This window comes from Podarcis bocagei (genome assembly GCF_964188305.1).
Source record: "Podarcis bocagei genome assembly, chromosome: 6".
Classification (NCBI taxonomy): domain Eukaryota; kingdom Metazoa; phylum Chordata; class Lepidosauria; order Squamata; family Lacertidae; genus Podarcis; species Podarcis bocagei.
In genome coordinates, this window is record NC_138130.1 from 88,240,430 (window position 1) to 88,369,471 (window position 129,042).

At 43.6% G+C, this 129,042-nt stretch overlaps 3 protein-coding genes across 3 annotated transcripts; all 3 read left to right on the plus strand.

Annotated features, from left to right (window-relative positions):
* The first annotated feature begins 6,053 nt into the window (after positions 1-6,053).
* Positions 6,054-55,402, plus strand: LOC308588550 (uncharacterized protein). The gene is made up of 21 exons (XM_081196959.1): positions 6,054-6,347; positions 7,806-8,050; positions 8,166-8,314; positions 10,137-10,262; positions 10,990-11,151; positions 12,036-12,195; positions 12,705-12,838; positions 14,223-14,382; positions 15,466-15,566; positions 18,168-18,269; positions 34,577-34,641; positions 36,282-36,413; positions 37,552-37,796; positions 39,045-39,193; positions 39,286-39,414; positions 41,294-41,455; positions 49,629-49,740; positions 50,289-50,419; positions 52,007-52,166; positions 54,458-54,561; positions 55,052-55,402. Exons 1-21 carry the CDS (start codon positions 6,177-6,179, stop codon positions 55,153-55,155), a joined length of 3,003 nt encoding a protein of 1,000 aa, XP_081053085.1. The 5' UTR covers positions 6,054-6,176; the 3' UTR covers positions 55,156-55,402.
* Positions 55,403-62,094: 6,692 nt separating this feature from the next.
* Positions 62,095-81,895, plus strand: LOC308588940 (matrix metalloproteinase-27-like). The gene is made up of 10 exons (XM_081197677.1): positions 62,095-62,360; positions 64,714-64,952; positions 73,210-73,358; positions 73,439-73,567; positions 74,390-74,551; positions 76,540-76,660; positions 77,596-77,726; positions 79,220-79,379; positions 80,440-80,543; positions 81,438-81,895. Exons 1-10 carry the CDS (start codon positions 62,160-62,162, stop codon positions 81,536-81,538), a joined length of 1,497 nt encoding a protein of 498 aa, XP_081053803.1. The 5' UTR covers positions 62,095-62,159; the 3' UTR covers positions 81,539-81,895.
* A 14,060-nt stretch (positions 81,896-95,955) lies between these two features.
* On the plus strand, positions 95,956-114,672 carry MMP20 (matrix metallopeptidase 20). The gene is made up of 10 exons (XM_081197682.1): positions 95,956-96,092; positions 96,946-97,190; positions 100,662-100,810; positions 102,386-102,511; positions 102,665-102,826; positions 104,288-104,438; positions 106,983-107,119; positions 108,908-109,064; positions 111,140-111,243; positions 113,292-114,672. The coding sequence occupies exons 1-10, from the start codon at positions 95,967-95,969 to the stop codon at positions 113,390-113,392; spliced, it is 1,458 nt and encodes a 485-aa protein (XP_081053808.1). The 5' UTR covers positions 95,956-95,966; the 3' UTR covers positions 113,393-114,672.
* The last annotated feature ends 14,370 nt before the right edge of the window (positions 114,673-129,042 follow it).

The window sequence follows — 129,042 nt, forward strand, 5'->3', positions numbered from 1 at the left end:
TAGTACTAACTAGCCATATTTCTTAGGACACTGGGACATACAGGAGGACCTCAGTAGGTCAGGTGCATTCAGGAGAAGGTGATATCCTAGTGATTCCCTATTAAAATGGGCTTTGAAGGTCATTGCCAGCCCCTTGAATTGAGCCTGGAAACAAAAACGAGTTTAATGATGTAGGTTCATGAAGCGAGTTCTTCACAGGTATGTTGGAAATAGCCTTCTTCTCTTGCCATTCCATAGAAAATGGTGATGAGAAAGAAGGTCTTCTTGGTGGTGTCCCCCCAAAAAAACCTTTGGAATACTTTGGAAGCTTCTCTGACTGTAGCAATGGGCAAATCTTGTCAATATCCATATATTTTTTAAAAAGAAACAGTTTAAAAATATTTCCAGTACAGGTGCAGACTGGGATAAAGATCTCCACTTAAAAGTCTTGGTGACTCCAGTGGGCGCCAACGAGGAACAGAGACGCTACCTGTAAATATTGATCTTGCAAATATGTGGATTTATTTTTTTACTCTAGTGGTTGCAAGCTGCTTCGTAGAGGGATTTTCAATAAAATAAAATCAACAAAGGCAAGGACGAGGGAAAACAATTTACGTCAAGTTCACTGTAAATACACCAGGTATTATTAATGGTGCAAAGCGGAGTATGGAGGAGGGGGGAGGCGGGGAGCAGAGATCAGAGAATTTCCCAAACAGATTGAAGAAAAAAATTAAACAGGGATGCCATGCAAGTAATAAAGAAACCATATAGAAACTTGGCACAGTGTTGTGTTATGGTTACAGTGTCAGACTTGGAGCTGGAAGACCAGGGTTCAAATCCCCACACAGGCAGGAAGCTCACTGGGTGAAACTGGGCCAGTCGCTGCCTCTCAGCCTAACTTACCTCACAGGGTTGTGGGGATTAAATGGGGGGGAGGAGAACCACGTTGGCCTCCTTTAGTTCCTTGGAGAAAAAGATAGGATATAAATGGAATAAGTAATAAATAAACAATGAACTTGGAGGAAAAACAAATTCATGGCACATTTCGCATGGTACATTTATATCCCACTGGTCTTCCATCAAAGAACTCACTGAGTCCCAGTTGGGCTCTTATACAGGCACCGAGCAAACCCAAACCAGCTTGGCTTGTGCAAGCATCATGAGCACTTCTGCCATGTTCCAAAGGGTAGGATTCAAGTCACCAGAAAGGAGATTCTGACTAAACATCAGGACGTAAGAGCTGTTTTACATTGGAGGTTTTTAAGCAGAGATGGGGTGACCTTCTGTCATGGATGCTTTAGTTGAGATTCCTGCATTGCAGGGGGTTGGACAGAGGACCCTCAGGGTCCCTAGCTTCTGCCAACCTAGTAGTTCAAAAGCATGTCAGCGCAAGTAGATAAATAGGTACCGCTGTGGCGGGAAGGTAAATGGCGTTCCCGTGCGCTCTGGCACTCATCACGGTCTCCCTTGTCCCAGTAGCATTTTAGTCATTCTGGCCACAGGACCTGTAAAGCTGTCTGTGGACAAACGCTGGCTTCCTCAGCCTGAAAAGCGAGATGAGCACTGTGTTAGAATTCCTGCTCCATGATTGCAGTCATGGGATTGTTGTCTATCACATGACTTGGTATGTTTTGACTCTACAAAGTGGGAAGTGACGGAGACAGGATGTTTGTGTTAATGTGTTCCGTGAAGTGGGACTATTGTCCTTTGTTCTTTCTCTTTCCCGTCTGATGCTAGAGAGAGAAGGAGCCATGTTGCAGTGCTCTGTGTGTGTTTATATGTAAATAAAGTAGATTAGCCAAAATGCTGAGTTGCTCAGGTCTGTCACGCAAGCTGCAAAGACTCTGCGAATCCCTAAGGGTGCCGATGTCTGTTGGCATTAGTCGCTGTGATATTCAGGCAGAAGAAAGCTTTTGAAGCTCCCAAACGATCGACCAGGAGGGAGGGAACATGCCAGTGTCCTACTTGAGTGTAGGATGAGCTCCTGACACACTGCACCCCATAGTCACCTTTGACTGGACTTTACCGTCCAGGGGTCCTTCACCTTTACCTTTTTACCAGGGTCCCTTCCAAGTCTACAGTTCTATGATTACACGCCATTGACAAAGCATGCGGTGTGCCTTTACTGTGGAGGCTGGTTCATTAGAGAGAACAGGACACAGCCACCACCAACCTCAATCTGCCCACAGTTAAGTCCCCAACTACCTGTCTTCTTACTTGCATCCAGTAAGTGGTGACACGTCTGTCATTGGCTCTGGCTCCACCTGCTGTCCCCTTCTCTGCTTTACAGCCTATCGGTCCCAATGGGTACCAGCCATAGCTGCATGCTAAAAATAATAATAATAAACATAAAAAAAAATCCAACCCGTGCCATCAAAGTGCTGAACACATCATTAATTTTTACTTCAGCAATTTGATAGATGTTGCTTGATGTTGCTCACCCAAACTCATTATCTGGAAGAACAGCTTGTGCCAGACGAATCAATGTTTAAATTATTGTTGGGTAGGTGGGTTGAATCAGAGAACATCAAAAGGTGTTACAAGAAGCTCGTGGCATGGAGCAGGTCCCTGCTTGCTAGTAATTATTAAGCATGCCCTGTTGTATAACTAAGCCACAAGTTCTTCGCTCTGTTGCAATTTTTGTAAGCAGGCATTAAAAAAAAAAATTTGGCACAAATGTCCCATGTGAATGAATAACAGATTTACTTGGAATGTTCACAACGCAAAATGTTTATTTTGGGAACATAGATGGGAACATCATCAAACTATGACATGTCATGGAGGGGGTCCACATTGCTTGGAAATTCAGAAATGACCAAGTTGCTAATTTTCATGATTGAAAGGACAAATTCTATAATGAGTCACCCGAAGCCCCTCTTAGCTATGATTGTGCTATGAATCATGGCCATCGATGATGCTTCTAATGGATCACTGAGTCTCAACAACAGCTTCCTAGTTCTTTTAAGTGGTAAGGAGAAATCGAAAGGAGCAAGCAAGCAAAAACAACAAAAACATCTGAAGATGGCAAATCCATTTATAAGGAAACATTTCCTGAAGATTCATATTCTATCACATTCATTCTGCATCTATTCATCACATGATAATCCACGGTAGGGAAGTGTCCTTTTTTTCTGGGGGAAAAGTGGGGGAGCTCACCATGAAGTAAGTTAGTTTTTTGCGGGCCCAGTTGCAGTGCCACACCCACACAACCATGGGCAGTGCCTAAATGTAATATGTGATTAATAAACTCAGGCAGACAATGATCTGGATTAGAAATGGTCACAACTTTATGATAACAGATATAGGTGCATTTTTGGCACAGGCATTCATTTCGTCCGGCCGCCCACTGGCAGACAAATAGTAATAATAATTTCATTTTTAAAAGGTTTAAAAACCCTGTAGGTTGTCAGATCAGATGTTTACTGTTATGTACTGAAGTTCTCACCCTGGGCCAGCAGGGGGATACTGTAGATAGTTCAGGTCCACATATGCAAATAAGGGATCGAAAATGACGTTCAGTGATTGGATAGTTAGAGAAAGTTGTTACAGTTACGTTGTACTGGAGCTCTATATAAGCAGGCTGGCTGAACCCTTCAGTTCAGTTCTGTTCTGGCCTGTGAATAAACAAGACCTGTTTGAAGAATCGCTGTGTCGTCTGATATGTTCACCCACAACTTAACATTTACCCACCTCATATTTCGCCATTCAACAGAGAATTGAAGTCTCCAAAGAAGACCAGAGGACTTAACGTAATATAGCTATTAAGTTATATAAACAGAGCATGGTGCAGTGTCTAGAGTGTCAGACTTAAGACCCAGGAGGCCAGGGTTCAAATCCCCACTCACATACCCTCCAACATTTCTCCGATGAAAATAGGGACGTCCCATTCAATAATGATAATTTTACTATTTATGCCCCACACATCTTATTGGGTTACCCCAGCGATCCTGGGCAGCTCCCAACCTATAGAAAAACATTAAACATTTTTAAAAAACCAAAAACTTCCCTATACAGGATTGCCTTCAGAAGGCTCAGGGGTTGGATAGCTCCAAACCCTCCAGCATTTCTCCAATGAAAATAGGGGTATCCTAAGGAAAAGGGGACATTCTGGGATCAAATCAGAAACTGGGACGGCTTCTCTAAATCAGGGACATCCCTGGAAAATAGGCACACCGGGGGTGGGTGGGTCCTGCACTCATCCAGAAAACCCAGTCACTGTAATAATAATGATGATGATGATGATGATGATGATTTATTCTTTAAACCTCGCCTATCTGGTTGGGTTTCCCCAGGCACTCTGGGTGGCTCCCAACAGAATATTAAAAACATGATAAAACATCAAACATTAGAAACTTCCCTAAAAACTTCTCTAAGCCTAACCTGCCTCACAGAACAAAACGGGGGGGGGGGGGAGTGTGTGCTTGATAAGCTGGATATAAATGTCTGTATACATACATACATACATACATACATACATACATACATACAAACAGACATTCCCACTGCAGTCAGAAGATTCCTCAGACAGTAAGAAACAATCTTCCTGCCTCTCAATTCATCTCACACACACACACTTTCTCTCACATACACAAAGACGAACACACTGCCCATTCCAGCAGTCTCTGCTCTCACTCAAGTGCTTTACCTCTGCATTGTTGATTATTATTATTATAATTTTTTTAAAAAGTTAGTTGGAGGAGGGTAGTAAAGTTGGACTGTTGTGTGACTGAGAGAGGTTTTATCCTCTTGCCCCCACTGAGGTCCATTTGGAATTAACTGTCTTTGCCCCCTAACTGTCTGCAACTTATCATGGGAGGAAAGCTCTCCCCACCTCCACATCTGACACACAAATCTGCAGAGCATCTGCCCGGATTCAACTCTGGTGGTTGAAGGGGTCGTTTAGAGCATGGGTAGGCAAACTAAGGTCCGGGGGCCGGATCCGGCCCAATCGCCTTCCCAATCCGGCCCACGGACAGTCCGGAAATCAGCGTGTTTTTACATGAGTAGAATGTGTCCTTTTATTTATAATGCATCTCTGGGTTATTTGTGGGGCATAGGAATTCGTTCATTCCCTCCCGCAAAATATAGTCTGGCCTCCCACAAGGTCTGAGGGACAGTGGACCAGCCCCCTGCTGAAAAAGTTTGCTGACCCCTGGTTTACAGAATGGGTAAAAAAAAACTTCTTTTTTTTCATTCTGAGGGCCACCTTCCAAGGCCCTTATGGGCAGGAAGGCCAAGGGGACAGAGCAATGAATACAGATTTCCCCTTTGCGCAGTGGACTAATTTCATCACACACTGACAGAACCCTCTCAATCCTCCGTCCAGCGAAGCAAGAGGACAAATCCTGGCCAGGCAAAACCACTCAAGGCAAAGCAAGGCCCATGAGGGGTGTGGCCTGGAGAGAGTTCCAAGGGCCATATAGCAAAGCTTGGAGGGCCACATGCAACCCCCCCTGAGATTCCCCACTTCTTGTTTAGGTGAACTAAATCAGTAATCAGAGTAGTAGTCCTATTCACACTTATTTGGGAATAAACACATACTGAACCCAGTGAGACTTGCCTCTGTGTAAACAGGTACAGGATTGGCCTGGAGAAAATCTCACCATTCTTTTTTCAAAACACTTTAAGGCAGAAGCACTATGCCCCATTCACAGGCACAGTAATCATGCAGCAAACATATAACACTATTCTCTCTCTCATTTCTGAATTCACTCGATATTTTGGTGTTATTTTGACAGTCCTTTTGAGCTGGAAAAGCATTTGTTCCAGCAGTCTGGATTCATCTGATCATTTTAAAATAGCCAGTCGTTTCAAGCTAGGAATTGGTCCGAAATGAATAGAATCAAATAAATTTGTGGGCCTATTTCTGGATTATAAACAAGAGCCACCTTGACTGTGCCCCATGGAATAAAATTATTCAAGTCTCGGATAAAAAACGAAGACAGATTCGTCACCCTGGAGTATGCTGTCAGCATCCTTGCGGCTAATTGACGGACAAACGTAGGCAACCATTTCCTAAAACAAAATTATTTAAGATTGCAACATCTGCCAAGGTGAAGAGTGAAGCAACTATCTCCAGGCCAAAACATAACTCTCTCTTTTTCCATGCCCTCTCCTCCTGCTGATTGGGTAATATTCTTAACTGAGTCAGAACGCAGCTTGTTTTATGAAGCCCCAAAAGTGCTATATAAGCAGGGATGGATAGTAAACAGGAGCAAAGACTGAGCTTTGGAAACGGAAACGTGCGTAAAGGAGCAACTGGATTCAGAATGAAAACCATCTGCTTTATGCTGCTGTGCCTGGCCGTGGCATATGCAGCGCCAGTCAGTTCACAAGGTAGAGAAGAAGAAAACTTGCGGTTCGTTCAGGTAATGGTGGTTAGGTGATGGGTAGAAACAGTGCTTTTTTCTGGGGGGATGCAGGGGTACGCATACCCCTAAACATTTTGTGAATCTTTGTACTTTTGTCCATTTACTGTATTTATTTTCCCCGATCTGAACTATAAAATGGTGGTTTTCTTGAGTCAATATGAGAGTACCCCTAACCTTTTTTTTTTTAAGGAAAAAAAGCACTGGATAGAAATCATTTGTCCATGAATAGCAAGAAGGCTCGAATGAAAAGTGATTGCTGGTTTTGCAGCTTATTGGTTTGGTCTGCATTATTTTGAGAAAGGTGGACCTCCCCAGAATTCTATGCATTGTGCACTCTGTTGGTCTTTTACGGTGGTCTTTAACAAAATGTTATTCAGAGCAAACCCACTGAAATTAATGAACATGGCCCCATTAATTTTAATATGTCTACTGTAAGTAAAACTTTGTTGTTTATTGTTTAGCGTTATGGATTTACTTTACAATCAACAACAAACTTTATTATGGTCGCAGACCAGCATAAGATACTTTAGAATCTAGACTGCAGAATTATAAGGGATTTTCTGCATTCGTGATTTCTTTTTAGGTATACTGGAACTGAGAATTTTACCTGATCTCACTGCATAGAATTGCTATGTTGCAAAAATGAAATTGACCTTGCTTGCAGTAAAGTCAGGCAATGGCAGGTGGCTTAAGTGGTGGTGAGCTTGGAACAAATATATGCATGTAGATGATTCAAAGGCTGTTTTAACAATCTGTGTGGTTGAGCCGGGAAGAAAATAGCATGTAAAACCTAGCAATGGATAAATATGTCAGTTTCAGATTTCTCTCAGTGCATTTTTTTCTTTCATTTTTACCCAGTCTTAAATTCCCCTTCTCCACATTTTTGCAACAATTGATGACATTTTTTTAAAAAAAAAATCATCAAAATTTAACATTTCAGTGTGAATTTCACATACTACAGTACAGTCAAGCCTTGGTTGTTGAACGTAATCCGTTCGACTTCCGAAATGTTTGATAACCGAGGATCAAAGGGCAGTTGGCAATGGAGAAAAAAGAAAGAAAACTCCCCGGAAGCCATTCAGCTTCTGAAAATCATTCGAAAACCAGAGCAGTTACTTCTGGGTTTTCAGCATTTGGGAGCCAAAACGTTCCAAAACAGAAGTGTTTGGGAGCCAAGGTTTGACTGTATACACATCTTTGTATGCAGTTTTGAACAATATGCACATCAATCAATTAGCAGCCAATATTAGAAAGTCACCTGGCATCATGTATGGAACATCAATTTTATATCTGCAGAAGCTGTTTGTTCCTAGCATTTCTTGAAATGGTTTTTATTGTTTCTGTGTTTCATTCTGTGTATCTTGTACACCACACCAGTGGCTTTATGCTATGAAGCAGACTATACATTTGTTAATTAAAAATAAATAAATGTGCACATTTCTCTTTCTTTATCAGAAGTACTTGGAAAAATATTACAACTTCACATCAGATGGGCAACCAGTTTTTAGACAGAAAGCCAACAGCCCTTTTGTTAAAAAAATCAAAGAAATGCAAAAATTCATGGGGCTCCAGGTGACGGGCAACCTGGATTCCAATACGCTGGAGGCAATTCAGAAACCCAGGTGTGGAAACCCAGATGTTGGGGATTTTGGCTTCTTTCCGGGACAGCCCAAATGGGAGAAGAAAGACCTGACCTACAGGTAATCTTTCAGTATCAGGTCTTAAGGGTGAAACCCACACATTTTATAGTGATTAACCAAAGCCTGAAATGATAGCCCGCTTCTGTTTTGATTTGTGCTGCCTTCTTTTTCGAAGGATTGTGAACCATACGCCAGATATGGATTCAAGCGATGTGTACGAAGAGATTGCGAAAGCGTTTAAAGTGTGGAGCCGGGTTACACCCTTGACATTCAAACGTGTTTCAGCCGGCGATGCAGATATTATGATCAGTTTTGCTGAAAGAGGTAAAAAAAGGGGGGCGGGAACAGGTTGAACCATTAAATATATTAAGGGCAACCTAGAAACGCTGGATGGATATGACATCAATAATAATAATAATAAAAATTTATACTCTGCCAATCTGGGTGGCTTCCAACAGAATATTAAAAACACAACAGAACATCAAACATTAAAAACTTCCCTAAACATGGCTGTCTTCAGATGTCTTCTGAAAGTCAGATAGGTGGCCATTCCACAGGGCGGGCGCCACTACTGAGAAGGCCCTCTGCCTGGTTCCCTGCAACCTCACTTCTCACAGTGAGGGAACAGCCAGAAGGCCCTCGGAGCTGGACCTCAGTGTCCAGGCTGAACAATGGGGGTGGAGACGCTCCTTCAGGTATACTGGGCTGAGAACGTATAGAAAGAAAGCTGCTGTATACTGAGTCTGACCATTGGTCCATCTAGCTCAGTGCTGTCCATACTAAGTGGCAGCCGCTCTCCAGGGTTTCAGGAGTTTTCCCCAGCCCTACTGGGAGCTGTCACAGATCGATTCTGGGAGCTTCTGCATGCAAACCAGCTGAGCTATGGCCCTTCCTCCTAAACCAATTGCTAACAGTACTTCTGGACAACTTGTGATGCCCAGACTGAAGAATCTTCCAGTGTAGCTTTTCTAGCAATTGGACATCAAGTACAATACCTTGTTTTTGCAGTGCTGGGGGGCAGGGAGAAGGCTGGAAAAACTGGAGATGCCTGGTGCTCCATGGTGCATTAGTGTTATATGATATCTGGTTTCATGGGTTACATGTCGGTTTTTTTATGTATAATTTTTATTACATTTTCTGTTTTACAATTTAGAGTATTCATTTAAACAACCTAAAAATATCAATGACTTCCCTTCTTCTCTTTCCGTGGTTCATTTTAAATAGCATAAATCCCTGCATATTTTATATAAACGAAATCATTTAGTATTCCGTTATTACATCCATCAAAACTTATTTACACTATTGAATTTACCTTAATGCTGCCACAATCCCTCCCATAGATTCAATAAATATTTTTCAATCTTCTTTAAACGTATGTTCTTCTTGTTCTCTTATTCTATAAGTTAGGTCCACAAGCTTCACATATGCCATCAGTTTAAGTTGCCATTCTTCTTTAGCTAGGACCTCACTCGTTTTCCATTTTTGGGCTAACGCATAGCTGTCAAGCGTCCCTTATTTGGTGGGACAGTCCCTTATCCCAGCGCCATGTCCCGCTGCTGTCCCTTATTGATGATGTCCCTTAAATAAGCTACTGAAGGTAATGGGGCCCTTTCTATGTCCAGCTGTCCTTTGTCAACAACAAATTGTTGCTAGTTTTTTGTGTTGAATATATGCTATATGGTAATTTATAGACCTAATAGGTATCTAAAGCCATTTGAACGCAACAAAATATGTATTTTATCAAAGTAATTGTTGATCCCTTATTTTGGCTGCTGATCCCTTATTTTTGAGGTTGCTGGTCCCTTATTTTCAAATCTGTAAGTTGACAGCTATGGGCTAACGAAACACGGGCCACAGTAGTGACATACATAAATAACCTTTTTTGACATGTTTACTAGCACGCTAGAAATAGTTACAGCATATTTCACACATTCTTGTTTTGTAAAAACTTGCTTCATGTTTTGTGAAGCTTCAGCAGCATTTTATGAAGGAAGGGGAGAAAGCAAGGCTAGGTGTTATCAGTGTGTTGATGGTGTTGCAATTGGAAACTCTGGGATGAAGGCACAATTGCTGAGTAATAACTAAGTGCAGCTCAGCAACTATGGCCAGCAAATGGGCAACCAACTGTTTCTTCTTGTGTACTTAGAACATGGCGATTTCAATCCCTTTGATGGTCCTGGCGGGACTGTTGCCCACGCCTATGCTCCCAGCAGAGGTATTGGAGGAGATGCTCATTTTGACGAGGACGAAAAGTGGACCAACGGCTTGGAAGGTAATTTTAAAGAATGGAAAACAAACAAAACCACACAGATTTGCCATGTCGTATTGGAGATCTAGTGTGATATCCCTATCTCCAGTTGCAAACACAAAAGTATGCATATACTTCTAGAGGGGGAATTACGTGGTGTCAGCTGACTCAGACATGTTCATTTGCTCCTAAGTAAGTTCATAAAGGAGAGAGAGTCCGCTGGCTTATTTTCAAATCTCTGTGCACCAAACAAGGTCCAGAAGGCAGGCAATCAGTCAGCCTCTATGCTGTATACAGTGTGCTTATAGATAACTCTGTGGTTTGCATGGGGACGGGGGATTTTTATCACATCTTACTTTTGCCATCTGCTTGCAGAAATGCAAATTTACTATAGTGAACAATATTCAAATCTGTATTTCCCCGAGAGCTCTCAGTTGTTATAAGATACCTTCTGAGCAACACTGGGAGACAGAGTTTGCTTAGACAGATGCTAACTGTTAGAGGGTTGTTGTTGTTGCTGTTTTTTAAAAAAGCAACCGTGTTTATTATTTTAACATTTTAATCTACAGAGGAGTGTTGATTGCTGCAGTAGGTGCTGTTGCTACCAGATTCCCATAGGAACCCGATTGGCTACTGTGAGATCAGGATGCTGGATTATGATGGCCTTTGGCCTGATGCAGCAGGACTTTCCTTATGTTAAACCTTGGAGATGCAAATCTGTGACGTGATGCGTTTCTCTTCTGCCTTTCAGGTTCCAACCTGTTTTTTGTTGCTGCTCATGAATTTGGCCACTCGCTTGGGCTCTACCATTCCCAGGACCCCCAAGCCGTGATGTTCCCAGTGTATAGCTACACCCAGCTCACTCAAGAAGTTCTCTCTCAGGACGATATCAAAGGCATTCAGTTCCTCTATGGTAATTTATGTTCAGTTTTATTAAATAATTAAGGAATTTGTAATACCTTTTTTGAAAGGCCACAGGATGACTGACAACGTAATAACCTTAAAACACACACACACAAACTTCAAGCCATTATTTGAGTACAACTAGTAAAAGCATCATCATCAAACTATTCATAAATTATGAATCACAGTTCCCTTCACTCAGCCTGCTGGAAAAGGTGCGTCTTTACATGTTTCCTAACAGAAAACAATTATATGACTAGGTGTACCTCACTGGGGTGCAAGCATCACACGCACACACTCAGGGCTGTGCCCTGCTCACTTCATGCATGAACCCCATATATCCCTTTCCCCACCCTTTATACCTCACCAACTCCACCACCATAACCCTGTGGTTTGTATGGAAGACCCACCTGCTTGTGTCTCCATCCTCTGGTCCCCTCCTTCTCACCTTGCCTGAGCCTGCTGGTCCATCTTCTAGAACTCTCCTCCCCTTCTCTCTTTGGCTGGGCTGCCTGCCCACCCACTGGCCTAGCAGCTCAACATGCTGTAGTTCTCGGTGCCACCTGTCTGTGGCTAAGCGAACTGCAATGTGACAGCATCCTTACAATTTCATATACGAGAGAGAGAGAGAATCTAAAATAGTGTAACATTTGGGAAATGAAAGTTGACTGATGTTTATGTTAGTCTATGTAAAAGCCATTCCTTAATGATATGTTACAAAGAAATACATTCTTCTTGGTCCTGCTTGTCAAAAACTTTGTTTACACATGCTCTGTGTAAATTAATGTCAACATATAATTAAGGAAGTGTTCTTTGTGCAAATGTTTGAGTATTCTTATATTTAGACAAAGAAGGCTGTGCTCTACTAATTTCAGACTATTCAATATCTTTAAGGATCAACAACTAACCCACCTGAGGAGGACCCAGTGGAAGACGACATACCAAGAGCACCTGCCAGGCCAACCCAACCTGCAATACCAACTGCCTGTGATCCTCATTTGACGTTTGATGCTGTCACTAACTTTCGGGGAGAAATGTTGTTTTTTAAAGACAAGTAAGACAGTAATCTTTAAGCCCCCCTACCATCCAAACAAAGTAAGCTGTGCCCAAGTCCCATAGAACTGAATGGGGCTTAGGGCAGCCATAATGAACTTGGCCCATTGATTACAATCAGATCTAAACACAGATTTGTTGAGTTGGAAGGGTCATCTAGTCGAACTCCCTGCAATGCAGGAACATGACTCATAGTTCAGTCCTAGCCATGTCTCTCAGAAGTAAGTCAATGTGGCTCACTCCCAGATTAGTGTTGTTAGGAGTGCAGCCTAACAGTACAATCGTATACATGTCTACTCAGAAGTAATTTCAATGGGACTTACTCCCTGGTAACTGGGTTCTTCTATCACGCACACAAACCCCTTTCCTTTTCCTTTCCTCTCTTTAAGCCCCTCTCCTCACTTACCAGGAAAAAGCTGCCATCATCATCATGCTGTCTAGATGGTACAAGTACAGAAATAGCGTGTCCCCAGGCACATTATATAAAATAAATGTATATGTTTCTTACAGGTATTTCTGGCGAAAGCACCCCCGTTATGCACAGCTTGACTTTAGTTTAATTTCCACATTCTGGCCATTTTTAACATCTGGAGTTGATGCAGTTTTTGAAAATAGTGATAAAGATGTGGCGTTTCTTTTTAAAGGTAAGGATGCAGAAAATAATGACGATTCTGTTACACTTTTACTATTTAGAGCTTTCAGCCCAGACCACTGTAAGCAGATGAAAACATTAGCAGGATTTTAATTGCACTTGTAATGTAAAAAAAATAATACAATTGATAATATGGATAGATATAAAACATAGACTATGATATAATACACAGTTGAAAACGTTGACATTAGGACCCACTGAGGGGATGGGTATATGTAAATCTATTTGGTTTTGTTATAAAGCTATATTTGAAAAATCAAATAAAAACGATTGCAGAGCTTTCAGCCCACTCCATCTTGACGATCGCAGATAATAGCAAAATGAAGATTGGCAAGCAAGTGGCGCTACATTGATGGCATGCGCTTGCTGTAGCGATAGCATTATCGTGCCTGTTTCCACCCTTGATCTGGTGGCCAGATGCAAAAAAGAGGACAGTGTTTCAGTCCCTTTAAAAGTTGTAGCTTTTACAAGAAGGGTCATAGCTCAATGGTAGAGCATCTGCTTTGGGCACAGAAGATCCCAGGTTCAATCCCTTAGTTGGGCTGGGAGAAAACCCTGTCGGAACTCCTGGGCAGACAACTTTAGACAACTTTAAGGTCTATAGACCAAGTCTGACCCAGAATCTCCCTCTGGTCCTAATTCGGGGCCGGATTTAGGTTTGATGAGGCCCTAAGCTAAGGGGGCCCTTTATATGTCCAGCTGTCCTTTGTCAACAACAAATTGTCGCTGTTTTTTGTGTTGAATATATGCTAGATGGTAATTTATGGTACCATTGTATATAGAAACAAGCAAACCAGTGATATTTTAGGGAGCAGACTAGCAGGTGGGGTCCATTATTTACATCATAGGAGCCTACACAACACAAAACACTGTTGTTGTATGTAGGTTTTATTTTATTTGTTTTTTTATCTTATATTTTGGAAATGTACATCCAGGTTTTTTCCTTTAATTTTTTTTGGGGGGGCCCAAGAGAGTGGGGCCCTAAACTATAGCTTGTTTAGTTTATACATGAATCCAGCACTGTATAGACGAAGTCTGACTCAGAATCTCCCTCTGGTCCTAATTACTTTTTCTACACAACTACTAAAGGTATGGGAGCCTTGTCTCCTTTGGCATCCAACCCCCCTATTTCTTCCACATATGTAAGTGGTATGAGCAATATCAGAGGGGTGCAGGGGTGGGTACTAATGCAGTCTCCCCCCAATCTGCCCACCCCATTGCAGTTATTGGAAGGGAAGGCACATCTCTCTCATGCACTGTCCCCCACCCTAAAAATCACTTTGCACCTCCTGTGCTGTCCCCAGCGTTGTTTTTCTTCTATTGCCGTCACTGAGAAGCGTTGGCTAAAATATGTTTCCCCACCTGCTTCATCTCAGGCAACCAATTTTGGGCTGTGAAAGGAGACTCCAGGCTTCCTGGCTACCCCAAGCGCATCCATACCTTGGGCTTCCCAAAAGACGTCAAGAAAATCGATGCAGCGTTTTACAATAGCAATGAAAGAACGACATACTATTTTTCATCTGACAGATACTGGAGGTAAGAAATCGTGTCAGATGCAATTGGTAAATACTCGTCGCTGGCTTGAAAAGAGCTCCAGAAGAACCACAGGATCAAGCATGTTAGATGACAGATGATAGATAGATAGACAGATGATAGCTAGCTAGATAGATAGATAGATGATAGATAGATAGATAGATAGATAGATAGATAGATAGATAGATAGATAGATAGATAGAGATAGATGATAGATAGATAGATAGATAGATGATAGATAGATAGATAGATAGATAGATAGATAGATAGACAGATGATAGCTAGATAGATAGACAGATGATGATGATAGATAGATAGATAGATAGATAGATAGATAGATAGATAGATAGATAGATAGATATAGATAGATAGATAGATAGATAGATAGATAGATAGATAGATGATAGATAGATGATAGATAGATGATAGATGATAGATGATAGATAGATAGATAGATAGATAGATAGATAGATAGATAGATATAGATAGATGATAGATATAGATAGATAGATGATGATGATAGATAGATAGATAGATGATAGATGATAGATGATAGATAGATGATGATAGATAGATAGATGATAGATAGATAGATAGATAGATAGATAGAGATAGATAGATAGACAGACAGATAGATAGATATAGATGATAGATAGATATAGATGATAGATTCAAATATATAGCTCTGTTTTATTGTTCAAGTCCCATTCATTTTGGGAAGATTGACAGAATTGAATGTTCCCCACGGAGTGTCCCCAGGATTAAGTTCCACACATTTATTTGAGCTGGTTTAGACCCTTGGGGTGCCTTCATGAGCTATGGCCTGCGGAGGAAGTAGCATTGAATGAGACCCACCCACAAATACAGAGAGTGCTTTCTAGCAGTGATTTGCATGAGTGTGGCAGCCAGAAATCACATGACTTCTTCCCATGTGGCTGTAGGAAGGAGCAGTTCTAAGATGGGTGGTTTTTTTGGATTCAGGGATTCACAAATCCCCTCCCCCCCAACAAAAAGCATTGTTATCTCAAATAGTGCTTTGTTCGTGTACAAATGCCTTCCTTATTATTATTATATATTTTTACTCAGATACAATGAAGCTAGCCAAACCATAGACAAGAAACCCACAAAAATAAGAGACGGCATCCCAGGTGTTAATGGGAAGGTTGATGCGGCCTTTCAGCATAATGGTAAGTAGCCTCTGTCATGAGGACATATGAAGTGATTCCAGCCTGGTGTGAACCTTGTGATGTGTACAAACAGGAAATTCCCATGGTCTGGGTCAAAGTACCCATATTTTATTATTCATTTTTTAAAAGGGGGCAACTCCATCCAGGCGTGTAGGAAGCTGATTCAATGGTATATCCATTGCATCTGGGCAACCCAGTCAGATGGGTGGGGTACAAATAGATCAATTAACTCTGGGTGGCTTCCAACAGGACATTAAAAACACAGTAAAAGATCAAACATTAACAACTTCCCTAAACAGGTCTGCCTTCAGATGTCTTCTAAAAGTCAGATAGTTGTTTATTTCTTTGACATCTGGTGGGAGGGCGTTCCACAGGGCGAGCACCACTATTGAGAAGGCCCTCTGCCTGGTTCCCTGTGACTTCGCTTTTCGCAGTGAGGGAACCGCTAGAAGGCCCTCGGCGCTGGACCTCAGCGTCCAGGCAGAACGATGGGGGTGGAGACGCTCCTTCAGGTATACTGGGCCAAGGCTGTTTAGGGCTTTAAAGGTCAGCACCAACACTTTGAATTGTGCTGGAAACATACTGGGAGCCAATGTATTATTATTATTATTATTATTATTATTATTATTATTATTATTATTAAGCTAAATGTTCTTCACTCTCCCTGCTCTGTCTATATCCAAATCCAGAAGTTCCAAACCACTTATGGTTGTCTCTGTACCCCTTATCTGATTTTGATGGGTACCGCATTCCCAAGAGATACTGTGACATTAAACACAATTAAAATTGAAACATCCCTGACCCTGATGGCCAGTCACGTTTCCCATAACTCAAAAGTGGAGTATCTGTCTTGCATGCAAAAGATCCCCGGTCCAGAGGTTCATTCCCCAGCATAGGATTGGGAAAAACTCCTACTGAGCTGGATGGACCAAAGTTCTGACTCAGTATAAGGCAACTTCCTCTGTTCCCAACAAACCATAGAATAGGCCCATAGTTGCTAATCAAGGTCTAAAGGGCACCATAATGACGAGTAACTCCCAAGGCTGGATCTTCAAAATACATGTATGAAATTTTAATACTTATCTAGATCATGATGTGACGTTTGCTGTGCATATAGTTGCAGCTTTAATTATGCCCCTTTCCACGAGATTAGCAGTGAAATATGTGAGGAGAATCAGAACTTACAGGGTTAAACAGTTCTGAGTGACGTCTCACATTCTGAGGCGTGGCTATGTTTCACATACGGGAGTGTTTCTCTGTGTGTGAGTTCTCTTTCGGTTTTGACCGAGAGGCGAGAGAGGCGAGAGGATGTCTGCTCTTTCGCCGGGCTAATTTATGATGTTATTCTACGCGATTAAAGACTGTTGGAGATAAGCAAGAAGCCTGCGTACAGTCTGATTTATTACCCACACACGGCAACAGTTTCTCCCGCTGCGGAACTCTGCTGAGACTAAGCTAAGAGAGAGCTGAAGAGAGCTAGGCACAGGAGCGCAGTGGCGCAGCAGAAATGTGCCGGACGCCATCATAATCCCACAAAATATAAATGTTGTGCCTATAAGATAGTGCTTATCGATGACCATTACGTGTCGAGGTCCCCAAGCCACCCCCCAATAACTCACACATCAATTTTGGTTTGGGTTTTTGGCACTATTTTGGCCACAACTTTATTTAAATACATCCAAGTGAGTGGTTGCTTAGGCATTGGTTCCGACTATCTGTCCTTGCCCAGGGGACAGGACTGACTTCCGGATTCCAGCGGAAGCCAGTCAGGGAAACAAATTTTGGGGAGAAAAATGAAGCTGGGCCTCAGTCCCTCACTTCTCACCCTCATGCTCCTGGTGGCTTGCATGACCCAAGTCCGATGCCAGGGACAAGGACGAAAAGAATGGCAAGCCCCTGGATTCCTTTAACGGAATTCCCTTTCCGCACCACCATTGGAGGGGTAGGCACTTACCCCTCCACCAACCAATTTGAACCAATGCCTAACCGCCAACCTTACAAGTTGTGATGATTTGCTACGCAGTAGGCAAAACCAAATGGCACCAGCCAATCAGCCAGATGGACAAATTCCTACCAGGCCCCTGCCTCAAAGCAGACGACCCCATGACAGGCATAGCAAGGTCAAGCGAACAACCCCCCCCCCAATACAGGGAGGGTGGGCGGGTGATCCGGTGCAAGCAGCCAAGAGCACACTCAAAGTTGGGCGACCAGTATTTAAAACAAGCAGTTCTCCCCAGTGACTCGATTAACCAACTCACTGCCTGGGTCCCTCTACAAATCCGCCCAGCAACAATGGGGTGGCTTGTATCCCCCACCGCAACACGCGCTCTCTGCTAGGGAGAACACGTCTTGTCTTCCAGGAGGCTGCTGAGAGCTGTCGCCCAGTGCTATGCAGACGTAGCAGTTAGTTTGACATCAAACAGGGTCAATAGCAGGAAATTATCCCTTTCGCGTTCACCATCTCTCCACCCCCATGAAGCCAATGTCCCAGCCATTGTCTTTTGCACTAGCCAAAGTTTCCCAATACCTCAGCATGTTTTTCTTTTCATATTTTCTTGCTGCATGTAACTTATAGTAACTTGACTATGTTTCATTTTATAGGATTCTTTTACCTCTTCAGCGGAACAAATCAACATGAGTTTGACCCTAATAGCAAGAGAGTTACTCAGATCACAAGGGCAAACAGCTGGTTTCCATGCAGAGGTTAAACCACTGACGATACAGAAAACAGCTGTTCAGAAATAACCATATCAGCACTGGTCCACTGAAACTGGTTATATGTTTATAACGCTTACAAATGGCAGCTACTACAGATGTTTGGAGATCCAAACAGATGCAACCAGAGCTATCCTTGAAATTTCAAACTTGGAAGCTGGCATACCAGTTAACTTGACCTCCGTTATCCATATTCTGGTTACTTCCAAGTGGTTTAGACTAGTGTAAAGTGCTTTGTGTGGGGCTGCCTTTGAAGACTGTTTAGAAACAGCAGTTAGTACAGGCCATATTACTAACTCACGAATGTGTGTTAAGGCGATATTATATCTGTATTGGGCCAATTGCAGTGGCTCCCAGACTCCCAGTGCTGAAATGTATATCAGTAACTGTCTTTTCTGTATTTTTGTAATGACCAGTGTTTTTTAGCAGATAAACTTGACTGACTGGCTTTCACCAATGTTAAGTGCCACTTTTTGACGACTGCAGCATAAATGTTCAGTCTGTGAACTTTGTGCCTGACACTTGCATAATATTCTCATCTTTTTTTATTCCGTATGTTGACCGCTGGCATTCACATATACACATATATAACCTTCACCACCTTGGCATAAATGACAGCTGGCTGCAGCTGATGGGAGTTGTGGTCCAAAAAATCTGGGTTGATGAAGGCTGATCTATACTAATAGCAATTTCAGTTCTCTACATAGCCAGAACAGTACCATCCATGCAGCAGAATGGTGAGGTTTTAAACAAGTTAGAGTTAACCAACTTGGAGATCCTTGGATGGGGAGCAGTCTGTACATTAGCTGAGCTACTAAATAAAAGCAATAAACCCAAAGTTCTGCAAAAGGACAAAAAAGTTTTAAGGGGGAAAGTTGAAGGGGAGAGAAACCCCCTAAACGAAGACTGAGCAAATTCAGTAGCCACAAAATGGGGGGAAATGGAAATCTGGGTTGAGATGGGAAACAGTAGCCTGGAACCAAGAGCAATCCATACTGCAACATTTTGTTGCAGGCCCCATTTCTTTGTTTATCAGTGGACATGTGGTTTTAGCCCAGCAGTTTGTATGTACTTGTTTCTCACATGATGTTTGATAATTCATGAATAAAGTATTTTTTGTTCCCACATATGCGGGCTACGTTTTTGTTGCTGTTCTACAACATGGCCATTTTTGCATATATTTCGGAGTCTATCAAAACAACTGAATATGTTACCCTAAAGAGCTGGGGCCTCACGGGATGTTTAAACTTCCATCCACTCAAAGCATTAAAAAGCATGAGTTATTTTCAGACACATAGATTATGAAAACCAGAAGGAACCACTAAGGCCATCTGGTGTGATGTTCTTTTTAACATAGTCAAAACATTTTGCCCACTGTTTCCTGCAGTGAATAGAGATTAGTGTTTTTCCCCCAAAATTATTTCAGACCCAATAAACTTGGGTGGAAAGCTAGGACATATAATGTAGAAAGGTGTCCTAACTTCAGCTGACAATTTCAAGTGAGATGAAATGACCACTTCCGCAGTAGAAGTAATCCAGTAAATAATTTTTCTTCCTTAGTAAGCAATGTTTAATACCAACATACTGCCAGAGTCACAAAACATTATACCAAGCAGAACTTTCCATTCATCAGTTGTGTTTGTTTGTGCTGAGAATTAAATGCATATGCTATTACTGGCTTGGTTACCTTCTTAATCTCACTTACTGGGAAAATGAATATATAACCGTCATAAGGAATCCTGGGAACTGTAGTTTGTTAAGGGTACTGGGAATTGTAACTCTGCACAGTGAGCACCCTTAACGAACTACAGCTCCCATGATTATTTGGGAGAATCCATGACTATAATAGCAGTCTAGTTTTAAATGTATTGTGTCAGAAATAAATTGAATCGTATTATGTTCCCCATTGCTATGTCCCATCATTTCTCATGAGAGAAAGAGGAAATTTGTGGTTTACAAAAAAGCTATTTCACTATATGCTTCGACAGTTTCTCAGAGCAGCTTTTGATGAGAAGATTATTTCCTCAAAGTCTCAAGAACAGATTGTGTTCTGTCATTTCTCTGATTCACATAGCTGTGAAGTGGGTTAAAGTATGGATATTGAGTTCATTTCTTACACTTGGGCTTTGGATGAGAAAGTCAAAGTGCAAAGGCAATCCATGCACCCATGACCTCTGGGGACATTTCATTCTAAAAGCATAAAGGTAAAGGGACCCCTGACCGTTAGGTCCAGTCACGGATGACTCTGGGGTTGCGGTGCTCATCTCGCTTTATTGGCCAAAGGAGCTGGCATACAGCTTTCGGGTCATGTGGCCAGCATGACTAAGCCGCTTCTGGTGAACCAGAGCAGCGCACGGAAACGCCATTTACCTTCCCGCTGGAGCGGTACCTATTTATCTACTTGCACTTTGATATGCTTTTGAACTACTAGGTTCGCAGGAGCAGGGACAGAGCAACGGGAGCTCACCCCGTTGCGGGGATTTGAACAGCCGACCTTCTGATCAGCAAGTCCTAGGCTCTGTGGTTTAACCCACTGCGCCACCCGCATCCCTTCTAAAAGCATATGATTTCCCTATTTTCATGCAGAATGTTGGAGGGTGAGCCCTAACCCTGCAGGGTTCCAATCACAGCGAGTGTCTTATGTGCTTTCATCGCCTCTCGACATTTTTTGGGTTTTGGAATGAAAAGACGCAGCAGGCACTTCTGTTACTTTGGCAGGACAGAAGCCACTGCAAAATGGCTCCTTGCGCAGAAAGAGATAAATAAAAGTAGCATTTCATAGCTTACAAGGAGCTGATTATTGGGAGTCGGAAATCTTTATCAATTAATACAGAATGATGCTGTTGGTCAAGGCTGCCTAGGAAAAGAATGTAACAAAATGGGTCCTTGCAACACAATCTTGCAATGTAGAAAGCTATATATGGTACCTCAGGTTAAGAACTTAATTCGTTCTGGAGGTCCGTTCTTAACCTGAAACTGTTCTTAACCTGAGGTACCATTTTAGCTAATGGGGCCTCCTGCTGCCGCCATGTCGCCACTGAGTGATTTCTGTTCTCACCCTGAAGCAAAGTTCTTAACCAGAGGTACTATTTCTGGGTTAGCAGAGTCTGTAACCTGAAGCATCTGTAATCCGAGGTACCACTGTATATAGATTAAAACCTTAACTACTAAATTAAAAAAATTGTCCAGTAGCGCCTTAGAGAGCAACTAAGTTTGTTCTTGGTATGAGCTTTCGTGTGCATGCAGACTTCTTCAGATTTACCAGATTTTTCGCCCTATAGGACGCACTTTTTTCCCCTCCAAAAATGAAGGGAAAATCTGGTGCGTCCTATGGGGCGAATGCAGGCTTTTGTTGAAGCTTGCACCGACCCCTCTCGCCCTCCAGGCTTCAGGAAGACATCCGCAGCCTAGGCAGCCCTGTGGGAGGTCCCGCAGGGCTGTCTAGGATGCGGATAGCAGCCTGCTTCCCGGAGCGTCGGGCGCCCTGAAAGCAGAGCACCCCCCCATGCCGGGCAGACATCCGCAGCGTGGGGAGCCTTGCAGGAGTTCCCCGCAGGGCTCCCCACGCTGCGGATAGCAGCCTGCCGCCCGGGGGGCGGGGCGCCCTGAAGCAGAGCTCCCCCCGCGCCAGGCAGACATCCGCAGCATGGGGAGCCTTGCAGGAGTTCCCCGCAGGGCTCCCCACACTGCGGATAGCAGCCTGCCGCCCGGCGGGCGGGGCGCCCTGAAGCAGAGCGCCCCTCGCGCCGGGCAGACATCGGCCAGCCCCACAAGCTCGGGAGACAGCAGGGAGGCGCAGCGCCGCCATCCCGCTGTTCCTCGACCTGGTTCGGTTTCCCCGACCTGCTTTTGGGGGTGGGGGGAAATAAAGGAAAAAAATATATTTTGACTGCGTCAGACCAACATGGCTACCTACCTGAATCACTAAATTAAAATGTGCATATTAAGACATTGGCCACTAGATTCATTCAGAGCTTGTCTCCTTAGTTTTATAGCAGCAGCCCAGAATTTAGCCACTTTTAAGGTAATCTCTGATTCCCTGTCTATTAGATATTTTAATCTGCTTGGTTATTGTGTGTGACATGAATGCTTTAAATAAATGAGAGATTTGTTTTGAGATTATTTCAGGCGGGCGACAACGTTATTTCCTCAACGTTTCAAAAACAGATGGCTACATATCATCTCCATAGCATGTCCCATCAAAATCTGCTCATGAGAGAAAGAGGAAATTTGTGGTTTACAAAAAGGCTATTTCACTATATGTTTTGACTGTTTCTCAGAGCAGCTTTTGATGAGAATATTATTTCCTCAAAGCCTCAAGAACAGATTGCGTTCTGTCATTTCTCTGATTCACATAGCCACGAAGTGGGTTAAAGTATGGATAATGAGTTCATTTCTCACACTTGGGCCTTCGGTCTGATTCAGCAGGGCTCTCCTTGCATTCTTAGGAGAAGGTCAAAGTGCCTAGGCAGTTCACACTCTCGTGACCCTTTACCCTGCAGGGTCTGATCACAAGGAGTGCCTAAGTGTAATCACCATGTCTTGTGTAGGTGTATTCGTATAATGCATGGAGATCAAGGGACGTCCCAACGGTATCATGTGATGATGGAGGAAGAGCCACGAACATGGCCTCATTTCTAACTACATGCATGGAACCTCTTCATGTGGAGAACACATGGTGGAGGCTTAGTTTGGTCCTTGAATTTTCAACTCACCCAGTTTGCCCAACTTCCGGTTCTTTAGTCCTCCATTTTTCTTTCCCCAGAGGTAGAAATGAAAGGTGTCCATAGAAACAATGGAGAAATCTAGACTTTTGATTTATCTGTGATTGGGCCCCAGCATGCTTAAACAAATAAGCAAACAAAGTATACATAGTAACCACTTTAGTTTGCCAGTGACACAAGATCCATTCCCAGAAAATGAAATGGGTCTGAAAATTTCAGGTTCTCTCTGTTTCTCATTATTCCAATCTTAATTTTTGTTGTCCGTGTTTCCACATCAGTTTGCGAATTTTAAAAAAGCAAGTCCCCATGAAAATTCATTTTATGTGAATTTCTCCTAATATTCATATTTTTGCAAAGCAATTTCCCCTAATTTAATGAAATTTTGGATTTCAGTCTCTCTCTCTCTCTCTCTCTCTCTCTCTCTCTCTCTCTCTCTCTTAGCAGTGTGTCTGAAGGTGAGTGTGGAGGCCAGTTCTGGATCCGCACATCCTTCCACATTAGGGACATAGGTTTCTAGGTGGGAGTTGATCACGGTGAGGATTTGCCAAACGTGCCTTCCTCTTAGCTCGTTATTCCCTTTGATCTTGAATTTGTGCTACTTCAAAATCCGCAATGCCTTTGTAGAGGCTATTCTCATTGCATATTCTAAATGCATTCCTATGCACACTGTACCACAGTATATGCATTTCTGTACTCTAAACAATCCAGCTTCTTTCAGTTAATGATGCCATGTCTGGATGCAAGTCAGTGATGTGTACACGGTGTGTAACATGTCAGAAGATGGTCGGGTGTTTTGTTTTTCTCTGACTACAGCAGATTAATTATGTTGATAACAGTTTGTGGTGTATTCACTGTCTCAGTGTAAAGGTGTGACTACTACTACTCTTAGGATGAACGTCAAAAACAATAGTGCCTTGTTTTAAAAAAGAAAGTACCCAATTAATCATTTCCCTCAAAATAGAATCATTGGTGTGATTCGTTTGGAAACATAATGAATCATTTCTTTGCACAAAGGTACCCAAGGTTTAATACAATGAATTATGTCAAATAACCCCTTTCTTTAAGAGAGAGAGAGAGAGAGAGAGAGAGAAACCCTCCTGGATCATGTCCATCTAGATCAGCATCCTGCTCTCATGGTAGTGAACCAGATGCCTGTGGGAAACCTGCAAGCAGGACTTGATGACAAGACACATCTCCCCTCCTGCACTTTCCAGCAACTGGTATTCAGAAGCCTGAGACAGATGGATGCCAACATCACTGCCTCCAACTGTGAAGGCAGAGCATAGCCGTCATGGCTAGTGGTCTTTGATAGCCTGGTCTGCATGGTTGGCATCCGTCTGTCTCAGGAGACAATGGAGGAGTGCAGCTTTGGGACTGAATTCAAACTGTGGGAAGGTTGCAGCGCCTGCTGTGGCCGGAGAGACCAATGTGGGAGAGACATGTTTTGTTGCAGCTGGGGCAGATGAAGGTATTTGGTTGTGCTGCTGCAGATGCACCATGGGGTTTCTTCTCGCTGAGCTCCTCTCTCAGTGGTCATTCCTCCTCTGGTCACTGCTGTGGGCACACAACCTCACTGTCTTTCTGCAGGCACTGTGGTCATCTTGCATGCTTGGTGTTGTCAGCCTTCATGCCACATTTGCAGACATCTTTGTAATGCAGAGTTGGTCCGCCAACAGGCCTAGCGTCTGATTTGTCGTTCAAGTTGTTTGGCATCATTGCCTCCGATGGAAGTGAGTTCCGTAGTTTATGGGCAGACGCTCACACATTATTATTACATTTCTATGCTAGCTTTCTTCCAAGGAGCTGGATCAGGCCAAATATATTCCAATGTAAACCTCCAGCTTTGCTTGTGATGGTGCATTGTGAAGCACATTTAGCTGTGTGGCAGGATTAGCACTGGGATGTAGAAATGATGCTCATCTTAGCAAGGGAAGACTGCTTGTCTCTGCTCTTCTTGCGCCCATGAGAACATAAGGTTTGCCCTTGCCTGAGTCAGACCAAGGGTCTACCTAGTCCAGCCTTTTGTTTTGAACCATAGTCAGCCAAATGTGTCTCTAGAAATCTCTGGAAATGGAAAAGCAACTCCTATTGTCTGCTCCCAGCGGCAGCTTCTTTGGAGAAAAGCTCATCATCCTATAATGCCTTATAATGCTTCAGTTTCTCCCATTTTACTGTCCTTTAAAATCCAGCCTCAGCCTGAACTGATCTTTCCAATGGACGCTAGCACTGGACTTCCCCACAAGTCTGGGATATGTCACAATGATGTGTTAATGCCTCCTAAGATAAATAGCACGTATTTCAGTTCATCCGTCCCGTGCTGTCTGTTTACAAAAGCACAAAGGGCTTATATATTGGCCTGTTGAGGATGGTGGTTCAAGACTTCATAAGCCATGATTTATGAAACCTTAAACATTAGGGCAGAGTTGCTCCCATTCCCCCTCCTTCCTCAGGATTTCCCTCCCACCATGTGCTGGATTCCATGACAAGAACCTGGCATGGGGAACTGCGGTTAACAAACTAGGAAAATAAGTCAAGACATGGCCCTGGCTTACTTTCTTAGCCAATATTAAGGCAGAGTTCCACAGATCAGACATAACTGGGAACTTTGGCTTAAGTCAATCCAGAACATCATACATAAGAAAGGTACTACACTGGAAGAAGGTAGTGTACTGAAAAAAGCAAAGATCAAGAGTGTCGAAGCAATGATTCTTCAACATCAACTTTGTGGTTCGGATGCCTGATTATCGTCTCCCAAAGCAATGACTCTGTTCGAAATTTAAAAATGGAAAGCATAATGCTGATGGTCAACAAATGAGGTTTAAAGGCTCTCTCAAGGTCTTTAAATGTAGTATAAACACTGACAACTGGGAAACACTGGCCTGAGAGTGCTCCAATTGGAGAACAGCCTCTACAAAAGGTGTCATGGACTTTGAAGACGCTCGAACTCAGGACGAAATGGAGAAACGTACTAAGAGAAAGGCATGCTTGGCAAACCCTCACAGTGATCAACTCCTGCCCGGAAACCTATGTCCCCACTGTGAAGGATGCGTGGATCTAGAATTGGCCTCCACAGTCATTAACAGAGTAACTGTTAAAATCGTAATCATGGCAAAGCTCGTGCAAAACAGGAGTACAGTGTAGGGTTAAAGAAGAATATAGCACTCTGCAGAAGCAAGGGTTAGGAGAGGAGTGCTTTCTCTGTTGCCTGTTGGGAAAATGATTTTTCCAATCTGTGATGTTCTGTTGTGGGTGCAGATGTGCACTCCGAGATTGTTGGCTAGAAAAGAACACATGGCTTTGGAACATCTTATGTAGTTCTGATAACACCAGTGATTTTTAGTGTAACTGCACTTACTTTACAACTTCCAGATCTCTAGGGAGAAAGAGGCCTCCTTAGGGGCATGTGGGGCAAAAATGTTTTCTGGAAAACGAAAAACACTTCCTTGTGTGATTAATAGATTGTAGATCGAGGTGGGGAAACTGAGACCTGGGGGCCAAATACGTCCTTCCAGACCTCTCTATCACTCCCCCCCCCAACATGCCGCAGAAGAAAATCAGGATGTGCTTCTTTGGGGGCAGCACTCCTGCCGGAGCTAAGAAACTTGTGAGAGATTGTGCCCCCCCCCCAAAAAAACCAGGTATCTTTGTGAGGCACACTCTTGTGTGAGCCAAAACAGGACATCCCAGGATCCAGTCGGAAGCTTCTGTAATTCTCGGAGGTCATCATCATCAGAACTATTCCGCCTGGCTTTCAATTTTGAACTTAGCCTGATCTTTTATTCCCTTTCCTTCCCTCCCCCTCCCCTTTTTATGAAGATTACCCACTCTGGGATCCCACAGCTAATTCTCTCCGGTCTCCTCGCTTACCAAATAGCCACCTAGCCCTGGTGATCATCTAATGTTTATTGGATGGATTTCCCCCCTAAATTTATTTTTGATTTTTGGTTTTATTGTTATTCACGTTTTCTACCGTATTTTATGTTGGTTTTTTTGTAGCATCAATTAAGTGTTTTAAATTTGTTGTTAGCCACCCTGAGCCCAGTTTTCTGAACCAGGAAGGGCGGGGTATAAATAAAAAAAATTATCATTTATTATTATTATCATTATCATTATCATCATATATTTATATGGCACCCATCTGACTGGGTTGCCCCAGCCACTCTTGGCTTAAAGCGGAACAGTTGAGGGGTATACTCAAATATATTTCTTGGAGCTCAACTGAAGCCACACCCACACCCCAGGCCACACGCCTCCCTGGCTGGTATTTGCTGATGAGCTCTGCTCAAGTCTCTATGCGAATTTACAATCTTTGCTCTGCTCACTTTTGTCTCTACTGCAAGCTTTCCCAAACTTGGGTCTCCACTGTTGTTGGACTACAACTCCCACCATCCTTAGCTAGCAGGACCAGGGGTCAGGGATTATGGGAGTTGTAGTCCAAAACCCACTGGAGACCCACGTTTGGGAAACCCTGCTCTACTGGCAGGTGGCCCCAAGAAGGTTGCACAGAAGGAAAATTGGCCCCTGGCTTTTACAAAGTTCTCTCCCCGCCCCTTGCATATAGTAAGGGGGGGGGGATTTTTTGTTGAGTCAGAGAACAACAGCGGGGTGTGTTCCAGTGCACGTAGACCTATTTTTATTGATTCATAAAGTGTCACTGAACGAAGAGGGGATTTAAAGAGCTTTTTGGGGAAATGGAGGGTATTCAAGGCCATGATGTGAACATACATAATCATCTACTTCTGCTTGGTCCCAGAAATTTAAACACAAGGTTGTCATGGCTGCTCCTAGGCATCCGTTCCTCTCGTTATTGCTCAGAGGAAAAGTGATGAAATAAATCAGGATACTTGCAGAAATTTGTCACCCTCATTTATGGTTTTAATGACTGATGAAGAAGTCTGGGGGAAGCTGTGTTTATATAGTCCTTGTGTGGTCCAGTAATGGGGATGCTGTACCCAGGGTGACCTGGGTTCAAATCTCCCTTCAGCCACAAAGGGCTCCTGCAGATAACCAATCAATTGAACATTCACCCTGATTTGCTTACACAAAACTTGTGCAGAGGTAAGATTATATTCAGAGTTCATTGAGCATTTGCTCTGATTGCTTTTGCAGGGACATTATGTGGCAATGAACATGCATCCTGAATTACTTGAGGGTGTTGGTACATTTCCTGTTAATCACTGCTTCTTCCCACACTTTTCAATGCATTGCCCCATCTCTTGCCTAACCACAAAATGTCTGTTGCTTTTTTAAAAAGTGGATTTGTGATGGCACAGAATGTCTTGATACAAACCAACATTTCCTAGTACTGTATGTGCCTGAATCCCACTAAACACCAACAGTTTAGATGTACAGTGGTACCTCAGGTTAAGAACTTAATTCATTCCGGAAGTCCGTTCTTAACCTGAAACTGTTCTTAACCTGAGGTACCACTTTAGCTAATGGGGCCTCCCGCTGCCGCCACGCAATTTCTGTTCTCATCCTGAAGCAAAGTTCTTAACCTGAGGTACTATTTTTGGGTTAGCAGAGTCTGTAACCTGAAGTATTTGTAACCTGAAGTGTCTGTAACCCGAGGTACCACTACCCAAAGTTTACTGCTGATTTGGGACCTGTCACTATCTTTCAGCCTGACCTACTCCACAGGGTGGTTTTGAGGATAAACAGGGCAGATCCTGAACTCACTAGCAGAAAGGCAGAGTTAAAATATGAATATTTATTTATACAAAATTTATACAACGCTTGATTGGGTTGTTGTTTTTTAAAAAAGCAACCAACAACTTCTAAGCAGTATACCAAAATATATAGATACATTATTTGCCATAGATCAGATCTGATAAAACATTTGGAGGAGAGAGATTGCTGGTGGCTTGACTTATCCTTAGCTGTGATTTCTGCATTAGACTAGATGGTAATTAATTATTATTTATTCAATTTCTTTACCACCCTTCACCTGAGGATCACAGAGCAGTTTACAATATAAAAACACAAAAATACATAACACCAAAACAATATCCCCCTGCAACTTTAAAAAGCCATAAATTGTTTAATCAGCAAAAAGGCCTGGGAGAAGAGGAATGTTTTTGCCTAGTGCCTAAAAATATGTAATGAACGTGCCAGGCGAGCCTCCCTGGGGAGGGCATTCCACAAACAGGGAGCGACTGCAGAAAAGACCCATTCCCATATTGCCACCTCCAGAGCATTTGTGGAGGAGGCAGGCAAAGAAGGGCCTCTAATGATGATTGCAGGGTCCAGGTCAGTTCCTAAATCAAGGATTAACAAGGATGTTAAGTGAGAGCCAGTGTGGTGTAGTGGTTAAGAGCGGTAAATTCGTAATCTGGGGAACCGGGTTCACTTCCCCGCTCCTCCACATGCAACTGCTGGGTGACCTTGGGCCAGTCACACTTCTTTGAAGTCTCTCAGCCTCACTCACCTCACAGAGTGTTTGTTGTGGGGGAGGAAGGGAAAGGAGAATGTTAGCGGCTTTGAGACTCCTTCGGGTAGTGATAAAGCGGGATATCAAATCCAAACTCTTCTTATAGATCACATCATTTAGAGGGCACTAAGTACTCAACAGCATAGATAAAGTGTAATCTCTAAGTATTCTGAAATCATTTCCCCCAATTACCTATTAGGTAAAATGCACTATAATTTCAGCAGAAGACCAATGAAGATCCCCACATATGTTGAATGGTCTTCATGACATAGGAAAGCAATTAAATTTACATACGTATTTCTACAAACTATCTTTATGGGTGACAAGCTTTTCCAAGTCTGATAGCAGAAATCAAAGCTTTTTAAAGAAAGCCATGCTAGCCTAGGAAAAAGACGGAAATAATATATTGGATGGTGTGATCAATTATATTTTAGCTGCTCACCAAGAAATGTTGTTTTATCCTTGAGTTACTGCAGAGGCATGGGTTTGGAGCCTAACTTTTCATTCTCTAACTTGGAGGAAAGTTGAGCTCTTGGAACGGAGCAAAATGTTGTCTGGAAAAACAGCCACGCAAACAGTTTTCTAAATAAAGGAGACATCAATCTGTGGGGATATAATTTCTGGGTGTGATTTTTTCTTTTCTTCAAAAAGATGGTGCTATTTTGTAAAAGGCAAATGTTGCTTGAATGCTCCCCAAATCCTGAAAGCTGTCTTTGCCAAAGTATCTGTCTTTCATTAGTTTTCCAACTGTCTAATTTCCTGCATCAAGCAACATTTCAACTGTCTCATTATACTCTAACAACCATGCCTCTTGATTTCAAGATCAGCGATTGTTGCTTCCACAGAGGGGCTTTTTAAATGGAGGGAATAACAGCAATACAATAATTTCCATAGTTTTAACTGGTAAAAGAAGAGTAATTGGTGATAGGAATGGAAGGATCTGTCAATTCCAGTTCTCTCAGTTTTCTTCTTATTTTTTCCAGTCTTAAATTCAGTTATCCACATTCCAGCAGCAATCCGCTTTTTAAACAAAAATCCTTGTAAAAATTAATCAGCATCTTAGTACCAATTTTACCTAATAAACACATATTTATACACAGTTTTGGGAAAAAATATATATACACAGTTTCACAAGCAATTTCACCTAGTACAGTGCATTTTAGATGTTATTTCCACTAATACCTTAATTTTTATGCACCCTAGCACAGTTGTACAGTAGTACCTCGGGTTAAGTATTTAATTCGTTCCAGAGGTCCGTTCTTAACCTGAAACTGTTCTTAACCTGAAGTACCACTTTAGCTAATGGGGCCTTCCGCTGCCACTGCGCTGCTCCTGCACGATTAAGTTCTCATCCTGAAGCAAAGTTCTTAACCTGAGGTAATATTTCTGGGTTAGCGGAGCCTGTAACCTGAAGTGTATGTAACCTGAAGCATATTTAACCCGAGGTACCACTATACAAGCTATTTGGCTGGAGAACTACATTGCAAAATTCAGATAAGTGCAAAGTTCAATGGATGGCTGTGTTTCAGTTTGTGTGTTGTTTTGGAAAGTGCAAATTTGAAAGACTGAATCGAAGTTCTTCCCCACTCCTACCCAGAAGGCTGATGGACTGTCCCTCATTACAAGTTTTCAAGGAGAAACTGCACTAGAAGATGCTCTAGATCTGGATTTCCTTCTACATTCTTCTGGATTTCCTTCATCATTCAGGGGGCTGGGGTAGATGGCTATGCAAGGCCTCCTGTAACTCTTCATATATTCTTGCCTACTCTAGTTAAAAGGTCCACTTCACAGGTCACTGGATGAGTGCTCTTTTAAGTGAGAACTGAATTGAAATTCCCTCCCACCTTCGCTTGTGGACACATGCCTGCGTTGCAGCTGGTGCTCTTCAGGGCAGACACAGGAGAAGAGTCCTTAAAATAAAACAGGGGAAAGCCAACATGCTGCCCCCCAGATGCTGTGGTCTCCCATCAGCTCCAACCGCCACTGGCTACGCTAGTGGGGGCTGACAGCTGATGGCAATGTCTGGTGGACCACAGATTCCCCATCTCTGGCATACAGGATGTCAACCAAGAACAAAAGCTACCTATCAAGATTTGCATCAAAAAATTAAAATAATAATAATAATAAGAGTTTGGATTTCATATCCCGCTTTATCACTACCCGAAGAAGGAGTCTCAAAGCGGCTAACATTCTCCTTTCCCTTCCGCCCCCACAACAAACACTCTGTGAGGTGAGTGGGGCTGAGAGACTTGAAAGAAGTGTGACTAGCCCAAGGTCACCCAGCAGCTGCATGTGGACGAGCGGAGACGCAAACCCGGTTCCCCAGATTACGAGACTACCGCTCTTAACCACTACACCACACTGGCTCTCTCAAGTCAGGTCAACTCAAGATTCACCCAGAATCGGTTGCAGCAGGTCAGATCAGGTCCAACTGGAGAGTTGGCAAGGGCAGGGAGAGAAGGAAACCCTGATTAAACTTGCATTCAGAGAAAGAGACATTTAAAATCTTAATTAGACACTGTGGAAGGTCCCTGGTTCAATTTGGGGCCCAGATTCAGGTTGTGTCACTCCTGGGCAATGCTATTTTTCTAGGGGGGGGGAGGTGCCAGAACTCACCATAAACAACTCCCCCATTCTCTTAGAATGGCAATAGCGCCCACCTGAGAGGTGCCAGAACTGGGCTCTGGCAAGTTCCGGTTGAAAATGGCCCTGCTCCTAGGTCAAGGCAGCTCCGAATCACCAGATTTGGACCCGAAACAAATCTGGGAACTCTCCCTGCCATCTTGCACTGAAATGAATGGGGTAGAATAACAAATATATATCCTAAGAACAAACCAGTTTAAAACCAAACGTGTTTCTGCAGCTTCACCTTTAATTGGTAAATGTACTGGTGAGGTAACTTTTCATCATCATAATCTTCCTAACAGCTACATCTGCACAGCGGTGGCTTGGCTTGGCTGTCCAAATACAATTTGTTGGAAGAAAACTCTCCCCACTTCCTTTCATTTAAGTCTCTTTCTATTACAAGGTTACATCTTATTTCTCCCACTGAGCAAGGCTGGTCCACTGTGACTCTTGTAATGAAATAATTGTTTGGGATGGTGCAACTGTCTGGACGGATAAAACTTCCAATTAATAGTTTTCTTGGGTGTTCAAAGATGATGCATGACATTGTTTGCTCACCCACGTTTTCAGACATTTCGGCGGAATAGCACCCAAGTGCTAAAACATGCATTCGTAATTTTCTGTGTTGAAACTAGTTCAGATCTGCCTGTTCAAGAAAATACTTTTTAAAATTACTGGTGACAGGATAGTGTCTGCTTCTTTTATTATTACTTTTGCACCAGGCTCCATTGCCCAGGCAGGTGCAATCTGTGGCCCTAAGACTCAGGGAAATCTTGATTGTCTTCATTGGAAAGCAGGGCTGGCATGGCAATGGGGCAAGGATTCTGTTTCACAATCCACCCACCCTTGCTGATGGAATGGCCCTCTGCTAGGGTTCAGAAGTGCCCCAAACCCCTTTCATGGAAATCAGCCAGTGCTGAGTATTGGTATGGTGCAAGTCAGGTGTCCAGGGTCTCACTGGGTGATCAGGGTGAGAGATTCAAGCTTAGGGCATGCTATGGTCAATCCTTCCGTCAGGTCCCTTGGGGGGCAGCCTTTACAAACCCGCCTAAAGGAATTTCCTGGATATAGCTGGCAGTGTGAAGGCAGTGTTGGAAGCAGTTTTGCAAAAAAAAGCTCAAGAACTTTGCCCAAAAGAAGCTCAACCAATTGGGACTAAGGGACCAATTAAGGTTTGGAGAGAAAAATATTTTCCAGCTCTGACTACAAATAGCCCAGTGAGGCTCTAACACTGAGGGGGAATGGTTGGGATGCCACATGGATGAGGCATTTTAGAGGCCTCACGCCTCCCTCCTCTCACAAGATCTTGCAGAAAATGCCACCCCACAAGAGAAGCCAACAGAGGAGGTACAACTGAGCCTCCTCACAACTCTCTGGGCCCCACTCTGCCAGACCAAGTCACCCCACACCTAAGTAGCGCCCAGAGCGAGGCTAATCACATTCACCTTGGATGTGCTGAAAGAATGAAAAACATCCATCTTTTGCCACTCATTTTGCCAGTACAGTGGTACCTTGGGTTACATACGCTTCAGGTTACACACACTACAGGTTACAGACTCCGCTAACCCAAAAATAGTGCTTCAGGTTAAGAACTTTGCTTCAGGATGAGAACAGAAATCGTGCTCTGGCAGCGCAGTGGCAGCAGTGGGAGGCCCCATTAGCTAAAGTGGTGCTTCAGGTTAAGAACAGTTTCAGGTTAAGAACGGACCTCCGGAACGAATAAAGTACTTAACCCGAGGTACCACTGTACATTTATTCCTTTGTTTGTAGAGTTCTTTCTGTTTCTATGTACTCCAAGTAGGATTAGCATTGGATACAGCCCAATATTTTAAAGGGGGTGGTGTTCTTATCTTCTCTCATACGTATATTTTTATACTAGAATGAAAAACGGAACAGTAATAAGTCATGTCCTTAAGTGCCCCTTAGAATATCTCCCTACAGCCACATTCCACTGCTTGTCCCTATCTAGTTAAACATCCCCTTTAGTTCTGCTCTTCAGCCATGGGTGGTGTTGCTTACGTAGGCAAAATTGCACAACCCCACACAAAGGAGGCTTCTGAAGATTTAGGAGAATGCCAAGCATCTTGTATATATTTACAAAGTTTTTTTTAAGGAAAAGAAAACTGGTGGGGAAAACTTCAAAATAGCCCACTGCAGACTGAGCATGCTTACTGAATACAGTGGTACCTCGGGTTACAGGCCCTTCAGGTTACAGACTCCGCTAACCCAGAAATAGTACCTCGGGTTAAGAACTTTGCTACAGGATGAGAACAGAAATCGCACAGCAGCAGCGGGAGGCCCCATTAGCTAAAATGGTGCTTCGGGTTAAGAACAGTTTCAGGCTAAGAACGGACCTCCGGAACGAATTAAGTACTTAATCTGAGGTACCACTGTAGAACAGTCATAAGGAATAAGGGAATATCATGAAGGACGCCTCGGCACAGCAGCGTTTTGTTGCAGGCCGCAGTTGCAGCCAGATCATATGCATTAATGCTTCTTGCTTTCTCTGCACATAGAAAGCAAGCATGTTAAAGCAGGGCTGGCCCAGGACATTTTGACACCTGAGGCTACCCACAAAATGGTGTGGGCTCCCCAGGAAAGATCCACATCAGGAACAAGGGGTGGAATCAAATCAACTTTACCAGATGCAGTGGCGGAGCATCATGCTTCGGCACCAGGGGGCGGAGAGCAGGCGGGGGTGGGGCTGGTGCGCATCCCAGGGTGGGGCGTGCCGCCTGCAGGGGCGTGTCATGCATCCCGTGGGCGTGTCATGCTGCGATGGCACCCCACTGGGATTGCGCTGCCGGGGTTGGTGTGCTCCCCCCACACTCCTCTTCCTCCGCCAGTGACCAGGTGGTTGCAGTGGGAATCAAAGGCTGCTGTGGAGGGGAAAGAGCCCCACTCTGGATCATAATGTGTGGATACAGACCCCACGAGACTCCAGAGGTCAGTCCCCCACCCCACTTCCTCCCTTGGGATGGGATTAGACCAGCAGCATCTCCCATTCACCACGAGGCCTCTGTAGACATGGCATTGGTGGGACTGCTGAGCAGGCAGCATATCCAACCTCCAAGGGGTAGAATCATAGAATCATAGAATCATAGAATCATAGAGTTGGAAGAGACCACAAGGGCCATCGAGTCCAACCCCCTGCCAAGCAGGAAACACCATCAGAGCACTCCTGACATATGGTTGTCAAACCTCTGCTTAAAGACCTCCAAAGAAGGAGACTCCACCACACTCCTTGGCAGCAAATTCCACTGTCGAACAGCTCTTACTGTCAGGAAGTTCTTCCTAATGTTTAGGTGGAATCTTCTTTCTTGTAGTTTGGATCCATTGCTCCGTGTCCGCTTCTCTGGAGCAGCAGAAAACAACATTTCTCCCTCCTCTATGTGACATCCTTTTATATATTTGAACATGGCTATGGGTGCACCAAAGCCATTGCTGCTACCACAGCGGCAGCAGGAGCAGGAGCTCCAAAGCATTCCTTGGAGGCTGGATTGGCTGCCGCTGTGGAGCCTGCCGCCTGAGGCTGCTGCTTCACCTTGCCTCACGGATGTGCCGGCCCTGTGTCAAAGATGAGAGATGAGGCATGCCCATTCCTGTCATTAAACTTTCCTATGGGGGATGGGGAATTTAACCCGGATTTATCTAATTCATGCCTCCTGAAACTGAAATGCAACTGGGTTTTTTCAAATCTGCACTCGTCCGAATTCTTCAATGCAGTTTCTCCAACAATGAAAACCTACACAAAAATGCATTGTCAAAGTGTGATATGCACCAGCAATGAACATAATGGGCAAACGTGCATTATGTTAGGAACCATATTAGGAAAAATGTTGGTTAAAATGCAGTCAAATATCTGTGGTGACCTCTTTTTTTTTTAATGCAAACTGATGCAGAAAGAGACGAAATGACCTTGGCCGGAAAAATGAGGAGTAAAATGCAACAGAAATATCTGATCATCACAGCATGTTCTGACACTGAGCAAAACATCTTCCCTTTTCTTTTTAAATTTTTTTTTAAATTACCCAGTCTAAGGCATTGTGAAAAAAGCCATGATGGTACCATTGCTCAATGATGAGCCCTTCTCCGGTTGCTAATCAGAGGATGTTGTAGCAGACGATGAGTCAGAGCAGAGGGAAGTTGTGAACTGCTATATAAATCGGGGAGATCCCGCTAATAATACAAACAAACAAAGGGAAACAATTTTCTCTATAGGCAGACACCACCACGGCTGTAAGGATGAAGAATCTACTTGTTCTTCCATTCCTGCTGCTCATCATTATATCTTCCACTTTTGCTGCTTTACTGGATCAAGGCAACGAGGATGAGAACACCAGGCTTGTTAAGGTAAATATTCACTTTGAAAGTTTCATTGAGCAAAAACACTTTTCTGTGCTATTGCTTCTTGTTGTCGTGCCAGGACTAATTAAAAAAGGAGGGCTCTTTGGCGCTCCTATTTTATTGAGGGCCAGTGTGGTATAGTGGTTAAGAGCGATAGACTCGTAATCTGGTGAACCGGGTTCGCTTCTCCGCTCCTCCACATGCAGCTGCTGGGTGACCTTGGGCTGGTCACACTTCTCTGAAGTCTCTCAGCCCCACTCACCTCACAGAGTGTTTGTTGTGGGGAAGAAGGGAAAGGAGAATGTTAGCCGCTTTGAGACTCCTTCGGGTAGTGATAAAGCAGGATATCAAATCCAAACTCTTCTTATGTTCGAATCTAGCCCTTCTTCTAAGGCTTTCAGGACAATATGCACATGGTTTCCTCTCTGTGCATGGAATCATAGAGCTGGAAGGGGGTCTTGACAGTCATCTAGACCACCCGCTGCTCAATCTGGAGTGCCAGATGCAACAACAGCATCCCTGACAGATTGCCAACTCACATTCCTCCAGTGATGGGGGCATTTTACCCTTACATCCAACCCTCCCCTAATGCTTATGATAGACATCAGGGATTTGGGGGCCTTGTCATTGGTTGCACCAGCAGAAGGACCACTGGCAGTGATTTGTCACCTATTTGGGTGGGTTTGCAGCACCCACAATAGTAGAGTGCACACACACACACACACACACACACACACACACACACACACACTACACAGCATCTGACACTCCCATCATCAACATACTACTTGGAAAAGTCAGGTATTGGTTGATTCTAAGAGTCATACCTATTTAGCTGGCTTGGATTTTCACTGTGCATTTAAAAACTAAATCTCTGAGCTTAAAAGGTAGGACAATGTGCCAGTGATATCAGGAAATATTCTGTTGTCTGCATAAAAGGCCAAGATTGTGTGTCACTCCCATTCCACATCTACAACCTGACTGAATTGGCTGCTGAATATTAATTACTTCCACTCTGTTTATCTCACATTTTTATCTCACATTGGAAACACAAAGGGTCTAAAAGCATCTCTCTCCATCCACCCATCCCTCCTTCCCTCCTTCCCTCCTTCCCTCCCTCCTTTTCTCTGTTTCCCCCCGGCAGTCCTATTTAAGTAAATTCTACAGCCCTGAAGGTGAGGCCGTGGCCACAATCAATATGGATGATGATGTCGCTGTAACAGAAAAGCTCAAGAAAATGCAAAAATTTCATGGGCTACGAGTGACCGGGAAGATTGATGCCGAAACAATAGCAATGATGAAAAGGGACAGGTGTGGCGTCCCTGATGTGGAGCAATTCACCCTCAACCCAGGGGAGCCCAAATGGGACAGGAAGAACATCACATACAGGTAAAGGTTTGTGAGTTTCCCTTAGGAGTGGGCAGCTTCAATAAGGAAATGCTCCAGTCCTCAATGTACTTGCTCAGGAGTAAACTTAGGACTTCCTGCCTACTGTTCTATGCAGAGCTCAGCATGCCTAAGGTTATAGATTTCACTGGGCTCAGCAAGACCTGATTTTTCATAGAACCATTGCAGCACATGTATTAGGATGATAGCCCATGGCCATGGTTGTGAGAGCTGTGCAACGAGGCTTACATACACACCCACACCCACACACACCCCCGCAAAAACAGTGTGAATACATGAAAGTACACACTCACTCACACTACCACTGCAATTGAGAGCGGGGTGTGTGTGTTAGGGATGTGCATGTACCCTCCCTCACACAGCAAATCAGGGAGATTTGGACTCTGCTGCCTGCAGATTTCATCCACTTGTGTGAAAAGCGAGGGAAGGTTACAGCCATTCTTAGATGCATCACTGCAGTCAGTGGGGACAAAACTCCTTCAGATTAACAGATCGAGTTGGGTTCCAAATAATGAGTCAAATCTAAATGACACAGAGTGGATTTGAAAAAAGATTGGGATGCTTCCAAAGGCTACAGGTATAGATACAAGGTGGCTCTTGTTTTCATTGCATGTCCCTAGTATATGCAATTAGCAGACTCAGGTGATAAATCTTTTCTTTTTTCTTTAAAGTGTGCACATTAGGTGCAAAGACACGCCTGTCTTAGGGCCAAAGTAGACAGGCATGTCTTTGCACTTAATGTGTGTGTGTGTGTGTGTGTGTGTGTGTGTGTGTGTGTGTATAACCAGACTCCACTTGCTTGACTCATCCACTGGGCTGCTATTTGTATTTGCTTTGCTTTCTTTTGATGTACAAGTCAAATGGAAAGACATATTCAAATGTGTCTCTACACCAGCCTTCCCCAATCTGATGCCCTCCAGATGTGGCTGGACTCCAATTCCCATCAGTACCAGACAGCATGATCAGGGGTGATGGGAGTTGTAATCCGAAACCACTGGATGGCACCTGGTTGGGGAAAGCCTCCACCGCTGGGGATTGTGGTCTGTCTGTCCCACATACTGTTTCATTCTATGTTCTGGTTGCCTAAGCAGTGCTTCCCAAACTTGGGTCTCCAGCTGTTTTTGGACTACAACTCCCATCATCCCTAGCTAGCAGCTGGAGACCCACATTTGGGAAACACTGGCCTAAAGGAATGACCTTGGGCCTTTTTTTGTTTGTTTGTTTTGAAAGGATTGTAAGCTATACTCCAGATATGCACGAATTCTATGTGGAGAAGGCAATCGAGGCAGCATTTAAAGTTTGGAGCAAGGCAGCACCCTTGGAATTCAAAAGAGTCACGGATAAAGTGGCAGATATAGAGCTCTCTTTTCAACGTGGAGGTAACCCTACAGTGCAAGAACAAAGTCACCATATGTCCAATTTTAATAATGATGATGATGATGATGATGATGATGTATTGTTTTATATTCAGACCACTATGATAATTCTCCTTTCGATGGGCCTGGTGGGACACTGGCACATGCATTTCAGCCAGGGAGCAACATTGGAGGAGATGTCCATTTTGATGAGGATGAAACCTGGACCGCAGGGGGCCCACAAGGTACCATTTTACAACACTTCCTTTCTCAGCACTGAACTGTATAAAAAGACAACGCAGCGCATAGGTGACGCAAGGATATAAGCAGCTGGTTTATGCTAGGTCCCCGAAGGCAGGCAAAGGTGATTGGCAGAACAGATTATATCCTTCCAGAGCACAGTGTGTCCTCATTCTGAACTCTTCACTACATAAAGCATTTCTATGAATGAGAGTGTGACCATTGAGGAGATTCAGGGAGGCTCTAGACCAGCCCTTTCCCTCCTGTGCAGCTTATCTATCCGCAGCAGTGAGAGCCCCATTGAAAGCAATGCAAAAGGGACTTAGCCACACTAATTCACATCCCAATAGGACTTAAGGCTAAATTACACACAATGTTAAATGCATTCGTGAATGTAACGTGTGCAGGACTTGGCTTTCTCTTCTGCCTAAAAACCCCAGGAGGATATCAGGATTAGCGCTAGGACATGCTGGAAATTAAAGTTTCCCACTTGCCCCATCCCACCCCCGGCATTCTGATGAATATTTCCTCCCTGTTAACTGCCCTACAATTGAATTTTCCTTTGGACCAAACACAATATTTTTGATTTGATTTATTAAATGCATCTACCGCCCTTCCTCCGAAGATCATAGGGCAGTTTGCAGCAGGAGATTCCCTCTTCTGCCAAATAGCAGGGGGGTGGGGGTGATTTTCATCAGGACTGTGGAGCAGGGAAAGGGTCAAAAAGCATCTCTATGCGTCGTGGTCCCAATCCTGAGCAGTGCCCCCCTCACGGGGGAAGCCAGACATGTTAAATGTAGCTTGGCCTTCCTTCCTTCCTTCCTTCCTTCCTTCCTTCCTTCCTTCCTTCCTTCCTTCCTTCCTTCCTTCCCTTCCTTCCTTCCTTCCTTCCTTCCTTCCTTCCTTCCTTCCTTCCTTCCTTTATTTTTCTCCAAGGAGCTCAAGGTGCTTTACGTGAATCTCCCCCTCCTCATTTACTGGTAATGCCCAAAGTGACCCTGGGTTGGGGTGAGAGGCAGTGACTGGCCCAAGCACTCCAACTCCCATCAGCCTATCAGTGAGCTTCCTGGCCAAGCTGGCATTTGAACCCTGGTCTCCCAGGTCCTGGTCCGACACCAGCCCAGAAGTTTCCCAACCTTGGGTCTCCAGCTGTTTTGGACTACAACTCCCATCATCTCTAGCTAGCAGGACCAGGGATCAGAGATGATGGGAATTGTAGTCTGGAAATAGTCCGTATAGTAAAAGCCATGGTTTTCCCAGTAGTGATGTATGGAAGTGAGAGCTGGACCATAAAGAAGGTTGATCGCCGAAGAATTGATGCTTTTGAATTATGGTGCTGGAGGAGACTCTTGAGAGTCCCATGGACTGCAAGAAGATCAAACCTCTCCATTCTGAAGGAAATCAGCCCTGAGCGCTCACTGGAAGGACAGATCGTGAAGCTGAGGCTCCAATACTTTGGCCACCTCATGAGAAGAGAAGACTCCCTGGAAAAGACCCTGATGTTGGGAAAGATGGAGGGCACAAGGAGAAGGGGACGACAGAGAATGAGATGGTTGGATGGTGTTCTTGAAGCTACCAGCATGAGTTTGATCAAACTGCGGGAGGCAATGGAGGACAGAAGTGCCTGGCGTGCTCTGGTCCATGGGGTCACGAAGAGTCGGACACGACTAAACAACAGTCTGGAAAAAGCTGGAGACCCCAGGGTTGGGAAGCACTGCTCTAGCCACTAGACCACAGTGGCTGGGTCACATTCTGCAACCCTGATATGCAGAGCCTATGCTCATCCTCTGAGCAGCAGCCCCTAGTGAAAGCATGCCTGGAGTCTATATTCTGACCCTTTTTCTCCCAGTTTCCCCCCTAATGGAACCATGACCTCCTTTTCAGGCCACAACTTGTTCATCGTCGCTGCCCATGAGATCGGACATGCTCTGGGTCTGTCTCACTCCACCGACCAGGGGGCACTGATGTACCCCTCCTACACATACTCGGACCCCCGCACATTTCAGCTCAACCAGGACGATATTGATGGCATCCAAAGCCTCTATGGTAAGGCTAAGAGAAATCACCATAAAGTTGAAACGTGTGTGTTCTTAAACAAAGGAATTGGTTTTGCCTGCCCATACCTTAAGATGGGAGTGGGGAACATTTGCCACTCCAAGGACGACATTTCCTTCTTGGCAAGCTTTGAGGGGGGGGCAGCATGGCCCGGGTGGCCAGAGGTGAAAGAATGTAAATTTTCACTTGGCGAAGTAGAATTGGTCCTCTCTATCTTCTCATCTTGGCAAGCATGAGTCCCTGTTGCTCAAGGAGGATGTGACGCAATCTCAGAGGAGGTTCTGGTCTAGGGAGAGAGGAGGTGGCTTGGAAGGGGTGTAGCTTGTGGGGGGGGGAGTCCCAAGAGTGGGCTGGAAGGCTGTGTTTGGCCTTCAGGACTGAGGTTCCCCATCCCTGTCTGCCAGTCTTCTGGAGAGGCACTGCTGCTCTCCTTTGTGAAAGTGTGACATAATTCTCTCTGCAAAAGAGGGAAGAATAATAGAATCATAAAATTGTAGAGTTGGAAGAAGAAGAAGAAGAAGAGTTTGGATTTGATATCCTGCTTTATCACTACCCTAAGGAGTCTCAAAGCAGCTAACATTCTCCTTTCCCTTCCTCCCCCACAACAAACACTCTGTGAGGTGAGTGGGGCTGAGAGACTTCAAAGAAGTGTGACTAGCCCAAGGTCACCCAGCAGTTGCATGTGGAGGAGCGGGGAAGCGAACCCGGTTCACCAGATTACGAGTCTTCCGCTCTTAACCACGACACCACACTGGAAGGGACCCAAGGGCCATCTAATCCAACCCTTCGCAATGCAGGAATCTCAGGGAAAGCATCCATGACAGGTGGCCATCCATCTGTCTGGATGTTGTGCTTCTACAAAGGAGAAGGCCTTTTCCACTTTTTTTTGGGAATGACTTCTGGCATGGGGGCACATTTGCTGCCAACACCTCAAGTTTCTCAGTGCTGCATGAAGATTTTTGTAGGCACATAGGCTTTTGAGTTTTGGAATTGTGCTCTGTTTTTTTAAATAGTTTTTTTGTGAGGGGTTAAAAAAAACACCTTGAATTTTGCCATTTTGGGGGGTCAGTGATGGTTTAAAATTGGATCTATATGTTGCATGAGTTTATTTCATTCACCCTTCCGTAGATCGCCCCTGGGATGTTTTGATGAAGGGTGGTTGAACCTATTTTAAATAAATAAATAAATAAAGCTGATGGGTGGACCACAACCTACTGGAATATGGATGCACCTTTCAAGGGAAATGGAATGCAATTCAGAGATGTTTTGCCATAGGTCCTCTTCATTTCAATAGGGTTTGCATAGATTGGGCCCACATCTGAATTATACCTTGTTGCATCAAAATGAGACTCACTTTGCCCCCCCCCCAAAAAAATTACTTACATTGTAGCAAAAGGCTTTTTTTTTTAGTTTATTTTTTTTTCCAAATATTTTTTATTAAAGGTTTTTCCTTATAATCTCCAGACATTCAATCTGCACATCACATAGTTCACTTATTGGACCTCCCACAATTCCCCTAGTAATCTTCCGTGATTATTTCTCTACCTACGCATTTCTTAATTATTATATCACCTTTAAATGAATTTGCTATCTACATTTTCTTTCTTGCAATATTTCTGATTTGTTTCACAAAGCTTCTTTAAAACACACTAGCGTTGTATGATCCTCACATAGAGTTTCCAAATACTCCCTAAATTTTCCCCAGTCCTCCAAAAACTTATGGTCTTTTTGATATCTGATCTTTCCCGTTAATTTGTCCAGTTCCGCATAATCCGTTAACTTTGCTCTCCATTCCTCCAAAGTTGGTGTCTCTTCTTGTTTCCATCTTTGAGCCAGCAGAGTTCTCGCTGCCGTTATTGCATATTGGAAAAGTTTTTTGTCCCTCTTATTTATTGCATTTCTAGTTATTCCCAGCAAAAAAGACTCTGGTCTCTTTACAAAGTTATACTTCAATATTTTCTTTAACTCACTATATATTATTTCCCAAAACCCCTTTACCTTTTTGCATTCCCACCACATGTGCATAAATGTGCCCTCCTTCTCTTTGCACTTCCAACATTTATTACAAGTTTTGTACATTTTTGCAAGCCTCACCGGTGTCATATACCATCTGTATACCATCTTCATAGTGTTTTCTTTCAACGTGATACATGCCGTGAAGTTCAAGTTTTCAACCCATATTTTTTGCCATTCCTCTAACTCTATACTATACCCCAGATCCCTTGCCCAGTGAATCATCATCTCTTTCACCTCTTCATCCATCGTTTGCCATTCCAGTAAAATTTTGTACATTTTAGATATTATCTTGTAATCATTATTAATAATTTCTATTTGAAATTTTGAGTCTTTTTCATTATATCTTCGATCTTTTATCTCCTTTTTAAACATATCACTTATCTGAAGATGTTGCCACCAAACATTAACGTGTTCTTTTACTTGCTCATATGGTTTTATTCTCCATTTATCGCCTTCTTTCATGACCAAATCCCCATACGTTGCCCAATTACTCTCCATATTGATTTTCTTAATTGCCATGGCCTCTACTGGAGAGAGCCAATGTGGGACCCCCCTTTCTAATATATTTTTATATCTATCCCATACTTCAATTAGCGATTTCCGGAAAATATGATTTCCAAATGATTTGTGGCCCTTTTTTTTCTCTTCCCATAAATACACGTGCCACCCGAATCTATTATCAAATCCTTCTAAGTCCAATAGTTTTGTGTCTTTCAGTTTTATCCATTCTTTCACCCAGCAAAGACATGATGCCTCGTAATACAACCTCAAGTCTGGCAGGGCAAATCCTCCTCTTTCCTTTACATCCGTCAACAATTTATATTTAATTCTTGGTTTTTTGCCCTGCCAGATGTATCTTGATATCAATCTTTGCCATTCCTTAAAGATCTTCACTCCTCTTAATACTGGGATCATCTGAAATAAGAATATCATTTTTGGCAACACGTTCATTTTGATCATTGCTATTCTGCCCCAGAAGGATAGTTTTAACCTTCCCCAACTCTCCAAGTCTTTCTTGATTCCATGCCATACCGGTACATAATTGTTTTGAAATAGGTCGATATTTTTGGTTGTTATCCAAATACCCAAGTATTTAACCTTTTTAACAATTTCGATACCTGTTTGTTGTTGTAACCTCTCCCGCATTGTTGGATCCATATTTTTTGTTAAGATCTTTGTCTTTCCCCTATTTAACATAAACCCAGCCACCTCACCAAATTTTTCAATTTCCTCTATCACCTCAGTTGCATTATCTATCGGGTCCTCCACCATTATAACCAAATCGTCCGCAAAGGCTCTGACTTTGTATTCATTACGGCCTAACCTCACCCCCCTTATCTTTTTATTTTCTCTAATTGAATTCAGGAGAATCTCCAGAACCATGATGAACAGCAATGGCGAGAGTGGGCATCCCTGTCTAGTGCCTTTTGATATTTTAATTTCTTCTGTTATCACATTGTTTACTAACAGTTTTGCCCTTTGTTCCGTATATATTGCCCTTATTCCATTAAAGAACTCGTTCCCCATCTCCATGTATTCCATATTTTTTAACATAAAGTCCCATGATATATTGTCGAACGCCTTTTCGGCATCAACAAACATTAGCATTGCTCTTCTCTCATTACTAGCTGTCAGGTACTCCAAGATATTTATTATATTTCTCACATTATCTCTCATCTGTCTTCGTGGGAGAAAACCTGTTTGATCTTCATGAATAATTCCTTGCAAAACCTTTTTCAGTCTCTTTGCTATTATTCCTGAAAAAATTTTATAATCGGTATTTAGCAAAGAAATTGGTCTATAATTCTTTACTTGTGTTAAATCCACACCTTCTTTTGGAATGAAAGTTATATACGCTTCCTTCCAAGTCTCTGGGATCTCCCTCTCCTTTAAAATATTATTCATTGTTTCTTTCAACGGTGTTATCAAAGTTAATTTCAATTCTTTGTAGTACCTTGCTGTAAAGCCGTCCGGTCCTGGGGCCTTCCCATTTTTCAGCTCTGATATAACCACCTTAATTTCCTCTTCATCTATCGGGGCGTTCAGCCTATCTCTTGTTTCTATTGGAATCTTTTGCACCTTTTTCTCTTTTAGATATCTCTCTATTTTCCTAATATTATTCTTTTCTTTCTTCCTATACAATTGACTGTAAAAGTCCAAAAATCCTTTCCTAATACCTTTAGGGCTAGTTATCTCCTCATCCTTCACTCTAATTTTATTTATTATCCTTTGTTCTTTCCTTTTCTTAGTCTGCCAAGCCAACCATTTTCCTGATTTATTTGCAAATTCAAAATCCTTTTGTCTTAATCTTTTAATGTTCCATTCCACCTCCTTGTTTATTATCATAGCAAACTGAGTTTGCAAGGCCTTGATACTTTGTCTAACTTTCATATTGTTCGGATTTTCAATTAATTTTTGCTCATATTCCATAATTTGTTTTAAGATTTCTTTCTTTCCTTTCTCTCTATTCTTCCTTTTAATTGAATTTTGTTGTATATAAAGTCCACGCATCACTGCCTTGCTTGCATCCCAAACTATGCTCATTTTTGTACCTTTGTTACAGTTATCCATAAAGTATTCCTTCATTTTCTTCTGTGCCTGTTGTACAAATTTATGATCATCAAAAAGGCTATCATTCATCCTCCATCTAAACGTTCTTTCTTCGAAGCCTTTAATCTCCAGTTTAATCGGGCTATGGTCTGAAATTACTCTTGGTTCTATTTCTACCTGGAGGATTCTTAAGGTTAGCTCGTTCGAAATCCAAATTTGATCAATTCTCGACATAGATTGGTTTGGTTCTGAATGATATGTAAATTGTTTCTCCTGTGGGTGTCTTAATCTCCATATATCTATCAAATTACAGTTTTGGATCATTTCGAAAAATGATTTAGGTAATTTACCTTCTTTTGATCCACTCTCCCTCAGTCTATCCATTTCAATTGAGACCACCCCATTCATGTCTCCCATTATAATTATTTTTTGATCCACATATTCCATCAATTTTTCCTCCAGGTTCTTAAAAAAGTCAGCTTTATTCCCGTTAGGTGCATAGATTCCAACAATTATTATTTTTTCACCTTGCCAATTAATTTGAACAGCAATAATTCTTCCTTCTTCGTCCTTAAAGATTTGGTGGGCTTCTATTTTGTTTTTTATATATAGGATTACTCCTCTTTTCTTTCCTTTGTCTGAAGATATGAATTCGTTTCCAAGTCTTCTATTTATTAAAACTCTCCTATGTCTTTTTGCCACGTGTGTTTCTTGTAGGCATATAATATCTAAATTTTTTTTCCTTAGGAATTGTTCCACCTTATTCCTTTTTTTTATCATTCAGCCCATTTATATTCCAATTCCATAATTTTAATGCCATATTGCTCTTTTTTATATATATATATTTCTAGGAGTATCTTTTTCTTTGGTTAATTTTCTTTTAATTCTTCCTCTTCTTCCTCTCCTCCCTCCCCCTCCTCCTCTTCCCCCTCCTCCTCTAGTCCTCCCCCCACCTTCCTCCTCTCCTCCATATCTTTCAGTCCTTTTACCTCCACCCCTCCCACTGCCCCCCTGACCTCTTCCTCCTCTTCCGTTAACAACTCTTTATACTTCCTTTGAAATTTACCTATTTCTTCTGGGCTAGTTAATCTATGTCTCTTATTTTTATAAGTAAATGAAATTCCTTCCGGGAACTCCCATTTGAATTCTATATTGTTTTTTTTAAAGATTTGTGCCAGTGGCTTATAGGGGTCTCTCCGTTTCAACAGTCTAATTGGTATATCTTTAAAGATAACTATGTAGCTACCATCAATACATAATCTTTTCTCTCTATTTTTTTGAAGCACCACGCTCCTTATATCTCTATCTTTGAAAGCTATAAGACAATCCCCTGGAAATTTCCTTGCCTTCGTCGTCTTCACTTTTAATCTAAAGGCATTCTGTATTGTACTCGCCATCTCCTCTACCTGAAACTCCAACCATTGTGCTAGTTCTATTATCAGTTTTTGCCTGATATTCTCACCTTGATGCTCTGGTACCCCCCTGAATCTTAAATTAACTTCCCGCTGTCGAAGTTCATTCATGGAGATCGCATCCCACATTTCCTCTTGTGTTTTGTTAGTTTCTAGAAGTCCTGCTCTAATTTTATCATCCTCACGCTTTAACTCCTTCATTTCCAATTTTGTCCTTTTCATTCCTTCTTCTAACACTTGAGTTCTTTTGGATACCTCTTTAATTTGTCCTTTCAGTTCACTAACGGTTTCATCTATTTTCTTATCCATTTTTCCAATCTTAGCATCTACCTGTTCAATTTTTGTTTCCAGATTTTTTTCACTTTGTCTAATCTCTGCGAACATCTTTAGTATTTCAGCTCTAAAATCTGTTTCTTGCTTGGACCCCTTCCTTTCCACTGGTGTCCCCCCGTTCCCGCCTTTCTTTGGTACATGAGACATTTTGTACAAATATATCTTGTTACGCCAACAACCTATTCCGATGTTTAAAATTAACCTTCCCCAGTCGAGGCGCAGCAATCAATTTTACAATTTTACAATGTTTTTCAAAACTTAAAGCAATATCTGGCAGTAACAAGCCTATCAGTACCTTCCAATTCCTTAAAGATATACTAATAAGTTTATAGTAGCATGTGTTGAGTAGTCTTAGATAGAATTAAATAAGGATTTGGTATTCTCCTTTTCTCCTCTTGTTATCACCAATTAGTCTACTTCACCAAATATAATAATCCACCAATCCAAACGAGGGACCTAGGGAGGTCAAGGGAGAGAAAAAAAAGAAAAGAAAAAAGAAAAGAAAAAGGAAAATATATATATATAATTTATAGTCCTTCCAGAGACTTCATTATTTTAGCTCTAATAAGCAAGCGGCTCGGTTCTTCCTGCCCCCAAATGGGCTATTCCTTATGAAATTATCTATTCCATTAATTATTTTGAGTCCACTTCTTAATCTTCTTGCCCTCAATTGGGCTAAATCCCAAAAATTCCCAGCTGCCAAAAAAACAAAACAAAAAGAAGAGAGGAGAAGACGTCTATTATAATTTCTCACCCATCCACCAGGGGTCTAACAGCCAGTTAATGGAGGAGCGGCAAAAAGAAAGGAAACAGCAAAGGAACAGCTTCTCTTTTATTTTCTCCACAATTCCTTTTTTTAGTTTTTTAGTTTTATCCCCAACAGACAATGGCTTTTATAAAGTTATTAAACTTGACTGAAGTTCTCAAGGGTGGAGATTCAAACTTAACAAAGAAGATATCCCCTTTCTCCTTTCGCTGGTAATTCGTAGAACTTATAATGGAGACCAAACTCACGAAATGGAGACCAAACTTTCACGAAATGGAGACCTCTGTTGTGCAAAACTTCCCAAATAAGATTCAGTTCCAGCTCCTTTCCCCGTCCCCAGGAGGGCTGAGAAGTAGCCAAAAGTAACAAAATATTGCCTCTTTGCTCTCCCTCTAAATTCCTTTTTCTATTGGTTACTTAGTATCACTCCGTGCAAAGAAAGAAAGTTAGAAGGGAGAGAAGAACTTTGTCCGCTAGCGTCACTCACATTTCTCTCCGCTTTGTCTATTCCTTGCGTTCGTAATGATTCTAGGTAAGAGTTGTGCTCATTTCGGCTTCCTTATTTACCCAGCCTTTCCTTTGATAGTATCCAAGTTCTTTCTTTCCTTTCAGGCTCGGGTTTCTTCTTTTTGAGAATTCAAGCACTTCTCCTACAGGCACGGGGCTTCGCCTTACCCGGAGACAGCCATGGTTTCCCTCCGCCCGCTTCTCCCCCCGCCGTACTCTTCGCTCCGCAAACGGAGTTACCTGACGGCCAGGAGGTCCGCGTTGTGGCTCTGCGGGAACCTGTGTGTCTGGACACCCTCCAGACACTTTTCAGGGGACCACGGCGCCCTGTGGAACCCCTATTTTCTCCGGGAAGCTCAGGATCCTCCGCAAGGAAGAAATCCCCGCCTGAGCTGGAGACGCGCTGAACCGGAAGTTTTTTTTTTAGTTTAACCTTCACTGAATGCTGCTGCTCTGAACATCACGTTGTTTGCTTGTTTGCTTAATAACTTAACTACTTACTTACTGTATTTCCATATGTTTAAGATTGCTTAAATTATCCACTTGACATGAGGCTTCCTTTATTTTTCTTTTCATTTAGGAAAACCCGATATCCCAGTAAAAGGACCCAAAACACCAGAAGCTTGTGCCCCCAGCACCACTTTTGATGCTGTCACCACCTTACGTGGAGAAATGTTGTTCTTTAAGGGCAGGTAAGTTGCTTTCTTAAAAACACCAATTTGAACAAAATTTCCATCTCCAAACAGGACTTGCATCTCTAATGCCTTGCTCCAGCACCCCACCTGTACCAAAGCATGCGCTCAGACTCTTGGCCCTGCATTTTGAGGCGATGTAACAACAAAATGAGCCATAAGAAGCCATAAACAAATGACAATAAAAACAGCAACACTACATACCTATCGGTTCAATTGTATGTGTCATGATGGATCAATTCAGTGTTATGTGACTCTCTCTTACACAGACAGACAGACAGACAGACAACAGATCACTCTATGGTGGCTTCACCCCACAACTCACAAAATCCGGCTAATAATCTGGATTTATTCCGCCATTTTGTCACAAAAACAGAATCATAGAATTATGCAATCATAAAATGCAGAGAAAAGCATCAGACCAAAGTCAGAGCCCTGGACCATGTAGTTCAGTATTGTCCACATTAACTAGCTCTCTGGGGTTTGAGACTGGAGTCTTTCTCTCTGGAGATGCCACTTACATGTTTCCATCGACGTTTTCAAATTAGGTATTTCTGGCGCAAACACTTCCAGTCAGGTGTTCAGCTCGAATTCATCGGTACTTTCTGGCCGGATCTGCCATCTGGAATACAAGCCGCCTATGAAAATTTTGAAACTGATAACTTCATTGTGTTTAAAGGTGAGTGGTGAACTTCGATTTCCTTGCAAAATTGCTGCAGAATAAGTACTGAAATGCATTTGGTCAGTGTTCCTCAGCCAGCATGGCCTCTTCAGGGTGCTATGTGAAAGCCTAGGGTATGTAGGCAGTATTTATTTAATCGGCTGCCTTATCCTACGTACTGTCTACTTACCATGAAGTAAGTTCTGTTGGGTTCTGTGGAACTGAACCCCAAGTAATATTGCAGCCTGACCAAGTGAAATTTGCTCATATAATTTGGCCTTCATGTTCTAAGTTCTACCACGTTGCTGTCCTTCAGACTTAGCCAAGGCTTAGCAAAGGCTTCACACACTCTCAGCGACATCGCAGAATGGAAGCTAGGAAGGCCATAGTTTTTGTAATACTAGCTTCTTCCATCTATCAAAGCTAGCATTCCCAAAAACCTTTTCGAACAGTACAATACTTTTGGGGGGGTGAACCATTGCACATTCCAGTCAGGAATGCCCTCTCCAAGCCCAGCGTAAGGCAGGGGGTTGGAATGTCTTGTTGTTAGGAAAACATTATTTAAGAAACAGATAAAAGTTCCTGGAAGCTTTAAAGAGGGTTCCAGAATTTTCTTTAGTGTGTAGGAATGGCGCTCTAGGCTTGATTGGTGTCAGCCGGAGGTGCAGATAAAGGGAGGAAGTTGCAGGCTGCAATTTCCGCACAAGGAAAGCACACACACACACGCACACACGCACACACACGCTGTCAGCACACATTCTGACAACAAGTTTGAAAGTAAGACAATGTGTGCTGCTGATACTGTGAGTTTTGCTGTGTCAGGATTGTTAATTACTGGATTGAGATTATACCGTGCTGGAGAGATAAAGAAGGAATGTAAATAGCTTGTATATACAGGTTACATATGCTTCAGGTTACATACGCTTCAGGTTACAGACTCCGCTAACCCAGAAATAGTACCTCGGGTTAAGAACTTTGCTTCAGGATGAGAACAGAAATCGTGCTCCGGCGGCGCGGCAGCAGTGGGAGGCCCCATTAGCTAAAGTGGTGCTTCAAGTTAAGAACAGTTTCAGGTTCAGAGCGGACCTCTGGAACGAATTAAGTACTTAACCCGAGGTATCACTGTAATAGTAACAGAAAATGCTTGTGACTGTGAATTTGAGTATGACTCCTGTTCTTGTCCTCTGTCTCCAGGGAAAACTCTGCTACAAACAGTAAGAAGTGGTTTTACCGAGGTGCCACCACACAAGCAGAAAAACGCAGCAGAAGTGTGGGGGCGGTAACCTCTAATATTTGCCACATCTGCTTAGTAGGACAGAAGAGTCCATGCAATCTCTCTCACACAGGGAGAAAGCAATAATTTAGCACTCGATCTTCAGATCACCTTTTAATTCCAAGCCACTTTGGATACAATCACATGAGCATAGCCAGCCGTAACCATTAATTCATTAATTAATTCATTCTTAAAATATTTATATACCCTAACTCTCTATCAAACTTTCCTGAAGCATCTAATATAAAACGGTTTCCCTATAAAAAAAATATTTAAACAAAACTGTTTCCCTTGAATTACATGGAATGTTAACCCCTCTCTTTCCCACCCAGGAAACAAATATTGGGCTCTAAATGGATATACCATTGAATCTGGCTACCCTAAGAGCATCTACCAGCTGGGCTTCCCAAATACTGTGAAGAGAATTGATGCTGCGTTTAGCGATCCAGAATCTGGGAAGACATATTTCTTTGTAAATGACAAGTATTGGAGGTATGGCTTGACTATTCTGAAGTTCCAAATGAGGGATGGAACAGTCTATTTTCAGTCTGGTCGATTTTGCCAGCATTTATTCATAAGTCTGTCCTGTCCCATTTCCACATCTATCTGTGATTTTTTTAAAAAAATGCATATACAAAAAATACATTCAATTGCAAACTAAAATATGTATTTTATCGCAAAATGCCTATTAAATGCAAATTTAAATAAGTATTTGATAATAACACACATATTTATATATGGATTTAAAACAAATTGTAGGAATGGGAATTGCAGTGTACACTTTTCTAACCCCATTTTGTCCTAAAACATGCATTTTTATGCATTTTCATACATTTTTTTGAGCTGAAGCTATTGAAAAATTTGGAGAAGCGTGAAATATGAAGGATAACAATATTCAGATCTGTATATCAGTCCAGGATGTACAAATTAGGTTGGGGACTGCTTAAAAATACAAACGGAAAACTCTCTTTTCCTAATGCCTCACTCTTAAAGTGTGGCCACTATATATTAATTTACTTGCATTTATATTTTTTCTTGCTTTCATTGAGGAAACCCAAGGTTGCAGGTTTGATCTGTGAGAACATATCCTAGTAGTCAGGAGGAACCAATAGAGGCTGCATACATGTCATATGTTTAAAACACATGTAAAACACATGTTGTTTGTTGTTTAGTCGTTTAGTCGTGTCTGACTCTTCATGACCCCATGGACCAGAGCATGCCAGGCACTCCTATCTTCCACTGCCTCCTGCAGTTTGATCAAACTCATGTTTGTGGCTTTCAGAACACTGTCCAACCATCTCATCCTCTGTCATCCCCTTCTCCTTGTGCCCTCAATCTTTCCCAACATCAGGGTCTTTTCCAGGGAGGTTTTTCTTCTCATGAGGTGGCCAAAGTATTGGAGCCTCAGCTTCAGGATCTGTCCTTCCAGTGAGCACCCAGGGCTGATTTCCTTAAGAATAGATAGGTTTGATGGTCTTGCAGTCCATGGGACTCTCAAGTCTCCTCCAGCACCATAATTCAAAAGCATCAATTCTTCGGCGATCAGCCTTCTTTATGGTCCAGCTCTCACTTCCATACATACTACTGGGAAAACCATAGCTTTAACTATGCGGACCTTTGTCAGCAAGGTGATGTTTCTGCTTTTTAAGTTGTTGTCTGGGTTTGTCATTGCTTTTCTCCCAAGCAGCAGGCATCTTTTAATTTTGTGGCTGCTGTCACCATCTGCAGTGATCATGGAACCCAAGACAGTAAAATCTCTCACTGCCTCCATTTCTTCCCCTTCTATTTGCCAGGAGGTGATGGACCCAGTGGCCATGATCTAAGTTTTTTGAGGTTGAGCTTCAGACCATATATTGCTCTCTCCTCTTTCACCTTCATTAAAAGGTTCTTTAATTCCTCCTCACTTTCTGCCATCAAGGTTGTGTCATCTGCATATCCGAGGTTGTTGATATTTCTTCTAGCAATCTTAATTCTGCTTTGGGATTCATCTAGTCCAGCCTTTCACATGATGAATTCTGCATATAAGTTAAATAAGCAGGGAGACAATATACAGCCTTGTCGTACTCCTTTCCCAATTTTGAACCAATCAGTTGTTCCATATCCAGTTCTAACTGTAGCTTCTTGTCCCACATAGAGATTTCTCAGGAGACAGATGAGGTGATCAGGCACTCCCATTTCTTTAAGAACTTGCCATAGTTTGCTGTGGTCAACACAGTCAAAGGCTTTTGCATAGTCAATGAAGCAGAAGTAGATGTCTTTCTGGAACTCTCTAGCTTTCTCCATAATCCAGCGCATGTTTGCAATTTGGTCTCTGGTTCCTCTGCCTCTTCTAAATCCAGCTTGCACTTCTGGGAGTTCTCGGTCCACATACTGCTTGAGCCTTCCTTGTAGAATTTTAAGCATAACCTTGCTAGCGTGTGAAATGAATGCAATTGTGCGGTAGTTGGAGCATTCTTTGGCACTGCCCTTCTTTGGCATTGGGATGTAGACTGATCTTCTCCAATCCTCTGGCTACTGCTGAGTTTGATTCCCCCAAAGAATCCCAGGAACTATAGTTTGCTAAGGGTGCTGGGAATCATAGCCCATTTTCATAGTCACGATGTTTTCCGATACATTATTTTTGTATGTTGTCCCATTTTTTTATGGTTCTTTCCGTCAATCCAGTTGATGGCCTTGTTTATAGAAATGAGAAATTTCATTAGCTTCATATTTCCGTGAATTGTGAATAAAACCTATGCTAAAGGTTGTTTTAGCTTCAAGTAACAATGCTTGTCTTTGATCAGGTATGATGAAATTAGACAAACCATGGAAACAGGTTACCCAAGGCTGATAGCCCAAGATTTCAAAGGAGTTGGCAAAAAGATTGATGCTGCTATACAGCAAAATGGTAAGTAAAGGAATTAATTGGTGCCTTTTTTAATTGTAGAAATAAAATTCACCTGGAACTCAGCATGGCTTAAAGAATAGTCTAGGATCTCATATATTGTGTTATTAAAATGTATTAATTGCTGTGTTGTTTTAATGGATTTGTTTTGATGCATATTTCAAAGTTGGTTGAGCTTTTTTGGGTAAAATCACTGCCGACGTCCAGATTTTCCCGGACATTTTTAGTGATTTCTACTTTGGCAACCTCATACTTACTCAGCTGCCGATTCAGGCATTAAGCACTACATTAATTTAATAACAGCAGGAACCATTGTAGACATACCCTAAGACTGGACTTTCTCCAATTTTACAATTTTGCCTGAACTTCGATACAGTCATGAAATCATAACTTTCTTTTTTTTCCTTTCCTTTGCAAGCACAGCTCACTTCTTCTGAAAGAGATTTGTTATCCCGCTTTTTCATTTATCCCTATCTCTTTTCTCCTTTTTTAGGGTACATCTATTTCTTCCGGGGAAGACGGGTGACTCAGTTTGATCCTCGGAGTAAAAGCGTTGTTCCGCCCATTCAAAAGAGCAACAGCTGGCTGAACTGTTAAAACATTTAACGAGTGCTTTCTAATTAATAGTTAGCACTCCTGTTGTGCCTAACCTTAATTTATAAACAGCAATTCCCCCTTTATCTACTGTCAACTGATGAATCAACAATGGCATGTGGAATTATCTTCTCACCCAAACGTACAGAAATTTTGGCTGAGGAAAACGTGCCCTAAATGTGCTTATGCAATCCACTGTGTTGTAACAGATTTGACTCTGCTTCTTCTATAAAAGACTTGTTATGAGGAACATTACTGTGTGTGTTTCCTTTGTGTTTTTCTGAACCGAACACCACATATAGATTCACAACCAACCTACTAAAACCAGTGCTAACTCTCTGAAGTCAGAGAGGAAGAAGTTCACCCTTTTGTAACTCTTTGGCCTGATTCACACATTTATGTGCCTCACTGGATTGGTCACCACTTGATCATCACTGGATAACTCAATATGGAATTGCCATCTGTAGTGTAATCTCTTTGATGGCTCATTCACTGGTGAAATAACAACAACAACAACAATTTATACCCCACCCATCTGGCTGGGTTTCCCCAGCCACTCTGGGCAGCTTCCAACAGAATATTAAAATACAATAGTCTATTAAACATTAAAAGCTTCCCTAAACAGGGCTGCCTTCAGATGTCTTCTAAAAGTCTGGTAGTTGTTTTTCTCTTTGACATCTGGTGGGAAGGCGTTCCACAGGGCGGGTGCCACTACCGAGAAGGCCCTCTGCCTGGTTCCCTGTAACTTGGCTTCTCGCAGTGAGGGAACCGCTAGAAGGCCCTTGGCACTGGACCTCAGCATCTGGGCAGAATGATGGGGGTGGAGACGCTCCTTCAGGCATACTGGACCAAGGCTGTTTAATGCTTTAAAGGTCAGCACCAACACTTTGAATTGTGCTTGGAAATGTACTGGGAGCCAGTGCAGGTCTTTCAAGACCGGTGTTATGTGGTCATAGAGATGGGGGATAAATTCAATTCAGTTCACATTTAAAGAGGTACCTACCTAATTTGCACTTTGTGAAACTCACAGTTCACTGGATTTTGCAACACAGTTCTCCAACCAAGTAATGTGTACAAAAATGCATACACTGGGGTAAAGTGTGCAAAAAAAGAATTCGCATACAGGTGGAAATGTGCATGTTTGTCCAAACTGCATACGAAAACATGCTTATTAGGAGAAACTTGTGCGACTGCAGGATACATCAGGCTTCTCCACAACTAAGCAAAATGTGGATTCACACCTGCCTGTCTCCCCATTGATGCAGAAGTATCCATATGATTTTCTCTTCATCCCATTGTTTCCTCCTTTAAATGTGGGGTTTCTCCATTCTTGCAGAGTCCAGAATCCAGAGTTGCAGAATCAAAAACCAACAACCCTACATATAAAGGTGGAGAAATCTGGGACAGCAATGGAGTGAGACCCACATTTTTCTGCAGTTTGATCAAGGCCATCTCCTTCTTGAAGCCTTTCTCCTTAAGCCCTACAGTTTGAGGACACCCTGTGAATATTTGCTGGTGAGGGAGACTCCCCGTGCAACTGCCCTGCTGTTTTTTTTGTTCTATGTCAGGCATGTCGATTCAATCCAGCCCCCATGGCAGTATATGTCCTGGGGTAAAGAAAGCTCAACAACTTTGGGGTTAAATCCTTTAAAAATTTCAACAACCTCGGAGTAAACTTCAATCCTAAAAAAAGCTCAACTTTGGGGTAAAATGGTAAAAAAAAGTTCGACAACTTCAATCCTAAACTTCAGTCCTAAACAAATCTGGCCCTCTTTGAAAAAAAGTTTGGGCTGAAGAGCACTATGTGATCTTCAGGGTTGATTGCTCATACTGAAAAAGACAGCATGGTTAACTGGCACAAATTAACACATGGTCATCCCCACACACATAGTTTTCTTCTGCAGGGGCCTTCATGAATTGTGGGCTGAACTCTCCCTATTATCAAAGTAGTATTTAATATACCCATTTTCCACAGACCCAGAGGCCCTGGGAGAAGGGAGATGAACCAGTCATACAACACTCCCCAGTTTAGCTGCTCTATCTCATGCATATGAAATTACTATAACAAACAACAACATTGTTTTGAAGTTCAGGGTAGAGGGACAAACATTTGACAGGGGAAAGCCGGAATATGAATTCACCTCTCAGGAATGGGGTATATTTCAAAAAGTGAAAATCTCCTCCCAAAATGAAGCTTTTAAGCTATTTGCAATGGAAATTTGCCCCCAAAAATCAACGCTTCCAATATGGTCTGCCATACACCCAGGTTTTCCGCACATTTAAACCGATCTCCGAAAATTCCACCCGAACGCCATTTTTGGTGGACGAATCCCAGCTATGTCCAGGAGATTCCGATTGTATGGCAGCCCTAGAATAGGGAGGATCCAATTCAGATCTAGCAAAGCTCCCTTCGTACATAACCAGATTCAAATTGAGGTTCTCACTCTGCTTCCACCGTCTCAGGGCGGGGTGTGTGTTAAAAATTATTAGCTTAAAGAGGAAGGTAAGAGGTGACAGAGTGCTCTCACCCTGTCTGGAGAAGAAGAAGAGGAGGAGGAGGAGGAGGAGGAGGAGAAGGAGGAGTAGTTTGGATTTGATATCCCGCTTTATCACTACCCAAAGGAGTCTCAAAGCGGCTAACATTCTCCTTCTCCCTTCCTCCCCCACAACAAACACTCTGTGAGGTGAGTGGGGCTGAGAGACCTCAGAGAAGTGTGACTAGCCCAAGGTCACTCAGCAGCTGCATGTGGAGGAGCGGGGAAGCAAACCCGGTTCACCAGATTACGAGTCCACCGCTCTTAGCTACTATACCACACTGGCTCTCCTGAGGGATCTTTCCTCAGCTGCAGATAACAAGCAGAACATAATTTGTAGCTGGATTGCATTGGAAAGGAAAGGGGGAAGGAGAAGAGGAAACCGTGGGCAAATCATGGATTTCAGGTGTTCCAACTGAGCACTAAAAATTCACCCACACCCACAAAGGATTTCATATGTTTGACCAAACAGCCCAGGGTGGGGGGGAATGGAAGACATTGCTCAGTTCCAGTCCAGCAATTCTTAAAATAATGGAAATGTGGGGCATAGGAGATGCTTACAGGGGACCATTTGAAGGTGGGCAAGGGAGGCCTCACATCTCCTATATCCACTAGATCTACTTTGCAAAGGCTCTTCCAGGACCCTGATCTCCCAGTTAGGTTCATTTCCAGGCAGATTTGGAGACTGACTCAGCTTCTTAGAAAAGAACCTGCGGGCAGAGGGAGAGAATCAGAAGGAAGAACAGTGCGGAAGGGAATTTGGTAACGCAAATTGTGTCTTTCTGCATTTCAGTAGGAAGGCGATGTCACAACACGAAGCACTGATGTGTAATCTTATCTCGTTTACAAGCAGCAATTATGACATCGCTCCATGTCAGTAGTTTACATTCTTTCCAGTTTCCACTGTGGGATAAACATCAGTATGGAGTGCACACCTCCTCTTGAGGCTATGTGTTTTTCAACATGTGTCTGGCATGCCTCTTTGGTGACCTGAAACTAATGAAAAATTGCAAGAGCCTACCTTGAGAAGGGAAAAGTAGAGGAAGAGTCTTCATGGAAGAGAAAGCTATCAATCGCTACAAGTCATGGTGGCTATGCTCTGCCTCTGCGGCTGGAGGCAGTGATGCTTCTCGGCACCAGTTGCAAGGGAACACAGTGCTGTTGTGCTCATTTTCTGCAACAAGCATCTGGTTGGCTGTTGTGAGAACAGGATGATAGACTGGATGGACCATGGGCCTGATCTGGCAGGTTCTCCTTATGCTCTTATGGAAGAACCAGTGGAGAATGAAAGGTTGGCCAGGGCCAAGCCCAGAAACCCTAACAAAATATGATGTCACTGTAGCAAGAGCTAGGGGGAACAAGGGCTGCCATAGGATCAGGGAACACACACATATATTTCAGAGCACTTTTAGTCTGAAAATGTTCATGGGCAAACACAATGTTCTTATGCACTTAAAGGCCGGTATAATATGATATAATAAGACGTACATTTTGTAACGTTCTAGAGGGGCCTTTCCAACAAGAGGTCTGCAGGGTGGCAACATGGGAACGGGCATTTTAAGCTGTGGCTTTCCATTTGTGGAATGTTCTCCCTGAGGAAGCTCACCTGGCGCCTTCATTACATATCTTCAGGCATCAGGCAAAAATGTTTCTCTTCAACCAGCCATTGGGCTGATTAAAATTCTACGGCACTTTAAATGTGTCTCTGGGAGGGGAGTTATTGCTTTGTTTTGTTACGTATTTTGTGTTTTCATTTTGCATTTTTATGTTGTGAACAGCCCTATGGTCTTCGGATGAAGGCCTGTATACAAATTTAATAAATAAAGCAAAACAAAAGTCACACTAAAGTGACTTTCTCATTGCACCATCTTGATTCAAAATGGCGCTGGGAATCCAAAGGGTGAGGAAGTCTGCCACCCCAACCTCAGGACACCTTGTGCTGAGTTTGGCAATGATATCATAGAATCATAGAATCATAGAGTTGGAAGAGACCACAAGGGCCATCGAGTCCAACCCCCTGCCAAGCAGGAAACATATCTCAAGAGATGTCCAAAGCTATGGAGAACAAATGGAGAAACCAGTTCCCAAAATACGTTACTGCATATAAACAACAAGTCACATTCTGCTGATAAATTTGTGTTCTACTCCACGGGAACAGGATGGTGGTGAAGCAAGAAGCTTAAAACAGAGCACAGATGTTGCCTCACAGTGATGAAAGTTGCAGCAAGGGAATTTAGTAACAGGCAATTTTGCAGACGATGGTGAACCTCCTCATCCTTTGGAGGTTCTGAGAACTTCATCTCCTCCTAGTACCTATAGGAGGCAGGGATGGGGAACGTATGGCCCACTAGAAGTTGTTGGATTACACCTCCCATCAGCCCCAGTCAGCATTGCAAATTGTCTGGTCTGATGGGAATTGTAGTCTAACATCAAGCGGTAGGTCCTCTGTGTGGGGAAGATGGAGAAATGCTATTGGGTGACAGAGAAAAGGCAGGACTACTCAACAGCTACTTTGCCTTTGTCTTCACCCAAAAGAAAAGTGATGTCCAACCTGGTGATAAAAGAATAAATGATGCAAGGAGGGAGCTGCAGCCCAAGATAGGAAAAGAGGTAGTAAGGGAACACCTAGCTACTTTCAATGAATTCAGATTTTCGAACCGATGGGTTCAAGTTGCAAGAATGCAAATTCCGACTAAAAATTCAGATAAACTTTTTGACAATCAGAGCTATTTAACAGTGGAACGATCTCCCTTGGGAAGGTGGTGGACTCTCCTTCCTTGGAGTTTTTGAAGCAGAGGTTGGACAGCCATCTGTCATGGGTGCTTGAGTTGAGATTCCTGCATTGCAGAGGGTTGGACTAGATGACCCTTGGGGTCCCTTCCAACTCTGAAATTCTATGATCATTTGGAGGGCCTCAGGTTCCCCATCCCTGATGTACAGGAACAGACAACCTCCTGCTGACAACAACTTGTTATGGAATGTATGAGTTTTGAAACATGTTTTGCAAACTTACTCAACAGAGGAAATGTCAGCAATGTGTGGTTGATGGAGGATTTCCAGAAGATTAGTACCAGCTCCTGGAGTGGGAGGTGAGCTGGACAAAGGTCTTCTCCTTCAAAGGGCTCACTGAGGACACCTAGTTAGCTTCTGTGGGATTAGATGGACTTCTGGTCTAATCCAACATATCTCCTATGTAAAATTAGTTACCTTTGTCATATTCCTTCCCTCCCTCTTTTGGTCTCAGACCACATACAGCCTGGATGTGGAACAGCATTCGGGGACCTTTTTCTTATGGTGCACAGGCACATTCTCAGGGGATAATCCTTTAAAGGACATGTGCTGACAGTGGATATGGTACACACCTTCTCTCTCTCTCTCTCTCTCTCTCTCTCTCTCTCTCTCTCTCTCTCTCTTCTACCAGTCCTTTCCCACTCTTTCCCCTTTCCTTGCCACCTATAGGAAATTAAGCTGAACTGGGCCCCCAGGTTGATCACCTCTGGTGAACAGGATACATGGTAGGGCACAGGAACAAGCAATGGGTGAGGAAAAGCTGGGATGAAGACTCATTCTTGGGTGCTATACTATTTTGTATGCCCTTCCATTGGCTGGCCTTGAATACAAGGTGCAAGTTTTCGTGTGTGTGAGAGAGTACATTGTTTCAGAAGTGAGTCTGCAGCAGAAATTCACCTTATTTTAGACACACATACTATCTTCTTCCCCATATCAGCTTCACCAGAAACCTGTTTTTTCCTGGTTTGCTTCAGAAGACATTTGTGCAGAGCGCTGATCGGCCGGCCAGTCTGTCAATCATGAAACCACTTAACATTCTCACAGCAAGTCTGTATGCAATGCTGATTGTCTGACCTTGGTATCAGTCATGAGACCTGTACTCAGAGTAGATCTTCAAGTGGGGGAAAACATTTGCGTTTATGGCAGCGTCTAGTCTCAGCTTCAGGACAAAGAGGCTTGCTTCCTTGGTCATTTTGTGGTTTTATTTTATGACTTTGATTAAAATTGTACTTGTTTTAATTGTGACATTTGGGGGGGGGGCATTTCACGATGATGGCATAGGAACAGGAGGAGGACAAAGTGTGCTTAGATTGCTTTGCTGTTAAAACAGCCGCCACTCAAGAGTTGCAAAAACATTTCCTGTTTTACATCTTCATCCCAAGGATACCTTCTTGTTAGCAAGTGTCACAAAAGCTGGACTCTGTTCTTTCATTGCAAATATGCTTGCCAATATGGTGTCAGGCTGCTAAAGAAGCTTATCAGCAAGTCGGTTGTTTTGTGTGTGTGTGTTGGGGTTTTTTTGGGGGGTGGGAGGGTTTGCAGAACATCATTTATTAGCTGCAACAAAGGGTTACAAAATCAGCTTTTTGAGTTTACTTGCATTGTGACACCCTCTAGTGAGCCTTATGTTTTCTGTTGCTAATCAGAGCATGATAAACTGTGAGTCAGTCCACAGCTGGCTTTATGAAACCTAAAGCAGAAAGGAGCCTGAAAGTCAGAATTACTGCAGGAGCAGAATATGCCACCGACCCTTCTCACAAAGCAAGACCACCCAGCTTTAAGATGACGAGTCTCCTGCTTGTCCTACTGTCGGCCACATTTTCGTACGGATTGCCCATTTTTTCAGGGAAGCAAAGTGAAGAACAAAAAAGACAGCTTGCACAGGTAACAAACGTGATCAGCCCCTGAGAAACTTGGAGATCATGGCTAGTGCATGCCTTTCCAATTCTAATTCCAGGGCCCTTCCTGCAGAGGCAAGGGTTGAGCCTAAGGATACTTCTGGCAGGTCTTTTGGGGCAGGGGCTAAGACTTGTGTGGCTGATCAGGAACGGCACTTCTTAGGTAGCGTAGTGTCTAAGAAACGGAGCTGCGAATAAGGAGGTCGCTGCTTCAAACCTCACCTTTGTGATGAAGGTGGTCTGTAGCAAGCCACTATCACCCAATCTCACTCCCTACATCTGCAATACAACAATTATACTGGATTAATTTGTTGCAGAGTTGTTGTAAGAGATTGTACTGGAAGCACTGTGAGTCCTTGAAAGTGCTCAGCATTGTAATCTGTTGATGTTGATTTGAAGAAATTATTGAAGGACTTTCTTTACTTGCGCCTAAGTGCTGAAAGGTGATGCGTGGGCTGGTTCAAATGTCACCTGAGCCTCTTTGGCTAAATCTCTTAAGATAATATAATTAGAAATACTTGCGAGCACCAAATAGGCCTAGGGTTTGAAAATATGATGTGTAAAATATTGTGTTAAGTTAAAAATGAAAAGAAAGTAAGATGTTAATTGACCAAGTAAATTTTATGGGGAAATAGTTTTGGAAAACTGTTACAATGATTTATACGGAAACTCAGCCATGGGGATTCGAGGAAGTCACCTAACAATGTTAATAAAAGTGGAATTATTATAATCAGGATAAATGTTTGTTGGTTGGTTTGTTTTCTTTTCTTTTTCCTATCCATTTGTTATAAATTTGGAAAATTAATAAAAAAATTGGGGGGGGGACAACAAATGTCACCTGAGCCTCGTGATCTCGGTAGATCATGGAATCATTGAGTTGAAAGGGACCACAAGGGTCAACTCATCCAACCTCCTGCAATGAAGGAATTTTTCACGCGACGTGGGGTTCAAACCCGCAACCCTGATATTAAGAGTCTCATGCTCTACCAACTCAGCTATCCAGCCGATGATCAGTCCACTGTAATCTCCATCCTTCTTTTGCGCTAGATGATCATCTATACTACAACCCAGTGGCGTAGTGTGGGGGGTGCAGGGGGGGCCGGCCGCACCGGGCGCAGCATCGGGGGGGCGCTCGCACTCGCAGCTCTCTGCCCCTGCTAAAATCCATGGGTTAGGGGGCGCAAATTACTTGCCTTGCCCCGGGTGCTGACAACCCACGCTACGCCACTGCTACAACCACTTCCAAGTAGAGCCATTATTTTCACCCCCTCTCCTTTCCTTGTTCTTTCCCTTCTTTGTGGTTTTTGTTTGGGGACGATGAGGGCTAGATTCAACTTGAAGTGTCTGTGAATGTGAGTTGGAGTTATTATTTTGGTGCACACGTAAGTTCTTTGAACACCGTTCAAAAAATCAGTCTCACTTTCCTGATCACTACTGTGCTTTACTTTTGTTCTCCGTATTTCAGATTTTCTCAATGTTGCGCCTAGATTAAATAATTGGGGGGGGGTAGGAATGCCTAAATAAAATGCAACTTGGGGGTGATTATTCTTGGCCTCAGGACCCTTTCTGGTATTATTGCTTACCCTGAGACTTTGGAGATAGGAAAGGTTAAAAATGAAATAGTTGCTGTATATTAAATCCCTCTTTTTGGCAATCCTGCTCACTCACCTGCAAAGAATTCCTAGTCACCTATAGCGACCAGGCAGGTGATTGAATAAATGACTGATGTAAGCCATTAATCACTTTGCTGGTGTCTTCTGTCACCCACCCTCTGTGATCATGGATAGACAGACTCCTCACCGTTTAGGCTATAACCATTTTTTGTACCCATTTGCAAGGCTGGTATAATAGACCAAAAACCAAACTTTTTTACATGATTTTTATTGTAGAGTTTTATGTACCATTGCTGTAAACCACTTTGATTTTTTAAAAAAATAAATGAAATGAAATATATAAATATGTTTAAAAATAATAAATGGATCCTAAACAGCCATGTGGTCATTGTTGGTTTTATGCTGTATTTTTTATTAATATTAGCAGTACAGAAAATTTTTCCAGTTAAATAAATGATATACACTCATGGTTCTTAATAATAATAATAATAATAATAATAATAATAATAATAATAATAATAATGTAAAATCAGCAGAGGTGATCAAATAATAACTGGAGAGGATTTCATTTATTTATTTAATATTCCTAAGAAATTGTTATTTGTTCCTTGGAAAATGCAAAACTCTTCATATTCTAAAGCAGAAATCACAACAGGTGGTGGTGGTTGTTTTTAGAAGGCCTCTTCCCAATCCTGTAGCAAATTTACTATTATCTCTTTTTATCAGGAATATCTAAATCAGTTTTATGAGCAGGAAAATGAACCACAACAACGAGGCTGGAAAAGCAATAAATCTTCCTTTGTGGAGAAAATCCAACAAATGCAAGAATTTTTTGGACTGAACGTAACTGGAATGATAGACACTGACACCATGAAAGTGATGGAGCAACCCAGATGTGGCGTACCTGATATTGGACAGTACGTCCTGGCCCTTCCTGGGTGGGAGAAAACCAAGCTTACGTACAGGTAACAAACAATTTGGGGTGGCAGTTAGGATGAATCATGGGAGATGTGGGAGATTCCTTATTCAGAATGGTAAGATGCACACATAGGGTGGATCAAGACCAGGCACCCCCAAACTTGGCCCTCCAGCTGTTTTGGGACTACAACTCACATCATCCCTAGATAACAGGACCAGTGGTCAGGGATGATGGGAACTGTAGTCCCAAAATATCCGGAGGGCCGAGTTTGGGGGTGCCTGATCTAGACACATCAAAAAAATGTGATTCAGTTAAACGCGTTGTAAACTTCATACAGGGAAATCCCATTGGTGAAAGACGGGACTCCACAGCGCCATCTGGTGTCATGGTGTTATAATACATATAAAGGGCTTTATCTTACGAATGTAGCTGAGTCCAGAGTAAAGAACAATAGCCAAAGGAATATGGGGAGTTGACTTATACTGAGTCAGACCATCAACCCATCTAGTTCAAAATCATCCACACTGGCTGGCAGTGGCTTTCCTGGTTTCCAGGGCCGCATCTACACTTGTGGTTTAGAACGTTAAAAATGTGTTATTAAAATGGGACACCAGAGGGTGCTGCAGAGCAGTGAGCCACCGGCAAAGGGAACTGCATTAAACGTTATAAGAATGTTATGTCTACAGTCTATATGGAGATGTTGGGGATTGAACCTGTGAATTTTGTATGCAAGGCAAATGCTCTACCACTGAGCCACAGCCCTTACCCGGCCTGTGTATTTAAGATGCCCTTCAGTGCCCTACTTAAACTGCTTTGGAATGGTTTTTAGACAACTTGTCCTTAGTCTTAGACTTGCTTTCCATGACCATTGCTTCCATAGTGGAACCAACCCAGGAGAAGGGCTCAGTTTCAGTGGATTTTGACATGCTAACCTGGTCTTGTGAATACACCTGCATAGACTAACTAACTACCTGTCCCTATGCATGTTCCTTCTGCTGAATTCAATGAGTTTTACTCTCCAGTAAGTGTGTTTACGAAGCAGGGCTGGCCCAAGACATTTTGGTATCTGAGACAAACTACAAAAGGGCTCCCCTTCCTCCCAACCAGGGAAGAAGGGGTGAGTGGAGATCCACATTGGCAACAAGGATGGAACAAAGAGCCAGTGTGGTGTAGTGGTTAAGAGCGATAGACTCATAATCTGGGGAACCGGGTTCGTGTCTCTGCTCTTCTACATGCAGCTGCTGGGTGACCGTGGGCCAGTCACACTTCTTTGAAGTCTCTCAGCCCCACTCACCTCACAGAGTGTTTGTTGTGAGGGAGGAAGGGAAAGCAGAACGTTAGCTGCTTTCAGACTCCTTTAGGTAGTGATAAAGCGGGATATCAGATCCAAACTCTTCTCTTCTTCTTCTATATTGAGATCTGCTACCCTGTGGTTGCCTGACTCTGCCTCCTGGTGGGCCAGCCCTGTTACAAAGCTAAAATCCTAAGCACACAACTGCTTGGGTAGCCTAGGGCTTGCTGATTGGAAGGTCGGAGGTTCAAATCCCCGCGACCGGGTGAGCTCCCATTGCTCGGTCCCAGCTCCTGCCAACCTAGCAGTTCGAAAGCACGTCAAAGTGCAAGTAGATAAATAGGTACCACTCCGGTGGGAAGGTAAATGGCGTTTCCATGCGCTGCTCTGGTTTTGCCAGTAACAGCTTAGTCATGCTGGCCACATGACTCGGAAAAACTGTCTGCGGACAAACGTCGGCTCCCTCGGCCAGTAAAGCAAGATGAGCGCCTCAACCCCAGAGTTGTTCGCAACTGGACTTAACTGTCAGGGATCCTTTACCTTTTTTTAAAAAAAAAAATGCATAAGATTGATTAGTAAGACTGCAATAATTAAACACATTTACTTGCGTATGTGGACTTTCATCTGATTAAAAATGCATAGGAACAGACGGTTAATCCTGCTGGCTGCATCAGGACGTAGTCAACAGAAAGCTGGAACATGTACAAAACCAGTTAATTGCAACAAAATGTTGGGTGTGTGTGTGGTGGAGATCAGCTTAAATTTATCACATTTTTTTTTTTTTAATAAATTTTTATTGGTTTTACAACATTTTTAAGAAAAACAAACAAACACAAAAAATGACAAACATACACGAATAGTTTCAAAGATATTTTCATAAACCTCTTTTCTTGGACTTCCCCATACCCCCCCTCTCTGCATCCCAATGACCATATTTGAGCTAGCAACTCCCAATTGTTACCTTCTAATCTCTGTCATCTTAGTCCTCTTTTATTGTCTAACCTTGTATCCCTGTACCCTATTGCTTCTGGCAACCACCACATTTTAGCATTCATTCAGTTTATAGTAGTCCTTAAGATAGCTTTTAAATTTTTTCCATTCTTCTTCCACCGTCTCTTTTCGTTGGTCACGGATTCTGCCTGTCATCTCAGCCGATGTCATATAGTCCATCACTTTCATCTGCCATTCTTCCAGAGTAGGTAAATCTTGTGTCTTCCAATACTTTGCGATGAGTATTCTTGCTGCTGTTGTGGCATACATAAAGAAATTTCTATCTTTCTTTGTCACCAATTGGCCGACAATGCCCAAGAGGAAGGCCTCTGGTTTTTTAAGAAATGTACATTTAAGTACCTTTTTCATTTCATTATAGATCATTTCCCAGAAGGCCTTTATCTTCGGGCATGTCCACCAAAGGTGATAGAAAGTACCTTCAGTCTCTTTACACTTCCAACATTTATTATCGGGCAAATGGTAGATTTTTGCCAGTTTGACTGGGGTCATGTACCACCTGTAAACCATTTTCATAATGTTTTCCTTTAAGGCATTACATGCCGTAAATTTGATACCGGTGTTCCATAACCATTCCCAGTCATCTGACATAATGTTGTGTCCAACATCCTGCGCCCACTTAATCATAGCCGATTTAACTGTTTCATCCTGTGTGTTCCATTTCAACAGCAAGTTATACATTCTAGATAAATTCTTAGTATTGGGTTCTAACAATTCGGTCTCTAGTTTTGATTTCTCCACCTGGAAACCGATTTTCCTATCCTGTTTAAAAAATTCCATTATTTGGCGATATTGAAACCAATTTTCTACTTTGTGCTTCAATTTCTCCTGACTTTGTAGTTTAAACTTGTCTCCATCCTGTTCTAAGATTTCCCAATACTTCGGCCATCCGACCTCCATATTGAGTTTCTTCACTGCTTTAGCCTCCACTGGTGACACCCATCTAGGGGTTTTATTTTCCAATAGGTCTTTATATCTTATCCAAACATTAAATAATGCTTTTCTAACAATGTGATTTTTAAAAGTACTGTTAACTTTGTCATACCAAAGATATGCATGCCAACCAAAAGCATTATTGAAACCTTCCAGATCCAAGATGTCCGTGTTCTCGAGGAGCATCCATTCTTTCAGCCAGCAAAAAGCTGCTGCCTCATAGTACAATTTTAGGTCCGGCAGGGCAAAACCCCCTCTTTCTTTAGCGTCAGTCAGTATTTTGAATTTAATTCGGGGCTTTTTGCCCTGCCAGACAAATTTCGAAATGTCTTTGTGCCACCTCTTAAAACATTCCATCTTGTCAAGAATCTGCAAGGTCTGAAACAAAAATAACATTCTAGGCAATACATTCATTTTAATTACTGCAATTCGGCCTAACATTGACAGTTTCAGATTTGACCATATTTCTAAATCTTTTTTAATTTCTGACCAACATTTTTCATAATTGTCCTTATACAAATTGACATTCTTAGGTGTTAAATAAACCCCTAGGTATTTCACCTTCTTGACCACTGTCAAACCTGTTTCCTCCTTAAATTTCTCCTTTTCCATATCTGTTAGGTTTTTCCCTAAAACTTTAGTTTTTTGCTTATTCAACTTAAATCCAGCTACCTGGCCAAATTGTTGTATTATTTCTAAGACCCTTTTCGTACTAGTGTTTGGCTCTTGCAAAGTCAATACTAGGTCATCTGCATACGCTCTTAACTTATAATGTTTAGCTCCGACCTGCACACCTTTGACCTGCTGGTCATTTCTTATCATATTCAGCAACACCTCCAGAACCGAGATGAAAAGTAATGGGGAAATTGGGCACCCCTGTCGTGTTCCTTTTTCTATCTTAAGTTCCTCAGTCACAACATTATTTACAATCAGTTTAGCTTTTTGTTCAGAATATATTGCAGCCATACCATTCTCAAAACCCTGGCCTACCCCCATCCCATGAAGATTCTTCCTCATAAAACTCCAAGAGATGTTATCAAAGGCTTTCTCCGCATCCACAAAGATCAATACTGCTTTAGTGTTTATATTCACCTCCAGCTTTTCCAAGATGTCTATTACATTCCTTACATTGTCTGCTAGGTGTCTTTTAGGGAGAAAGCCTGCTTGGTCTTTATGAATCTTGTCCATCAAAACTCTTTTAAATCTTTTTGCCAAAATGTCTGCAAAAATTTTGTAATCCACATTAAGGAGTGATATTGGGCGGTAGTTCTTGAGTTGGGTCTTTTCAGTCTCTGACTTTGGTATGAGTGAAATATATGCCTCTTTCCACGATTCAGGTGCCCTTTTTCCCTCAAGAATCTCATTACAAACTTCTCTTAGTGGTTGAATCAGCCATTCCTTCAGCGATTTGTAGTATCTAGAAGTCAGTCCATCTGGTCCCGGAGATTTGCCCAGTTGCATATTCTGAATGGCAGCCTCTATCTCTTGTTCTGAGATTCTCTGGTTCAAGTCCATCTTACTTTGCTGAGAGATATTTTGTAATCCATATCTTCCAAGGAATTTGTCTATATCTTCTTCATTTTGCGGGCCTTGGGTGTAGAGTTTTTTGAAGTAACTTAAAAAGCAATTTCTAATTTCATTGGGTTTAGATATGTTCTTTCCATCCACCTCTAGGCTTGTAACTGTATTTAGTTTCTGCCTTTTCTTCAATTGCCATGCCAAAAGTTTGCCACATTTATTTGCTGATTCAAAAGTCTTTTGCTTCATTTGCTTTATCTTCCATTCAATCTCTTGGTTCATCAATTCCATATATTGAGTTTGATATAACTTGATCTCTCTTAAAATGTCCTGAGACTTTGGTTTTGTTCTTAATTTCCTCTCTCCTTCCTTTATCATTTCCAAGATCTTCTCTTTTTTCTCATTTTGTTTTTTCCTCTTTATTGAATTTTGTTGAATCAAAAATCCTCTCATAACCGCTTTACTTGCGTCCCAGATCACTCTTTTCTCCACGTCGGTCCTCAAATTTATTTCAAAATAGTCTTTTAGGGTCTTTTGGGCCTTCGTGAGAATCTCCTTATCTCGAAAGAGGGTGTCATTCATTCTCCATCTAAATTGACCAGTTATTGTGGGTTTCATCTCCATCCTCACGGCGTTATGGTCGGAGCAAGTTTTTGGGCAGATTTCCACTTTCTTAATCTTTGGAGCCAGTCCACTAGTAACCCAGATTTGGTCAATTCTGGTCCAGGTCATCATTGCTTGGGAGAAAAAGGTTCCCTCTCTCTCCAGAGGGTTCCTTGTTCTCCAAATGTCTATCAAGTCCATGTTTTCTGTCATTTCGAAAAAAGTCTTAGGGAGTCTCCCTTCTTTAGTGACTGTTAGTCTTTGTGCCTTGTCCATATTAGTGGAGACCACGCCATTCATGTCTCCCATGATTATCATATTATAATCCAGATAGTCCGTCAAAGTTTCATGAAGTCTCTTAAAGAAGTCAGATTTGCCTTCATTTGGTGCATAAATTCCAACAACTAGAAATTTTTCTCCTTGTACTTGTATCTCCACAGCCAGATATCTCCCTTGTTCATCTTTGAATATCATTTTTGGAGTCCATTTTTCCTTCACATATATTACCACTCCTCTCTTCTTAACTTTGTCTGATGAAATAAATTCTTGTCCTAGCCTTTTATTTGTGAGTAATCTCCTGTGGGCTCTGGTTATATGAGTTTCTTGTAAACATATCAAGTCCAGTTGTTCTCTGTTCAAAATATGAAATACTTGTCTTCTCTTCAAAGGCCCATTCAGTCCATTACAATTCCAACTAAGGAATTGCAAAGCCATCTTGTTATTTTCTTAAGGCTCCTCCAACAGCTCCAAGTTGTTGCTCTTCTTCTGATGGTGGTGGTTTTTGTCCAAACGAGAGATTCAGGATATCCAGTGCTCTCCTCTGTTCTGCAAGTACGTCCACAGTCCCCTTCTGTAGGTCCTCCTGGTATCTTGCCAAAAATTTGTCTTTATCTTGAATTGTCTTTATTTTCACTTTCTTTGCCTTGTAGTCGAATGACAGTCCTTGTGGGAACTCCCACCTGAAGCGGATAGAATTTTTCTTTAACAAAAGAACCAAGTCCTTGTAGAAGTTTCTTAAATCCAAAATGTATTTTGGTATGTCTTTAAAGATCTGTACAGCTGAATTTCCAATTTGCAAGGCCTTTTCAAAGTGTAGTCCTAAAATTTTATCTCTTTCCTCCTTAGATCTGAGTGTGATCAGACAATCTCTCGGTGTCTTTCTATCTTGCTTTTTACCCAGTCTAAAGGCAGTTGTGATTTTGAATTCGTCTTCCTCAAGGTCCCAGCAATCCGCAAACTCCCGTGTCAAATATTCCACAAGGTTGTCTTTTTCATTCTCCGGAATCAGTCTTAATTTTAAGTTCCTCTCTTTCCTCTGTAACTCCCACAAGGCCAAAGTTGCATCATGCTCATAGACCTTCTTGGCAAGTGGCTCTAATTTCTCCTGCGTCTCTCCAGCAGTGGCTTTGGCCTCTTCGGCAATTTGACGCGTGGTGGCGTTTTCCTCGACCAGTTTGTTTATAGATTCTGTATTCTGGTTTAATCTTGTAGATATTTCTGTTAATTTTTGTGTGTTCTCTGAAGTCTGTTTTGTCAGAGACTCCAGAGTCTGGTTTATCTTAAGCAAGGCTTCTGTCACAGCTTCCATAGAAGCGGCTGCTCCTTTGTCTTGTCCTGTTGTTCCAACTAATCCGGCTGTTGCGCCTGAGATTGAGCCTCTTTTCTTTGCTTGTTGCAGCTGCAACTGTTGTTGTTGTTGTTGTTGCTTGATCTTGGCTCTTGTAACTATCTCTTCTTGTGGTCCACTCATGTCAAGGTCAATTCCCACGGGATTTATTCTCCCTTGGAAAATTCCACTGTCTTAGGCCGTGCCGAACTTTACTTTATCCTCTAGAGGGAGCAAATCAAAATGGCCATAGAAGGAAGTTTCCAAATACAAGAACAAAGGAGACAGTCCAAGATGTAAAAAGAAAGGAGATTAACACAGTCAAAGTCAATGTTGCTAAAGTCTTATAACTTCCAATTGCCACAGTTGCCCAGTATACTGTTATACTGTTTCTTCTTATAATATACAAAAGTCAGGCACTGTGGAAACTTTGTATCAAAGTGTCACTTCACAGGGAAAAGTCAGATCAGTGTACTAAAAAGGCAGACCGTTTCAAGCTTTCAAATAGATGAGATAGCAGAGGTTTTTTCCTCCAAATAAATCATGCAGTTGTTAGTCAAATTCACCTCCCCTCTGCCCTGCTTGCTAGAGGGGAGATCAAGGGTCTAAATGTCCGGTTTATATGATCAAAGAGCAGGTCTAAACGGATGCAAGTTTAGAGTTCCGTTGCTTTCACTTTCATGCAGTCGGGGGGAGGCAGACTTCCTTTGTTTAAATCTCCCCGTTTTTAGCCCAATTTCTGAAATTTAAAGGGTCCCGATTGTTTTCCAGCTCTTACTCACGGGAATTCAGTCCAAATTTTCTTTTCAGGAAGGAATCGGCGCTCTCCGCTTATGGCGACGCGGCTTCACTTCGCAGGCTGGGTAGCGACTCTCAGCACCGCGCTCTCTCCCGATGTCGATCCGTAGCCTTTAAAAAGGCTCTTTCACGGTACCGGGGGGCGCGAAGGTGCCCACCGAGTCTCCTTGTTCTCAGGCTTCAGCGCCTGGGATTTTAGGGGTCCCCCGCTCGCCGTAGCGGGTAAGACCCGAACTTGCGAAGCAGTCCTTCTCCGGAGCTCGGAGGTAGGACCGCCATTAAGCGCTGGCACCGACCGGAAGTCCCTTAAATTTATCACATTTGATTCAACAACAACAACAACAACAACAACAAGTCGTGTGAATTGGGCCCATATTCTGGAACTGATCAAAAGTGAAATCTGGCAGAAATCAAAAGCTGCTTGGCAACTTCTCCAGCCCATCTCTGAACTTAATTAAAATCTTCAGTTCTTAAAAGCTCGTTGTGGATTGTGACAGCAACGATAAAGATGAGGGTGAAACCATTTATTGCATTTTATTCCTTTAGGATTGTGAATTACACCCCTGATATGAAACAAGCTGATGTGGACACATCTATCCAAAAGGCGTTTGAAATTTGGAGTGCAGTGACTCCTCTGACTTTCAGCAGGGTTTACGAAGAGACAGCAGACTTCTATATTGTGTTTGTAACTGGAGGTAGTATATGAGATTTGTTGAACTCTTTCCATAGCTATAGCAGTACATGAATAATGACTCCTCCCTATGCTTTTGATCAGCACATGGCAACTGTCCTCGGCGTTTTGACGGTCCTCTGGGAGTCCTCGGTCATGCATTCCCCCCCAGCGACCCCTTCCGTGGAAATGTCCACTTGGATGACGATGAAAATTGGACTGCCAGCTTAGTCCGTAAGTTGAAAAAGGGTCCCTTGCAGAAATGATGGCTCCACGTAGGGTTGATTGGGGTGAGGTGGGGACTTCAGGTCTAGAGGCCCAGTGTAGCCTTCCATGCCTCTGTCTATACCACGGGGCTCTTTCTTCAATCCTTGAGAGAAAACATAAAGTGAAACTTAAATGAGAAAAATGGAAATTTTGTTGGGCAGCCAAGGACACCCTTCGAATAGAAACCTTTAGAATTTTCATTCCCTCCTTAGTTCAGGTTAAAGGTTATAAAAGGAAAAGGGACCCCTGACGATTAGGTCCAGTTGTGGCCTACTCTGGGGTTGCGGCGCACATCTCGCTTTATTAGCCGAGGGAGCCGGCGTACAGCTTCCGGGTAATGTGGCCAGCATGACTAAGCCACTTCTGGCGAACCAGAGCAGTGCACGGAAAAGCCGTTTACCTTCCCGCCAGAGCAGTACCTATTTATCTACTTGCACTTTGAGGTGCTTTCGAACTGCTAGGTTGGCAGGAGCAGGGACCGAGCAACGGGAGCTCACCCCATTGCAGGGATTCGAACTGCTGACCTTCTGATCGGCAAGTCCTAGGCTCTGTGGTTTAACCCACAGTGCCACCCGTGTCCCTGTTAAAGGTTATACTGGAATGCAAATCCATAGCAAGTTATGGTATGCATTATAAATACATTTTAAATATTTGCTATATTCTCCATCTTCATCCAAGCAATCGTGGACACACTTACTTGAGAGTAAGACCCATGAAATTCAGCGGGAGTCAGAATACACGTCAGGCTGCACATGTAACTTGTCTTTGCACACTTGTTTTGTCATTTAGAATTCAACCTGATGCTTGTTGCTACTCATGAGATTGGCCACGCCCTCGGCATTGCACATTCTGGCGACCCAAGAGCACTGATGTTCCCCAATTACAAACTCATGGAGCCCATCGATTTCCCACTCACCCAAGATGATATTGATGGCATTCAGGCCATCTATGGTAAGACAAGAGAAGATGTCCAAAACATGTGCAAAACAAGAGCAAAAAATCTACATCTCTAAAGTTAGAATGTATGCTTAGAATCCTAAATTGTGTGTACAAATGTGTTTTCTTCAGTGAGTTGAAAAGGACAGTTGTGTGTGTGTGTGTGTGTGTATTTGTATGTATGTGCTTGTGTGTCGGTGTACACACAAACACACAAACTTCCACTCAGGCCCATGCAGAGGGGAGGACATATGGGTACACTTGCCCAGGTCTTGGAAGAAGAAGAAGAGTTTGGATTTGATATCTCGCTTTATCACTACCCGAGGGAGCCTCAAAGCGGCTAACAATCTCCTTTCCCTTCTTCCCTCACAACAAACACTCTGTGAGGTGAGTGGGGCTGACAGACGTCAAAGAAGGGTGACTAGCCCAAGGTCACCCAGCAGCTGCATGTGGAGGAGCGGAGACGCAAACCCAGTTCACCAGATTACGAGTCTACCGCTCTTAACCACTACACCACACTGGCTCCCTGCTTTAGCTCTTTGAGGGCTAAACATTCCTGGGCACTCTCCCAGGGGCCTGCCGGATTTACGCTGTCATGTCAAGAACAAGACTCCCACCCTGGGCCTCATATAAGCTCTGTGCAGCCTGCTTCCACTATTGGAAGAAAACTTGTGGGTTAAGGTGGATGGCTTATGCAGTCACTGTAGTAGCAAGTAGCCTGTTTGAGCCAAATGGTCAGGGGCAGACTTCGATCTTTCAAATTTTAGCGGCACCCTGTGCAAGGCCAGAATTCAGTGCCCCCACCCTCCCATTCTTCTCAATTCACTATGCCATGGTTGTGGTGTTCTGTGGTGCCCCCTAGGCTCAGAGCCCAGTGTGGCAGAACTGGCCACAATGCCCTAAATCTGCATCTGTAAATGGTGCAATGCCAACTTGCAATGTGAGGCTGAGTCACATGGCCACATGCACACGGTAACTTTACAGCACAGTTCGAACAGTCTCCGTCAGGAGGTTGTGGACTCTCCTTTTTTGGAGACTTCTAAGCAGAGGTTGGATGGTCATCTGTCATGGATGCTTTAGCTGAGATTTCTGCATCGCAGGGGGCTAGACCCTTGAGGTCCCTTCCATCTCTATGGTTCTACGAAGCACATTCTTTCCCTCAGAGAATTCTGGGTGCGGCAGTTTGTTAAGGGTTCCTGGGAATCGCAACTCTCTGAGGTATAAACTACAGCACCCAGAATTCTTTGAGCTAGAAAATGTGCTTTAAAGTATGTGTGTAGCCTATGAATTATTTGAAGAGCAACTGTAATCAACAAATTACGGTAGTAGGACTCCAAGAAGTTTTGTAAGGAGAAATATACGAAGTGTTACAAAGTAGAAAAAGAAAGAGATATTGGTTATGAGTTTGAAATGTAATAGGGAAGATAAGAAATGCATACTGAGAGATTAGATTGGAAAATTTCCAGACAGGATTGATGGAAGTCAAAAATTTGAATTAAGATGTAAAAGTATGTTTAATTACGGTTGAAAATGATATGTTAAAAAAAACTAATAAAAAATTATATATATATAAAAATAAATTCCACGGAATTCCACGGAGCGGGCTCCTCTCAGTCAGAGGAACACCGCCATTGCCGATGGCGCTAACCCGGAAGTATGTGCGTAGCCACAATCCATCTTAGAGGAGGAGCTGCTGGTGGTCCGTCATGTGAGCTAGAAACACCTTGTGCAAAACCTCAAAATCTGTTGGTCACGATGCTGGAACTGTCCAGCCTCCTGCACTTATTTGCCTGCTTGCAAGGTGATAGGATAAGCCCAACTTCAAATCCCCATGACGAAGCTCCCTGGAGAGCCTTGGGCCAGGTACAATCTCTCAGCATAACCTACTTCGCAGGGTTGTTGCACAGATAAAATGAAGGAGGACCACATCTATTACCTTGAACTTTGGGGAGGAGAGGTAAGTATTGTCGGCAAGGAGTTGAAATGCTCCTCCTTGTTTTTAGGACCTTCGCGAAATCCACCCAAAAAGCCAGTGAAGCCATCAATCCCTAAGGCTTGTGATCCGAAAATGACGTTTGATGCCGTCACTACGATGCGAAGAGAAATCATTTTCCTACGGGGCAAGTAAGTACAAACACCCTTAGTATCTGTTTAAAAACTGAAGTTTGCATTTGCCCCGCAGCCTGAATATGTAGACAAGTGTATGGATGGACAGCTGTAGAGATTCTTCTAATTAATTAAAATCAGCATTATAGAAATGCATGTAATTATGTTGAATGGAGTATGTGCGTATGAAGAAAAAGCACTTATAAATGACACACACACACCCGGAAGATGCAACTCAGCAGGAACCTTGTCCGTGAGGGATGAGCTGGTAGTCTCACTGCAACTATGTCCCCAAGTACTTTACCTTTCCCTTTAGGAATAAATTGTATCCATTCATTCATTCATTCATAAGAGCTGAGTGGGGACTAGACCCCCTCCTTGCCCTTGATGACACTAGAGCATGGACTTGGGATAGGAAGTTGACAGCTAATCATGACAGCTACTTAGCATTCACAGAATGCATTTTTGGTGTCTCAAAGGCTTCATGTGGAAGCTGGACTTGCTGAAATAGTTGATAATTCCATGTCCCCCACTCAACCTCAAAGGACCAGATTCAAAGCGCTGGCACACATTCTAGAATGGACTGCAGGAAAAGGTGCAATGATGCAACATTCCATTGCTAAGAGGGATCCTTAAAAAGCCAATCTAGGAACCAGCCAGATGGGCTGCAGAAGCACCAAACATCTGTGTTGTACTCCTCACAAAGGAAATATTATTAGTATTAGTATTATTACTTACAATTAGATAGGTAGCCGTGTTGGTCTAACAGTCGAAATAATGAATTAAAAAATAGTCCAGTAGCACCTTAGAGACAAACTAAGTTTGTTCTAGGTATAAGCATGCACACGAAAGCTCATACCTAGAACAAACTTGGTTGATCTTTAAGGTGCTACGGGACTATTTTTTAATTTATTATTTACAAGACAAACACAAAACAATCCTATTCATTTCAGGCACCTCTGGAGAGTGTATCCCAGTCATTCAGAAGTTGATTTTGAATCGATTTCTACCTTTTGGCCTTCTTTACCATCTAACATCCAAGCTGCTTATGAAAATATGAAAGATCAGCTCCTCTTTTTTAAAGGTAAGCCACCCTGAAATTATCCTCATTTGTCTTGTTGAAAGTAGTTTCAGCAACTGGCATTCAGAAGCCTCTAAGGTGTTGGCCACTGTTTCCCACAATGGCCAATCAGATGCCTATGGGAGATCTGCACCAACAGGGTGCAGGGCATGTGGGCAATAGCCCTTTCCTTACTTGTGATGCCCATTTGGACACATGCTGCCCTTGAACTTGGGAGTGGTATACAGCCATTGATTGGGAGAACTATTCTACTCTGGAGTACCGGTAAGGACTGTAGCTAAGCAGCAAAGCATCTGTTTAGTGTGCAGAAGATTCCAGCTTCAACCTCCATCATCTCCAGGTTGAGTTGGGAAAGGATTTTCTGTCAGAATCTCCACTCGGCCAAGCTGATAAAGCTCATCTTCCGGCCGAGTCCTTCAGAATCGCCCTCTGACGAATAATTAACGACCTGAGCCTTTGATAAGGCCTCAGGCACGTTCCCCCATTCAGCAGAGTTTCCAAAGCAGCAGAAGTGATGAGGTTTAGGGCTACATGCTATGCTTTATTACTAAGCTACGCGGAGAGCAAAGAAAAATAGATCCTCTCCCTGTGAGAGCAGAGAGCAACTGAACAAAGGAACAAAGGAACAGAGAAACCAGTACGTCACATCCGTCTCCCTTCTCCTGTGAGACTTCCAATAGCCTGGACTGTCTCTGGAATGTAAACAGAGCCTTGTGACTCTAAGCAGCTGCTCAGTCGCAAACAGAAACTAACATTTTCTGCCTGAAACCTAGAGAGTTATGCCAGTCTCTCTTATTTTCACAGTAGCTGGACCAGCTAATGAAGGAGGAAAGCAAGAGATGGAGGTTTTATTCTCCTATGCCCCCTCTGTCCATCTTATTAGCAATGTGATTGGTGGGACTCTGGGGCGGGGGGGGTTCTCCTGAGGTCTCCTGCTCTTTTTGAGAGGTGACAAGCAGGGACTTTGCTAGGTAGGTGAGAAAAGGATTGTGAGCTTTGCATATGCTCATTTTAATGCATCATTGGAAAATTAAGATGGCAAGTGGCTGAGGTCTCCCTAGTGTATGCCCAACACTCAATATATAAAGATCCAGACCTAGCACAAAACATCTGAGGTTGGGAGAGGAAGTACCCAGCTGGCGAGTTGGGAAGGGGAAGCTGGGGATCTCTCTACAGGCTGGATTTTGATCCAAGCTGGAGAAGAATTCTGGGCCTTGTAAATCTCAATTTTCATTTTGAGATGGGCTTTCCCAGCTCCCATGTACTGTAAGTTCTCCAAGCCTTGCTCAGGAGAACTTTGCTTTTTCCTCAGCAGACCAACTGGTGCGTACGACATCCCCAGGAAAAAGAGATAGAATAAGCCTTGCTCTCTAGAAGATGTAAACCTTCTGGAACTGATTTACACTGTTTTGCAATGAGGATATTGACATCTATGTGAGCTTTGTTAAATGAAACCAGAAACTCTTTCACACGACATTTTCCACCTGTTCGAACAGATAATCACTTCTGGGTCTTTAGCGGATTACAGATGCAGCCTGGCTACCCCCAAACCATTGACCATTTGGGCTTCCCACAACGCATTAAGAAAATTGATGCAGCTGCTTTGGATAAAAATACTGGGAAAACCTATTTCTTCGTTGGGAACAAGTACTGGAGGTAAGATCTCTGGGGAATGTATTTTGCAACAGTGCATGGACAGATGTTGCATTGGGCTCTCACAGGGAATGTTCTCCAAAGTCCTAATAGAGGATGTTGTTGTTTAGTCGTTTAGTCATGTTCAACTCTTCGTGACCCCATGGACCAGAGCACGCCAGGCACTCCTGTCTTCCACTGCCTCCCGCAGTTTGGTCAAGCTCATGTTGGTAGCTTCGAGAACACTGTCCAACCATCCCGTCCTCTGTCGTCCCCTTCTCCTTGTGCCCTCCATCTTTCCCAACATCAGGGTCTTTTCCAGGGAGTCTTCTCTTCTCATGAGGTGGACAAAGTATTGGAGCCTCAGCTTCAGGATCTGTCCTTCCAGTGAGCACTCAGGGCTGATTTCCTTCAGAATGGAGAGGTTTGATCTTCTTGCAGTCCATGGGACTCTCAAGAGTCTCCTCCAGCACCATAATTCAAAAGCATCAATTCTTCGGTGATCAGCCTTCTTTATGGTCCAGCTCTCACTTCCATACATCACTGCTGGGAAAACCATAGCTTTAACTATATGGACCTTTGTTGGCAAGGTGATGTCTCTGCTTTTTAAGATGCTGTCTAGGTTTGTCATTGCTTTTCTCCCCTTCATGGATCACTTCCTTGCCGTGGCGAAGGGGCTTGAATAACTCAGAGAAGCTATGAGCTATGCCGTGCAGGGCCACCCAAGATGGACAGGTCATAGTGGAGAGTTTTGACCAAAAGTGATCTACCTGGAGCAGGAACCGGCAAGCCACTCCAGTATCCCTGCCAAGAAAATTCCATGGACAAAAACAAGAGGCATATAATAGAGGATAGTTCCGAATATATCAGTGATCTCACCATGTTTTCTATGCTTGTGCTAAGAAGGGTTTTAGGAAAGGGGAGTGGGGGGAAATAGCGGCCAAAACAGAAATGATAAAAATGCTATATCTTTACACACTATATGCCTTTCATTCATATTTTTTAGAATGATGTGTTGAACTCACCTTGGTCAGGTTCCCTGCCTGATGTGAACAAACTCATTTTATCAAATTGTCTTTTTCAGATATGATGAAAACAATCAATCCATGGACAAGGGCTACCCAAGAAAAATAAGAGAAGATTTTCCTGCAATTGGCCAGAAGGTTGATGCCGCCTTTCAGCACAATGGTAAGGAGACTTTTCTGCATAACTTAACACAGGTTCGTGCGTAGAATCATGGAGCTGGTTGATAATTTCATAGGGAGAGAGAGACCTCATAGGGAGAGAGAGAATGTAGTGACATTCAAGTCATCAGTAAAAAAGCTAATGACACCAGGTTTGCTGATTCTGACAGTTGGTGGCATCAAAGCCCATCAGCCTTGAACGTTTTCAGACACCTTCATGGGATAATTGCATCGCAAACATAATCACGCAGTGGAGAGGAAGCCTGGTTTGCTAAATCCATCAACCTTCTCCAGTACAGTGGTACCTCGGGTTACATAGACTTCAGGTTACATACACTTCAGGTTACAGACTCCGCTAACCCAGAAATAGTACCTCGGGTTAAGAACTTTGCTTCAGGATGAGAACAGAAATCGTGCTTTGGCGGCACACGGCAGCGGGAGGTCCCATTAGCTAAAGTGGTGCTTCAGGTTAAGAATAGTTTCAGGTTAAGAACAGACCTCCGGAACGAATTAAGTACTTAACCCGAGGTACTACTGTACTGGGAAATTCTGAAGACAAACAAAGGCTGGATCTAGACACATCAAGAAAAGAAAATGCATTGTAAACTTTATTATAGGAAATAACGTGGGTGAAAGCCAGGACTCCACAGCGCCATCTGGTGTCCCAGTGTTATAACACATATAAAGCACTTTTTCTTTACTGATGTAGCTGAGTCCACAGTTACAGTCACAGGAGCAATTTGCAAGGAATTCAAAATTCTATTTTCTTGCATTTTAAACCCCACCTTTCTTCTGTCATGGTCCCCAAAAGTGTTTTGGAACATTGCCTCTGCTGTCTTGACACCAACCCTCCATAATATAAATCTGCTATAATAATACAATCTCCTTTTGGTTCTAGGATCCTTCTATTTGTTCCGCGGGTCGAAGCAGTGGCAGTTCGATCTGAATGCGAAAAGAGTGATTTGCGTCATGAACAGCAACAGCTGGTTTAGCTGTTAGCATTTTAAAAATCCATTTCCTATAAGGGAAGAAAACATTAACATTTCTGCCAGGACATCAAGAGTCGAGTACATCCAGAACTCTGCAATCTTGAATTCTGTCTTCAAAACAAAATGCCTTTTTCAACAGTCTGTATTTAACCACTATACATATAAAACAGTGGCAAGACTTTAACTGCCTTTTTATAACTGCGCTAATGTATCTTCCTGAGGTGTGCTGTGCAATCCTTTACATATCTACACAGGAGTAAACCCCACTGATTTCAATGAGACTTCCTTTAAAATCAGTGTGTTTAGGCTTGCAACTTTAATGTGTTTGCATTCTGAATGGGCTTTCAATAAAACTGGTTCACTGTTACAGTCTACGTTTAATGTTTTTTGAATAAGAGGAAATATAAAGTACTAAATTCTGAGGGGGTTTTTAATTTAAAAAAATGAAAAGCAATTTACGAAACTGCTCTGACATATTACACAACTTTTTCAGATAAAGCACAGAATCCTCGCATTGCATAATGAGAAATACAACTGTTCAAAGGGAAGAAAGGAAAGGTTATAGGAAATTAGAGTTTGGGGCAGCTTTTGGTCATAAGTGATTCAGTTTGTACTGGGAAAGTTTAGGAGAGAAGACACACAAGGGAAAGATGAAAAGACAATTCAGAACAAATACTGCGTGTGTATCTGAAATGTGTGTGGTGTAGAACGATCCTCTAATCGCTTTCATATGCTTCAAGGAACAATTTTCAGGGCCTTATGGCTGGATCGGATGAACAAGGGTGCCTTTATCATCAAGTTTCACTAAGGCAAGTACACCCATTCACACTTATTGACTGTGGATCAGTGGCTGCCACAAGCAGAAGCTATTCTAAGTGGCAGATATTGCAAAGCAGTGAGGTGTTTGCATACGTTAGGAAACTTTCAACACCTGAAAATTGGTTGCTATAGCGAAAATTACCTAATCCCCATGGTAAACCAAATATCATGTGGTTATGGGACTGGCTGAAATGACTGGCAGAATCCGTGATCAGGGGAAAGAGACGGCGGAAGAAGATTGGAAAAAAATTAAAGTTTACCTTAAGAAATATTGTAAAATTAATGAGTGCTAAAATGTCTAGATTTGAGGAAAAAAGGGGGTGTACAGCTGAAAAAGATTAAGTAAAAGAAAAGAATAAGGGATAAATCTGATGAAATTAAGTGTTAGGATTTGCTGAAAAAAAATGGGAATTGGGATGCAGAAAGGGGAGGTTTGGGGAAGTCGACGAAGTAAGGTTTATGAAAAAAAGGATATGAAATTATACATGTTTGTTTGTTTCTTTATTTGTTTGTATGTGTCCATAAAAAATTCTTGTAAAACCAATAAAAATTTTATTAAAAAAAACAAATATCATGTGGTTAACAGCTGTGCTTTGTGCAACAGTTTGGAACAAGGTCCCAATCCAGCTAAACTTGCAGCAACTCATGGGAACATAGGGATGCTGCCTTATCCCTAGTTAGACCATTGGTCCCTCTATCTCTATCTACTTGGAGATGGCTGGGATTGAACCTGGGACCTTGTGCATCCAAAGCAGGGACTCTGCCACTGAGCTATGGCCCTTCCCTTCCTCAGTCCTGCCCACGTCTACCCAGAACCAATCCCCATTGAGTTCAATGGGGTATGGGATTAGAGCCTTATTCCCCCTGGAACCAATGGAACAAAAGTTAGCTTTCCTGCATTATTCCTATGTTAGAATGGCCCCGAGAGGCTCTCAAAGCAGCTTACAAAAGACTCCCAGGCTAAAACTGCACTCAAATCCGGCACAGGAGCAGAATCTGCATGGTGTCCATATGGAACTGGGATTCTTCAGGCGCCTACCAAAGTCTTTTGAGTCAGCTGGATCTCGCTCAGCCTGCGATGGAACTGCCTTGCTGGCAATTGATGGTTGCCAATCAACACATCCCTCTGGGGTCCTCTGAGGCAAGGGAATAAGGCTAAGCAGCTGGATCCTGCTCAGCCCATGATGGAAGCAGCTTCTGTTGCTGACAGCTGGCAGGTAACAATTCATCTGGGGTAAGGGAGTGTGGCTGAGCAGCTGGATCTCATTCCTTCCCATAGTGTCAACATTCCCAGTTAAGTAGCTGTGGCTGCATTTGCTCATTTCATAGAATCATAGAACTGTAGAGTTGGAAGGGACCCTGGGGATCATCTAGTCCAACCCTCTGCAGTGCAGGAATATGCAGCTGGTCCATACAGGGATCGAACCTGCAACCTTGGTGGTCTCAGCACCATGGTCTAACCAACTGAGCTATCCAGGCCTGAGCTAAGGAGGCAAAAGCCTACGGCACCCGGTATTCCCAGGCGGTCTCCCATCCAAGTACTAACCAGGCCTGACCCTGCTTAGCTTCTGAGATCAGACAAGATCGGGCGTGTTCAGGGTAGTATGGCCTCCATCTATTGTTTTCATCATTGTCTGTAAGCTCCTCAAGGGAAGGACCTCTGCCCTTTTGCCTGTGTACTTCTGAAAATGTGCTGGGTAATAATAAATCATAAAATAAGTTTCAAAGGCACTTTGTCATAACCGATTGTAGCTGGGCTGGGACTGGTAGTTATAAGGAAGCTACAAGTGACAAGGAATGGTTGGAGGAGCTGGGTAGGATGAGATTGGAAAAGAGGAGACTGGGAGAAGATACGATAGCCATCTTCAAATATCTCAATGGAAGATGGAGCAAGCTTGTTTTCTTCTGCTTCAGAGAGGTTAGAGCTCAAACCAATGGCTTAAAGTTACAAGGGGATTCTGACTTAACTTCAGGAAGAACTTTCTTTTTTAAAAAAATAATTTTTATTAAGAATTTCAACATAACAAATTATCAAAACATATCATTTTCATCCCCCCCATTTTTCCCTCCCCCCTCCCTAAGAAAAATCCTTCCCAAGACTTCCCTCAGCTCCTCTCTCTGATTTTTCAGCACTTGTTATTCTCTGCATATTGTAAAATTGTAAAGATCCTTAAATTATCTGTCTATTATGTTAACAATCAATAAATTTGTGTATGTTTATTCAAAACCTGCCAAGGAGTTCAATTCATTTTGTTGTTGTTTTTTAGTAGTTTATAAAAAGTTCCCATTCTTCTTTAAAGTCACAGTTGTCCTTGTCTCGCAGTTTGTATGTCAATTTCGCCAATTCTGCATAATCCATCAATTTCTCTTGCCACTGTTCTTTTGTTGTGGTTTCCTCATTCTTCCATCCTTGTGCTATTAAGACTCTTGCTGCCGTTGTCGCATACATGAATAAATTCTTTATTTTCCTTGGCAGGTCTTTTCCTACAATCCCTAACAAAAATGCTTCTGTTTTTTTAAAAAATGTTAATTTAGACATTTTCTTCAACTCATTATATATCATAACTTCAGGAAGAACTTTCTGATGGTAAGAGCTGCTCTACAGTGGAATGGTCTCCCTCGGGATGTTGTGGACTCACCTTCCTTGGAGGTTTCTAAGCAAAGGTTGGATGGCTATTTGCCATGGATGCTTTAGCCGAGATTCCTGCATTGCAGGGGGTTGTACTAGACGACGCCTGAGATCCCTTCCAAGTCCACAATTCTATGATAATAGGCAAGCTACCCACTTACTGGGTTTGAGATAGTGGAAGGTGCTGTGTTTCTTGTCACCTTCACTGAATTATCTTAACAGCATCTGCCTCTCCTGGTATGTCCCACAGAGGAACTTACGGTCTTCAAATAAAAACATCCTGAAGGTCCCAGGCCACAGAGAGGTTAGGCTGGCCTCAACTAGAGCCAGGGCCTTCTCGGCTGTGGCTCCAATCTGGTGGAATGCTCTGTCACAAGAGACTAAGGCCCTGCGGGACTTGACATCTTTCCACAGGGCCTGCAAGACAGAGCTGTTCCACCAGGCCTTTGGCCAGGGCGCAGCCTGACTCCCTCCTTTGGCAATCTTCACAGAACTTTAGCTTAATGGTTGCCATCAATTTGATTTTAATTAATTTTTATAATGAAATGTTTTTAGAATGTTGCACTATTTTATTGTTGTTAGCCGCCCTGAGCCCGGCTTCGGCTGGGGAAGGCAGGATATAAATAAAAATTATTATTATTATTATTATTATTATTATTATTATTATTATTATTATTAAGATAGAGCTTAGAGAGCTGGGCTAATCTTTAGCCCTCTTCAGTTGTTAGCCTCCCACACCGCCTGGCATCATGTCCTCTGCAGCCATGCCCCGTCATTGTAATCTTACATAAATTTAAGCTGTAATTCTGCCCACTCCCAGATGAAACATTGTGTTTGATTAGCCAGATGAATCCTCTAAAAAAGAACAATTACCTATACAATTACAGCTCAGTCATGGCTTTTTATGAGTCACGGCTATTGCTATTTTCTAAAGGAAAAAAATGTGTTTAGGAGCAACTCGGAGTGGGAGATTAAATAGCATTGTAAGCAATTGCTATTTAAACAACCCTCTCACTCTGCAAATGGCTCGCTTCTATTCGTGACCAAACATGTAGGTTGATGTCAAAAGAGTGAAGCAACCGGCAAGATGCAGGAGTCAGTCGTCACTTTGACTGCTCTGGGCTAGGAAAGACGTGTTTCATGTGCATGTTGAAGCCAACTTTGCGCTCAGGTGGATGAGGAACTTGCACGACAAATTCCAATCCGTCTGTTGGGGCCCAATGAAACTGCAAGTGCGTGCAGTTAAACGATGGAACTGCCTTCCACAAGGAGGCAGTGATGGTCATCAGCTTTAAAGGTAAAGGTAAAGGGACCCCTGACCATTAGGTCCGGTCGTGACCGACTCTGGGGTTGTGGCGCTCACCTCACTTTATTGGCCGAGGGAGCCAGTGTACAGCTTCCAGGTCATGTGGCCAGCATGACTAAGCCGCTTCTGGAGAGCCAGAGCAGTGCACAGAAAAGCCGTTTACCTTTCCATCGGAGCAGTACCTATTTATCTACTTGCACTTTGATGTGCTTTCGAATTGCTAGGTTGGCAGGAGCAGGGACCAAGCAACGGGAGCTCACCCCGTTGCGGGGATTCGAACTGCCAACCTTCTGATTGGCAAGCCCTAGGCTCTGTGGTTTAACCCACAGTGCCACCCACGTCACCAGCTTTAGATGGCTTTAAAAGAGGAATAGACCGATTCATGGAGGAGACGACTCTCAAAGGCCACTAGGCATGATGGCTTTGCTCTGCCTCTACTCTTGAATACCAGTTGCTGGAAACCTCAGGAATCATAGGATCCTAAAATCATAGAGTTGGAAGGGACCCTGAGGATCACTTTGGTCCAGCCCCCTGCAATGCAGGAAAATGCAGCTGTCCCATACAGGGATCAAACTTGCAACCTTGGCGTTTTCAGCACCCCTCTCTAACCAACTGAGCTATCCAGGCTTGAGATGCTCTTGAGCTCAGGTCTTGCTTGAGGGTTCCCCACAGGCATCTGGTGGCCCCGTGTGAAAATAGGATGCTGGACTAGATGGGCCGTTGGCCTGATCCAGCAGACACTTATTATGTTCTTATGTACTGATTAGCTGTCTGGGAGAGGGAACAGGGAGCCGGATGCAGCCCCATTGCATTCGGCTGCCCTCCAAGCCCCCAACTGGTTGTGCCACAGCTGCTTCTACAGAGCTTAGCATGTGTGGCCTGGTCTGCTATGTAAGTCAGAGATGGGCCAAGGAAATAAAGTATTTCAAACCCAAACAATGCACTTTGCAGCCACCTGAAGCCACTGTATTATGAGCCACTAAACCTTTAAAAATTTAAGAGCCCTGTGGATCAGGCCCAGGGATGCGGAACCTTTAGCCCTCCATATGTTGACCAACAAAGGTCCGTATAGTTAAAGCCATGGTTTTCCCTGTAGTGATGTATGGAAGTGAGAGCTGGACCCTAAAGAAGGCTGATCGCCGAAGAATTGATGCTTTTGAATTATGGTGCTGGAGGAGACTCTTGAGAGTCCCATGGACTGCAAGAATATCAAACCTATCCATTCTTAAGGAAATCAGCCTTGAGTGCTCACTGGAAGGACAGATCCTAAAGATGAGGCTCCAATACTTTGGCCACCTCATGAGAAGAGAAGACTCTCTGGAAAAGACCCTGATGTTGGGAAAGATGGAGGGCACAAGGAGAAGGGGACGACAGAGGACGAGATGGTTGGACAGTGTTCTCGAAGCTACAAACATGAGTCTGACCAAACTGCGGGAGGCAGTGGAAGACAGGAGTGCCTGGCGTGCTCTGGTCCATGGGGTCATGAAGAGTTGGACACGACTAAACAACAAACAACAAATGTTGGGGAAAGGTGTGTTTTGTTTGCATTGTTTGCTTGCTTGCAGAAACAGAGGCAACCCAGCTAATTTGAAGGTTGGGGGTTCCATGACCCATCTTGACACACCTTGTTAATGGTGCGATCCAACTCAGGAACATGAGAGCCAACCCTCATTCACCACACTGTTCAAAATAACATGCCGAGCTGATGCATACCCTCCAACATTTCTCTGATGAAAATAGGGACATCCCATTCCATAATGATCATTTTACTATTTATGCCCCACACATCTTATTCGGGTTGCTACAGCCACTCTGAGCAGCTTCCAACATATATTAAAACATAATAAAACATTAAACATTATTTTTTAAAAAACAAATTAAAAACTTCACTATACAGGATTGTCTTTGGACGGCTTGAGGGTTGGATAACTCCATATCCTCCAACATTTATCCAATGAAAATAGGGACATCCTAAGGAAAAGTGGGACATTCTGGGATCAAATAAGAATCCAGGACGGCTTCTCCAAATCAGAGACATCCCTGGAAAACTGGGACACTTGGAGGGTCTGCTGATGCACACTCCAAATTCTCACTGAATGGCCCTGTCCAGTGAACTTCATAACTAAGAGAGAAAAGGTGCTTCCAAAAGAGTGAAGGGTTGCAGCAGGTGGAATTTCAGAAGGTGCAAATGGCCATATCACCACACTGGGGGTTGGGGGGAGTCAGTTCTCATGCTTTTCATAACTGCCAGTGTCATATATTTGAGCTCTTTGGGGGGGAAGGATGCAATATCAACAACAACAACATAAAGATTTGTAATGGAGAGTACAGATGGGATGCGGGGGGTGGCACTGTGGGCTAAACTGCAGAGCCTAGGACTTGTCAATCAGAAGGTCGGCAGTTCAAATCCCCGTGACGGGGTGAGCTCCCGTTGCTCCATCCCTGCCCCTGCCAATCTAGCAGTTCGAAAGCATGTCAAAGTACAAGTAGATAAATAGGTACCGCTCCAGCGGGAAGGTAAACGGTGTTTCCATGCACTGCTCTGGTTCGCCAGAAGCGGCTTAGCCATGCTGGCCACATGACCCGGAAGCTGTACGCCAGCTCCCTTGGCCAATAAAGCAAGATGAGTGCTGCAACCCCTGAGTCGGCCACGACTGGACCTAATGGTCAGGGGCCCCTTTACCTTTTACAGTTGCTCTGCCTCCTTTTACATTTAGCCTTCCTAGCTGAATGGATGACAAAACTGAAGAGAGTTGCAAAAAAGTAAGCTATACCAGTGATAAAGTCTTCCAGGCATTGTTCAACTCCAATTGTCATCAGCCCTAGCTAGCATTTCCAGTATCCAGGAATTTTTGGAAACCAACAGCTTCTGGAAAGCATCAGATTCCTTATCCATCATCTACATGACTAGGGGAAATATTTAACTACTGCTGCATCCGTTATATGTGGTGTGTTGTTTTCAGTGATGCTGATCACTAGATCAATGTTTTTGTTTTTTTAATGAGTAAATAAAAATAAACTGTTAAAAGTACAGGAAACCTGTGCAACAAATGCCTTTCTTGGTCTTGATGGAAAGCCATGTTCTTTTTTGGACATAAATGCCTGACTAGACAATCCCTGCAAAAATATAGCATGCAAAAATATTAGAAGGGGATGGTGTCATCGCTGAGCATTTTAGCATGCAAAAGAATAAACAGGCTGATTTTCAGAAAGCACCCTGGACATTGTCAGTGCCAACAAGAATTTCCTCCGGTTCTGTGTGTTATATGAAGATCTTCCTCTGCCACCTAGTGGGCTTGTTTGTTCCAAAATTCTTTCACCATTTGGCCAGTCTAAGCCACCGAAATGTGTTCCATGCAGAAGCAGGAAGTTGATACTTCTGAATCTCCCTTTTCTTGACCTTTGATTCTTACAGCCTGCACTCTGTGATCAGAAAAAAGAATGCAGTCTGGGTGTATTTGCAAATATATAATTTTGCTAATGCATTCTGATTGCAAATGTTGACTTAGGGTTGATCGGACATGTTGTTGCATAGGAATAGAAACAAACAAATGAAAAATCATAAAACTGTAGAACTGTCCAACCCCCTGCAATGAATAGGGACATTGTATTATGACTTTGTCTTCTTCAGATTTCTTGCCCATCCTTCACCATAAGGTCCCAGGGTGAATATCAATCATTTACTTCTATTTATTTTGTTTTTTTAAAAAAGACTTGCCCACTGCAATTTCATTAAAAAAGGATCAAATCCGTTTACAACTGTTATATCTGTACAATAAAAACCACATAACAGTTTAAAATCACATGTTATCAAACAACTATTACAGATGTTTTATTATGTGGGAAAAGTCCATGTCAAGGGAAATGAAGGTACGGGTATCAGCATTCTTTCTAAGTAAACATGCCAACAGGGAAAACAGAGAAGAGATAGCAAAAATCCAACACTGCAATTAAGTTATGGGGATGAGGTTCTCTGCTGTGAATGTTTTCATGTCAAGTGCTTTTAAGGGAACATAGGCAAACATTTTCTTTATTTTGCAAAATAAAGAACTTTTTGCACATTCAAGAGCAAGTGGCCAGACAGAAGGCATGTTGTTTCCCCCCCATCTTTGCCCCTATATGCTGAGAATGGGCATTATTTAAATCTCTTGTCCCTGCTCTGCATATAGTTTCATGGAGGACTATGTAACCCTTGGGTCAGCCCCAAGATGTTGTTGGACTACAACTCCCATCACCCCTAGCTAGCAAGGCCAGAGCTCAGGGATGATGGGAGTTGTAGTCTAACAACATGTGGGGACCCACAGGTTGAGAACCGCTGGCTCTAGAGGGCATTCTTTTATATTAATTTCTGGCTCAAGCCCCACCCAGGAAACTTCAGACTCCAATATGGATGTCAGAGGAGCAGCCTTCCCTCAGAGCATACACATTCCTTAAGCTATGTGCAAGCGATGACTTTATTCAGCTAACAAGCAACAGGGGTTCAACAAGAGATTAGCTACATAGAGAACAGTACAAAAACATATTTGAGTCTCCCAAGGCCCAGCTGTGCCAAAGCAAATCTGTGTTCTTAGGGGGCACAGTCAGTTTGGTAATGCAACCGAGGAGTCGATGCAAAATTCGAGAGCGTTGCAATTTGAGAGGCTGCCGGGATGCATTGCAATAAGGAACTCCAGGCAGCAGGTGGCAGCAGTGAAGTTTCTGCAGCTCCAAGCCTGGTCCAAGGTCCCTAGGGTCCAAGGTACTAGCAAGGCCTGGCAAAGGCCCACAGCAGCTGCAGCGAGGCTTGGTGAGGCCCGTCCCCTCAAAGTTTTTTTTGGGGGGAGCCTCAGCCCTGTCCCATGGGGGGGTGAGGGTTGGTGCCTATGATGGCTGTGCATCAGGTTTCATTTTATGCTACTCTGCAGTTTCAATATGTTGTTTTTCTTGTGGTTTTTCGCTCCTCCATTTTATGTGAGCGCCTCTGAAAGTCCAGGGGATGAAGACTAGGATTCAAGCATTCGAAGTAAATAAATAAATAATGGCCTTGTGCCTGTGTCGTTTATTCTCTCTAATATAAAGGTATCTGATCTAATGAAAAGCGTGTAGCATAAAGGGGGGAAAGCACATCACTGAATCATTTTGATCTATGCCTGCATTTCTGGAAGGGCACGTGACCATGACTAAACCTGTGGTTCAGAAACGCAAACATGCCCCAAGGTATAATTACAAGGCCTAAAATGGACCGCTGCAAAGGATAGCCTGTCAATTTGTTTGCTTTTTTAGACGCACTACCAGAAAACAGCTGAGATGGTACATTAAGTGCTAGGATGCGGATGAAAGAATGATACCCGCATCTGGAATGTCAAAATATGCCCTTGGGTGTCATCAAGAGAGTTTCAGGTTATAAGCAACAAATGCATCTTGATGCTTTGGATTCTTCTCATAGATCCTGAACCAGTTGGAATATTCCAAACAGAGGGAAAATATCTATTTTGGGGGCGGGGAGCTGCAGTCTCTGAATAGGATGCAAATAATCCAAGGAGAAAATGCATGCACAATCCTTCACAAATTCAAGCAGGTGTGCTAACGACAGCTCTGCACAAATGGCCTCTGGAAATGCTCCACTGAATAGAATAGAATAGAATAGAATAGAATAGAATAGAATAGAATAGAATAGAATAGAATAGAATAGAATAGAATAGAATAGAATAGAATTATTATTTATACCCGCCCATCTGGCTGGGTTTCCCCAGCCACTCTGGGCGGCTTCCAACAGAGTATTAAAATACAGTGGTCTGTTAAACATTAAAAGCTTCCCTAAACAGGGATGCCTTCAGATGTCTTCTAAAAGTCTGGTAGTTGTTTTTCTCTTTGACATCTGGTGGGAGGGCGTTCCACAGGGCGGGTGCCACTAACAAGAAGGCTCTCTGCCTGGTTCCCTGTAACTTGGCTTCTCGCAGCGAGGGAACGGCCAGGAGGCCCTTGGCGCTGGACCTATTGCTGCACAGTTGATGAAAGAAGGGAAATTGATGTCATTCTGGAGTAACGTTTACCTCTGGAGTCTGTCACAGGAGTAGGGTACTGATGGGGTGAGAGAGACCTGTATAACTGACTTCTCTTTGGCCTATTTAGTTCAGTATAGCGTAAACTGGCTGACAGTGATTCTCCAGGGTTTGGTGCAGGAGCATTCCCAACCATACCTAGAGACGCCAGGTATTGAACCTTCTGCGTGACAAGCAAATGTTCTATCACTGAGCTACAAGTCCATGGCGAGTGAAATTGTGGTTGGAAGAATATTCAGATTCCTTCCCCAGTGGCAATATCATCATACAAGTATGCCCGATCCATCATAGTACTTTTAGGGCACAATTCAGGCTATCCCTTTACTCCAGTTCTTCCATTTGTGTATCTCTCTCTGTGTGAGGTGCCAATAGGAAAATGGGGAAACCTAACAGGACTTTCTTGGGCTCCATGATCACTGCAGATGGTGACAGCAGTCACGAAATTAAAAGACGCCTGCTTCTTGGGAGAAAAGCAATGACAAACCTAGACAGCATCTTAAAAAGCAGAGACATCACCTTGCCAACAAAGGTCCATATAGTTAAAGCTATGGTTTTCCCAGTAGTGATGTATGGAAGTGAGAGCTGGACCATAAAGAAGGCTGATCGCCGAAGAATTGATGCTTTTGAATTCTGGTGCTGGAGGAGACTCTTGAGAGTCCCATGGTCTGCAAGAAGATCAAACCTCTCCATTCTTAAGGAAATCAGCCCTGAGTGCTCACTGGAAGGACCGATCCTGAAGCTGAGGCTCCAATACTTTGGCCACCTCATGAGAAGAGAAGACTCCCTGGAAAAGACCCTGATGTTGGGAAAGATGGAGGGCACAAGGGGGCAACAGAGGACGAGATGGTTGGCAGTGTTCTCAAAGCTACCAGCATGAGTTTGACCAAACTGTGCGAGGCAGTGGAAGACAGGAGTGCCTGGCATGCTCTGGTCCATGGGGTCATGAAGAGTCGGACATGACTAAACGACTAAACAACAACAACAACAACAGGACAGAAGTCAATGACCAGAGAGTAACAGGAGAGGGAAGGAATCAGCTAGGCACTGAATTGTGTCCTAAATACAACCTGCTTGACAAACATTATCTCAGTACAGTGGACGCTCGGGTTGCAAACATGATCTGTGCAGGATGCACATTCACAACCTGCAGCGGCGCATCTGCGCACATGTGGGTTGCAATTCAGCACTTCTGCACATGCACAAAGCACAATTTAGCGTTTCTGCGCATGCGCAACCTCCGAAACCCGGAAGTAACTCATACCGGTACTTCCGGGTTTCGGCAGTGTGTAACCCGAAAAAAGGCAACCTGAAGCATCTGTAACCCGAGGTATGACTGTAATTTTTAAAACAACCCCCTACGGTGCCCTGGTGTTATTATATTCCTACAACAGGATTTCTTTGTTTCTGAGGTACTCAGAAGAAAAGTGCTTAAACAAGAAACCCCAACCTGAGAGAGTGGGGATTGTAAATATGGCCATGCAGGGCTTTCGAGACCCCACAAAGAGCTACTGCAAAATAGTTTCTTCCAGCAGGATGCTGAAACTCAGCTGGAGAGATGTCAACTTCACTTAGAGAAAATGCTGATTTATACGCCAAAGTACCCTATAATTTAGGAGACTGGTAACGGTGCAATGAACCGACAGCTTGCCAATGCATCCAGTATGTGATTTCTTTCATAGCACACCCAAACCCGGTTATAATTGTAATGGCTGTTCATGGGCATCTTTCAGAATATAACCCAGTAAACTTACATTTAGGATAATTAACAGTAACGGGAGTTTAACAGACTTCAGATTTCTTAAAGAGCAAACACACTTTACCACCCTTCTCCGCAAAAGCAAGTGCTATTTGGAATATTGTTGAGTAACTGATAGCTGAAATTCCAACGCAGCAGACATGTGTAGATGCAATGTCTTTCAGTGAAGGCTATCTTTTATTTCACCAAACTTGTTTATGTGTTGTGATTGTGAAGTGTCTTTCAGTCATGTGTCATGTGCAGATCACTCTGCCCAACACCGATGTCTCCATTTTGGGTGAAATGCTTGCAGAATGCCACACACAAGGGTCATCTGTTTACCCATTAGGGATGGGGGAGGGACTTGATTCAGTTCATATTTAAAAACAGAGCTACTAATATGCACTTTCCAGAACAACATGCAAACCAGAACACAATCATCTTTCAAAATCTGCTTTTCTATGAATTTTTGAAATGCAATTCTGCAGTAATGTAATAGTTACAAAAATGCATATATTGGGGCCAAGTGTTTATTAAAGTGCATATATTAGCAAAAATATACAGTCGTACCTTGGAAGCTGAACGCCTTAGCACTCGTACGCTTTGGCTCCCAAACGCCACAAACCTGGAAGTGAGTGTTCCGGTTTGTGACTGTTCTTTGGAAGCCGAACGTCCGGTGCGGCTTCTGCAGCTTCCAATTGTGTGCAGGAAGCTCCTGCAGCCAATCGGAAGCCACGCCTTGGTTGCCAAATGTTTTGGAAGTCGAACAGATTCTGTTCGGCTTCCAAGGTATGACTGTACAGAATCTATTTGGGAAAATTGCTTTGCAAAATGGTGTATTTTAGGCAAGACACCTATAACAACAGATAGTTGCTTCTTCACATTTGGCAGGTGCATTATCTGAAGAATATAGGAAGCTGCCTTTCCAAAATAGTGACTGGTAGCAGCTTGCCAGAGTTTCACATGGAGCTCTTCACCAGCCTTACCTGGATATACTAGAGGCTGAACCTTCAACCACCTACATTTAATTTCATTTGCCTCCATGCAGGCAGGAAAAAGTCAACATCAAAGTTTATTTTTAAAAAAAGTTTTTATTTATACTTTTCTAGTTTATGCATTTCATTAGTTTTACAATCAATTTAAGATTTCAAAGTTTGACTTCCTTCTCCCTCTTTCTGCGGTTCCTTACTTTTTTTTTTAATATCTTCTGCATATGCAAATTCATTTAATTATCTACTTTAAATATATACTCTTGTGAAACTGCAGGTTATTGCAATAATCCTGCCAATGTTTTTATCTGTTTGTAATTTATCTGTAAATATTCAATAAACCATTTCCATACTTTTATAAAAAGTTTGTTATCTCGATTTCTTATTCTTCCGGTAAGTTTTGCCATTTCTGCATACTCCGTAAGTTTTTGTATCCATCAATACCAGAGTTCCAGGGCACATTCCAGGGAAAACATTCGTGGAGGGAGTGGCCTACAGAAAGCAGGTGTGACTGGGAAGAGTTCAAAAGACCAGGGCCTGAGCTTCACCACACCTGTAGTTCAGGAAGACCCTCGGGAGCAGCTGTTTGGGAGGGGCCAAAGTGGCTGTTTCAGGAACAGAGAGGTGGAAAAGCCCCATTGTGGAAGCGCTGCTCTTGACTCCAGCTGCATCTCCCCTGGCTACTATACAATGTTTCTTTCTTGCTGGTCCTCTTGATAAGTTCGAGAGGAATCCAGCTTTTCCCCCTGTTTAAGTGCTATTGTGTTACCCCTTCATCAAAACACTGAGCTGTGTAATTACCTTCTGAGACGTGAGTCACCTTGGCTCTGAGCTCCCAGAGCTGCTTCCCTCTATAAAAGGGGCTGCGGGGTCTCTCTACCTGCTCTTCTCAAGCCACCCGTTGCACATTTAGGAAGAAATGGAGCTCTGTTGGATGCTGTGCCCACTTTGGTTTCTCGTGCTTTCGTTGACGTATTCAGCTGCCGCCCCTGCTCTTTTTGCACTGCCGCGGACAGCCGGTTGGAAGGACTTCTACCTGGCCCAGGTTGGTGGTGCTTTGCACATCTTAATGGCTTGGGGAGTGATGCTAAGTCCCTTCTAGCACAGCAAGGCTTTGCAGAGCAGCAGCCAGGGTGGAAGATGTTGGGGTACACAGGCAAACCACTGCATTAGCCGAGATCTGGTGCAGCAGTTAGTCCAGCTCATGGACTACACTCCTGGAGAGCATCTCCTTGTGAGGAAAGGTTGCAACGTCAGATGCTTTTTTGTTTAGAGAAAAGGCAAGTAGAATCATAGTAGAGTTGGAAGGGACCCTGAGGAGTATTTTCTCCAACTTACTGCAATGCAGGAATATGCAGCTGTCCCATGCGGGGATGGAACCTGCAACCTTGCTGTGATCAGCACCACACTCTAACCAGCTGAGCTATTCCAGGAGGAGTAGAAATGCTAGGAATGGTGGGATTTTTATTTTCTGCACTACATTGAGTGGAATGTCGCCCCTCACTTTTTATGCGTAGATGGAGAAAGGTATCCCCGTTCCCCAAGGTCATGGAATTCATGGGCACCCAGTGAAACTGAATGCCAAAGATTTGGTACAGACAGACAACGGTCCTTCTTCACAAAGCACAGTTATACTATGGCTGGGGGGTGGGGAGTCCCATCGTGCAAGCAGAAGTCGATTCATTTGTGCATTGAGTTAGTTGAATACTGCCCAAAGTTGGTGTTGCTTTCCTTTTGACCTGAGGCGGAGAAGCCAAAATATGGACTTTCCTTCTCAGGAGCCAAAACAACTCAGCCCTGCCCTGCCTTTCATAAGTATGGATATCAAAGGGGGAAAAAAAAGGAGGGATAAAATATCTTCCTTACCCCTTTCTCTCTCTCTCTCTCTCTGCCTGTAGGAATACCTGGACAAATATTACACACCGAAAGGAGAACATCACGTTGGAGAAATGACCAGCGGTAGCAATTCCATGACCAGGAAGGTCCAGCAGATGCAGGCGTTCTTTGGCTTGCGTGTCACAGGGAAACTGGACTACAGCACCATGGGAGTCATGAAGAGGCCTCGGTGTGGCGTCCCTGACGTAGCAAACTATCGCCTTTTCCCAGGGGAACCGAAGTGGAAAAAGAGCACATTGACATACAGGTAACAGGCTGACATCAAGTGTACAGCGGACGCTCGGGTGGCGAATGTGATCCATGCAGGAGGCACGTTCGCAACCCACAGCACCGCATCTGCGCACGCACAAGTCACAATTTGGTGCTTCTGTGCATGCGCAAAGCACAATTTAGCGCTTCTGTGCATGCACGAGCGCCGAAACCTGGAAGTAACCTATTCCAGTACTTTTGGGTTTGGCGCAGTGCACAACCCAAAAACATGCAACCTGAAGCGTCTGTAACCTGAGGTATGGCTGTACTTGAAATGTTTTAGATTGTCCCCTCTCCCCAGGAGTTTTCTTCTCGTTGTCTGGCAATCTGCAGAAGATGCAGCAATGGCCACCAACTTGGTCGGCTTTGAAAGACGATGGTGATTATGTAGTGTGTAGCATATTTCATTAGGGTGTGCACCCAGGGCCTTTTTTTGTTGGTTAGTTTGTTTCAACAAAGGAAGAAGGGAGGGGGGAAATGACATGGAAAAACAAATAAGGAAGAGGTAAAGAGGCAAAAGGCTAATGAAACAACCACAACAAGTGGTCAAGAAGCCAAAATAGGAGATTTATTTCCTGCAGAGGCAGGGCAGAATGGGAGGGTCAAGGGCAGGATAGCTCCACCTTTGGGTTCTTCCTGGCATATCCAATTTATGTGCGATCACCAATGCACGGGTCCTTTGGGACCTGGAAGAAAGCAAAACTGGGGCAAGATGGGGCAGGGCACGCTCCACTGACACACGTGTCGGCCACAAACCGGATCCCCGCACAAAATGCTTGCCACCTGTATACACCATGCATTTTCTACTGGCAAAATTATGCAACTGACTCTGGGCTTATCTTATCAGAATTCGCCTTGTGGGTTGCCTGTTTGTGCTTTTTGGGGGTATGAACTACATGACACTAACCAGGTGGCATGTCAGTTTTCCTGCAACTAAAACCCACATTTTGCCTAACCAATTGCAGTGCAAAAAGGTTTTCTAAAACAATTACATTCATGCATTTGGCATATTGCTGTTTTTGGATTGCATTGGGTTTGTCTGCTTTCAGACCCTGCCTCCTCGTTGGTGCCCATAACCACGTCATGCAGTCCTCTCTCTCACACACCGTCCTGCCTTGTTTCTTTTTCACTGTTGCTGCAGTTCTTTTCTGGGTGCACATTCCTCTCCTTTCTGGGTGTATTTACCTGAGAGTAAGTTCCTTTGCACTGAATAGGGCTCACGTCTGAGTAGGAGTGCCTGAGATTGTGCTGTGAGTTGTGTTAGTCAATAAAGAATGCAGGCTGGATTTTCCTTTATTTACCGGGTGGCAGCTGTTGTGAGACACACATCTCCCCCACCCCCAGAAATAAAAATGATATGCTATTCCCCTATTCATGTACTCGGAGCAAATATTGAGCTGATAGCAGGGTGAGATAGCAATTCTGACTGCTGAAACACATTGTTAGGGAGTTGCAGGGATGAAAGTCAGAGCGTAGAAGCAACCTAACAATGCCTCAAAAATATGTGGTGATGGGGAGAGAAAGAAGCAAACAGAGTGCGTGTGTTTTCCTTATTTTGTCTGGAAACCCAGATAGAAGGCTGTTTCAACAGTGCTGATGGGCTGCTTATGAAGGGTCCATGGTTGGGTTTTTAGAAATCATCAGACTCTTGATCTGGAATAGAATTGTCAGAATGTGTAAAGTAAAAAGGTAAAGGACCCCTGGATGGATAAGTTGAGTCAAAGGCGAATATGAGGTGCTGTGCTCATCTTGCTTTTCAAGCCAAGGGAGCCGGCGTTTGTCCACAGACAGCTTTCCCGTTCATGTGGACAGCATGATGAACTGCTTCTGGTGCAACAGGACACCGTGATGAGTGCCAGAGCACACGGAAATCCTGTTTACCTTCCCGCCACAGCGGTACCTATTTATCTACTTGCACTGGCGTGCTTTCCAACTGCTAGGTTGGCAGGAGCTGGGACAGAGCAATGGGAGCTCACCCTGTAGCTTGGATTTGAACTGCTGACCATCTGATCGGCAAGCCCAAGAGCCTCACTGGTTTAGACCACAGCGCCACCCGCGTCTCTTAAATGTGGGTAGTCCTAGTGCAATGCAATATGAAAACAGTGAACAACCAGCCTTGGTATGGAACCATGGAGGGCTGCAATCAACAAAACAGATTTAGAAAATGTGGATTTTCAACAGCGGTGCAAAAGAGTCATCAGTCATGTTTGGAATGAGATAGAGGGCTGACCACAAAGTTACTCTTGGGTCCCTTTTCTTATTAATGACAATGGCCCCACCTGAAGGATGCAACATGTCCTCACCATCAGCCAACTCAAGTATGGATCCTGCATAGACCTTCCTTGAGCTCCATGCCCTACCTAACATCCTTGGAAGCAGCTTGCAGTACTAGGGAGGCAAATTGTATGGTGGGAGACCACTCTATAGAATGTAGCTGGTACATGGGGACGGACAACTTATTTATCAAGTGTTTATCCTGATTTGCTCACACAAAGTTTCTGCAGCAGTTAGACTATGTCCAGTCTTTACAGAGCATTCATTCTGATTGCTATATGGAGTTGTTACATGACAAAGATGCAGGTTTGGGGGTTGCATTGTATTCTCAACAAATGTTCTTAAACAGCAATGAATTGAAAATACACCCAAGCACCACAGACCTTGGTTGTCTGCTAACATTTTACATGGAAAGTGCCCTTTATCATAGCTGTTTTATGGGAGTGCTCATCTACCTTTCCAAATATTGCTATCAGACTAGGAAATTTAGTTTGGCTCACATTTTGCATTAAAATTCACACTTCCCAAAACAATACACCAGCCGTAACCCAGCTATCCATCGAAAATCACACTTCTCCAAATTTTGTTCTCCAAACCAAAAATGCATATATCTGGATAAAGCGTGCATTTAAGTGCAGCATGCAAAAATGAATTACTTTAGGAGGAAATGTGTATGTTAGGCAAAATTGCATAAAATCCTGGTGAATTTTCATGAGATTTTTAAAAAAATGCAAACTAGTGCAGAAATGTGAGTTAAATTAGAAACTTAAATTGCAGGTTCCTCCGTTCCCAGTTCAAATTATTACTCTTTCTTTACTGTATGTGTTGGATTTCCCCTTATTTTGACAACCTGGCTTTACCATTCCCATCATTCAGGAGCAGCTAGGGGGCAGTGGGAGGTCCACTGTGGACCTAGCCCGCCAGCAGCCACATCACTGCTGGCAAACCAGGAAGGGGTGAGGGAGGGCTGTGGTCAGGCCAGGATGGTTCAGGCACACTGTCAGGAGCACCAGGTTGGCTATGCCGGTACACCTGAACAACCCCATCGCCACTGCCACCCAGTCTCACCTTACTCGCAATCCCAGTTCACAGCAACAGGTGAGAGGGGGACAGTCTACTGCATCACTCTTCCTCTCTGGCCGCTCCTGCCATCGTTGCATATCTGCATCCTGAAATATGTCATTTCCCTCCTCAGAGTAACAAAATATACATCAAGCCTGAGTCATGCAGATGTTGACAAGGCCGTGGAGATGGGGTTGAAAGCCTGGAGTGCGGCTGCCCCTCTGAATTTTGTAAAGGCCACCTCGGGAGAAGCGGATATCATGATATCGTTCCAAAGCGGAGGTAACTGTTATCGCTAAATTCTGCGACACTAGCTGCTCAAACTTTGCGCTATTGTGAAGAGGTTAAGCTGGGCAAAATAATAAGGCAATTTATTTATGCTGGTTTAGATGCACGGAACCGTCCCTGGAAAAGTGGCAAGTGTGAAAAATGGCTAGAGGGTGAAAGGGCAGCTGTAACAAAAAGGGAACATTTCTAAATATTTTTAAAAGCTGGGCTCTGCCCTGAAAATGTTCATGGCCAAACACATTGCACAGTTCTGCATTAGAGTGCTTTAGGAAGGCTGCCACAGAGCTCATATGGAAGTGCTGTTTGTGTGACACGGAAGTGCTTCCATGGGGTATGCCTGTGTACAAACTCCCGAATTCCTGGAGCGGTGCTACTCCCACCCCCCTCCAAGTCTTCACTCAGTGTTAGGGCCAGAGTTCAGCTCTTAGCAGCAGCAGCAGCAGTCACAACAACAGCAGCGTATCCATAGAGCATTATCAACGTAAGCTGCATTTTTAAAGTAAAGGGAGAAGAACCTGCCCCGAGGAGCTTACAATCCAAAATTTGACATTAGGGAGAGAATTGAGGCAGGGAGTAGTGAAAGAGAGAAAGAGGTACAACAGGAATGATGTGGGTGTATACTGTACGGCTGACCTTGATTTTGTTGCTGTTGACCTGAGATTTTAACAGGGAATATTTGAAAGAAGTGCAGCCAGTGTGCCGTGGCGCCCTGGGGTGCCTTGAACGATGCAGCAGGCAACACTGGCCTCTGTCCCTCTTTCCTTCCCTCCCTCCTCTGATGCCCTCTCACGTCTCTGCCTCCCAAAGGCTTGCACAGCTGTTTGTTGCAGCGGCCCTGGCTACAAGCTCCCCAGGCAAATCGTGCCTCTGGGGCTGGCCAAGGGGTGCTGCTTGCCAGGAGCTGAGGTGGCCTCAGAGGAAGCAAGCAAGCAGGTGAGGGAGTCCAGCCACCCAGTCCGCCAGCCCTTGCTGTTGGGAATGGACAGACAAGACTCAGGCCCCTGTGGGGCAGTGTGAAGAGGCACCTCTCTTTGGTGCAAGGGGGCAGCTCAGAGACCAGGGGTAGCAGCTGCGGCTGCTCAGAGGACTCCCAAGGAGAGGGGAGAGGAGGCTGAGGGAACACCGCACAAGAGATGGTGTTCAAAAAAGGGTGTTCAACAAAGAGTGAGAGGCTGCCAGCTCTGCAGGCAAGGGGTGACATAACTGGGCTCCTGAGCCCCACAGGGGTGCCACAGAAAGAATGTTGTTGGTCAAGGGAGCCATGGATTCAAAAAGGTTGAAAACCTCTGCATTAGGGGCATCAAAACCTTGCATGTACTGTATATGAAAAATGACCATTTCAGGCAATCACATAGTGACTTATAGGAGATCTTGGTCTTTGTACCCAGACCCTAGCAGATGTGTAAGGGATTTTGCAATATGTGTCAGATTCCATTGAAATGCTCTTGTTTGTGGAAGCCGCTGACACCACAACAGAACGCATTGTGCAACTTATGTCTCTCTGATCTAACCATTACACCACCTGCCATGACTGCAAAGTCACATGATGTTCCTTGTACTCTGTGTTAGATCATGGGGACTCCTATCCATTTGACGGCCCACGGGGGACTCTAGCCCACGCTTTCGCACCTGGGGAAGGACTGGGCGGAGACACCCATTTCGACAACGCAGAGAAGTGGACGATGGGAATGAATGGTAGGTACAAAGCCACACAATGACCCGAAAGCACCCAAAAGAAGCAATTTGTCCCCAGCTAATCAAGTATGGCAGAATGCACAGACAACTGAATATGTATCAGAGAGAAACTCACCATTGCTTATATGAAATATATTGTTTTGCATCATGTAGGGTTTAATCTATTCACTGTCGCGGCTCATGAATTTGGCCACGCCTTGGGCCTTGCCCATTCGGCCGACCCATCAGCTCTGATGTATCCAACATATAGATACCAACATCCATATGGCTTCCATCTCCCGAAAGATGACGTGAAAGGGATCCAGGCCCTTTACGGTAATAATTTAGATGCTTGCTTTTATTTATTTCAAGAGTTCTTTCTCCAGATCGAACTAGAGGGCAGCGTACAGTATAAACAGCAATCTAAAAGCAACAGAGAATAAAATCATATGTCAGTTACAAAAGCAGCAGCACAGAGGTGAAACTCCAACCTTTGCTTAAAAATCCAGCCACCGAGAGTGAGACGGGGCAGCGCAAACTTCATGGCCATAATAATAATATATTATTTATACCCCGCCCATCTGGCTGGGCTTCCCCAACCACTCTGGGCGGCTTTCAACAAAATATTAAAATACAATATTGCATCAAAGATTAAAAGCTTCCCTAAATAGGGCTGCCTTCAGATGTCTTCTAAAAGTCTGGTAGTTGCCGTTCTCTTTGACATCTGGTGGGAGGGTGTTCCACAGGGCGGGTGCCACTACCAAGAAGGCCCTCTGCCTGGTTCCCTGTAACTTTGCTTCTCGCAGTGAAGGAACTGCCAGGAGGCCCTCAGCGCTGGACCTCAGTGTCCGGGTAGAACAGTGGGGGTGGAGATGCTCCTTCAGATATACTGGACCGAGGGCATGGCAATGCTGCCACTTGTCAGGACTAGGATGGAGCAGAGCAGTGGAGAGGGCCAAATAAGTGAGCAGTGGGAATGCTCACCTTCCCTTCCCCTTGCTGCCACCCCATGCCCCACCCCATTCCAGGAAGCAGCAGGACCACCACAAATTTAAAACAAGTGTTGGGTTAATCTGGGATGACCTATTCTTACAAACAAGTTATAATTTGATGTTATGTTCGGCATGTGTGAACCAGCCCTCTTCAATACAGTTTTTCATAAAATTCACAGCCTGACTATTCAAATATCACGATCCACCAGAAGTTCCAGAATGCAGTTTTTTGTATTGTTACAGATATGGAGTTAGTGAATGTCAGAAACTAGTAAAATGGTAGAATTTAGATAATACTGGAGTACTGAAGGGAGGATTCTAGGCAAGTAAAAAATAATAATACAGCCTAAGCTTCCTTTCCAGGTCAGGGATAGAGGCCTTAACATGACAAAAGATGTTGATATTGATTAAAGAGGAATCATTTGGGTCTGTGCCAATAGAAGTTGCCAAAGAAAATTTTCTGTGCAAAACAAAATTGCTCTTTTGTACCCCAAAAAGCAAAACCGGAGAATAGTTGGCACAGGCCAGTGTTAAACATACTGTAGAAGATATAAAAATGAGGTGGAGGGTAGAATCAATGGGTTGTATTCAGTTATGTTTTACTCAGGATACACCCATTGAAATGAATGGACATAACTAACCTAGGTTCATCAATTGCATTGGGTCTACTCTGAGCAAACTTTAGTTGAATGCAACCCAATATATTGGATGGGGTAAAATGGGACTCACTCAGGATACATTGCCACAGGGAAGTCAATATATGTACTAAGTGCAGTTTTAACTTGGTTTGTGCGTCGTATTCTAGGGTCACGGCTATCTGGATCCAAAGTACCACAAGTTCCGCATCCGCCTCTTCCCAAACCACCAGCTCCGGCTGATCCAGACCACTGTGATGCCACGTTTTCGTTTGATGCTGTTACGATGCTAGGGAAAGAACTTCTTTTCTTCAAGGATAGGTGAGATTCCCGCTTGATCCAACCTGCGAGAGGCGAGGCTATATCAGTCCTTGTGTTTTCCAAGCCTTTTTTGGGTTGTTGCTTTTCTAAGGAAACTCCCAACTCTGCTATCCAAATATGGCAATTGAGTTCAAAGTCCCTCCTTTGCAAAGAAAAATGAAATAATCCCTTGGTTGCAGGACCAGGCATCAGACTTCCCATACCCCAACCTGTGTAATAAGAGACCAATAAGACTGGGTTTTGGGTCAAAACAGGTCACAACTTTATTGAATACAGATGAAAGAGGTTTGGCTTGGGCATGGGGCAATCTAAATACTTCTGGCCCGCCTCGAGAAGTGAAGCATGGCCAATCCAGGTGGGGGTTCCTAAGACTTACATCCAATAGGGTGACCCCCACAGGGACTGTCGTCTGGGGGAGTGCCTTCAGCCCTGGCCCCCCTGGGCATGTGGACATGGCCACTCCCTCTGGATCCCATTAACGGGATACCCCAGCATTTGGAGGGGCAGGTGGAGACTACAACCTCCCCTCCATCCAAAACAAAGGATTGCCCCAATGCCCAACCAGTTATGATGATTGCTTTGAGGTAGGCAAAACCACCAATTCAGTGCCAATTAGCCATGTGGGCAAATTCCTACCCGGTCCCTTGAAGAATGGCGACCACCATAGCCACAGCAAAGTCATTGACTATCGGCTTAAACTGAGGGTAGGTTGGTGGCAGGAACAAACAGGTTGAGCAAGGGGCAGATCTGAGGGAAGCCTACCATCGGCTCCATCTCCGCCCCCGGCACAGCCCAAGCCCCAGCCTGCAGCCCCATTTGTCAAAGCAGGGGGCAGGCTAGGATTTGGTTCCTGATAGACAGAGAGGGTTCGTGCCCCCTCCACCTATCAGGAAAGGCACAGCAGTTTCAATTCCCATGTTGGGGCCCCAGTGAAGCCTCCTCCGTCCCACAATGCCACCGCATGCAAAAGGGGTGAGTGGACTTGTTGTTGAAACTACAGTGGTACCTCGGGTTAAGAACTTAATTCGTTCTCGAGATCCGTTCTTAACCTGAAACTGTTCTTAACCTGAGGTACCACTTTAGCTAATGGGACCTCCCGCTTCCAGCGCGCAGCCGCCATACAATTTTTGTTCTCATCCTGAGGTAAAGTTCTTAACCCGAGGTACTATTTCTGGGTTAGTGGAGTCTGTAACCGGAAGCGTCTGTAACCCGAGGTACCACTGTACTCTCTCCTCCTGTGGTTTTCAGAGGCCTATTGCCTCCGACAGTGGAGCCCTCGTGACTAGCAACCACTGGTAGCCTTACTGTAACCTGAGGTACCACTGTACATTGCTTCATATACAGCTCTTGGTTTTGAAGAATGCATCTCATGTTAGCTTCCCCTTTATCTGCTTCCTGTTGTCAAAATGACTAGTCTCTTCTCCCACATTTGTTAGCTCAAGCCTAGAAGTAGGGATGGATGAAATGTTTCAGTTTCTAACAGCAAAAAAAAACTATCTACTCATCTCAGGTCTCTCGCTTAAAAATCAACAAGAGGAGACTGAGTGGAGATATGGTAGCCATCTTCAAATATCTAAAGGGCTGTCACATGGAGCTCCTTAAGGTACTACTACTAATAATAATAATAATAATAATAATAATAATAATATATTATTTATATCCCACCCTCACCAACCAAAGCCATGCTCAGAGCAGCTAACAACAATAAAAGTAACACAACGTTCTAAAATCAATTCATTTTAAAATCAATTCAAAATCAAATTCATGGCAACCATTGGGCTAGAGTTCTGTGAGGATTACCAAAGGAACTGTGCCAAAGGCCTGGTGGAACAGCTCTGTCTTGCAGGCCCTGCGGAAAGATGTCAAGTCCCGCAGGTCCCTAGTCTCTTGTAACAGAGCATTCCACCAGATCGGGGCCACAGCCGAAAAATCTCTGTCTCTGGTTGAGGCCAGCTTAACCTCCCTGTGGCCCGGGATCTCCAAGATGTTTTTGTTTGAAGACCATAAGGTCCTCCGTGGGACATACCAGGAGAGGTACGAGGGTCCTGGGCCGTATAGGGCTTTAAAGGTTAAAACCAGCACCTTAAACCTGATCCTGTACTCCATTGGGAGCCACTGCAGCTGGTATAGCACCGGGTGAATGTGATCCCACAGCAAGGAGATTCAGGAAAAACTTTCTGAAAGTAAGAACTGTTCGACAGTGGAACAGGCTTCCTTTAAAGATGGTGGATTCTCCTTCATTTGAGGTTTTTAGCAGAGGTTGGGTGGCCATCTCTCAGGTATGATCTAGTTGAGATTCCTGCATTGCAGGGGGTTGAACTAGATGGCCCTTCCAACTCTATAATTCTATGAGTAGGACATAATCTGGTCTTGCCCCCTTGATTTGTCTGGCAAACAGCCTGAAAGCAAAAGCATTGTCCATGCTGGTAGCCGCACTTCTCGTACTGGTTGACAAGCCAGTGAATTCTGAGACTTAAAAGCATCTTGAGATGCAAACATTTTCTGTTCAGTTTGCTTTTGCTTCCTTCTTCTCCCCCTGAACAGGCTCTTCTGGAGAAGGCAGGCTCAGCTGAAGTCAAGCGTACAGCCACTTTCCATCACAAGCTCTTTCCCTCAGCTCATGTCAAACGTGGACGCTGCCTACGAAATCGCTGACAGAGGAGTTGCTTATTTTTTCAAGGGTGAGTGACTCTTGAAAGCTGTTGCACTTTGGCTCCAGAATATTAAGTATACCAAGGATTATTGTGCATCATTTCCATATTGACAACACTTACTAAGGTTCTTATGCATTGTGAGAAATATCATTATTGCGTAGCGTGTTCCCGCCTCCCCCCCTCCCGGTGGAAATAAAGACACATGACACAATTATTTAGGTTAATGGGCAAAAAATGGCCACAACTTTATTGGTTACAGGAATGAGCGGTATTGGCTTAGGTATTGGTCCTAACCGACTATCTGGCTTCAGCCCATTTGCTTGAAGACCGGGAAGGGTTAACCACCAGTAAGGGGAGACCTACTGATGCACAACAACTAGGAACTCCCCCGGGGTCACCACTCAGGGGCGTGCCTTAGGCCCTCACCTCCATAGGCTTCGGAAAGGGCCACGCCCCCGGAATCCTTTACCGGACTACCCTTCAATATTTGAGGAAGGTGATGGTGCTTCCTCCCCCCCCCCTTCATCTACATGACAATACCCCTACCAATGAGCTGAGGCAGCAAAAGAGGGAGATCCCCGGCCGCGCCAGTGTGATATAGCGCAAGCCACGCCCCCCTAGGTCAGCCGATTGGCTGGCCAGGGGATGACGCAGCCGGGGATTCCCTCAATTGCAGGGAGGCTGAGAGCCAGCCCCCGCATACGTGGAGAGGGAGTGAAGCCCGCAACTCCACCTCCTCTCAAGTTCGGAAGTGGTTTTGTCAGTTTAAGCCACTCAGAAATTGCCATGCCTAGCTGGGAGCAGCATTCAGCTTAGCAGGCTGCATGGTGAGGCAGAGAGTAGCTAACAGGGTGCCGTACAGATGTTGTTGGACTACAACTTCTATCCTCCATGAACACTGGCCGTGCTAGTTGGGGCTGTTGGGAACTTGAGCCCCACAACATCTGGAAGGGGGCACTATGATGGATAACCTTGACATAACACCATTCTGAGAAGAGGGCTCTGGAAAAATAATGGAGGTCACCAATTCAGGGCGCCATTTTGATTTCCCCAAGCCTCCTCAGAATGTGGTCAGCAATGGGAAAGGAAGGAAGCTTTCAGCAGTGCTCCTCCCCAAGCAAATTTAATGGGTTTCTATTGGCTGTGGTTGATTTTCTCCACTTCCAGTGAGTGAACTCAATGGGTTCTTCTGTTGATGGAATTAGGCACAAATCCAAACACACTTTGTAGAATACTCTTCGCATTGACATCAGACATGTGTCAGCAGTTTTGGTCTTTCAACACATATTAAAGCCAATAATAATAATAATAATAATAATAATAATAATAATAATAATAATAATAATAATTCCCACGCATTCCTGGGTTAGCAACCTAGCCACATTTCAATCATATACTAGTTTTTCTGTTGTTCTAATTCACCTATGGGGAACCACAGGCCTAATTCAGTCTTTCAGGACTCCCCACAAGGCCAGTTCAGCCAAACCACAACTACCTGACATCATATGTTAGCCAGAAGGGGGTTTGCAGGCTCCATAAATCAGCAAAAACCTGTGTCCCTACTACTACTACTACTACTACTACTACTACTACTACTACTACTTGCTGTTGTTGTTTTTATAATATTGCTGACATTACTGGTTTTTGTATTCTACCATACATGCTTTGAAATTTTTGTAGTTATGTGGTCTATAAGTACCGTACACAAGTAAATAAATCAAAGGTTAGATGTCGGGAGATTCAAGCTGTAAATGTCCTCGAAGCAAATATATTGTTGTGTTGTTGTTCTTGCTGTTGTTGATTCCTGTTTGCCAGGCCCCCATTACTGGACAACTCGCGGGTTCCAAATGCAGGGCTCTCCGCGAGCCATCGCAGACTTTGGATTTCCTAGGAATGTGCTACAAATAGATGCAGCTGTCTACCTGAGGGATGAAAAGAAGACGCTCTTCTTTGTAGGAGATGACTATTACAGGTTCATTTGTTATTGCCTCTTAATACAAACTTTTTTTTGGGGGGGGGGGAATCACTTGTGAAACCAGACATCATCCCTTGGTGCTGAAAAGGAGAGATGGGAAAAGAGGACATGATTTCTTTTCTCGTAATATTTGAACTTGGAGTCACCTAGTTAAGGTGATTGGTTCAGAACCAATTAAGTGTAAGCTCTGGTGGGTTCTTTTCAGCTGCCCCTCTGCAAAACAGGTCTATTGCATGGAGGAGAATGCAATTGTAAGCATCCTTTTTTCAAAAAAGAGGGCAAGAGGGAGAAATGCTCAGGAAGTTTATCTTTTGCATGCCCATTCCCTGCCCTAGGGCTGTATTTTTAACAAGTTTACAGCTATGCTCGTCACCTTCAATTGTGGGGGTGTTTCACTGCAGCTGAACAGACATTCAGGTGGCAATCTTATACTCCTCTAGGAACAAGTCCCACTGAACTCAGTGTGGCTTAGTTCTGAGTGGAAATGTCAGATACAGATTTCCATACCTTGATCAGGATGGAACTATGGCTTCCCTTTTTCTAGAATTACTTATTACACTATCCAGACAACCTGTTGCCATCCCCAATCCACACTTCTCAGTGGATAATTTGCAAGGATTGGGGCTTCCATTTAAGTATTAAACCTTTGGTACCAAATAGTATGGGAAACAGCCTTACTAGAAAAAATAACCAATAAACTGAAACTGACGCAGGGCTCAAATAGAAGACGCCTTCACCCCGGTATGGCTCCCCTTTATCACATACACAGCCCAACAAGACAATGACAAAAATCCACCAACAGCATACAAATCAATATGGCTAACCTGATCCAAAACACCCACCCACCCCACTCACACACAAAAAACATAGATCACCACAGCCAATCACAAACAAACAACCACACCCTGGGCCAACCCCAACCTCTCTCACCACCAAAGGAACAAAAGTGAATAGCACAGAACCTGCACAAGCGACACTGACACAAAACCCCACAAATATTAAGTATAATAGAAACATTGCCACCCGACCCCACTCCCCCCCTTTCCCCTTCCCCTTCTTCTTCCTAATGTCTCAACAAATGAAAGTGATCTGTAAAAAAATGTTACTTGGAGAAAAGAGAGAGAGAGAGAGAGAGAGAGAGAGAGAGAGAGAGAGAGAGATTGCACATACTTTTGTAAACTAAGAAAATCTTTAATAAAAATACATTTTTAAAAGACTATTAAACCTTTGATTAGGTAAAATTCATAAAGCACACTTTTTAATGTGCGCAGTCATGAGAGAGAGAGAGAGAGAGAGAGAGAGAGAGAGAGAGAGAGAGAGAGAGAGAGAGAGAGAGACTAGTGGAAGAACCAAACATGCACAAATTCCAGATTAATCCTAGACATTTTCCAAAAAGAATCCAAGGGCAGGTGGAATCAAAGGTGGGTTACCACTGATCTGCTGAAGACTAACAAGATGGAATGTGAGAAATCTGCCCCTTGCCTAGAACAAAGAGAAGTACTTTTTTGCATAATGCACAGGTCTCTACCACAAGATACAGTGATGCCTATTGACACAGATGCGTCTGTCAGCAGCTATTAGTCACGTTACCTAATGGAACGTCCATATACAGACACAGTATAGCTCTGTATATACCATGTTCTGTTTATGAAGACCCAAAGCTATCTGGCTCACTGCTGTTAAAAACAGAATGGCAGGCTTGGGCTTGTTTGTTTGTTTACTAGATTTATTCCATGCCCCTCTATACAAAGAAATATTAACTGTGTGCTAAGATGGACCTTAGTCTATTTAGACAAACTAAGTGATCAGGCAATGATAAGCCTCAAGTCACAACTAAACAACGAACTAGATGAGACCTGGCTAGGCAATTCTTTCACACAATCAAAAGCACTTTTGACTCAAAGCTTGCCGTCCCATTGCAATCATTACAGCGAAACTGCTTTTCCAAGAACGTCTTGCATATGGTATAAAAATAAACCTTCTATAGCGTGGGTTGAAACCTATTTATATCTTGATAGACAAGAGCAGTAGGTTTGAAATTCTCCTTTTATGGCATTCCTTTCTCTCAAAAGCTATGACGAAGCCAAAAGAAAAATGGAGAAGGATTTCCCAAAGAGCATCGAGGACGAGTTCTCGGGAATCAGTGGCAGGATTGATGCAGCAGTAGAAGTAAATGGTAAGTAGTTACTCCATCATGAATCACCATCAACACAGGGTAGCTAATGTTACACTGCAGACTGGGCGACAGCTTACATTATGCCTGGGCAATGGCCAAGGTGGCTTGGGCTGATGGGAACTGGAGTCCAACAGCAAAGGGTACCACATTGGCTGCCCCATCTTAGACAAAAGCAGGACTTCCTGGCAAAGGCATCACTGCCATTTACCAGGACGCAGAGGGGTAGGACAGAGGTACCATCCCAGTAGGTGGCAGGGAGGCATGCCAACTGCTCAGACACATGGCCTTGGTGTCCCAGAGACCACAGCCCACCCATCACATAGTTGGCTGAACTATCTTTTAGGCTAAGAACCAAGACACCCGTAGCCTACTAATGCATCACTGACTCATCCATCTTACTTCCCCTACAATTCCTTCTCAGGCCCAATGAAAATGTGACATTGGGGGGCAAGGTTTGGCCGTGTAATAATTCCATATGGTTTATATAATTTCAATACACCTACCCATTTGGTGTGGGTGCAGGATCAATACACCCATGATCTGTGATCCTGGACAGCAGGATCTTCTTCTGCCTATATAAATGTTTGCAAGGGATAAGTACATTTGCACCAAACTCTTATACAGTGGTGCCCCGCAAGACGAATGCCTCACAAGACGGAAAACCCGCTAGACGAAAGGGTTTTCCGTTTTTGAGCTGCTTCGCAAGACGATTTTCCCTATGGGCTTGCTTTGCAAGATGAAAACGTCTTGCGAGCGTTCCGATTTTTTTCCGCTTCCCCCCCTTTTTCTAAGCCGCTAAGCCGCTAATAGCCTTTTAGCCGCTAAGCCACTAAGCCTTTAATAGCCGCTAAACCGCTAATAGCGCTAATCCGCTAAGCCGCTAATAGGGTTGCTTCGCAAGATGAAAAAACCGCTAGACAAAGAGACTCGTGGAACGGATCAATTTCATCTTGCGAGGCACCACTGTACAACAAAGTGCTTTTACCTCATATTTAAATCAGGCCACAGAGGACAGATTTTGCAAGCATTTGCAAAGTAAAGCAGAGCAGAACTGAACACAGTAAAGTGCAGTAATACAAGCCCACTGGAGACACAATCTTTCCTTTACTGCTCGATAAGGCAGAGTGGGTTTGGGGGAGGGGAGGAATCAATGCATTTGAATGGTGAATTGGAAATTTTCAGTGAAAAATATATAACACCCCAATTTTGCATGTGTTCAAAGAACACACAAATGTGCACGTGTGGGCCATTTTCAGATCCAGAAGAGAGTGGGGCAGGCTTTTGCGCATTCTGCCGATGCATGCGATGACCCTGAATGCAATCCTTGCACAAATCAGGGGTTGCCTGTCCCTAGATGCATATCATATAGGGGATTTGGTACTCTATCCCCTGGAATAAAAATGCAATCACTCGTGCAACTTTAAGATCAATAATGCCTAAGCCTAAGACGCTGAAGAGCTGCTTACCTCAAAGGCAAAAAGAATTCAGATTTGAAATAAGTTATTAAGTGCTGTGTACGCAATGCAGAAGTGCTACTGAGGCCAGTTTAGGGTGCACAGTCTCCCATCAAAGCCTTCAGAATTGATGTCATCTCAAGCGGCTTTCCTCAGGGAACCCATGTAAAGTTCTCTGAAGAGCATCTGAAATCCAGTCTTTTCAGTGGTGGCACCGAAAAGCTGTGGAACCCCCATCCTCTTGAAGGCTTGTCAAGCTGCACCTCTACAGTTTTGCATAGCTTGTGACACACTTTTGGCACGAACATTTCCTTGCTGCTGTTGTGTTACTTTGATGGATGTTCTTACATAATTTTCTTTTAAAGGTCGGTTTTATCATTGCCTCCCCTTTTTTGTTATTGTACACTGCTTGGTTATTTTCTTATGGAAAACGGGTACATCAGCTGATTAAACAAAGAAAAGAAGGAACTTTGTGAGTGGGGATACAGAGGTCGTATTTCACAACTGTACCAAGAAGTCTATAGTATTGTTTGGTTCCTCGAAAATTAAGCCCCCTGATTAGTAGTTCCTAGTTTTGTTTCCTTTCCTTTTTAGGTCACATTTACTTCTTCTCAGGCCCCAAAGCCTATAAATACGACAAGGAAAAGGAAGATGTGGTTAATATTGTGAAATCCAGCTCCTGGGTGGGCTGCTGAACTGAAGTGGGAAGTGGATTATCACAGTGAGCTAGAAGATAACTGGAAACTTTGGAGCATGTCAGCGAAAATCACATTCTGCGGATTTGATTCCAGAAGCACAATGGCAAAAGGATGTGCCGTCATTGCTCAAGCCCAGAAAAAAAAGAAGAGGGGGAACACATCGAAATAAATGACACAATAGCATTTCAAGATAGCTTGGGGAAATCCCTAGGGGGGAAATTCCATGTACTCATCTTTTAAAAGTCTGGTATCTTCAGGGATAGAAAGCAAAGATGGATCCCAATGCTCTGCTGACACTTCTACCCCAACAATGTTTCCTCAGAACAACGGTTGCATTATGCCAGGGGATAGGGATAGGGATGATCGCCACCACTGAAGGGGTGCCATTTCCATCCCATAATGCCCCTGGAACCACACTAAGCACCACACAGCATCACTGAAAGCGTGTGATGATGTGTTGAAGTGCAAATGATGGCAACTGGTTGTGTGTTTCAGTCAAGGATTACTGTTGTTAGCCGCTCTGAGCCTGGCTTCGGCTGGGGAGGGCGGGATATAAATAAATTTTGTTATTATTATTATTAAGGATGGGAGAGAAGTTCCATTCAGGCCCCACCTACACCATATATTTAACGCATTATTGTGCCACTTTAAACTATCATGGCTTCCCCCCAAAGAATCCTGGGAATTGTATGGGTGCTGAGAGCTGTTAGAAGCTCCCTTCCCCCACATGGTTCTACAATTCTCAGAATGGTTGTAAAATGCCTCTTCTTGGATTTTTTTGCTCTGTGAGGGGAACTCCAAACAACTTTCACCCACCACAGTCTGCAGGGAAGCTGTGGTTGTTTGAAGCTGTACGATAATACTTTAAATGCATAGTGCAGATGGCACCTCAGTTAATATTTAAAGACAGATTTGCCTAAGTCATGCTTTCTGAAACAATACACAAACCGGTAACTAAAGCCATCCTTGGAACATTGCCCTTCTCCTCCCAAGAAATGTATACAATAATACAAAAGTGTGCACTCAAATGCATATGTAAGGCTGGAATGTCCCTCTAAAATTTTGGAATGCAGTGAGGGGGCTTTTTATATGTCTTGAAAATGAGGAAGAAAAATGTCTAGGGCAAACGAGATGGGAGAGCAAACCAAATTGTTACCCAGAGGAATGGATGCAAAATAATTCATGAGGGAAAGTATAGATTAATGACTTGCCTAATCCTTGGATTTTTATGTTGTGAACCGGCCTGTGATCTTCGGATGAAGGGTGGTATGCAAATTTAATAATTAATAAATAATATATTGATGAAAACAACATATAGAAATGTATTATATTGGGGAAACTGCTTTGCAAAAATGTGTATACATATTAGGCAAAATTGCATAGAAAAGTGCATTAAAATGCTGGAGAGTTTTCATGGTAAAAGAAATTTGCATAAAACGGATGAAAAAAATGTGGAGTACTGGTCTTAGGATTGGGGGGGGGGTTAAAAATGGTCAGAGTCACCCATCCCAAGTCATAGCTGCTGCTTGCAGCAGAAGTAACAAAAATGAAAGCCTGCTGCCACCCCATACGTCATCTCGGGAAAATAATCTCTTCACTTCCTCCTGCAAAAGAAAATCAGCACATGACCCACATTCACTGCTTGCAAATGGGGTGACATGTCTGTGGTGGCCATTTTCACCCCACTCTAGTTTCAGATCACAGGTGAGTATTCATTCCAGAAGAAGAAGAAGAAGAAGAAGAAGAAGAAGAAGAAGAAGAAGAAGAAGAAGAAGAAGAAGAGTAGTAGTAGTAGTAGTAGTAGTAGTAGTAGTAGTAGTAGTTTGGATTTGATATCCTGCTTTATCACTACCCAAAGGAGTCTCAGTGTGGCTAACATTCTCCTTTCCCTTCCTCCCCCACAACAAACACTCTGTGAGGTGAGTGGGGCTGAGAGACTTCAGAGAAGTGTGACTGGCCCAAGGTCACCCAGCAGCTGCATGTGGAGGAGCAGGGAAGCGAACCCAGTTCACCAGATTACGAGTCCACCACTCTTAACCACTACACCACACCTGAGGCCAGGTTGCACTCTACACCAGAGTAGAGAACTTATTGTGTTGAGTCTAAGGGTGGCATTTGCTCCCAGGCAACCTTTCAGTGGCAGGTGGACATTAGTGGTGATTCTTGTACCCAGTGCTTTTTTTTCTAGAAAAACAAGTCTTGGTACTCACCAACAAGTGAGGGTGGCTGTGGGGCATAGCCTGACATCAAAGAAAGGAAGCATTTCTCCATGCTTTCCAGTTTATTATAGCGGGAAAAGTAACCTAACACAATCTGTACTGAGAATCACAGCGATGGTGGCAAGCATGCTCACTGTCTCTGCAGTGATTGCAACCTCAATTACTGTGTTATTTTTTAAGCTGCAGGGATGGCGGAAGTTGAGCAATCCTGATAAAGAACCCAAACACTTGAGGAGGGGAAACCGCAACACTACATTGGATAGCCTTGCCCAAGCCACAGAGATGTACAAATTTCCCCCGCCTGCAGCTCTCTAAACCGTATCAATGTTCAGGCACAGCAGCCCCGGTTCTAGGCATGTTTACTCAGAAGCAAGACACTGAATTCAATGGGGCTCACTTAGTGACTGCTGGGGCCCATTGAGAACGGTAGGGCAAAATTCAGGGAGCCCAAACAGTAGGTGGGTGGCACTGAGAATATAAGGAGAAGCAGAACTAGCGGCCCCCTTCTCTAATTGTTGCAAGTATGCAGGCAATGGAGGGCTAGCCGATGGCAGTTGGTGGCATAGGAACCAATTCTATAGGACTGAGGCATCTTCAGCCTTTGCAAAGTCTGTTGGGATGGGGCTGAGCCCCCTCAATCTTGAAGAAACAGAGGAGGCAGAGTGCAGAGTCGGGCTCTGTGCTTGGTCTCCTCCTGATGATCAGCCTCTTCCACCCAAGCCCCTTTCTTGTGATGGGGCGGCCAGGACTGTCCTGGGGGTGTTTCACCAGAAGCTTGTCTTACACTCGAGTAGGACCCTGGCAGAGACATATGCCCGACTGACATGTTCTCTCCCTCCTGGTTGATCATTCGGGAGCTTCAAAAGCTTTCTTCAGCCCGAACATCACAGCAACCAATGCCAACAGACATTGGCACACTTAGGGATCCACAGAGTCTGCACAGTTCACGTGACAGACCTCAGCAACTCAGCATTTTGGCTAATCTACTTTATTAACATATAAACACACACGGAGCACTGCAACATGGCTCTCTCTTTCTCAAGCATCAGACAGCAAAGAGAAAAAAACAAAGGACAATAGTCCCACTTCATGGAACACAGTAACACAAACATCCTGTCTCCGTCACTTCCCACTCTGTGGAGTCAAAACATACACCGTCATGTGAAAGACAACAATCCCGTGACTGCATTCATGGAGCAGGAATTCTAACAGGGGGCATCACAAGATTGCTTGAAGTGGCAATGACAGGATGGCTCCCCTTTCCAGCCCTGTCACTGCTCTGGCTCCCAGTGGGTCACCCACTGCCTCTTCTGTGCCTCCCAGTCTAGGGCAGGGCAAGCGGGGACAATGAGTCCCATTATGCCTCGGCCGCATCTTCTTCATCCACCAAGCTCACTTCCGCTACAAGGCCAGGCGTGGTGAGACCAGCAAGCCAGGAGCTGAGCGCAACGCCATACCGTGCAACCGGGGTCCGCACTCAGCCTCCTCTTGATGTGACAGTCATACACACGATGTTCGTCATGACATGTGCGATGCGTATGATGTCACACACGCATGATGGGGCCCCCAATGTTGGGTGCAACTCGGCGCCTCTGGTTGGTGCAGCAGTACCCCATATTTCCTAATACCTAGCCTCCCCTGGGCTTTCTCGGATGCAAGCATGTTTTGGATTGTAGCCTTAAAGGCCATTTTTGGTGAGCTTAATGTTTGTAAGATTCTGTTCTTAGGGAAATAGAAGGAAGAACTGGGCATGACGCAACATTTCATTATGAACAGGTGATGCCATTAAAAAAATGGTATTTGAATCTTTTTTTTAAAAAAAGTATTTCCTGATCCTGGGGTTTAGCTTGAGCCATTCAGTATGAGCCTCTCATTGGTTAGTCAAATGCTTGGGTTATGGAATGTTTAATCAGTTAATCAGTGGGCGACCTGCGTTTGTGTGCTGGTGTGCATGTCGACAGAGTGAGTGCCAGGAAATGGGCAGGTGTGGGGGGAAGATATTCTCTTCCATGCCATGTCAGTGACTCATTTTTGAAAGCATCCTACTGCCATTTCCATGCATGCTCGCCACACATTTAAAGCACATTTTAAAGCTACCTTAACAGTCATGCCCTCCCTCCCCTCACAAGAGGGGGAACTGCAGCTTGCCCCCACAGAGATACGACCTGGAGCAACTTTAGCAAACTACCGTTAAACCATGTTGCTTCGATTGCTGGGAACAGGTGCAATCAGCCAATGCAGGATTTAACCCCACCCACCTGTTGGATGACACCACAAGTTATTACAGCTGATGGATTATGGATGACATCACAAGTTATGGCAAGCATGGGTTGGGGAAAACAGCCTTGCGAGTAAATTTTGACCCCCTGGTAGACCAAAAGTCGACCATTGACTGGCAGTTTCCCACTCCTGTTTCATAATACAGTGGTACCTCAAGTTAAGTACTTAATTCATTCCGGAGGTCCGTTCTTAACCTGAAACTGTTCTTAACCTGAAGCACCACTTTAGCTATTGGGGCCTCCTGCTGCCGCCGGGCCGCCGGAGCACAATTTCTGTTCTCATCCTGAAGCAAAGTTCTTAAGCCGAGGTACTATTTCTGGGTTAGGGGAGTCTGTAACCTGAAGCATATGTAACCCGAGGTCCCACTGTATTACTGCCCAGGCCTGTTCTTCAGAATTCGCTTCCTAGAAGGACATGTATAAATCCATTTTTGCTGGGTTTTTAGCTATCCATTCTAATTTAGGACAGTTAGTGTTAGTCAAAACTCCAGTACACTTCTGTTTTGCTTGGTCCTTATTCCCAGCTTATTTTTCTCCCTTCTAACCTTTTTGTTTGTTGTTGACAGTGGCCTTGTGCTAATGAATTATTTTGAAGTGTGCTTAATGCATTCTTTAATAAATGAACACATGCACACACACACACACACACACACACACACACACACACACATTTTCAAGCTGCAATTCTTTCTTTCTTTTTACAAAGTTTATTTGGCAAGATTTACACTTAGTCAGAACTGCATCTCTAAGCGGTTAACAGAAAATAGTCATGTAGATAAAAGCAATGATTTTGAAAGCAAATATACACGATAGAATGGCAGGTGGGCAGTGCCGGATTTACATATAAGCTAAACAAGCTATAGCTTAGGGCCCCACTCTCTTGGGAGCCCCCAAAAAACTTAAAGGAGAAATAAACCGGATGTACATTTCCAAAGTATAAGATAAAAAACAAACAAAATAAAACCTACATACAGTTAGAGCTTAATAATTATTTCACTATTAATATACTTCTTAATTGTATTTCACTTCAACAATTACTTTGATCAAATACGTATTTTGTTATGTGCAAATGGCTTTAGATATCTATTAGGTCCATAAATTACCATATAGCATATATTCCACACAAAAAACAGTGAAAATTTATTGTTGGCAAAGGACAGCTAGACATATAAAGGGCCCCATTACCTTCACTAGCTTAGGGCCTCATCAAACCTAATGCAGATTGAAGAGAAAGTGCAAGCTGGAAATGCACTAGAACAGGGGTCAGCAACATGCGGCCCATGGGCTGGATGTGGCCCACAAAGACTATTTTACCGGCCCACAAGCCGCCCCTGATCCGAGCCACCTGCTTGGCGAGTCCCCCGCTCGCTGCGCTAAACTGGCGTGGCGCAGAGACTCACTGAGCGGCACCGGAAATTGCGTCTGCGGATGCGCAGTTACTAGAAATCACATCTGCACATGTCCAGACACCGAACATTGCTTCTGCACAGGCACGATTTCCAGCATCTGGGCATGCGCACAAGCAATTTCAGGCACCGCGGACATGCGTACACACAATTTCCGGCGTCGCGCTGTGCCAGTCCTGCCCACAGACAATCTCCATGGGAATGATCCGGCCCATGGATGGTAAACCTTGCCAACCACTGCACTAGAATCTTCTGCATCACCTGGAAATGAAATATGTGAAATTTCTATCTTGGGCACAATGAAGAAGCCAGGGACTGAACCTTTTCAGTGTAATGTTTATGTCACTCGCTAGGCGAGGGTCTCCCCATATAGGATTATAGCAATGATGCCTTAAGACCACAGAGACACCTATCTAATCTTTTCCAGCACTCTTGGAATTGTGTCAAAACAGGGTTCTTGATCAGCCCTTCCATGAGCTGTTACTTCTCATATAGTTCTTGGTAGACAAGGAGAACTGAGTGACGTCCTCCTTTAGGCAACTCTGGGTGCCTGAAATGGCTCATCGGCCTGTCTCTTGTGCAAGAGGAATAACACAAATTCCTTCTTTCCCCCCTCTCGTGTAATTTTGCAGACTTTGAATCATTTCCACCATCCCTATAGCTTTCAGAATTTACACTGTTCTGACTGGCAGCAGGGTCTGAGGCAAAGGTTTGTCATAACTATATAAGAAGAGCCTGTTGGATAATAATCACAATCATAATCATTTAATATTTATACCTCATGCATCTGGCTGGTTTCCCCAGCCACTCTGGGTGGCCCCTAACAGAATATTAAAAACATGATAAGACATGAAACATTAAAAACTTTCCTAAACAGGGCAGCCTTCAGATGCCTTCTAAAAGTCAGAAATTTGTTTATTTCCTTGACATCTGATGGGAGGGCATTCCAAAGGGCAGGCGCCACTACCGAAAAGGCCCTCTGCCTGGTTCCCTGTAACCTCACTTGACACAGTGAGGGAACAGCCAGAAGGCCCTCGGAGCTGGACCTCAGTGTCCGGGCAGAACAATGGCAGTGGAGATGCTCCTTCAGGTATACAGGGCCGAGGCTATTTAGAGCTTTAAAGGTCAGCACCAACAGTTTGAATTGTGCTCAGAAACATACTGGGAGCCAATATAGGTATTTCAGGACTGGTGTTATATGGTCTCCCAGTCACCAGTCTAGCTGCCGCATTCTGGATTACTTATAGTTCCCAGGTCACTTTCAGAGGTAGCCCCACGTAGGCACATTGCAGTAGTCCAAGCAAAATAATCCATCTAGGCCAACAAAATGGAAAGAGCATAGCAGCCTCAGATCATCACTAACAACAGCACCATTATAGCTGGGGGAGCCAAAGCAGCGTCCTCCAGATGTTTCAGATCTACAAGATCCTATAATCCCTGGCCATCGACCATGTTGGAGGTCATTATGGTGGCTATCCCTGACCTGGGACCTTCTGCATGCAAAGTTTGGTACACTCTGCAGCTGAGCAATGCTCCCTTTGTTTCTGAAAACGACAAAATTAACCCACATGTAGGTTACTGTGCAAGAATCTGGTCAGGTGTGAGACAACCTTTTGCCCTCCAGGTGTTGCTGGACTTCTTCTCCCATTATCTCTGACCATTGGTTGTTGCTGGCTGGGGATGATGGGAGCTAAGAGTTCAGCAAAATCTGGAAGAACATCAGTTCCCCATCCTTGAATTGGGTGTCTGCTTGGTGCTCATTGTCTTATATTCATAGATCCCTCTTCATCTGCTAGTTTCATGATACTTCAAGTCATCTCTTTAGCATGTACAGAGGTCCTTTGAGGCTACTGGCAGTCCTTTCTACCTAAAATCTCTTGATCCTTTTTTTCTTGATCCTTCCCCCCCCCTTCCTTGTCATTCCCCTAATAGCCAGATGCTCAGAAATGGATTTCAACATGCCTGAGAGATCCCTGAGTCACTCTTGGCAACAGCACATCAACTGCAGTAAAGCTGTGAGATACAATCAGAGAGATAAATTGTCACCAGAGGATGTGGGGTCTACTTGGGTACGTTTCTTCAGTTTATGAAACTCATTGTTTGCTCTTGCAAAATGGACTGGAATATAGGGCATGGTCTGGTTTCACTTTTGCAGATGTAGTAAAAATCTATCTTGCAGGCTGATAAATGAATAAGTAGCCACCTGATTTGTCCAGAGACTGCTTTACAAAATTCCATCTTATGTCATCACTGGAACATTACTGAATGTACCTGTTATTTTAAGTATCCACAATCCCACCACTGCTAGAACTCTAGCAAAGTGCAACATTTTGTTTCAGGTCTCACTTGTTAAGGAATAATAGGCATTTATCATAGGAGCCACTCGAGGCCTTAAATGTAACTGCTTTAGTACACAACTGTGATTAATGTGCACTCATTTATCTGAGTATGTGCTTTGATTTAATTTCTGCATTTCATGACTTTGTGGCCGAGGACTAAATTCTGGAAGTATGGAAACAGTCGACATAAACCTCAACTGCATGCGAACTGGTTTCTTCTATTAACAGTTTAGGATTTATTTAGGGACGCGGGTGGCGCTGTGGGTTAAACTACAGAGCCTGGGACTTGCCGATCACAAGGTTGGCGGTTCGAATCCCCGCAACGGGGTGAGCTCCCGTTGCTCAGTCCCTGCTCCTGCCAACCTAGCAGTTCGAAAGCACACCAGTGCAAGTAGATAAACAGGTACCGCTCCGGCGGAAAGGTAAACGGCATTTCCGTGCGCTGCTCTGGTTCTCCAGAAGCGGCTTAGTCATGCTGGCCACATGACCCAGAAGCTGTACGCCGGCTCCCTCGGCCAATAAAGCAAGATGAGCACTGCAACCCCAGAGTCGGCCACGACTGGACCTAATGGTCAGGGGTCCCTTTACCTTTACCTTTACTATTTATTTAGGATCTGCGGTTTAGGATTGATTTATTTTCAGTTTGAGCTGAGCTGCTGAATTTTTCACACGCAGAAGAAGTTCAACAGCAACATTTATTATTATTATTAGGCTAATCAATATAGTAAATAAAGAAATCATGCAGAATAGCAAAAATTGCAGAATTAGGGGAAATGATTGTGCAACTTTCAACGGGCCACAAAATTCAGCTTCTTTTGCTGCAGATTTTTGATTTTTGGGATACTGACTTTTGAACTCCTGGTGCCCACAGACCATCTTATATTCTAGTCAGGGGCTCTAAAAACAATAGTAAAAAGAAAGAAAGAAAATCACATGGGCTGCCTCATACTGGGCAGAAGAAAGTGCTTCCTTCCAGAGAAAAGCAAAGGACCCATAACCCAAAGCCTGCCTCGTGATTTTAACTCATCCATGCTGCAGAATATTTAACCACAAACCCAGTGCCCTCTGTAAAATTCTTTTCAGTGTGCTCTGTTTTGATGGAGCACTGGAAGACAAAAATTATACGTTTCTAGCTTAAAGGCGTTTTAGAGACAAGTGTTTCAGTTTTTTTGCTCAGCGTGCAAATTCCAGAAAAACCTGAGAGCTACCCAACTGCACAGGCCCGTGCTGGGCATGAAAATGCACTGTGTACAGAGAAACGTCCCTCTTGGTTTGATCTTTCAACCTAGGTATTAAAAGCTGCCTTTATGAATGTTTATGTTCAGTTGAACTCTTATCTCTGGCATTGCCCCTACAGGAATGGTCAGATTCTCTGGAGCTGGAGACATATAAACAGCAATTTACCAGGCGAAACCTCAAGAAAATGTCTACTGATCTCACTCTGAGTTTTTTTCTCATTCCTTTGAGTTTCAGACAAGCCATGACAAGGTGCTGAAATGAACGAAATTGTTATTTTTCATTGGCAAGAAAACAAAACATTGCTGGGCTGTTTTTCTTGGGCCCTTTTAGAAAGGAAACAGCTGCTAGTATTATTATTAATTAAATCTGTACACCGCCCTTCATCCAGAAATCACAGGGCTGTTCACTACATTAAAATACAAAAAGAAAACACAAAATACATAATAAAAAAACAAGAACAAACCAATAAACCCCCTCCCACAAACATATTTAAAAGGACATGTGCGGTTCTGTCTACCGAACTGCACAGCAAAATTTAGATGTGCAAATTTCAAACGATAGCGGTGTTTTGGTTCATGTGTGCTTCAGAAAGTGCAAATTTGATAGATCTGGCTTTGGATGAGACCTGAACTGAATTTCTTCCCCATCCGTAATTAAAAAAAAAAAAGCTAAGATTAATTTTTCTGCACTGTAACATGTTACGTCCTAACAAGGACGTGTCTGCAGGGGGGAAAAGGCTTCCTTAATCTCCATCTGGGTGCTGTTTTATTGAGCAAGTGGAGTCTTCTCAGGAAAAATATGTTAAGGGCTGCTGAGTCATATTAACAGCCGTAACAAATGCAGAACAGCTTGGCTGCATGGGAAATTGACAAATTGTGACACATGTAGCTAAGTTCCTTCCGGGTGCTAGAGGCTTAGCAGTAGCTGATTACCGTATTTGTTTGTTTGTGGTTTTTTTTAAAAAAGCTGCTTTTTAGGGTTCAGTGAGGCCAAGGTGGCTCCCAACAATATATCGCCACTACAACTTAGTAAATTTAAAACAAAAATGAAACAAACCCACATTAGCGATGACATGAAAATAATAGTAGCAGTAGCATTAAAATAGGACTTACCTCAGAGAATCCATTGCAAAATAGAAGAATTTCTGCGCCGTAGTTCTTTACAGGGTTTGGAAATGCCAGTCAACATGTGGAGCTTCACTGACAACCAGAATTTCCCATTTTGCTTGCTATTGATGAGGCAGATCCTCAAGAACAAAAAGTCCTCATACCTACGTTGCTTGCCCTGTGAATATATGCAGGGCTGCCCCATTCCACAGTGGAAGAAAGGCAGATCTCTATGCAAGAAATATCAAACTACAAAAATAAGAAGCTGGCTCCTACAAGCCATGCTGTTGGGCATCATGTAACTCAGTAACATTAATAATAAGAATAAGAATAATTGTTTGTATGCCACCCATCTGACTGGGTTGCCCCAACCTCTCTGGGTGGCTCCCAACAGAATATTAAAAATACGATAAAACACCAAACAGTTGTTTGTTTCCTTGACATCTGATGGGAGGGCATGGCAGAGGGCAGGGAGACAGTGATGGGTAACAGCTCTCCAGCGATGCAGACCCCAGTCTTTCCCAACCGCATTTGAAATTGGTGCATTCCGTATTCAAACCCCGGACGCATGTTGTCACAGGGCTGCGCCGCTGACCTGAGCACTCTTCAGCCAAGTCAGTGCTGCCTGGATGGAGAGGGGCTGGTGTTGAGGGCAGTGCAGTGCAAACACAGAAGCAGAACCCATCCAGAGCTCCAGCTGGCACGTTTACACCATGCCTACCTCCATCCTGAAGCGCATTAGAGAGGTCAAGTGAGTGGCACATGCTGTTCACTGCTTTAGAATATAAGAAGGGCCTGCTGTATCAAGCCATCAAATCCAGCATCCCATCTGAAATCCACAAGCTGGATCCTAACACAATAACATCCTCTCCTGTGATTTCAGAGGCATTGCTGCCTCCAGCTGTGGAGGCATCTGGAGTCATGGCTAGTAACCACCAATAAATAGCCTTTTCCTCCATGAATTCATCTAAACTTCCTTGGAAGCCATCCACGTTGGTGGCCATCAATGCCCTCTGTCGGGCAAGTTCCATAGTTTAGCTATGTACTGCACGAATCGTCCTGCTGAATCTTCCAATACAGTGGTACCTCGGGTTAAGTACTTAATTCGTTCCGGAGGTCCGTTCTTAACCTGAAACTGTTCTTAACCTGAAGCACCACTTTAGCTAATGGGGCCTCCTGCTGCCGCTGCACCACCAGAGCACAATTTCTATTCTCATCCTGAAGCAAAGTTCTTAACCTGAAGCACTGTTTCTGGGTTAGCGGAGTCTGTAACCTGAAGCGCATGTAATCTGAGGTACCACTGTATTCAGCTTCTTTGGATGCCCATGAATTCTAGTGTTAACAAGGGGGGGACGCAGTGGCGTAGCGTGGGGGGTGCAGGGGGGGCCGGCCGCACCGGGCGCAACATCTGGGGGTTAGGGTTAGGGGGCGCAAATCCACGGGTTAGGGGGCGCAAATCCACGGGTTGGGGGCGCAAATTACTTGCCTTGCCCCGGGTGCTGACAACCCACGCTACGCCACTGGGGGAACGGGACTTTTCGCCATACACTCTTTCCATGCCATGCATAATTTTATACTTCTGATCAAGTCTCCTCTTCCTTGCCTTCTTCTCTAAACTAAAAAGTCCCAAACCCTGCAAGCTTTCTTCCTAGGGGAAGTAAGCCATGTGCTTCACCGCTGAGCTACGGCTCTGGATGTTCACTGTCTGTCAAAGTGGGTGGGGAAAACCACCTTGTGGTGATACGCCATCTGAGCAAATGCAGAGGCCTCAATAGGGAGTCCAGGCTCTTTTCCTGGACTCCCTCGGCTGAGACCTTGGGGAACAAAATGCCAGTCATTGGAGACAGTTCTCGGCTAGACGAACCAAGGGCTGACTCAGCAGCGTAGGGTTTGCATGTTTCAGCATCCTCCAATGCAATTGCTGACGCGTGTTTCCAGCTTATCCCTGAGGCTAGGATAAAAGGCATGCAGCACAAGGGTAGACAATGCAGGTACCATCCATGTGTCTTTGGACTCAATTTCCCATCATCCCTTGCCTGTATGGCCAATTGCCAGGGATGATGGGAGCTGCGGTTCATCAACATCTGCATTGACTACTTCTAATGCAGCGTATAACCAAGCTGCTGCCACAATATCTCATCTCTGAGGGGTAGCCAATGTGTCCAGATGGGCATGCTAGCAGTGGCTGATGGAATATGTAGTCCAGCAACATCTGGAGGGCACTGCGTTGGCTACCCCTCAAGTAAAGAAGGCTGGAAGACTTCTTTAGAATATGGATCCACCTGTCAACTGCAGGGTTTGTTGACAGATCAGTTCTGGATTCACACAGCTATGTTCAGCTCAGATTGAACATGGCAGCCCTAACTTGCGAATCATCTGACCTCACAATGCTTTTCAGTAGAAACAGTTCAGCTGTGATTCATCAAGCGAAAAACCAAAGGCAGCTGGACCAGCCCCACGTATTGTGTGCACCATATTCAAACTTCTTGCTCACATTGCAAGAAAGATAAACTGCAGACCCGTCTCTCTCTCAAACACACCCTTCATTTCTCTCATATGATCTCACTCAGTCCTGTGGTTTAAGGTGCTTTCATATTGCATAATTTAACTACGATTGTGCCACCAACCAACACTAATTTGCTAGAGAAAAGTCGCAGCAAGCACCTTAGGAAGCAACCCTGCAAAAGCAACTTTTCAAAGAATCCTAGACAGAAGGCATCATGGCCATTTTAACTGGAGCAGATTCAAAAAGTAGTTGCCTCGTTTGGACTTAGCTGTTGTGATTGCTGGAAGAATCCATGGGAACATATAAAGGTGCCGTCAGGCTATTGGTTTGCCTAGCTCACATGGCCTACAGCAGCGGTGGCCAAACTTGGCCCTCCAGCTGTTTTGGGACTACAATTCCCATCATCCCTGACCACTGGTCCTGTTAGCTAGGGATGATGGGAGTTGTAGTCCAAAAACTGCTGAAGGGCCAAGTTTGGCAACCACTGGCCTACAGTAACTGGAAGTGACTCTCCAAGGTTTCAGCCAAGGTTCTCTCCCAGGCCTACCTGAAGATGCTGGGATTGCACCTGAGACCGTCTGCATGCCAAGCATTTGCTGTTCAACTGAGGTACAGCCCTTCCCTGTTGGAGAAGGTAAGCTATTTGGAAGACTAATGGGCAGATAGGAACAGAATGATCCTTCAGATTTGGCACTGCTCCAAATTTTGAGATACAGCCCTCACAAGAACATACTAAGAACCTGCTGGGTCAACCGAATGGACCATCTAGTCCAGCATCCTGTTCTCACAGTGGCCAACCAGATGCCCAGGGACCTTTGGAGGGTCCCTATTTTCCAGGGACAGTCCCAGATTTACAGAAGCCATTCCGGTTTCTGATGTGATCCTGGAATGTCCCACTTTTCCTTTGTTGTTGTTGTTTAGTCGTTTAGTCATGTCCGACTCTTCGTGACCCCATGGACCAGAGCACGCCAGACACTCCTGTCTTCCACTGCCTCCCGCAGTTTGGTCAGACTCGTGTTGGTAGCTTCGAGAACACTGTCCAACCATCTCGTCCTCTGTCGTCCCCTTCTCCTTGTGCCCTCCATCTTTCCCAACTTCAGGGTCTTTTCCAGGGAGTCTTCTCTTCTCATGAGGTGGCCAAAGTATTGGAGCCTCAGCTTCAGGATCTGTCCTTCCAGTGAGCACTCAGGGCTGATTTCCTTCAGAATGGAGAGGTTTGATCTTCTTGCAGTCCATGGGACATCAGTTCCTTAGGACATCCCTATTTTCCTTGGATAAATGTTGGAGGGTATGGAGTTGTGCGACCCCCCCCCCCCGAGTCAAGGAGGAAGTAACCACAAGACTTTTAGAAGACATCTGTGGGAATGAGTTGCACAGTTTTAACCTCGCACTGCTTGAAGAGAAGGACTTTTTCATCACAAAAAGTGCCAAATGCATTAAAATGATTATTTCATGATAAACCTTCTATAAAAATGTGCACATTGAGTTTAAATACACATCCAAAAATCACTTTATAATATAATAAAGTATGATTTCGTTATAAAATGTGCATTTAAGTTCATAATTAGATATGACTTTTCATGTAGGTTTTTTGTTTGTTTGTTTAAATGACTTTAATGCAGGAATAGGATAAGTCAGACTTATGAACTATCATGTGTGAAATTGACTTGGTTCAGAAAGAGACTCAGCTGCCCATCGCTTAGTCACACAGAGCTTTTGTTAGGACGGATCATGACTTTTTCATGCTTTTGCTACTTAGTGTCTTTCCTCCATTTCAGTTAGCTACATGGAGCTACAAGGAAGGAATGAGAAATGTCACGAGGATCTGTGGAGAGGCTTGAGATGGTTATAAAATGAAGTGGTTTCTTGATGACGATGGAGCACGATGGCAGGAATCCACTCTAGACTTTGGTGGACAAAAGACTAACTCATATCTATTTTTTCCTGGTTTGTGGCTAACAGATAGCTACAGTTTCTCAACATTGCACAAAGGGATCACGTACGGCTGATGTTTCAGTCATGTTGAAATTCTTCATTTCAAATATCAAGGTATGTTGGCATCTAAAGTGTTTCTGACCTTATTGGTTTAGTGCATAAACCTGCCAACTTTCCAAGATGACTCGCCGAAAATTCTTAGGTAAAGTTGGCAATTTCAGTCAAATAAAATCACACCCAAAACAGGAAAGCGAGAAGAGCAGTCATTGAACAATCTGTTGTTCAACATCAGCACAGATTTAAAGTAACAGTTGCATCAAACAATTCTTAGAAAAATTTGAAAGTATTCATCCTCCTATAAAGTTCCTGTGCGGTGGGATGTGAATTGCTCGATTTGTTTGTTTCAACTATTATAATCTTTAATCCCGAAGCCCCAAAGAGTCTGAAAAAAGCAAGGATAGCAAACTTGTCACCATCCAGATGTTGTTGGACTACAACTCCCATCAGCCCCAGCCACCATGTCCAGTGGTCAGGGATGATGGGAGTTGTAGTCCAACTACATCTGGAGGGCCATAGGCTCCCCATTCCTAAAGAGTTTTTAAAAATGTAATTTGGATT

What these genes read in the sequence shown, in the direction of transcription:
- LOC308588550 (XM_081196959.1), top strand. Translation starts at nt 6,177, where the DNA reads ATGGATAGTAAACAGGAGCAAAGACTGAGCTTTGGAAACGGAAACGTG. An exon ending in CAGCTGGTTTCCATGCAGAG is followed by an intron (nt 18,270 to 34,576) that starts GTTAAACCACTG and finishes CTCTGCACATAG; the next exon opens with AAAGCAAGCATGTTAAAGCA. An exon ending in CTGAGGCTACCCACAAAATG is followed by an intron (nt 34,642 to 36,281) that starts GTGTGGGCTCCC and finishes TTTTCTCTATAG; the next exon opens with GCAGACACCACCACGGCTGT.
- LOC308588940 (XM_081197677.1), top strand. Translation starts at nt 62,160, where the DNA reads ATGAAACCTAAAGCAGAAAGGAGCCTGAAAGTCAGAATTACTGCAGGA. An exon ending in TGGCATTCAGGCCATCTATG is followed by an intron (nt 74,552 to 76,539) that starts GTAAGACAAGAG and finishes CCTTGTTTTTAG; the next exon opens with GACCTTCGCGAAATCCACCC. An exon ending in TCAGCTCCTCTTTTTTAAAG is followed by an intron (nt 77,727 to 79,219) that starts GTAAGCCACCCT and finishes CTGTTCGAACAG; the next exon opens with ATAATCACTTCTGGGTCTTT.
- MMP20 (XM_081197682.1), top strand. Translation starts at nt 95,967, where the DNA reads ATGGAGCTCTGTTGGATGCTGTGCCCACTTTGGTTTCTCGTGCTTTCG. An exon ending in AGTTGCTTATTTTTTCAAGG is followed by an intron (nt 107,120 to 108,907) that starts GTGAGTGACTCT and finishes CCTGTTTGCCAG; the next exon opens with GCCCCCATTACTGGACAACT. An exon ending in GTAGGAGATGACTATTACAG is followed by an intron (nt 109,065 to 111,139) that starts GTTCATTTGTTA and finishes TTCTCTCAAAAG; the next exon opens with CTATGACGAAGCCAAAAGAA.